At 37.0% G+C, this 144,179-nt stretch overlaps 1 protein-coding gene across 1 annotated transcript; it reads left to right on the forward strand.

Annotated features, from left to right (window-relative positions):
- The first annotated feature begins 685 nt into the window (after window positions 1–685).
- NEK10 (NIMA related kinase 10) lies at window positions 686–94,626 on the forward strand. The gene is made up of 35 exons (XM_065831514.2): window positions 686–791; window positions 1,117–1,177; window positions 2,191–2,321; window positions 2,832–2,930; window positions 5,711–5,795; window positions 6,526–6,567; window positions 8,715–8,793; window positions 9,144–9,211; window positions 10,259–10,338; window positions 11,470–11,556; window positions 12,664–12,888; window positions 13,386–13,525; window positions 15,111–15,172; window positions 17,407–17,484; window positions 20,717–20,781; window positions 22,169–22,271; window positions 22,383–22,511; window positions 23,042–23,179; window positions 23,863–23,908; window positions 24,334–24,455; window positions 24,647–24,749; window positions 31,545–31,620; window positions 46,965–47,094; window positions 47,661–47,731; window positions 51,850–52,063; window positions 60,848–61,031; window positions 61,121–61,207; window positions 68,760–68,808; window positions 71,808–71,845; window positions 76,981–77,081; window positions 80,079–80,189; window positions 82,572–82,680; window positions 84,022–84,074; window positions 84,159–84,214; window positions 92,909–94,626. The coding sequence occupies exons 1-35, from the start codon at window positions 718–720 to the stop codon at window positions 92,961–92,963; spliced, it is 3,351 nt and encodes a 1,116-aa protein (XP_065687586.1). The 5' UTR covers window positions 686–717; the 3' UTR covers window positions 92,964–94,626.
- The last annotated feature ends 49,553 nt before the right edge of the window (window positions 94,627–144,179 follow it).

The raw sequence follows: 144,179 nt of genomic DNA on the forward strand, positions 1-144,179 counted from the left end.
GTGGCAAGTCAGACCTACAGACTGAACGTTCATCTGTAGTGGACCTAAGATGCAGTAGCAGGCCTGATGAGGCCAGGCCAGACAACTGTGCTCATCTATGGGAAGAAGCTGTGTGTCCCACTGCAAGAAAATCTGGGCTCAAATTCAGAAGACTCAGATTTCAAACTAGTGAAAATGTCTCTGGTTCCTCAGCAGACTGCATAATGTATCCATCTCATTTATTTGTCAGATACCTCCTTTCGTTACCCTTCACCTGCCTTGTTTATTTAGATGATAAAAGCATTACATTCTCTGTTGTCTGGACAACAGCATGTATGATGCAACCTTGATGTCAGCCCGTAAGCACTGCTGTAACATAAATAGATAATTCACGGTGAGAAATAATGGTATTAACATGGAAGAAGAGGAGAAATCCCAATAAAAATGAAGCGCAATAGCAAGACAGCCAATATTATCTACCTGTGTGTTGGGAAAATGACATTTCTATATGTTAGGTTAATTACTTTCTTGTTATTACCTGGAATTCTAAAGGATATCCTCATATAATGTCTGAGGGTTCATGTTGAGAAAATGGTAGAGCTGTGTTTTTTTTCTTTCTGAAAGTTTATTGGTTTGTTCTGTAAGCATTTATTGCTTTTGCTGCAATGATACAATTCTCTCTATCTATCTGTTTTTAAGGAAATGAGTTTTTTAACCGTCTGATAATAGTGGTACACGATGCCTGATCAGGACAAGAAACTGAAGAGCACAGAAAAAGCATCAGACAAAAAACCTCATGGGATGTCTGTGAGGTATAGTATCTGACATATTACTTTGAACTTCAGCAGGACCCATGCGGAATTTGCACTAGCTGCCAAAGCAGAATGCTATAATTTGAATGCAGTATAAACATGACAACGGTTACTCTGGTCACAAAGTTTATTTACACCTTTGTTGATTTAAGGCATTCTGGAGAAGCTATAAATTCTTTTCTGTGCGAAATGAGGACACTAGGCAACACTAGGAAACTTTATTTTCTATCAGTAGCATTGTTGCTTGTTGACCTTCTTTACTCTTCCAAAAGTACTTTTATGCAACTATTAACACATATCTTTATGGTGCTGTGTTTTATCCTAGGAGTTATTCTGATCTTAAAAGACTTCAGTCTCTCTTAAATGTTCAGTCAAGCAACCAGCAGGTATTTTTCAATAACTGTTATTTTCCAGTAACTATTAAACATGCTGTAGATTTGTATAATTAGAGGTAATGGTGGTTGTGGATGATACTTAGGATATTGTGTTCCATTATGACTAAACATGTCAGCAAAATCTTGTGTACTGAATGAGCTGTTATTTTTTAGTTAATTAATTTACATACTTTTATTGTTGCATATTGTCAAGCAGCCTAACAGAGTTGTTTTCTTCCACGGCATTCCACAATGTCATGAGAAGATGACCTTAGAGATGTATTACTTACAACATGATCAAGAGTGGTGAAGAATATAAAATAAAAAAAATCAGCATTTTAGCCATAAACAATTTGTGTCGGGAGAATAACACCTCAGCTAAAAATCTGCAGGGCATAAATACTGATGCATGGAACCTATAGGATACAGTAAAATCTCCTTGACCTCAAGTCCCTTAGCGAAGCTTGTGTTTGCCATTTGAAGCAAAGAAAACCGACACATGATGATGGGTGTGAGTCCTTGGAATGCCAGAACAATTTCTTCCTTTCTGTTCTGTAAAAAGATATGACAAAATGGTTTAGGGAGTTGCCCGTGTGAGATGGGAGTTATACACTCCCTTCCTGGATAGAGGCATGGAATTGTTTCTGAGCAGAAAGCTGAAACGTCTGAGTTCTACAACCTAAAAGGAATACGAAGGCTGTGCAATTGTAGAACTGGGAGAGATGAGCAGCGTAGATAATGAGTGTATGTTGTAGATTCTGTTGAGCTTTACTATTACAAATTTTTAAAGACACTGTTCTTCATGTTTTGAATATCTCCATGTACTGGTTTTCCAGCCTTGCTTTACATCAGTTTTCTGCCACATCAGTTTTGTTTTGTGTGGGGTGCGTGTATATTTTATAATGACATATTATAGGTCCAAAGTTCAAGTCAGAACTTGAGAAGAGGTACTTTTGCTTGATATCATTGTTATGATACTTAAAATGCAGCATTTGACTCACAAATACTATCCCTTTACTTCTTAGCTTCCAGCTGTATATTTTGAAAGTGGTCAAACCAGTGTGACAAGAGCTTGGCAAAATGTCAAGAGCAATGAACAAAAAGCCTGTGGTCAACAGCAAGAATCAACAGAAGTTGCTGAGCTTGAAAACTTCAGGTAAAAGCAAAAAAAGCTGATATGGTGATACTGTGTTGTATCTCTGAACATCTTTATGTATTGGAACCTTCTTGAGGTATTAAAGGCATTAATGTTTGTACTTAATGTCTGTTACTTCTGCTTTCATGTTAACACCTATCTGAGATATGGATTATATATTTTTAACTTTCTAAACCTAACTGTGAGTGTTCCTGCCTTTGTAAGTTTTAGACATGTGGTCCCACTCAGTGGAGTGTACTGTGGAGAGTTAATATAGTCCATTTAAATAAAGTCAATGTTTCTTTATTTGGAAGGCTCATATTATACCATGATAATAGTCCCAAATTATGCGTGAGACAGGTTGTTCTTCCATGCTGTTAATGTCCAGAAATGTAAAGTTGTGTTATTCCATTGCAACTGCTGATATGACATGTCTTAATTTGTCTTGCTAATGTTTAGTTTTGACCATCTGAAATTATGCTGAAGGAAGATAATCAGCAATTCAGCTTTTTTTTTTTTTTTTCTCATTAGTGTAACCTACAAGAATGAGAGAAATTTCAGCAGACACCCCAGACATACACTGTTTCAAGAGATCTTTACAGCTTTAGTTAAGAACAGACTTATCTGCAGGTCAGTATATTGAACACATTCATATCCAAGGAAGGCCACTCTTTCTTGCCTAAAGTGAAGAACCAAGATGCATGAGTGATGTTTCATATTATTTCAACAATATATACGGCATGTATATTTCAACAATAGACCTCTGTGTGGAAACTGCCAGCTTTACATGTCTGCATAATCTCAATTTTAAACAATCACTTCTGTATTGGCTTTGAAGACCAAATGCTTGGGTTAGTGGGATGGAAAAAAGACTGCCTTGGGCATATGTTAAAACTTGGATGACTGAAATTCTAACATCTGCTATGTTTCCTTGATCATTTGTTCATATCTGGTATCTGTAATCTGTGGCTTACTTTTCTAATTTAATTATGATTTTACTGATTTTACTTATATTTTATGGACTGCTGGCCATACATGGAAAGGTCAGTGTCTTTCATAAAATTCAGATGAGTTTATGCTACTGTTCATATTTATTTGCATTCGTGTGTACAACAGGATTAGAAAGGGAAAACCCTTTCTTAATGCTGCTCTGATTTGAGCGAGGAAGAAGTGCAAGACCTTAAAAAACAGGGAGGGTAGAAGAAGATATTTTCTGAAAAGTGTGTTTTTCAGAATTTCTATTACTATGCACCACTGCACTGTGTTGTATTTTTCCTTTTTAAAACCCAAGTGCATTTTCTGAGGAATCTTGAGTGCTACAGAAGCTTAAAGAAAGAATTCTAGAGAATTTAAAGGTATTAATGTGTAACTGCTAGAATTTACAGAAAAAAACCACAGTTTCCTTAAACCGTTTTTCAGAACTGACTAGGGAACTTTGATTATCTAAATGGCAGCAAGTTTAAGACAGATCACTTAAATGATTTTTAAATCCGATACCACTTTCTTTGCAAGTGAACTTTATCATCTCAGTACCCACCAATGGGATGTCAGTGGCGCAGCTTCATTTGCCAAAAGTCTAAGAATAACATGCATTGTGCCTTCCCAAGTCCTGTTTATACATTGTGCCATACCTAGCTCATATTTTGGGGTTTTTTGGTACTTCTTTTGGATTATGATAGAGCAAAACCACTCTTGTATTATAAATGAAAGCACCCAGATAAGGTTAATGAAACATGTATATATTAGTATGTATATAAAACCCATAAGGTAAGTGTAGTTACAAAGGTGATTTAGTTGCCCTTTATAAATATGTTACTATGGCTGTGATGGTGTCCTCTCTTTGGAACTACTGCCATTGAATTTTGTCAGAACCTTAGAAACTGTCACCCTCATCTACATTAGATACTTTTGCTGGCATAGCCATGTTGCTTGACGTGCAAGAAAAAAATCACACCCACTTACTGGCATCACTGTGTCAGCTGAAGTCCTGGTTGGAGATAGTTCTGTTGACAAGAAAGCTGTGATCTGCTTAGCTTAAGTAGTTTGGATGAGAAGTATAACCAAGCAGGCAGAAAAAATCCTGATGGCATATGCTGGATATACAGTAGATTATCTAGTAATATGTTTTGTAAGTGTAACTATAGTAGAAGAGGCAGTCGAGTGTTGACCCGGCTCAGAGAATTACTGTCCCTGCTTGGAAATGTGACAGATGCGTTGCTTTGCTGATGAAACTAATTTCTGTCAAGAGTCAAAGCTTTTTGAAAGAATAACTTGGTAGAACTATCATGGTAATAATCTTCAGACCACTTCAAAATCTGCACTACAAATTTTGCCTACCAGTGTATGATGGCTGTTTTCTTTCCATGTAAGTTTTGTGCCATTCTGAAGCAGCCAATTATAGAAGCATAATGAAAAATAGCATTACTTTGGGCAGAATAGTGGCATAGGAGGGCTGAGATTTCTTTTTTTTTTTTTTTGAATATCTATTTGTAATGCATTTATTTTTATCAAAATATTTTTAGCCATTGGTGTTGTTTCCAACTGCAAATGATAAAAAGGGAAGAGAACTGCCACATTGCATAGACTTCTTCTGTTCCTTGGAAACTTGCCCAGATAGTACGGATTCTGTTCTCCTGTTTAAAACAACAACAAACCTACTGCAAAGCTGCCCAAGTTTAGGTTTATTTTAAATAAGAAAATTGGGTTATATACCTCCAACAGACAACGGAAACAGTGATGCCATTATTGGTGTTTTTTGCAGGATTACTGCCCCTGGATGCTTTGTGCAAATCTGAGTTATATTTTTCTGCCAAGTTGTTTGCTGGGGAATTGTATGGAGAAATATAAAAGACGAAGTTCTATTTGGAAGTATAATCCTATATCAAGAACACTTACACTAAATAGCAAATTATTCCAAGGATTAATGATATTATAGTTTTTAAAACCCAGGATAGACTATGATAATTTAAAAAATCACTTAAAATCTAGCTATATTTACTTCTGTACCACCAATGTGTTTTTCCTATATTTTTATATAAGTGTATTTTGTGCACTGAAATTTGATATGTTGTTTTTCAATGTTTTTGCCCTTTTGGTCCTTAACCTAAACACTCAAAATAAGTTTATATCAAAGTATGATTGGTTTGTGCCTAGAGATAAGTATGAAATTTCCTTTGTCAGTTCAGTGATAGTAAGTGATGGCTGGCAATGTTCATATAATGAAATCAATTTATTTAAGGCTGTTATTATTTTTGAATATAAATGGCATTAACATTTATATAGTAGAGTATTTTATACAGCTGTTGTATGTTGCTGATTTGTTAGCTGATTGATTTCTGAATCAAAGTGTTTAAGTGTTTTAACACTTTTTAAATTGTATTTGATTTATGTTTTGAATATTTCTTTTACAGGGAGTGGGTTAATCAGGCTCCATCCATCCATTTTCTGAGAGTATTAATCTGCCTGAGGTTACTCATAAGAGATCCATGCTATCAGGTCAGTATGTCAGGATACTGTTTCTTCCCTGGATAAGAGAATGCATATGAGTTGTGTTCGTGCATGTGTATTAAAACCTGCGTTCTTATGGATGCAAATTATATGTATGTACCAGTATTTTTATATGTAAAAATGTGATTTGCAAACAAATAGATTGCAAGAGTGAATTTGTACTGTTACTGCATAACTTGCTTGATCTCTGATATTTTTTATGTAGCATCTGCTGGTGCCAACCCTAACAAAGAACCTGTAAATCTCCATAACAGATGACTTGCTCTGAGCTCTAGACTCTGTAGTTTACTTTACCATGTAGATATGTAAAATTCCCATAATGTAGTAAGGGAAGAAAAGTGAAAGCTGCCTATTCCTCCTAGCAGCCCAATGTTCTGAACCACAAACAAGTAGCTTTTAATTTTATTCTGGCTATTACAGTTGTTATTCATAGGACTAAGCCTTAGACATCTGTTAAGATATTTGTTTTCGTGTATTTCTTTACTGTGTGTTCCAAAGCTTATACTGTTTTTCCAGTTTTAAAACCTTTGAAATGTCACTGCTGTGTTTTTATTTATCAACTTATTATAAGTAATTCAGAACTCTGAATCCATTTATTTTGACCACTGGAGCTAAGGCTTCTCAACATTCATAACAAACAGACCATTTATATTCTAGTGTTCTCTGATTCTAGCACTTTCTGTATCTTATTTTATTTTTTTCTTCAATTTTCTTTTAGGAAATGCTCCACAGCTTGGGTGGGATTGAAAATCTAGCTCAGGTAGAATTCCTCATAGTACTTTTGCTTGTTATGGTGCATGTCAGTCTCTTATGCTTAAAATTAAATACTCTGTAAAAAAACATGTATTCTTGGTTTACGGAAAGAAGCGAGTCTATTCCTCTGTTTGCTCATAAGCACTTGATGTGTTTTTTTTTCAATAGTGCACAAAGTAGCTCTTCTTACATTCCAACAGCATTTAACTCAGGACTTTTAATTACGAGGCTTAACAAATGCCCCCTGAAGTGGGAGAAGGATTAGGAAAGTCAGCACAATTGGTTCAGTCAAAAGAAACCGTAGACTTTTGAAAGAAGATGAGTAAATCACCTTGAACTGTAGTAAATTCCTTTTCAGAGGTAGAAACACGGTTATTGAATGTTGAACAGGTTTAAATGTGGGGACTACAATGCTTTTGCATTACAAAACATTATTGATGACTGATTGTTGTATTGTTATTGCTCTGTTAATGCTGCTTTACTCCTGGGTTTTTAGTGCTGGATCATCAGTGCCAATTTAGCAGTGAGATATGAGGTATCTTGAATAGCTTTGAAATTGCTGGGAGTCTTCTTTCTAGAAAGACATCAGAACTTTTTGTAGCAAATATATCTTTCTAGGATGCAGTCATCATTCATTAATATTTACGGACCCACCTGTATTTCAAAGAACCAACAGTGTGCTATGAGCCCTTTGGTCAGACAACCACCTGTTTGAAACGACCCTGAAGTTGCAGGAGTTAAAGACTGGTAGTTTTTAATGGATATGGCTCCCACAGGAGCTGCTTGGTTTTCCAGTGCCATTAGTGTGTGTCATTAATGCTTAGCCCTGTTTTTTGAGGAGCTTGCACAGTGCAAAGTGCCGTGTCCTGTTGAGATGTTGACAACATCTGCAAGTGGTTCTCAGCGCAGAAATCCAAATTGTGTCATTAATAAAAGTTTTTACTATGCATGTGTTACTGGCATAGAGAATTTTTAAAATAATGACATGTAATTTTTATGATTTTTTTTTTTTTTAACTTTTGGGGAACTTAATCCTTCATGTCCTTTGCATCAAGATAAAATTAAGTGTTAAACGTGTTTCCAGCACTCTCAAATGCAGTTTGAAAAAAAGAAAGTTATAGCTCAGACTTTCAAAAATCCGCCAGAAATTTGGAGGGTGACAGTGATTTCAAGCTGAATTGCACATCCAAATATTGCCAGGTCACAGGTCTAAAGTCCTCTCTTAGGCAATTTTATACAGCAGTAAAACCTTTTTTTTTTTTTTTTTTTTTTTTTGAGCAGTTTCAGATAAAAAACTGTTCTCGTGTAAAGTGCTTTGGGGTGTTTTAGTAGAAAACACTGATAAAATTATTACCAACATTACTTTGCATAGTAGTGTCCTCCTCATGTGAGTTTTCTTCTTAAATTATGTGCTACTACTGTAGTTCTAGCCTCTTTGTACATCTGCTTGAAACCCCTGTAGTTTCCCTGTACAGTGTTCTGGAAATTTCAAAATGCCACTGTATGTAAAACTTAACATATAAATGATACAGAGAATCACATAATGATTTTGTGTCCTGACAATCATTACATCCCTCTGATAGTTTTGATTTCCTGGAAAAATATGTATGGGTACTTAAGAGGGTTGTTAAAAAAGATTGACCATCATTTCCCACCATTTTGACCCATATGTCGAAATATAAAAAATCCCCCCCCTGCAGTTATGTAGGTTTTGTAGAGTCTGAGCCCGTCAGCTCTGTGGACTGATGATCCATCTGGCTGTTCCAAACAGTGGCCAATAGTAGATGCTGAGAGAAAGGTTTGAGAGCAGAAGCATGAAGCGATAATTCCCCAGAAAAGCCTTATCAAGCTCTAGCAGCTTGCAAAGAACGGCATTTTGGCACTAAAAGTAGGGTCGTCGTATTTGATAGTCTTCAGTGAATCTTCCTCTTCTAGAATTTTAGACTTGCTTTTTTGTTTCTTAAACTTCCAAAATCTCTTCTGTTCTCCGACAAGTTTTACAGCAAAAGTGTGTGGGAAGTTGCAAACTCAACTTTTTCGTGAAACAGATGCACCACCTATGGGCTATTTCTGTGCATAACAGTCCTAGGTGTATGAATTCTTAAAACCTTGTTTTTAATGTAATCCTTTATTTTTTTTCCCCCCCTATTGTAGTATATGGAAATGGTAGCAAATGGCTATCTTGATTACGGAGAAAAGCACCATAATGTGGACAAGTTGGTCAACATGACATGTAAGCGTTACAGCTGATAACATAAATTATAAGGGCACTTAAAACTTTTTGTGTGAGGCTTAAGCTGTTTTAAATACTTGATGATCATTAAGAAAGATATTACTAAATTAATTGTAGGCATCATCACACAAGTAAAAACAGAAATTGCTGTGGAGATGAACATCTTGGTTTTGTACATAAGTAATATTTCCTTAAGAAATTAATACTTCTTTACGTACTGAAGTAACAGAGTGAAATGAGATAGTCATGGTTCAAAGAACATATCTGGTATTTTGCTTTATTACTGATTAGTAAAATGAAAAATATTAAGTGGTAAGGCTTCAATTTACGTGATTTCCTTTGTTCCATAGACATTTTCCAAAAGCTTGCTGCTGTTAAAGATCAAAGACAATGGGTTATAGCAAGTGGAGCACATAAAGTAAGTGCTTTATAAACTTGCCAATTATGACTAATTAACTAGTTAATGAATGACTTACGCTTTTTCAGATTTGATCTAAGTGGGAGTAAATTCCTTACCTTGCCAAGCTTTTAAAGTAAGATAATCTCAGTTCTGTGTGTTACGGATGTATTAGTAACATCATAAAAATTATTTCTTGTGTGTAAGCTAATTGGACTGATGCATGGTTATTGGTTGTTTGAGAGAAATACGTCTTAAATGTTTGGACTAAACTTATTATAAAAATTGGTACTGATGTTTGCACTGTGCTTAGCTACATTAATATGACATAGATTGTTTTATATATATTTTAAATATAAAAATATTTTTATTTATATTTTTTGAGTATGATTTTTACTTATAAAAGTATTCTGTATCTAAATGGAACAATGTCAACTTAGAGAGTGAAAACCCAGACATCCCTTGCTATATGTTACTGCCAGCCTAAGGATCTATACTTAACCATTGCTGATTTATGGCCAAACTGAGAAAGAGTTGAGATCAAGATCAGTATAACTAGTGCTTCACGATTCTATTATGCTGCAGGACAACATTAGCAATTGTGATCAGAGAGTATCCAACACCACATTTGTATAGGACATAAACAAATATGAAATTTATTTTTATATAAAACATTAACAGAATATATGCAGGGCCCTAAATGACATACTACATTATTTAAATATACGCTGAAAATTAATGTTTTGCTTCACGAAGCCTTGATTTAGAGTTCTGAAGTGTTTTACTTAGGAACAGATTTTTACAATGGTGTATTAAGTTAAATGGATGTTTTAGCAGTCAAGAGAGGTGCTGAGTGCTGTTTGAGAAGAAACATCCTTGCTTGTCCTAAGACTGGGTGTATTATTAGTCTGTAAGTGTATATTTAAGTGTACTTTAAATGTACCGAGGACTTTTAGTGTATTGTGTTAGCATTTGCTACCGATTTTGACTTTTTGATAAATACCTCTATATATGTTTGAGTCATAAAAGAAAATTCTTATTTGTCATCTTTCATGTTTCATTTTCCAGACCTTAGTAAATTTGTTATCTGCCAGAGACAGCAATGTGCTCTTGGGTGCCCTCCTTGCCCTGATTAGCCTCGCAGAAAGGTAGGTTCACGATAAGCATTTCAATGTTATCTCTTGACACAATATTAAAACTACCATTTATGAGAAAGACTTGTTTTTAAATGAGGCCTTGTTCTGTGTAGGTCTATGAAATGTGCTTAATTTTATACTGAAGCAGTAGAAAATAAGTAGGAAGTTTGGTACTTGCAGCAGACTTCTTGCTCATGTGGAGAACTTTGCAAGACTGGAGCCATAGAATCCTTCTTTGCAATCCCTGTGCAGGATTCTGAAATTCTTCCTGACTTTCTGCATATAAATATATTTTGTGTAGAGCTTGATATAACATTGCCTCACAACAGCCAGCAAGAATATTGTTCAGTGTAGTAAATAATGAATGCATATGCTCAAATCGGTGTTTGTATATACTTTCTTTACTAATGGCTTTTTAAAATAAAGATAAGCCTTTTTCCTGGTATGGAGGGAAAAAAAGGAAAAGGAAGATAACAGCATCTTTCATCCTTAATAATTTTATAGAGGAAAAGCTGTTACTTTTAAAGTATTGTGCTGACTTCTAGACTTGTATAACAAACTTATCTTTTAAATGAAAAATCATAAGGAAAATTACAAAACTGAAGGGAATATGCGCAAGTCCTTGAGATCAGTAGAAATTTACTTACTAAGGTTTCTCTGGATTTTATCTTTTCCCAAATCTCTTTCATTCTATTTCAGTTTATATATATATTTTTATATCAGCATTAATTTAAATGATGTTATACCTACATTTACAACTTCTATTTAACTTTCTTCACAGAATTAAATGTGTTATATTTTGACGGATAATGGACTGAATATTACAAATATTAATGAAAATTGTGTTTGATTCTTCTCATTTGCTTAATTTCTAGTATGAAACAAATGAAATACACTCATGTCTTTACTTCTATACATTCATACTTTCTTTTTTTAACTGGGAAAATTGGAAGTTATTGCATTGTCACTCTTCACCCAGCATATTTTTGTGGCTTTACATATTAGTGTGCACAGTATGATATTATTATATAAAACTTTAGAAAAAAAATATTGGTTGAATGTATAAGGAAAGAGGCTAAAGAACAATGTATCTTTTTCATATAATTTAATTTGATACAAATACCAGGAATAATCAATTTGCAGTCCGGAATGTAGGGAGAAGATAAGTGAGCTCACCATTGTTGAGAACTTGCTGGTGATATTACATGAATACGATTTGCTTTCTAAAAGGTGAGACTTTGCTTGTAGATTAATTGTGTTAAAATATATTTTGACCTTTTCATTTAGGGAGATGTTTATTTAGAGGAATTAGATAATGTGCCACTTTACTATATTCAACATAAGTTTCTGAAACCTATGTATTTTGGGCCAGATATTGATAGAGCAAAATATTTTCTAGTAGTTTCGTTATAAGCTGTCTCCTCTCATTCCACTTATGGCCTATGGTGCAGTGCAAATAAATTGCAATGTTACCATAAAGTGACATCAGCTGCTTTTCTTGGTGTGTCGCATCTTTGTTCCTGGCAGACCTGAGACTCTCAAATCTGATGTGTCACTTATACTATCACATTTAAAATTCAGAAGAGATTTTTAAAAATTTCACGCTTAATTGTTTCATGCATGTAAATTATTTTACATATGACTGAAGATAAAGAAATTGAATATACCGGTATATTTTATTTGGCTTCTGGGTTTGAAATTATTTAGATTATACGTAAAGCAGAAGTTTGTTATGAAAACAAGAATGTAAATGTAGACAGGAAGCAAAATGAATCTAAACACACATGCAGCTTTTTCGCTTAAAGTGGAAATGAAAATCCTGGACTGTATTTTCTATGGAAAGTCCACCTTAATTGGCGTGAAGTTAATGGAAATCTTGTATAAACCTTTTGAATTATATGTTGAACCCCTTTTGTAAAAATAATATTAAAACCATACTGGAAAACAATTATGATTGTTTGTGGAGTTTTTCTAATTCCACAGATGCACTTCACATGTGCCTGCAGTCTGTGCTACTTGTAGGACTCTTGCCATTATCCAGAAGCTGGTACCATGGATGACTGCAGCCCCCCTGGCCGCTCCATCCTTGCTGTGTGTGCTTGGCTGCCTATCCTGGCTGTCAAACTCCATGTAAATATAATTTCATCCCTTGTGAAAATGTGGACAACCAGTTTACAGTGACTTTAAGCAGTTTTCCTTAACTTTTTTTTTTTTTTTTTAATAGGAAACAGATCTCCTTTCATAAACGTTTGATGTGTTTTCTCCCCTTTGCTAACTGGCAAGACAAGGTAATGATCGTTATCGTATCATTAACATTTCTTGCTGGTTTCATTTTAGACTCACAGCAGAGTTGCTACGTCTCCTCTGTGCAGGGTCACAAGTCAAAAAGCAAATAAAAATATATGAAGGAATTCCAGTCTTGCTCAGTTTACTCCATTCTGATCATATCAAACTTCTATGGAGTATAGTTTGGATTCTGGTACAGATTTGTGAAGACCCTGAGATGAGTGCAGAAATCCGGATTTGGGGTGGAATCAAGCAGCTCCTTCACATACTGCAAGGGTAGGTGTTCAGTTCTCAACCTTGTGGCCGTTATATGAGACTGTATTGCTTTTTGAATTTGACCAAGCACTGTTTTATCAAATAGCATCTCTTTTTTTGTTTAGTTGTATGTGGTGTCTGTAGAAATAAAAAGGCTATTTAGCACATAATGAATAAGCAATACTTTTTCAGCTCTGCATACTTCGTTGTTATCTCAAAGTGTTTTCAATATTTTCAGTGTATAAACTAAATAATGAGTAGATTATAAATATATCATTACTGCCTGGTTAGTTTCCCTGTTAATTAGACTCCTATTTAGTGAGCTAGAATTGTGAATATAATTGATGAACATTGTAAAGGAATTTTCTGTTTAACAGCTTGTTTGCTTTTTCAAAGTGTATTAGCTAATTTAGTGAAAAAACATACAATTTTTTAGAACTTAAAAAATGGCTAACAAATACGTGTTAAGCCTTTTTTTTTTTACACTGCAATTTGTTTGTTTGTTTGTTTGTTTTCAGGGAAAGGAATCTCGTTTCTGATCGCTCTTCGGTTGGAAGTCTATCTAGTGCAAACGCAGCAGGGAGAATCCAACATCTTCATTTGTCAGATGATTTGAGTCCTGATGAGATGCAAGAAAATACTTTCTCACTTCAAGCAGGTAAGTTTGTACGGCCTAATCCTCTTTTGTGTGTTTGCTTGCACAAAGGGATTAAGAATATTTCACAATTGAAATTGTAAACATTTATACCTGATTTAGGGGCTAGGAGCAGCAAGTCAGCTGTGTTTATTTCTGAATGTGCAAAACCAGCACATATTTTTAAAAAAACATACCTTTTTTTAGAAAGAAGCAAAGCATTAAGTATGTACATGGGAATTGGATATGTTTCTTCTACCTGTAAAACTATCTCAAATATATATGTATAAATATATATTTAAAATTTTGTTTTTTCACGTGAGATTAACCCCTCTATTCAAATTTACTATGGTAGATCAATCATGAATTGATTATGATGGGACTCTTTCAAAGTGGTATTTTAAAGACTACCAGTCAGGTGAGCATTCCTCATTAATTATTGAGAGAATTTCTTTTAGAGGATATTTGTCAACAGCAGGTCAACTATCCATTCTAAAAGGTCTTCCAGAGGATCATGTGTTTTTCCAGTGACTGTAGAGGGATATTGCAAAATATCCTTAGTAGGATTACATGCAACTTTGCAGTATCTTCCTGAAAGCTGTAACATAAGCCATGTTTTTGAATAAAATGAATGTTACCCCTGTAATGTGAAATAAATTGCAGTACCAAAAGTATTGCCGCTGTGGAGCATACTTCTGGGTTACTTCTGTTTTCCTTAAGGAGTCCTAAGAGAGAAGTGGTGTTGAACTTACAGAGGTCTTTTTTTATTTCTGATTGAGTATGTGTTGATATCTTTGGCCTTCAGTATTGGGTGTAGGTAGCAAGGTTTTTTTAGCAGTGGTGGCCTCTCTGGGAAGAGGCGAGGGATTGTCCTGTGCTGGACACAGCTTTGTCCAGGTGGCTCCACAGCAGATCCACTGCTAGCCAAAGCTCAGCCCATCAGTGAAGCCAGTGGTGCATCTGTGAAAACGTAGTTGAGAAATGGCAAAAGCACTGGACAAGCAGAGAAGGAGAGGAAAACAAAAAGGTGAGAAATACAGTGCAAATGCCAAGGTCAGAGAAGAAGGAGAGGGAGGGGGAGACACCAGAGCAGAGATTCCCCTGTAGCCCATGGGAGAGGCCTTGGAGGAGCAGGTATTCACACTGCAGCTTGTGGAGAGGACCCATGCTAGACAGGGGAGAAGTGTGAAGAGAAAGGAGCAGCAGAGTGGAACTGTTACGTACTGATCGTAACCCTCATCCACCAGATCCAGGTAAACAGAGATGGGAGTGAAGATGAATCTGAAGGAAAAACATACAGTGTGGGGAATTAAGTGGTGTTTTCATTTTTTTTTTCCGTATCAAAATCTGTTTTAATTGGCATTAAATTAAATCAGTTTTCCCCAAGTCAAGTCTGTTTTGCCTGTAATGGTAACTGGTAAGCCACATCTCTGTCTTTATCTTGACCCAGGAACATTTCCATCCTATTTTCTCCCTCTGTCCTTTTAAGTAAGAGGAGTGAATGAGCAGCTGGATGGGCATTTGGCCCTTAGCTAGGGTTATCTCACCACACTATCTGAATATCTTTATGAATCTGGCCCTAAATGTTACATCTGAATTTTTATTCTAGCTTGTTGTGCTGCAATTACTGAACTGGTGCTCAATGAGACTAACGCGTACCAGGTAGTACAGGTAGGAAGACTTCATTCAGTTAAGTAGGAAATTATAGTTTATAATTCGCCTTAATTGTTCTTATTTGTCAACATCATTTATTTAACAAAAAAAAAAATTGGAAAGAGATTGGAAAATATGCCTTTTTATAACTTTACTATCTCTGTTTCCTTATACATTTACACACAGAGACATATACACAAAGGTATCAACATATGTATTTAGTTGTCTGGGTGAATAAACAGCTGTATTTGGACACAGGGTTCATTTCGATTGGCATCTCTTGCCGTGCTTTTGCCATAGTGAAAATAAGATGGTAAATAAAAGTAATAATTGAATTAACCGAGAAATACAAATTCTGAATTTCATGACTTCTATTAAAACAAAGTCCGTGCAGCTTCATCTTGGTGCTTTGTTTCACAATTTCTCTTTTCCTCAGAGTTTGGTATTTCCCAGATAACTTCCTGGCATCCCATGCCCAAGGTTGTGTTTCTAAATTGCATTTTAAAATTTAGTGTTTAAATCAGCTAGAATCTATGATTCTGAAAACTATTCTTAAAATCCCTGGTATATATTCCACATGTAGTCAAAGAGACAAATATTTAGGGCATTGATACCAACTAAAATCTGGAACCAGCTCTTATACTCCAGATGTTTAATCAGTGATCAAAGCCTTTGTGTTAGCTTAAAACCCAACTAGAGATACTCTTAGAGGAATTGAGAGAACAAAGAGCTATAACTATGACTGGGAGTGAAGTCTGTGTGTATTTCAAATGTATTGGTTAAGAGGAAAGGAATGAAAGTAAGTATAGAAAAAAAAAATCTATGTACTTTAAGCACTAAAATGATCAATAAACCCTACTGATTTAGACAATGTTTTATTTAAACAAGGTAACTGTGTACATTTTAGGCTGAGTCTGGTTTCATCAAAATAAAATATCACTTACCTAAATTGGATATATTTTGGAAAGAGTGTAACTACTGGGGGATTTGGGAAATAAAAGACTGATTTTAACATAGAATTTTTCTGCATTGCTGTAGCAGTGCATGATAACTGTGGTGTCAGTAAATTGCTTACAAATTGATGGGACGACGTGCAGGCTGCAAAAAGATGTTTCAAGCTTAACTTCTTTCCCCACTCATCCTGTTAAAAGACAATGACCTCTCCCTTTGTCAAAACATCAGGGAGTCTCCCTCTTTCAGGTCAGGACATCGCTTCAAGTATGGTCATTTCAACTGGAGTTCCACTCTACAACAACCTCTTCTGTTTTGAATCCTGCTTCTTTCTCTGTGCTAATATAATTTGAGAGTTGCATGGTGGACAAAATGAAGGAACTCAGGTTAAAAACAGATAGAGGAAGAAGACTTGCAGCTCTTTCAGTTACATGCTGAGAAAATCGAGCTAGGTGACTTCTAAAGGTCTATCTCATTAAGTGGCAAAGTATTCTTGGTTCATGCAGTTGAGATCCATTTACTTCCGCAGTGGCTGCTCTCTACCTGTCCATCCTGTGTCCTTGCCTCAACTTACAGCCTCGATAGCAGTCTGGAGCAGTCCTGGTAGCAGGCAATATGTATTTATGACTCAAGGGCTCTACTGCACAGCCTAAAATCTTAGCTCAACTCTACCTTCAAGAACAGTTTAAGATAATATGTCAGGAACTACAGCAGAGCCTCTGCAGGGCTGACACATGTTCCCCCCAACTCTGCTAGAGAGGGGAGGGTATTTTCCAACAAAGAGCTTGTCAAATAATTGTGAGCAGTACTGAAACTAAATCTACCAGTGCCCACAAGTCAAACCAAAACAATGGATACATTAATAAAGACACAAGTATGGTTACATGAAAATGGAAGTTGAAATACAGTATGGATTTAGCAAAATCCTGCTGAAAGCATAGACATTTTCTTCAGGCTATCCCTTATGGTGTTTCTTCAGTTTATATTTGTTGTGGCTTGTGGTTCCTCACAGTTCAAAATCTCCACATGGTGATGGGAGATCTGTTGCTGCAATTGACTTCACCTCTAAAGATAAAAGCATTGTTTCATATTCTGTTCACAAACCCTTTGCAGTATCAGTTTAAATGTAACTACAATTTCAGTCTTATGTGTGTTTGAGTCATTTGAGCCTAGGTGTGCAGTAAGATGTTCAGAACTTGTCAATTGGTATTGCCTTCTGATTTATCTGAAATAACATTGCTTTTTATTTGCGGTTTCTATGCAGAGGAGTGCTATTAATATTGACCTTTCTCTGTTTCCAGGCAAATGGAATATATACAATAGCAAAGCTGATTTTACCAAACAAAGAAAGGAATCCTGAGAAAGCTAATTTATTACAGGTAACTCTTTTTTTTTTTTTTTTCTTTGCACATTGAAAGCCCCAAACAGTCCCTGAGAATTTTTTACGATTTTAAAATTTATTTTAATGTACAGTAAAAAAATCTTACTGAACAGGGGGAAAAAAAAAAAACCTCCTCTAAAACAAACCCAGGAGTAACAAGTGGCCAGAGACTGAAAGTTAAATAGTGACTCAATTTCTGGTGTTCTTTTCTGATGTTTTTTGACACCTCATACACTGTAAAGAAAAATGAATATTTTTCTTGTGATAATCTCTCCTCCACTTGTTCAGGCTGCCAAGCATCAGATCATCTTTTTACTGCTTTGATCTTCACTGGAACTACTGTAGATTTGATACAGTACTAATATGTTTCTTTCTGGATCATCTTACTGTGGTTGAATGTGGTTAAATGAACTACAGGAAAAGAGCACATGAAGTAGACCAAATTTAAATGTAGGATAAATATAGTGCTAATAAGCATAGAATGGTTCTTGGTTTTGCATGTTGATACACCCCTAAATCTACTGGTTTGAGTCAACTTGGGCTAAAAGACCTTATCACCATGTTCAAAAGCTACAAAGAAGATGGAGACACCTTTTTTAAAAAGAGTGACATGGAAAAGACCAGCGGTAATGGGTACAAGTTACTCTTGGGGAGATTTCTCATGATGAGAACAATCAGCCATTGGAATAGTCTCCCCAGGGAAGGGGTGGATTCTTGAACATTGGACACTTTCATGATTCAGCTAGACAGGGTGCTGGGCCATCTTGTCTAGACTCTGCTTTTGCCAAGAAAAGTTGAACCAGAAGATCCTTGAGGTCCCTTTCAACCTTGTATTCTGTGACTCTGCAAAATTTATGTGTAGTAATTAATTATCTGGTAGCTCTTCTCCAGCCTCTGTGAAGTGGTGTTGGTGTCTCTCTAAGCTACAGGAAAGTAGTGGGTCTGGGGTGCAGGAATTCACACAACTGCTGCTGCTCTGGTTGCCTTTCCATGGGCAAGTGTGAGGAGGTCCTTGGCACAGGTGGATCCTGCCTCTCACCTGGTCTTTGTTCTGGCATTAATGATCATGTATGAAAACTAAATCAGTTTCAGGCAAACAATAAGAAGTATTTTTTTTAATGAAACCTTGTTCAGATTCTCACACTGCTCTCTGTATTGCCTTTGTCATCATTACTGTTATGCAAAACAGTTGCAGCTATTGGAAAACCCTTTTTGAATTTCATAGGCATTTCTCTTAGCATTCTCACAATGCTGCTCTGGTTTCTTTACTGCTCCATTGTCTGTGTTCTCAACAGTTAAATTTTCAGCTTCTTTTTTACCATGCTACCTTAGTGATCTTACTCCATTACCTCAAGTGTAGCAGTGATATCTGTCATTTATTCTGCATACATACCATATATAAAATGATCATGCCTTAACTGAAGCATATCACAAACGTTAAATATTAATCTCACTATGCTAGTGTGAGAAAGACAAATATTATTGCCATTTAAAATCTCTATTTGTCTCATTAATCTGTTATCATGTCCCTTCACTAATGGGCTTTCTACAGTAAGATCTATGTGTAGTCTCTAAAAGGAAAAAGTTTGAATGTAGAGACTCTGGCCCAGCTGGTCTGGGTTATTCTGTACAGCGAAGTTGTGACTCAGTGGAATGCTGGACATCGGAACACACCATCCTGCTCCTGTGATGGGGAGTTTACTTTGAACTAAAAAGAAATGTTGTCTGTAAAAGAAACAGCATCTTAGCAGCATTAACATGCATTTCTTTCCTGTAAAATTTCAAGTATCCTGCTTCCTTCAAAAGTAGCATTTGGCCTTTGTTTTCTTCATTTAACACCTTTCCTCTGTATTGAAAGGTTTGTTTTTAATGTGGGGATTAATTCTGCTATTATCACTAATTCACAGTTACCGTTGTCTAAATAGGGATTATCATGCTGGACTGTGGTAGTGTTTTAGTCACTGATGCAACAAAGTAATCCTGGAATATTGTGTCCAGTTCTGGGCCCCTCAGTTCAAGGACAGGAAACTGGTGGAGAGAGTTCAGCGCAGGGCAACAAAGATGATGGAGTGGAGCATTTCCCTTATGAGGAAAGGCTGAGGGAGCTGGGTCTTTAGCTTGGAGGAGACTCAGGGGTGACCTTATTAATGTCTACAGATATATAAAGAGTGAGTGTCATGAGGATGGAGCCAGGCTCTTCTCGGTGACAAACTATGTTAGGACAAGGGGTAATGGGTTCAAACTGGAACACAAAAGGTTCCACTTAAATTTGAGAAGAAACTTCTTCTCAGTGAGGGTGCCAGAGCACTGGAACAGGCTGCCCAGGGTGGGTGTGGAGTCTCCTACTCTGCAGACATTCAAAACCCGCCTGAACACATTCCTGTGTAACCTCATCTAGGTGTTCCTGCTCTGGCAGGGGGATTGGACTGGATGATCTTTCGAGGTCCCTTCCAATCCCTAACATTCTGTGATTCTGTAAACTATGTTAAAGGCATATACTATTTGCATTGTTTTAGATACCAGTATCTTATTTCCCTTTGGCTTACTTTACATCATCATCTTTGTTTGGTCAGCCATGTATGTGCCGTTATTGACTCTTGATAAACAGAATTAAAGATGAGTTGCGTAAAAGCATACATGTTAACTACCTGCCAGTGGCTGTTTTAAAAATCAAATTTCTTCAGTAGACATCATATTGAAACTAAGGTACATAAAGACAGAAACTGAGGTACATAAATATCTCTGTAAATATGAACTTCATGTATTCTTTTTTCTTTTTTGTCCTCGGTTAGAACTTATGGTGTTCTACACTACATTTTTCAGAAAAAAATGCAAAATGCTATTTCTAGTGCATCATTAAAAACCCACTGATTACATTTACCTTTTTCAGCACTGGAGAAGAGAGCAGGTCTCAAGTGTTGAGCTATCTGCAAATGAAGAGATGATTGAGACTTAAATGTTCCTCAGCATGTAATATAATTGTCATTGCACACTTTATTTTTACTTTTTTTTTTTTTTTAAATCCTAAATGGCCCTGGCTGCTTTTAAAATACAGGAAGAACTTTATGTATTTTTACCCTCTTCATTATCAGGCTAATAAGGTTATCTACTAGTCATTTAAGTAGAAAACATACCAATGTATAAAGTCAAGAGGAATCCTTGATGTTTATCAGTGGCTTTTCCATTTGTGTATAAATTTGTCATTAATTTAAGTATTTTTCCTGCTGTAGTGTTATGCTTTCAGAGCTCTGAGATTTCTCTTCAGTATGGAAAGAAATCGACATATCTTTAAAAGGTATGTTAACAAAATGTTTTGTGAAACCCCTTTAGGACTGCTTTCAAAAGTTGTAAGTCCAATCAGAAAGACCTGGGTTTTGAAATGTTATTTATTTTCAGCAAATAAAAATAGTAACGGGCAACCTCTGTCCTGTCTGCCACTAGAGACAGCCATTCCTGTATTGCATCAGTGCAAGATTCAGATGTTTAGTGTGCAGACTTCCATTGTATTCATGCAGGACACCCTAACTTTGTAGGGGTTCATCCTCCTCCACGAATCAACATTTAAAATGTGTTGAGGATAGATCTGATACTGTTGGAGATAAACCATACTTTTATCCTGAAGATTAGCAGATGCAAGTTACAGCTGTGGATAGCAGCAAGTGACTGGGAGCAGTAAATTTTTTCTCTCAGCCTTCCACTCTTTCACATGGGAATGACTTTGCATCAAGCCGGTTTACTTAGGAGTGTTGCTGAAATGTTTGGATCAATAAGGAGAAAATGTGTTTAATCAGTCACCCATTTTTATTAGTAAATATGACAGTTTCATCAGGTTGGCTACAAAGGCCATGTAAAACCTAGCGCTTTGGTTTGTGGGATTAGGATGGTAATCAGACTGCCTAGTGGGGTCTACCTATCAGTGGTGTTTCTCTATGATTTTATTCTGCATCATAAATTACTAGAATTCTAAATGTAACACTTGTGTTACTTTTAAAAAGAGGATTTTGTACTGAATTGGCCCCAGTTTGTAATGAATGTTCATGGTTGGTTTCAAATTTAGAAAGTGATACATCTGGCCTGATTTACTGTCTTTCATATTTCTCCAAATGCCATAATTTTCTGTATTTCTGCTTCTGCCTGAACTTTAAAAAGAAGCAAACCTTCAGCTAAGCAAGTCACTAATCAAATATTGTGTAATATATGTTAGCTTTTGCTTTTTTCAGCCCTTTTCTTCTTTAAGAATAGACTACTTGGACAAAAATTCTAAGATGTGTGTCTTGATTCTTTAGATGCGGACAGATGTTAATCCTGTCATTTAATGCATTACAAGAAGGAACTCAGATAAGTTGACAAGCATAATATAAAGTACTATAAAAAAAAAGGGAAAATGACTGGAAACTTAGGAGGTACATTGATTTTAAAGAGGCTTATACTTGTTTAGACAACTGGTATTTATATTAATATCCAGCCCATAGAGGCTGAAGTCTGACTTTTGAAAGGTCCTTTAACTCCTATGTAGGTAGTGTTGGAGGGTTAATATCTAAACAGATTAGTGAAAAATAAGTGTATTATTTACCAGGTTCAAAAGTAAGTTGTAATAATAAACATTGAGAAGTTTCTGCTGTAGACTAATAGCTAATGTGTGCCACTCTTTCTAAACTGTACCAACATTTAAACCTTTGTAGACTTTTCCCTACTGACTTGTTTGAAACCTTCATTGATATTGGACACTATGTGCGTGATATCAGTGCATATGAAGAGTTGGTGACAAAGCTAAATTTATTAAAGGTAAGCAAAAACCTTCATAGCATTAAGAAGCTGTATTCTTTGCACATTCTTCACATAAGAAAGGCACAAAATATTTTATATTTATTTATTTGTCATTTAATTTATAACCAGGAGGATGAATTGAAGCAAATTGCTGAAAGTATCAAGAGCATGAATCAGAATAAGACACCTACAAAACATATAGGCAATTATGCAATTTTAGAGCACCTTGGCAGTGGAGCTTTTGGAAGCGTATATAAGGTAAACTTCCCTTTTGGTATTAATTTACAGATTTGAGGGGAGGCTTCATGAAGAGGGCCTAGTACCTATTTTAGCCACTGCCATCCTTTGAATTTCAGAAGGAGAATGCAGGTGTGAAAAGGCCTTTATGGATCTGGGCATGTTGTTAGTATTTGCTGTGTTTTTGTTTATCCCTGCTTGTATTTATAAGACTGACCAGTGTATCTCTTAGGTTTTCTACTTTTACTTTAATCCCTTTCCACAAACAGCATTTCTGTCCGTTGTGAAGGCTAACAAATCTGTGTAAAACCACTGAAATTCAAGCATATTTTATCTGAAAAGCAACACTGGGCACAGATAACGCTACTTCAAACACTGTGGCAAGTTTGGCAGTCTACTGCTAACCTGCATTGTGGGGCTCCAGTTCTTTTGACTAATCACATCATACAGAGGAGCAGCTATGATTCTGATAACTACTTTGATAGCCATAATAATATCCTTTCTCTCCACACCCTATATTAATTTTACAAGAGTTTTATCTTTTTTTGTAGGTTAGAAAACATAATGGACAAAATCTCCTGGCAATGAAAGAAGTCAATTTACGCAATCCAGCATTTGGAAAGGACAAAAAAGACAGAGAAAGTAGCGTGAAGAACATTGTCTCCGAATTAGCCATCATTAAAGAGCAGGTATGTCTCAGGGACTCTAGTTTCATGTATGGGCTCTCTGCTTTTAGCACAGTTAACTCTGACTTCTCATATAGCAGGGTGTCCAGCTGCTGATACTATTATTTTTTTTCTGATCGGTACAATTACTGGCCCATGTTACCTGACTGCTCTCAATGTTGAAAACCTTCTTACTGTACTGTTAGCAGCACTGCAAAGTCTTGTTACTAAAGATTCTTACTTTCTGTGTTAGCAGTATTTGAACTTTTTTCAGAGGTTCAGTAAATTAAGATTGTGATAGAAAACTGATGAGATTTTGTTCCATTTAATGAGTTCTTGGATTTAAAATACAGTGAGAAGATAGTCTTTTTGTAATTGAAAATAAAAAACCCCCAGACTGATCATTAGTGTTTTTAGGCTGAGAAAGCAAATACTTTGATGCAGGTGTAATTGCCTGTTTTCAAACTTCATTTGCTTTATTTCAGTAATTAAGGGGAGAGTAGATCGGAATCACGTTGCATTTTCCTCCTGGTTGCTCCAGTGAAGCGCAACACTTCTCTGTGTTTGGAGTAGCAGCAAAGGTCCACTGCACTGCACTCCATAAGCCAGTTTGTGGAATCTTTCCTTCCAATGTGTAGCTAAACATTATAAGTACTGTGCCACCAGTTTAACTATTCTAAATGCCTGAATTTCCTTCCTCATTGTAGCTTTATCATCCGAATGTTGTACGGTATTATAGAACCTTCTTGGAAAGTAAGTATAAATGCGGAAAATTAAAACATTTTACGTAATGAAGAAGTAGAAATACATAATAAAAGCACATCTTGGAGGGAGTGTGTCAAATTTGAGCAATAAATGGTAATATTTTCTTTGAGAACTGCTACAGTTCAGACAGTCTTATATTCCTTTAAAATTGAAAAAAAAATGGTGAGTAATAATATTTATAATTGTTTATCTGTCAGTAAACCTAGATGCAATGTAAGCATGTAGAAAGCATAATTGTCAAAACCAGAATAACAAGGAATAGAAGTATGATTAAAATGTATTTGTCTGTACAAATAAGTTTTTAAAAAGTAAAAAACAACAGCTTTAAAAAGATATTTTAGCCTCAAATACTCTGTTTTTTAACACATTCTGGATAAATGTAATGTTTTATTAATTAATCTTCTTTTATGTAGATGACAGATTGTACATAGTCATGGAGCTTCTAGAGGGAGTGCCATTGGGAGAACACTTCAACTCTTTGAAGGAAAAGCAACAACAGTTTACAGAAGAAAGAATATGGCATATATTTATCCAAGTAAGGACCTCCTTTTTTTTGTTGTTGTTGCCAGGACTTTCCTGCTTGTAATTAGTAGCACCATTTATGTTTGTTAGGCTAATAAATAACAAGGAATGTTTATTATATCACGCACTAATATCAGATATGAATTTAATTTTATGTGGTTGTAATTAAGAATCTTTGTAAGGCTTCTTCTGTTTGTTTTTAAGCTTTGTCTAGCTCTTCGTTATTTGCATAAAGAGAAAAGGATTGTTCATCGAGATCTCACTCCGAACAATGTCATGCTGGGGGATAAAGACAAAGTTACAATTAGTAAGTAGAGCTACTTGAACAGACCTTGCAATGATGTATGTGAGTAGAATTTCTTTACTGAAACTCTCAGGTTTCAGATTCCTGGGTATTGGTCACCATATTTGAAAGCTAGTAAATTATTGCATTAATACACTGTTGTGTAAAAGAATTGCTAATGGAAATTTTGTGATTATTGCCACCAGATGTCATCAGCCATGACTATGTTTTTTGCAGCTAGATATGTCAAATATTACGAAGGAGACTATTTTGCCCTATAAAAAATTGGACTATAGTTATCCATCAAGACTTGCTTTTATTTAAATCAGCAAGAATATCAAGATAACCAGATTAGATAACAAGTGCTAATGAACATGCGAAGTACAACAGCAATCTGTTCTATTCCAGTTCTACTGTATAATTGTTTAGTACCCATCAGTTGTTCCCAGTGATCAGAGGCATTGAGGTGCTACTCGTCTAAGCCTGCAGTAGCGAATATTCATTATCTCCAGGAGAAAGGAGCCTGGATAGGCTTTGAAAGCAGTGTATGTCTGAACAGTACTCCAAAATATGACAAAGTTCTAGTTTTTGAACGAATTAATACAACCTGGGAAACACAGAAATCCTTACAAGTAATGAAGATACTGTAGTTTTTAAAGTTTTCAAAGAAATACTATGTGCTATTATATCCCTGGGGTTGTTTAGTCTGGAGAAGAGGAGGCTTAGAGGTGACCTCACCACTCTCTGTAACTACTTGAAGAGAAGTTATAGCCAGGTGGGGATTGGTCTCTTCTCCCAGGCAGTTAGCAATAGGACAAGGGGGCATGGGCTTAAACTCTGCCAGGGGAAATTTAGGCTGGGTATTAGAAAGAAATTCTTTATGGAGAGAGTGATCAGGCATTGGAATGGCCTGCCCAGGGAGGTGGTGGACTCACCATCCCTGGAGGTTTTTGAACTGAGACTGGACATGGCACTTAGTGCCATGATCTAGTAAATGGACTGAAGTTGAACCAAGGGGTGGACTTGAGCATCTCTGAGGTCTTTTCCAACCCAGTAGATTCTGTGATTCTGTGATCTTACTGCTCATGATACAGAGCTAAATAAATAGTGTGAATACTGCAGAAATGTTGTAAGAAGTCTTGATGGAAAAAAATCAATCTCTCTTCTTTAAAAATAACAGGGAAGTGCAGGCATACGCACGCACCCAACCACAAAACAGTTGATTTTGTAGTAAATATTTATACCTGATGGTGTGCATATAATTTAATAATGCATGAATTTAAGTATTTGCTAAAAAACTCTAATTTTTAGTAATGATATAGTTTTGAAAGATGGTGATTTATCAGAACATTTGTCCCTGAGTAATGAAAAGAAATATTCAGAATATTATTGTAAAGGAAAGTATAATGTAGTTATATTTTATATCAACATACTGCCACTGAGGGGCACTCTTGCCTTAATTTCACACTTTTATTTAACACCTTTGCCTTACTTCTGGTCCAATCTAGATAAATAGAAGTGTAAATGTACTTTCAAAGGTAAACTCAATATTGCCTGTGAAAAGCATTGATATTTCTGTCAAAGTTTTACAGGAGTTGAGGAAAACTGGAAGAACTGAAACTTATTTTGATCATTTCTATAGTGATTGGTTCAAAACTATTGTAATACTTAAAGACTTGCTTTATTTAGTCCTTTAATTAGTACCAGTGTATATTGAATTTTTGGAGGGAGCTGAAGACCTTTTATCTATTTTACTGAACCTTGTTGTTTTACAACCTTAATGGAATTAAGAATAATTTACTTTCTTTCTGGTTATAGTAAATATGTACTGTATTGGTGCATGCTGTGTTATTATACCTAATTCATAAATTCCTTGTATGGCAAAAACTGGAGCATTTGTGATCTTGATAATTATATCTCTCAGTATTTGTGGATAAGTGTAATATCCATTTGAGAATTTAAAGTGGTTTTAGATGAAAGTTAATACAAAATGTCAGATGAATGTGGAAGCATATGCTCAAATACTGAGAGATCTTAAATGTACCTCTGCAGTGAATTTGATCTGTCAGCTTTTATAAAATGTGAGGGTCTTCTCTAAGATCTGCTCCTGAAGAGAGAGAGTTCAATTTTCTGGAGTCTTTCAAATCTCAAAACTGGCCTTTGATGGTCCAAGTTATTTTGTTTCATAAAAGAAGCTTGTGTTCTGGGACTCACAGGTAGGAGTTTCTCACCCTGTATGTGAGAACTGAGCCACTTGTTCTAAATCCAATGAAGGTGTCTCATACAGTTTCTGAGTTTACGTTGTTTGAAAAGGAACGGAGTGCACAGTTCGGGAGAAGTTCTCACCTTGCTGTCAGCACAGACAAAAAAAAAATCCAGACCTGCTAAAGAATGATGCTTACATGTCCTGAAGTCAGAGAAATTCCTACATACAGGTGGCCTTTGTAGCACAATTCCAGCAGAACCTGGTAGGCAGTGCCCAATAATGAGATGTGACTGAAAACTGGAATTCATACAGGCAGAGAACTCCACAACCAGCCTGGCACAATATAAGATTAGGCTATAAGGTCTCCCCTAGAGATGGTCTCTAAGTGTCATCTCTATAGGTTCTACTGAAAAAAGAATGCTTGAGGTAATAGTAGGAATAATTTTTTAATCTGTATGGTCGCACTGTATTGTCTTTTTCTTTAATAGTGAATGTGCTTAAACACTGTCTTTATCCAGGTCCTTGTTTATTGTTTTATTTTTTAAATTATGCAAGGTACAAATAAAAGTTCAAACCCAAGAGGTGCTTCTAATGTGAAGATTATGTAAATTCCTTTGTGTTTCCCATGACATCTTAGGCACATGTCAATTAAATCTGAACAATCCCTTTTTTTTTTTTTTTCAGGCTCTTTTAATTCATATGTTGTTGAAAACAGACATTTACAATCTGATCCTAGCCAGGCTAGTGGTAATAGAAGATCTATGTTTCTGACTGTAGAGAACTCTAAGCATGCTGTTGTTATGTAGTCACTGGAACTGCCCACCTTACTCATTTGTTCTGTTTCATCTCTGATGTAAATTTGATGGGAAGGGGGCCATAACTAACACCTCTTACATGTTGGTACAGCATTTAATCATAAATGATTGAGCTGCAAAAGCTATGAAAATATAAATATTAAAGCACGCTAACCTGCAATTTCATAAAACATCTCACTCTGAATTGGTAGAAAAGTGTTACTGAAATTGTACATGTCTGGTGCAGGTTGAATGTCTGATTTATAAATTCTGGCCAAAAAAAAAAAAAAAGTACAATTTTAGGCACAGCTCAAATGAAAGTTGTTTTGTATAGCGTTTTAGAGATCCATTGAACCAATATTATCTGTGGCTCTCAGTTTAATCTGCCCAGCATTTTCATATAAGACACTGAGAAGTTACAGTTTTCTGAATTTGAAATGTGTATCTGCTTTTATTGCAGCTATATTTTTCTGCAGCTGTATTTTGTTTCTAGCACAGCACATTTCTATCTAGAGCTCCATAGCTTCATCTGTTTGTAGGACAAAACAGGAGATTCTGTAGATCATCACCATTCCTCTCAGTGTCTACTTGCACCAAGGTTTAGATCTTGACAGTCAAAGAGGCCCATATAGAATCATTTTGATACCTTTTGGATCTGATGTCAAGGAGAATTGTGAAGGGTCCTGTGGCTTTTTGGGTTGCACGCTCTGTTTAATGTTTAGTACACACGATGCATTAGCAGCAGAAAGGATCTATATGGAAGTAAAACCTAGTATTATATAGCAGCAGAATACTAGTTTTGAGACAACTCACCTATCTGGTATAATTCTAATCAGAGCAGGTAGCCATGAAGTGTCAGAATGCTGAAGCAAATGAGACTTGAAAAGTTCCAATAGTTGCTGGATGTTGGAAGAAAGCTACTTGTTAGTTGTGTAATTCAGAATACTTGCTTGTTGTCTGCACTTTTAAAAAGTCCTGTCGGTCTTGATACTGTGCTGTGCCCAAAGAAGCAGTGGCCATGAGTGTTAGTCACTACTTTTCAGAGAGACTTGGATTAGTGACAGTGTTTTTGCGGTTTATGTAGCTGATTTAACCAGTCCTCAGTATCAGAACTGCTGCTGTTCGTACTAAGATTCAAAGAAATGTTTGTAGTGCTTCATTTTCAAAGTTAATAGGCTGAGTGGAATTTTCCATTTGTTTGTGTTCACTCGAGCTTTCTGGGCACAATTGGTAGATTAATAACACAATCGCATCTCTTTTTACAAATTACAGTTCTAGATGTGGGTCAGTGCTAATATTCTTAGTGCAGAAGTTACCAGTTTCACAAAGCTGACAGATGGTAGACTGAGTTTGTGAAACGTTGATATTAGCACATAGAAAGGAGAATGGTAGAATAGCTAGAAAGGTGTATTTGCAAATGATGAGAAATTAATTCTGTTCCCATTTCCGTGTTGATGGAAAAGAGTAAAATAAGTATGTAGTACTGTTGATTGAATTGCAGATTGTCTTGATTTTAGGATATGCTTTCATGGAAAATACAATTAAAGTTCTATTTTTATCTTCCAGATCACTGTAACTCAGTAAGTTGCTGACAAACTTCCTTGATTACAGTTGCTCTCATAATTCCCTTCCATCTTCTAAAAGACATACTGCTGTGGTGTGAAGCCTTTTCAGGAAATTGCCAGATATGAATTGTCACAATGAGTCCTCATTTATCAAGCCTCAGTTCACAGCTGAAACAGTGAATTACCAGTTAATAGGGGTCATCTTTATATTTGGTGATATCTTCATTTAATGGCATGGAAGGCAGGCCTCTCACAGTTCTCAGAAATTATTTCATTTGTTTGTTAGTTATAGTAGCAACTTTTGGCATCAAATATCAAACAAAGAAACCTGGAGTATTAAAAGCTGTAGACTAATTTATAAGCTGCAGACAGATGCCTAAATAAATTAAAAGAAGCCATTTCACTAGTTCAAGGCAGTTCAACGTTCGACAGTTCCTTTTCATTCAATTCTGTATTATGGTCTTGAAAAAGCATTTATGTTTAATGTAAAGCTGATTGTCCTGTGCTTTACATTCCTGAGGTCTGGCAGCACCAGTCATATTTAGGAGCTTCTTGCTGGTGTCAAGATAGTTTAGCAGAATTTGGAGGCAGTTATTGCCTGTGAAATAGATTGTTTTTTTTTTTTTTCCCCCTGTTTCTGAAGACCTGAGCCTAAAAGGAAGAGAATACATTTACTCTATGTGGCTGATTTTTCCCTTGTCTTTTTTTTCCCCCCAGGTAATCACTAATGTTATATTAAAATAGACTACTTCTTCCAGAACAGATACGTACAGCTCTTCTCTTTCCTAATGCTTTCAAGCACCAGGAACTGAATTTATTGATCTATGTAATGTCTTAATACTCGCTCTTTATAGAATATTATGTGAAGGATTCCAAAGGAGGGAGTTCAGAATGATTCATCCCAATTAATTCAGGGAAGAATCAACATTGCCAAAACCTCTGGTCATTTTGGGATTAACATTCCCTGGAGTGAACTGCTTGAGGACTGCCTTAACTCAAGGACAAAAGCGAGGCCTCTCAGTGATCCTGTTAATTTCGCATTCTTCCCACTTATATTTCCTAAGCACTGCAGAGCTAGTCCTTCTTTGAACATTTTGTTCAAAGAAAAATGATCTGTGGTCTGGGTACCTAGATTTGGCTTTCTTATCAAAGGCCTTTTCTGAATAAGAGATCTACTCCTTTTCAGACTCTTGAGGCTCATACTGAGGAAGATTCAACAAAAACTGATTTCTCTTACCTGTGTTTTCTGGGTGGTTGTTGTTTGTGGCTTTTTGGTTGTTTGTTTAGTTTTGTGTGTGTGTGGTTTTTTTTTAATGAGTAGAGACATTTTCAATTAAACTTTATGAACTGTCTCGCTCTAAAAACTGTTGGAGTGGGCATGCTATGAGCTCTGTCCAAGTAGAAAAGGAGTTTTAAAATATTTTAAACAATATTATATACTGCACAAAACTTCCTACTTCTGAAGTAGTAATACAATACAGAATTTATTTAAAGACTTTAACAAGTACAATTATTTTCTCGTGCTCTCTGTGCTTGGATGTAATAAAGTGCAATGCATTGTTATGTTGAGGCAGCAGTGGAGTATTAAATTGAAAAAAAAAACCAACTTGAACTGTTTGCATGGAACTTAGATTTAAAAAATGATCTCTAAAGATTGTGTATGACAATTTTGTGGAAGACTACCTGATAATTTCACAAAAAGCATTTACATTAACATAATTGCATGATCTTCTAAATCTACAGCTTTTGTCACAATGTAAAGCTAAGATTCACCATGGTTTCTTACCAAATGCAGTCTTTGAACATGAACTATTAAGATATTAGACTCCCTTGTATCCTTTGAAATTAAATTTCTGAGAAAGTCCACCCTTCCCAGCTATCATAATGGAAAACTAAATAATTACTAACTTCATTACATTACTTTTTCCATCAATTTGGGCAATGGATCACTACTTATTAGGTACTTACCATTGCCATGCAGCTGATTTGAGTATATTAATAGAAACCTGACACTGGTCACGTAGTCTGGATTGAAAGCATTTTTCAAGCTGGTAGGCCTGATTCAAACAGAAGTTGTTGATTCATGTGGAGATGGGAGGAAAGTACGGTCTCGTACTGCAAAATGTAAAAGTTTAAAAACAAGCCAAACCCTCCCTTGCACCTTCCCCAACTTTTTCAGCTGTTGTGAACCAGCACTGATTGTCATCCAAATAGGGTGGCTATTGACACATGAATTCTTTTTTCTTTATTGTAGCTGATTTTGGGCTTGCAAAGCAAAAGCAAGAAAACAGCAAACTTGCATCAGTAGTGGGAACCATTCTGTACTCATGGTAAGTGTTGCCTGTTCTTGCATATGACAGTTCCTGTGGGTTGATGCAAAACTGAAACAACTGCAGTTGTGTAGCAATTTTTTCATCTAACTGTGTCCTTAAAGATAAAGAAATGGGTTTTTCAGCTATAAAAAGATAAATGTAAACAATATACATTAATTTTAATGGCTTTTAATGTAATCGTGGCTTCAGCATTCAGTTAAATTGTATGTGTGGACAACTTACCTCCTGAAAAATATTTGAAGTTGGTGCTAGTGGATTTATTTTGGATCTGTAAGCATTTGGTTTTAGTAACTGAACTGAAAGAATATCTTCTAAAGTTCGAAATTTTCAAATGTGCAAAAACATGACACAGATTCTTTGTGATTTAAGCTTAGTAAACCCATCCATGACTGCTGTAAAATTTTGCCGCAGACAACACACTATTCAGTCTGCTGAATGAGCAGACTGCTGAATGAACATCCCATTTGTGAGAAAGACAAAGCGAGGAACCATATTGCATTAAATCGTGGTACCAATAAAACTATGTCGTTCCTTGGTTACTACTGATTTGTGTTTTGTTTTCTCAAGAGCATGGAATAAAAAGCATTTCCTATCCAAAAGGTTCCCCTCAATATGTAAACAGTGTATGTAAGTGAGGGCATTATATGCATGTCAGATTCTCTTAAACAACAGTAATTGTGGGTTGGACAGAGTATTGATTTTTGTGTTGCACAATGTATAAATAACAAACACACCTGTTAATTCAGGTCACTGTATTACGAACAAAAGTGAGCAAATGCAATCTGAGTAAAAATCTAAATTGTGGAAAGCACAAGATCAATATTAATCTAATAGCAGTTGATACGTTTTGGGCTTGCCATTTAAGCTGATAATTTCTGTTAATGGAAATGCTAACATCAGAAAACAATTAAGGAATTTCTAATCTGTGTCACAGTTCTGGATCTCTCTCTTCATTTGCAAAATCATTGGTTAAACTTTGCCTACTCTAACTACTGCTTTGTTAAGGAAATAAGTTTACAATATGTTCAGCTGAAGCCTTGCAAATCCAAATATTCCTCAGTCAGGCGTGGGGTTGTTCTTTGCAACACCTTTTTACATACAGCTGCTGTTCTCTTTCTTGAGGGTCACGCTGTTGCTCCTACTCAGTGTTCAGCATTCTGAGGTCAGAAGTTTGTTTTTCTCCTTTTAAGGACTTTCTGGTGCTTTTGTTCCCATTGCTATAAATTGCCAATTCCGGCTCCTGTAAATACAGCAAAGTTTATTTGGTATATTGAATAGAAAAAGAAAATCACAAGGAATGGCACATTAAACCTAAGAATGTTGCACAGCATGCGTTCTGTAATATTGTTTTCTGTTTTCATCAGAATTTTTAATTTACAAAATACATGCCCATAAGGAGAAAAACCTAACAGAAGATTGTATCCTAAGAACAACTGGAGGTGGTTTTGTCCTAGATTTCATTTAAGATCACTGCACAGGCTGGGGCACTGACAGGATCTTTTGCGGAAGTCTACAGGTCTTTTTGATGTCAGTCTTCTTCAATCTTCTTTTCTGCTTTGGTCACCACGTGTGATGACCATAACCTGCCAGAACACTTGGCCTGCATGCTTGTAATAAGTAATTAAAGGTTTCAAGCTATCAGGGAAGCTACTGATGGCTCTTCTGAATTAAGAGGGGCAGTCAATAACTCAGGCATTTGGCAATTGAATATAATTTGTGTTGCTGCTTTTGAAATTGTTACTTGTGATTTCCTAGTGCCAGAGTGATAATGATTGACACTTAATCCCTAGAAATCACTAAATCCTAAAAGGGCTTCAAAAGTGAGTCCCTGTAATGTGTTAAATATTCAAGCCCCATACCTTAAAGACTAATGCGTATGCTGCTACTTAGTGAGCGAAAGTAAGGTGATTGCAAGTTTGCCTTAATTGGTTTTCCAAATACCCCTGAAGCAGAGCACCATCTGTGAGTGATACTTGGGGTAGTTAAGTGTAGTAAGAGTATGGTGTAACTGGTTATGTGCCATGTTTTTCAGGTCCTCTGAAGTAATTGATTTGTTTTGTTCAGTTATAACTTGGCAGAGAAGTTGTTGATGGGAACTTGTTGTGCTCTTTTAAACAGCAGTTACCAGTGGAGTGTCTCTGCAAGTCTTTAGAAGTGTCAGGTTCCAAACTGTGTCCCAGTGGCACTCAGGATCACTAAGTTGTATTGTCACTTATTTTTTTCCCCTCTTTGGTTCTGTCACTGTGTTTGGGTCTTTGCTTATTTTATAGGAAATTTTTATTTGACAGTAGTGTTCTGTAGGTTTATATACACTTTTTTTTAAAAAAAATGTTTTCTTATACTGTATTTATTATTATTCTCATACCCTGTCTTCATACATTGAAGTTCACGTCAGAACTAGGATTCTGGCCGTTCTTTTTCTACCTCTTTGTCTCACTATTTAGATGTAGGCACAAGGATAAAATGTCACTTACATGTTGAAGTGTTGCAGTAAGTGGTCTTTTGGGACATTACCTGTCAGTTCTACTCCACAGGCAAAATCATGGGAGCAACAATCCTTGCCTGTCTGCAGTCAGAAGAGAGAACAAGGACTCAGTACTGATGTCTTTGTATTTAAAACGTATGCTTCAGTAATATTTAAAATGACAGGCTAAAACATTAAAGTCTTTCCAATGTCATAATAATTTAATAATGTTAAAAAAGGCTTTGCAAACAGCTGAATGCACTGGATGCCACCTTTGATGTACTTGGCTAGTACTGTGCGTGATGGGGCTTTTTGATATAGGAACCTGTACATAAGGAATGAGGTGAACTGATTGTTTTAACACAAGTCATGAAGGAGAAGCCAGAGCCTACAGACTTAATCAGTGCCTGCACTAGATTTTTTGTGGGTTTGCTTGCATGTTTTAAGTAGAAGGGCTATAAAATAATCAAAATACTGGGAATGTGTATCTACAAAGAGCAGCAATACTAGCTCCTGCACAAGGAGAAAAGGAAAGGAGGAAGAGAAAGAGCTGTGAGGCAGGATTGTCATTTTAGAATGGCAGAAATTGCTTTCTTCTGAATTGATGGGTAATATTTCTGAGTAGTTTGAGATGTAACCCACCATTCTTGGGGCAGACACTATAGTACAGATACAAAATAATAAATGGCAAAAGTAGTGTCTGATGCTTATTGTTTGAATTTGACTATGCAGCATTATGCAGAGTGGTTCAAACAAAAATATATCACTAAATGTACCAAACACGTTTGGTTTTCGGCTTGGTTGAATCAGTTTACTAATACAATTTTTTAAAAGCTGCCTCATCATAAAATAATGGCAGACACTCTTTTATGTTTAGAGAGGGAGTTATATAATTATGCTTTGTAATTGTGGTGGTTTAAATTCTGCTTCATACTAGGTTTTATTCTACTTTCATACTCAATACATTCCTTTTAATTGGTTGTCCTTGAATTAAGAAATTCAGCAATGTGTATGTTTAGAATACCAAATGTATTAAATGGATGTGTTTACACTTAATACATTAAAAACTGAGAAAAAGACTGCTTTAGGGAATTGATAATGAATTCTGAAGACTTCTTCCAGCTCATAAGTCACCAGAAACAATCTGCTTCAAGTTAGTAGTGACAATCTTAATTATCCTGCTGTCTTGAAGGCCTTCCTAGAAGACACAGAGCAAATTGTACATGGTTATAGAGAATGATGTTTGCTTTCATGTGTACCTGCCATTTCTTAGTTTCACAAAAAGAATTGTAACTTATGAAGGGGGCATACTGACAACAGATCAAGAGTTGTAAGTAAAACTTAACAGAGTCATGGTTGCGATAATTGCTTTTGTAATTGTAGATGTATATAGAAATTTTAGAAAAACTCTGGGAAATGAAGTATATTTTGAGACTGTGATGAATCCCGTCATAATTCCTTGAGAACTTAACTGATCTTAAAAAGCTGTTGGGAAACTGGAGAAGACAATTCAGGTATCATTAAGAAGCAGCTGAGAATGCTCCACATTAGTTGACTAACTTGAATCTTTCTGAAACTTAATTGTTCAGAACAATGTTATGTAAGATTTGACTTTTTGTGCTGAAGTTGAAGTGTTTTCTTTTTGTGGTGTTTTAAGGAAAATAAAAATAGAAATATAGATGTGATAATTTTATAGACTCCAGGATGGATTGAAACTGCTGTTCTACCAACATAACGGATAATAAACCAACAATGTACTTCTTGGAAATAATTATTTCTGTAGAACTTGTATAACAATTTTTAATGCATATTAATTATGTTTTTTCCCCTCAATGGCTTAAGATTTCTAATTTATAATCCCTTTAGATCAGATAATAATAGTGATTGAATGCTTTTTATTAGAATAAGATTAGTAATTTCATCAAACTAATTTAGGAGTTTGTAAATGTCTTATAGTCCAGTGTTACTGGTATTTGTTTGATAGAATTACTCTTTTTTTTAGTTTTTCTTTTAAGTAATGTCAAATGAGAGACATTTACATGAACTGTGTTACTTTGACATCTGAACTACAGGAACTTGGAATACTTTTGATGGTGGTGTTTTTTTTTTTTTTTTTTTGTTGTGTGTGTGGTTGTTGTTCTCTATCTTATGTATCAGCTGTATTGGTATCTTGGCAGATGCCTACTATTTCTAGATTTTAACTGTTTCTTGTTTAGCTTTATTTTGCTGCTTATTATATGGTGTGCTGTTTCCAATCTTCTTAGCCTTTCCTTGGTTTCTTTCATCTCTTTTATACTATTTCTTGGTGGTGGTTGTTTTTTTTGGTGTGTGTTTTTTTTTTTTTTCCCCCACAACTGAGTTTCTGTGTAGAACAATGACTTTATTGTTACAATGACCTTAATGGTAGAATACGTGAAAGCACATGCCACTGTCACAGAATAGAGTTCTTGGACTCTATGGAGACATTATTAGAGTAAGCATCAGAATGTTAAGTGTCCGTGTCTCATTAGAGAAATGTTAATACTGGAATTTTAAGGGCCTACTCTCCTCTTTTTACCCTTTCCTATTCTGTGCAGTAGCATATTCACTGTATACTTCAAGGAATGAAAGGACAGCTGTGGCTGAAGAATTGATGGAGGCAGCATGAGACACGATAGGCATGCGACCAACAGAACAGCCACATCAAGAATTGACTAATAAGTGAGAGGCTGAATGTTTGTACTACTCTTCTAGCATGATTGAAATAAGAAAAATAATTAAAATCAGAAATAGGGCAGATATCTGGTTAAGAAGTGTTATGAAAGGACATTGATGCTTTCTGAATTAACAAGAGGTTCATGTTTGAGTCAGCTACAAGCAGGACAGCCAGTAGTCTTTGTTTCCATTTCCTTTGTTACTATAACTGACCATATTTTCTGCTTGAGATGCATTCCTGGTCTTATCAGGGTCTTAATTTAAATGGGCATTATGGAAGAGTCTGTTTTGAATGAAAGAGGGAGAGGTAAAAATAAATCATTTGCTGATACTTGGATAGTTTTTGTGATTTTAATCATTTGGAGTTAAACTGCCTTTAGTTATGGTACTCGCATTGGGAACCGACATTTTCCACACCAAGAGTCCTCAAACTTTTAGGTTATGGCTGGTCATTGCTTACAGGAATGTCATAAGGAGGTTGACTTCAAATACCCCATGATTTCAGACAGATGTATATCTATATCACAGAATCACAGAATGTCAGGGATTGGAAGGGACATCAAAAGATCATGTAGTCCAATCCCCCTGCCGGAGCAGGAACACCTGGATGAGGTTACACAGGAAGGTGTCCAGGTGGGTTTTGAATGTCTCTAGAGTAGGAGACTCCACAACCTCCCTGGGCAGCCTGTTCCAGCGTTCTGTCACCCTCACTGAGAAGTTTCTTCTCAAATTTAAGTGGAACCTCCTGTGTTCCAGTTTGTACCCATTACCCCTTGTCCTACCATTGGCTGTCACTGAGAAGAGCCTGGCTCCATCCTCGTGACACTCACCCTTTATATATCTGTAAACATTAATGAGGTCACCCCTCAGTCTCTTCTTCTCCATGCTAGAGAGACCCAGCTCTCTCAGCCTTTCCTCATAAGGGAGCTGCTCCACTCCCTTCATCATCTTTGTTGCCCTGCAGTGGACTCTCTCCAGCAGTTCCCTGTCCTTCTGGAACTGAGGGGCCCAGAACTGGACACAATATTCCAGATGTGGCCTCACCAGGGCAGAGTAGAGGGGAAGGAGAACCTCTCTCGACCTACTAACCACCCCCCTTCTAATACACCCCAGGATGCCATTGACCTTCCTGGCCACAAGGGCACAGTGCTGGCTCATGGTCATCCTGCTGTCCACCAGGACCTCCAGGTCCCTTTCCCCTACACTGCTCTCTAATAGGTCATTCCCCAGCTTATACTGGAACCTGGGGTTGTTCCTACCCAGATGCAAGACTCTACACTTTGCCTTGTTATGTTTCATTAAATTTTTCCCTGCCCTATGCATTTGCTATCTATTCTGCTGAAGAAAGCTCTTTTCCTGCATTATTATTATTCAGTGTTTAGGCTCTTCATAGTTTGAGCTGCGCGAGCAAGGGTCAAAGATTTTATGACTAAAGAGGTAGTACAGTGTTATCCAGGGATGTAGCAGTGAACTAGCTATATGATCCCAACTGCAGACAAGTAGTCGGTGTATTTTTATAGAGATCAAGGTACCCATTTATTAAATTAGGAGATGCAGGAGTGCATTGTAAATGTAATTTCTTGGTAGGTTTTGTTAATGACTATATACAAATGAATGGGTACAGTGTTTTCTTTCTGCTTCCTATGTCAAGAAGAGTTAATAAGGGCTTGAGGTCATTCCTGGAAGAAATTTTAGAGATAATTTAGAGAAGAAAACAGTGTAATTAGATGTTTTTCTCATCAGAGGATCATGCGACAGTTCAGTTTAGGTCACTTGTTCCACTTTGCTTTGGGCCTATTTCTCAAGGATGCCCATTACTGTGGTTAGGAAGTGACCTGAATAGAATGAGGTGATATCTCAAACCTCCTCCTTCCTTACTTTTACAGCTGATTTTTGTGAGCCATCAAGCAATAAATTATTTGTAAATACTAAAATATATAACAATTTATGCCTAGATTATTATGCTGTGTTCTGATGCTATTATTTCATCTACTGGCTTTTGTGAGGGTTTTTGCAAGCATGTGGATCAACTAACTTTATTTAGATTTGGGAATTTTAAATCCTATGTAAAACAAGACAATGAAGTTACCATCTTATTCATGTCAAATCTTCAGCTGTCTGCCTTATTGACAAAAAGGTAGCTGCTAGTTAATTGTCTTTTATATTATGTTTCAGCAAATACAGACACTTGCAAAATCATCTAATTCATACCTTAATGTCAGAAACAAGTTACTATCAGCAATTAGTCTCTATGTGGCTGGGATTCATCTTGCATCTATGTAGTAATTCAACAACTAGGCATCTTAGTCAAGTCAAGCAGCTAGATGACTACTGAAAGTAATGGAAAAAAATAGACACTTGAATAATGAATTTCATCCCATCTGTCTTAAACAGCTATTTTAGGATGAGATGAATCAACCACTTGATGTGCCTGTCTTCATTTGCTACAGAGGGAGCTGGAGCACTAGCTTAGTATAAATCTAGTTTATAGGAGTTTAAATTTAGGTGAAATTAACACTTTATATGAAAACAGTTATTCCAGATTTAGGTTTGTTTCACAATTGCTGTAGAAATGTATTTGCTACTGCTTGTGGTCATCTTCTTGCAGATACATATTTTTCCATGTCTCTCTTTCAATTTTAAATAATCATGTGATGGTTTGATGAGCTTGGTTATTTGGACAAAGGCACTGAATGAAGTTCATTCTGAAAGGCTCAATAAGCAACATCCTCTACTTTTGCTTAAGTGTTCAGATTTCTGTTCCATACATAAAAAGAAAAACAAACGTGTGATAATGAGGTTAGAGAACTGATCTGGCTGAAAAATAATTCAGGTTATTTTCAATGCAGCTGTAGAGCCACATGTGCTGGGACAGCAGAGCAGACAGTGGTGTGACTGAGAGCAGCAGGACCAAAGCAATGTCTTGGTTTGCAATATTTTTCAGATGTGCAGGCTAAACAACTTACCACATATGAGGCTGGTTTAGCCTTCACAGTTTCATAGGTGCTCTAACTTTTGCTGGGGAAGAAAGTAGGTATGAGTGACCATACTTAGAGGTTAGGAAGAAGACCTTGTGCTCTGAACATTCTTCTGCCTTGGATATTTACTGATTCGGGTATGAAGATTTTTTGTTTGTTTGTTTAGCAAAGCAATAGGAATAAAGAACAATACAGTAAACATTTTTAAAAATGCCTTTTGATTTGTATTAATATGTGAAATTGGTGAATTAGAAGTGAGTTGATGGCAGTTTTTCATGTGTTCTAGAACACTGTCTCATTATGCTGCTGAAGATCATAAATTATTTTTCAAAGTTAACACATTTTGGCACCTCTAAGCAATAATGTATAATGTTAGCCTACATAAAAGGTTAAAGGTTTGTAAACTCAAAGAAATACAAATCAGTTGTTGAAGGACTTGGGGATACTGGTGGATGAAAGATTACACATGAGCCAGCAATGCACATTTGCAGCCCAGAAGGCAAATCATATCTTGGGCTGCATCAAAAGCAGTGTGGCCAGCACATCGAGGGAGGTGATTTTGTCCCTCTGCTCCGCTCTGGTGAGACCCCACCTGGAGTCCTGCATCCAGCTCTGGAGCCCTCAGTACAGGAAAGACATGGACCTGTTGGAGAGGGGCCAGAGAAGGCTACAAAATGATCAGAGGGCTGGAACAGCTCTGCTGTGTGGACAGGCTGAGAGAGCTGGGGTTGTTCAACCCAGAGAAGAGAAGACTCGGGGGAGACCTTATTGTGTCTTTTCAGTATTTAAAAGGAGCCTGTAAGACTTTTTAGCAGGGCCTGTTGAAATGGCACAAGGAGTAATGGTTTTAAACTAAAGGCTGGACAGGGCTCTGAGCAACCTGATGTAGTTGAAGATGTCCCTGCTCATTGCAGGGGCGTTGGACTAGATGAGCTTTGAAGATCCTTTCCAACCCAAACTGTTTTATGATTCTGTGATCTTAATTTTCATAACTGTAAAATAAAACTCTCAAAATGGAGTATAAAAGATCAGCTTCTTTTTTAGAAAAAGAGAAACTGAATATGTGATGAAAGAAAGCAATAAGTTAGTGATTTCTCTAATTTGCTGATCAACACCAGTGTAGCTGAAAGCTACAGTGGTTTATTACTGGAATCTTGTTTTTACAGATTTCTCAGGGCTCATTAACATTTCAGATTGAGACAGACTACACAACCTTACTACTATTTGCAGAGAAAGGTGTCCTTCCACATCAAACCAGAAAGAATTTAGTAAAAATGTAAGGGAGGTATTTTCATATAGTCTGCTGTATCCTGCAGTTATTAGTGGCTTGTCACTGACCCCAGGCTGGTTTTGCCTCTCTATAGACTCTGTAGGATGTGTAGGAACTTTCTGGGCAGAGACAGGCAATACTTGGACTAGAAGATGAAACTGTTGAGATAACACTGATGAGAGAGCAATTATACATGTGAAAGTTACCTCTCTTAGCTGACTTCACCCATTTTAAAATTACATTCCCCACTTGGTGACAAGAGGATTCATTACACCATAAAACTGTGAGCTGAGGTAGTACATTTCTTCCCTACTCCCATATGTTTTAAAAAATTGTGGAAATGAAGAAATTTTCTGTAGATGTCAGCAGAGGTTTAGGATGCTTGAAAAGATGTCTTCTGTGAAGAAGAAATTTCATATATATATAATGTTTTACAAAAATATTTAACATAATTTGTAATGAGAAAAATGTACACAAGTTAGAAGGCAATGTATTAAATTATAATAGAGTTACTTGGCAATACACTTCAAAATAGAAAACTGAGAAGGTGAAATTTTTAACTAGTGATGGAAAATCCTATTCGAGCTTCATTGCTCAAGGGATAGACAGAATATCCCCAAAAGGCTTGTGTTGAATCCTCCTTGTAGGTGAAAAACGCAAATAGCCTTCAGCAATGTTCACAGAAGGTGTTTAATCAAACTGTCAGTTTTGTGGCTCCTGTTTCTTCTTCTATTGCTTTTAGTGGTAATTATGAGGCTATAATACTGAATGTGTATCTGTAGCTTACAGCAAACTATCCAGAGTGAAACTGTGACAAGCAGCAACTGCTTTTCTTTTTATCTTTTTTTTTTTTCTCCTTATATTTTTTTTCCTTTCTTTCTGTGATTCAGAGAACTGATTATAGGGTAGATCCATGTTTTTTTTCACACTGGCCTCCAAACACATACAAATTATCCTGCAGTAGTTTAGTAACATGAAAATAGGGACACCTGGTTCAGGGAAACGTAGAAATGGTGCTGAAACATAAGGATACCCTTGATTTTCTCGTTCTTTGGAGTGAAATCAGTGGTTTTGCCCCTTTTCTGAGAAAACAGACATTCATCGAAACAGGAGAGATTCTGACTTGATATAAGGTAAATTTTTTTCACCATGATGACACTCAAGTATTGAACAAGTTGCCCAGAAAGGTGGTGTATTTCTTTACCTCTAGAGGTTTTCAAGACACTCCTGGATAAATCGCTGGTTGGCCTGGGCTGGGTTATGCTAGTCTCATTTTTACAGTGAATTGGGGCAGTTAGAGGTGCAGAGATTTTGTAAAACCCTTCCTGTACTTTACTTTGAGTTTTGCCAGCAGCTAAGAAGGCCATCCATTGCAAACAAGTATTATTTTATAGACATCTTAACAAAGATATCTGGATAACTGAAGCTAATAGAAGCTGCAGACTCCTTAGTATTTGAGACAAACAAACAAGTTTAACAATGTGTGGCAAACTTGATCACCATCTCTCCTACTGTCCTGTCTCCAAGAGTGGCAATAAGTCAATATACATCGGGAAGGAAGAATGGGATAAGCATGTTTGATACTTTACTAGCCTTTAACTATTTTCAGCTTGGATTGCTTCATGAACCTGATATGGTTTCTGGGCATGAATGTTTGTATGACCACTACAAACTGCAGGAATCTCCATCAAACTGTAAATAATTAATTGGAAGAATGATAAAGACTAAAAGCAATAACTCTGTCATTGTTAAAATCTTCTGCAGTGGTGTATACTTCTTATTTGTTTACTCTTTCATTGTAGCCATCACCTCTTCTGGGAGTTAGTCGTGAAGAATAACTCTCATTTTAATTAATCCATAACTGTCTAGTTGAAATCATGTTTCATGTGAAAATACTCCTTATACTGCAGGATGACATATACCAGGCTGTTCTTAGACCTGTCAGAAGTACTTGGATTAATCAGGGAGCACGGTGCCAAGACAAGTCACAAGTGGCTTGTTGAAGTTCTGTGCAGCTTGGGAAAGCTTCACTGATTATGTCCCATGTAAAGTCAACCTGAGAATATTGACAACATTTCTTAGAATCTTCAGAAACTCTAGAAAATTAATGCTGTTTTGCAAACATCATTCCCTGAGCTCCCTCTCTCCTCCACCTCCAAATTCAGGATGATTTCCTTCATTTTGGGACTTGTATCCACTAATAACTAATGTGAACATGAGCTAATCCAGTGAGGATAGCAATCTTTCTTATAGATATGTCATTCAGGTTGGGATAGTCTGTTTGTAAATATTTGTTAAAAGTATTCTTAAATAAAAATAATAACAAAATAACATCAGTGAGCAAAATTGTAACTGAAAGCTTGGTTGCAAACATGTCTCCAAGGCCATGTAGAGATTATTCGGTGAAATGGTCCTGTTTTACAAGTAGCACAAATATTGACAAGATTTTATTTTCTTTATTTTTTAAAAAATCCTAGTAGGATGGAAAGCTATTTTCTGTATTTAAAATAGCTGTTTAATTTTGCAAGAGTTGTTCAGAAGAAAAAACAGATAACTCTTTGGATTAAGCAATGGCTTAATCAAATTGAAGACTTATTTTAAGGATGTTGGCATAGAAGACTTAGTAATTATAAAAGCAATGCTGATATGTTAAGCAAAATCGAACTTTCTGAGAAACAGTTGTAAACACATCTGCTCAAGGATGCTGAGAATTTGGAGAATTATTCTGTGGATATATTTCTGTATCTTTTATTTATAAAGATTTAGCCTTGCTTCTGCCGTGTAATATCATTCAGTGAAGGATGGTCCTATAGTTAACATAATGCTGCTGAAGTAAGCTTTTTCAGCTTGAATACGTAATTTGGAAATGAGCAGTGACTTGCAAACCTAGAGGAAAGCTGTAGTGATTACCTTTAATATGTTACCTGCAAGAACTAAATGACTGATTATATAAGTATCTGCTGCCTCTTTTAATATCCAAGACTGTGGATATCATAGAGTATAGCACCAGTACTGCTGCTTCTCAGCACTATGATCAGCCCTTGGAGCAATAGAAACGAAATTCTTTATCAGCTCTTAGAGTTTCTCCCTTTGTGCATTTTGTTTTGACCCCGAATGTATTTTATGATGTGGACATCTGTTTGCTAAAAATCTCATTAGTCTCACTATCCTATTTCAGCCACTTGAGATTGCCTGATGGAATAATTAAAGGAAGAACCCTGCCTTTACAAATAAACCAATAAGTGGTCATATCAGTGCTACACCCTCAAACAAATTTTTGCTGTTTGTAGCTAAGACTGATTTTGTAGGGTTTTCATGGAAGAAAATTCAGAGTCTGATTTTACTCATTCTTTCTGGTCTTGACCAGACAGTGACAGTTTATACACAGTTGTCAACTGAATTAGACAAACCATATGTACTCCCCCCACCTTCCTGGCTGTGGGTGGCAGCGTATAGGAACAGAACTGGCTACTCTCTCTGCTCAGCATCCCTCAACAGAGCAGATCCAAAAGATCCAACTCAACTGCAGAGCTGTTTTGCTAATCAACAAGTACTGCACCCCACCTACATTCCTAACTAGCAGATGGTGAGGCAAGCCTGTAGAACATGGTGAGGGATTTCACTATATCTCTTAAAAGTAAATAGATAATATTTGAAAATTCTATTTAAAAATCTAAATTACAGAATTAATTAGCCTTGAAAGCATGGCATCAAATAAATATAGGATTTTATATTCTCTGTAAAACATTCATGGTCACCTTAGATAAATATTATTTCAGTAAAGTGCTTCTTAAGCATGAGACAGTATTTATTTAAGGTATTGGTCATCCTAATGGTCTAAATGTCAGAGACTTCTGACTAAAGACATTTGTTCTGGAATAAAAGATCATCTAATACTCTACTGCAAGTTCTTTTGACTTAAAAAAAAAAAAAAAAAAAAAAAGGATTGGATATGCATTTAGAACAGGAAGTCTTTAGGCATGAATAAGCAGACTAAACGACTTCATCAACATCCCGCTATCATGCATTTGTGTGAAACCACGCTAAAACTACTACCCTGTTGGCACTGTATTCCTTCTGTGATTTCTAAATCATAGTAGTAACAAATAAATTTTTCTTGATCACCAGCCCCATGGACTCCTGTTTGCTCTGAACATCAGGCTAGGTTCTTCCCTGCTGTTCATGAATACAAGATTCTGCAGGCCAGGTCATGGTTGCTTCTGTTTCTCTCTTGAATGTATTCAGCTTATTCTTTCTGTGGTTGCTATGTGACTTGCGTAGGTACCTAGGTATGGCTCAAATAATCTCTAGTTTGGGATTTTAATATTAATAATTTACAAATAATAATTTATAACTAAATCTCTGTATGCATGAAAATTATCACTAGAATGATGAAGGGTTGTGAAATTCAAGTCAGATTAATTTTTCTGAATAGAAGCACGCTTAGAACTTTATTAAAACAAGTGCTTTGCCTTAATGAGGTCACCATCTATATGATAAGTTGCAATATTCATGTTTGCTCTAGCAGGCACATTTAATACATAAAAATGAATTTTCGACAAGGTCATCTAGTGAATTAGTGTCACAGTGAGGAATGAAGACAGTCTGATTACAGAAATGGTATTATATCATGTTTAACATCCTATATTCTCCTCTATGTAATAGCAGCAGCAAAATTCAAGGAAAATTACTGATTTGGTTTCATCCAGGAATTTATATATTGCTTGATCAATTTTATCAGAAATGTGTGATCTGTTAGTCTCTCTCGCTTCTCACATTCTGACTTCTGTTGTGACTTTCTGTTCTGTTAAGATAACTTATTTTCTCTTCAGAGTAACAGTTTATCTAATGGACCTCACCCATTTATTTAAAAAAATCTGTTTTCTGCATTTGTACCTATCAGCAGCACACCTTCAACCAATATACTTTATCCAGACTGCATCATTAATTGAATTTACACAGTACTTCTCAGCTCTGAAATAAGGCATTTTACCAAAGATATCAGTAGTATAATAATGAAGTTGATATAGTGGTTCCAAATTCAAAGCTGAAAGGAAAAGGAAAACAAGTAGGTTTTCAAGTTGATTTTACAGATGAAAGGAGTCAAGAATTTTTTTATATCTCTGAATAATTACAGAGAGAACATGCTAAGTGGAAGAAAACTCCACATTATGTGATATGATCTTTACTTACTACTAAGTCTTGAACTCCAGCATCAGAATGTCCCTACTAATGTAAACTATTATCATTCAGGTTTATGAAAAGTGCTGACGAAATTAAGAGAAGTGGAGTCTGCTTTGTATGGAGTGAAAACCTGAAATTACTGCCCTCTTCCTTTTGCTTTAAGTGGATCTACAATGTTTTTTTATTATTGTCATTTGTCTGGCTGTTGAGTGTCCATGTGACATCCTCAAAGAGAGTGCTTTACAGTAGTTTTAAGAGGATGAAAATTATATTACGAGTGGAGTATTTACCCACATTAATAGTGAAATCATATCCATTAGCATTCTAAATACATGACTCTTATTCAAATCTTTCTGATATCTGAATTACAAGAGGATGTAATGTATTTGTTTGTTGTCTAGTCCATTATATTGAAATATCATCATTGTAAACAAGTTATGAATGCTGTAGTTCATTTGTATCCTTTAAGTCCAAAGCCATTGTAACATGAAATGAGTGGAAAGGACAAGCAAACAAAATATGAACCACTGGTGTTGTGAGAAGAACTGCAGTAGAAGTGGAAAAGCTATTAATTGCACTTTCACTTAGAGAATTTGGCTGGTAAAGGAAATAAATGCAACCTTTTGAGTGTAATTGTATGTGCTCTGAAAAGATGGTGTAGTAATTAACTAACTATTGGGTGTTTAAAAAAATAAGCCTGCTTCTAGGTGAATGAATTAAACACTTGTGAATTGCTTTGCTTTTTACTTAGCCCTGAAGTTGTAAAGAGTGAGCCATACGGAGAGAAGGCTGATGTCTGGGCTGCAGGATGCATCCTTTATCAGATGGCAACTCTGAACCCACCGTTTTACAGCACAAATATGCTCTCCTTGGCAACTAAGGTATTTGGATTTGCCAGATCAACCTGCCAATTATTTCTGCATATGTTCACTAGATCCACGAGAATTTATGTTTGAGGTTATTGAAGCATAAATTCCTCTCTGGTCTGATGTGTGAATGAGTGCAAGGGTTTAACATTGTACAAATTACTATTTTGCCATACTAATTGCAAAAATTGCTTGGAAATGTTAGTACATTATTACCTTTCTGACTAGCATATTTCTGTCATTGCATGTGGTGACAGGGACTTTAGATATTTAAAATTTCTTGATGTACTATAATACTGGATTTTCTATAGCATTGTGTATTACACCTTTAGGATGAGATCACAACTAAAAAAACGTTTCTCTTATTCAGATATTGTAGCCCTTTAATCTAGAGTGTTTATGTACATTAATGTGGATACCTGATTAGAAGTGACAATCTGCATTACAAGATGTGTTCTAAGTTGTTTTGCAGGTTAGAGCTGATGATGTAATCAAGGAACAATACTTATCATATGGGATCTTCAAATAAATATTGGAATATTTTTCTTCATTTAACTGTAATTTTTTTTTTTTTTTTGCAGATAGTAGGGGCTCTGTATGAACCTGTGCCAGAAGGACTGTACTCTGAAAAAGTTTCATTTACCATTAAGAGGTGATTACTCATCTGGTTTTGTTTGGGCATCCTGCAGAAAAGTTGTTATGTTTGTATGTTTCCAGGAGTGGTAATGTGACAGTTTGCTGACTGTAGCAACTGCCAGTATTTGTCTCTGAATGTGAAATATCTTCTGATTTAAAGAAAAATGGAGATATCTCCTTGCCCTGCTAATACCACACGCAGTATAGTTGCATAAATGCAACTGGAAAATACGTTGCCAGTATAGTCAGCATAATTATCCAGCCAGTATAGACTACGCTCAGTACTGAAGTTTAATATCAGTTTGCAGTTGATTCCCTATGCATTGCTTTTTTTCTCCCATGAAAATACAGCATTTTGAGTGATTTTCAGGTGGCGCTTATGGGCAAGGAAGTAACTCTGTTGCAATGTCTTATTTATAGGTCACTGTAAGGCCACAGTCATAGTTTTCTGTGTTTATTTGACTGAAAGAAAAGTTTCCCACTACCTTCTAGTCTTGTTAGCAGGATAGCAGAGAGAACAAAGCAAAGATTACACCATAATGGAGGAAAAGATGAGCCTGTATTTGTTCCATTCACTCACTACATATTTCTCTTAGCTATGGATACATCTTCCTGGTGATAATGTAATGTGTAAAGCAAAGTATAGAGAGTTAATTAGTGCACTTCTATGAGGTCTAGTTCCCTTGATGTTTCCATTTTAGAAAAACATCACTTAGCACAAAAATGCTTTTGCTTTCCATCTCTAAAAAGCACTTTACTGTACAGAGACTGTAACATTTTATACATTTTATACTATATTTTATTGTACAAAAAGGTTTCTGTTATTTAAGGACCTTGATAAGGTCCTGGTCATGACAACAATGGAGAGGATAGGAGCTAATAGAAATAACATTTATACTTAAGAGGTCTTGAAATGAATTTTAATATTTCAAATATTTACAGATATTCATAGTTAGAATAACTGCCTTTATTAATTCATCGCTTGCTATTTAAGAATAATACAGTAATCTCAAGTGCACCCAGAAAATGTCTTCCAGTCACATCATATTACTACTGGTATCTATTGCATTCTCCTATAAATTTTAAACACATCTTTATCAGTGACTTAGATAAAATTATGTGAGTATCTGGCCCTCTGTATTTTCCTTCTTTTAATTCCTGATAATGATGAGAAACTCTGTAATAGGAAGTTTTTCTGGGGTTTTCAAGGCCAGCTATTGAGTTATTTATGATTGTAGATATTGTGGCTGTATTAAACAGGTACGCAGAATGTCTCATATCATCATGAGGCTGGCTACTATGGAAGCTAACTGGTTTAAATACATGATTAAATAGGTGTTTGAAAATATTAAAATTAAATTTTCCCATCACATAAGAGTTTTTCTGCTTATTTTAATAGCAAAGGGAAGCATATTCTTTTAATGTTGATTCCCTTATTATGGGTTAATCTTTAAATGAAATATTATGTTTAGGCTTTGGCTTAGGCTTTGTGAGATATTTAGAAAGAATAAAGAACATTAAAGATAAGCAGTAATAATGAGATTTTACTTATAATACAGATGAGGAAACATTAAGAGAAATGAAGTTGTTCTTTCCTTATGACTGCAGCATAGCACATATTCAAAGCTGAATGTCATAAATAGAAAAAATAATTTATTGATAATGATTAGAAAAAACATTGAAAGATCCACATTGCAACTGTAAATTTGCATTTAGTGTTATCATTATCATTCAGTATTGTTATTATTAAAATACAGTTTTATTGGATTAGGCTACTAAAGAAAGTTTTGGACTCATAATAATCAAAGTCCTTCAGAGTTCAACATTGGTCTACTCAATGTTTAGTCATAAATAAATAGATGCATGGGAAGTGGATTTAGGACTTATCAGAAATCTTTTCCAGCTCACATTGTTATTGTAAATTTTAACCAATTTCATTGGTCCAATGGATTAGGTTATTGGATTAAAATAAAAAATCAAATAGAACATTTCTCAAGGGTGAAAAGCTTGCATCTGTTTAAAGTAAATATAAAATTTTAAGTCAGACAGATTAACAAAGTTGTGAAAATTAATGAGATGAATCAGTGGATTTGAGCAAATTTAAACAGAAAAATATTAAGGTCAAGAAGTTTAAGTACTATAAAACCTGTCCAAAACTGCTACTTTACATGGCAGTTACGTTTATTTAGAAAGTACTGTTGTAGGAAGTAGTAAAATGATTCAACATTTTCTTTAGGGAAGGGTGTTGGGTTAAGTGTATCTGTGTGCTAGCTGGCCAGTAGTATTCTTCAGGGAAGTCATAGTAAATTATTAGGTTCACTGGAATTAACAGATTTAAGACCATTGATAGTACATGCAGAACTGTCCCTATCGGCCTTCATGTCCTATACTACCTACAAAATATTTGAGGGATTTTAAAAAAGACCTAATAGAATATTACTACTGTTACTAAACAGCTACCTAGAGTGCCTGAAACAAGAACCATAGAACTGTAGAGTAATTTAGGTTGGAAGGGGCCCCAGAGGTCATCTAGTCCATTTGCTCAAAGCAGATACAATCAGATCTGGTTGCTCACCGCTCAGGGTCTTGTCTGGGACCTCTTCAGTGCTTGTCTGTCTTTGTGATTAAAAGTAGTAGTGGTAATAAAAATCCTTATATCTAATCAGACTTTCCTGTGTTCTAACTTGAATCTGTTGTTTCTTGCCCTATCACTGTGCCCCTCTGAGAAGGATCTGGCTCCATCTTTTCTATACCATTATGTAGGTAGCAATCAGATCTCTGTGTAGGTCCTTCCAAGAACAGCCCTTCCCCATGTATCAACTAATCCCTGCAATCTGGTGTTCACAAACCTTTTGAGAATGCACTCCATCCCATCATCTAGGTCATTAATAAAGACATTAAACAGTACTGTACAATATCAATCCCTGGATGCTGCTACTTCTAGCCACCAGCTGGACTTTGTACTGCTGATGACATCTCTTTGAGCCAGGAAGTTCAGCCAATTATCCACCTGTGTTATAGTCCTGTGGATACTGTGGGATATTGTGTCAAAGGCCTTGCTAAAATGAAGCTACCTACAACATATACTGCTCTCCCCTAGTCCACAGAGCCAATAATCTCATCATAGAGAGCAATCAGGCTAGTCGAGTATGACTGCTGTTTGGTAAATCTGGTGGCTGTTCCCATTAACATTCCTGTCCTTTGTGTGCTTGGAAATTACTTCCAGGGGACTTTGTTCTGTTATTTTCCCAGGGACTTAGGTGAAGCTGACTGGCTAGTAGCTTCCTGGACCCTCCCTCTTGCTCTTCTTGGGCACACATGTGATATTCAACTTTTTCCAGGCTATGGCAACCTCCCTCTGATCTTTTCAGGCATGATAGATAGTGGCATTGATCAGTTTCATCAACACCCTCAGGCTCATCTCATCTGGTCCTATGGACTTGTGTGTGTTCAATTGGCTTAAATGCTTTCTCACTATATTTTCTGCTGTGTGGTAATGCTTCATGCATGTGGATTCTACAGATGGGCTCAAAGATCTGGAACATTTAAGGCCAAAGTTTCCCAGTGAAAATGGAAGCAAAAAAGGGATTGAATGCTCCAGCCTTTTCCATGTCCTTTGTCACTGGGTTACATAGTGGGTCCACATTTTCCTTAGCCTTTCTCTTGTTGTCAATGTACTTATAGATGGCCTTTATTCTCCCTTCCACATCCATTGATAGTCTGAACTCCAGATAAGCTTTGGGTTTTCCTAATCCTGTGTAGCCCATTGCTGGTTCCTACATGCAGGAGTGGGCTGTTCCTGCACCTGGAGGTGTCCCTGAAGATTAGCAAGCTCTCCCAAGCTTTCCATTTACCTTCCAGGGCAGTCTTCTACCAGATTCTACCAGGAAGACCCTTCAGGAGAGCAGAAGTCAACCTGTTTAAGTCCTGTGTTTTAACCATACAGTCTTTATCACTCCTCTCAGGATTTTGAACTCCACAGTTTGATGGTTGCTGTAGCTGAGGCTGCCCTCAGTCCTCATATCCCTCTCTGGCCAGCACGGCTTGATAAATACCAGTGGAGGAATGCCATGGTAGTAAACAGGTTTTTAGAAATAAGTAGTTGGCTTTCATTAGAGAATGTTCTTTCTGTAGATGTTTGACTCCTGATGCAGAGGCACGTCCAGACATAGTGGAGGTCGGTTCACTGCTGTCTAATGTGATGATGAAATACCTGGATGTTTTATCCACCTCTCATCTCATGTTGGAGAAGAAACTGGATCGGGAGAGGAGACGAACCCAGAGGTACTTCATGGAGGCTAATCAAAGTGCAGTAACCCAGCATCATCAGCTTTCCATTTTATCACAGGTAAGTAGATGCATTAGGCTTTATTTTTTCTTATCATTGTTTGCCAGATCTGAGAAAATAAGGTACAACAAAGCAGAAAATAAATCAACACAACCCATCCTTTTAGAACAATTTTCCGTGCAGGCTCTCTAATTGTTTTTTAACGAGGTGTTCATTCATTTTTTGTGGACGTGCTTATGTAGGAAAAATAACTATCTTAAAAACTTATATCATTTCATGTTGGAAAATGGCATTGTTATGGAGGTACTTGCAGTTTTGATAGAATCTGATAACGTTTAATTATTACTGCACACTTGTGAATGTTTTGTGAATAGGAGAATAAAGGCTTGCTAGGGTGGAACAAATGGGTAATCCTGTGTGTGATTCACAAACAATGAAACCTAGAAAATTGAACTTACACAAATATAATTTTTAATTACAGATTGCTAAATAAGGAACAGTGATGTTGATAAGGTATTTGCTCATGCTTTCTTACTGTCTGATACAGTTCTGCAGAACTGCTTCTTAAAATTATGCCATTTGCTTCAGGCTGTGTTTTAAGAACCCTTCGTGAAGGACATCAGTATGTTACATAATGAACCAAACTTGTATATGATCTCAAAAAATTTACATTAAAAAATACAGGAACAATGCTTTTATGTAGTAAAAGCTCACTGTGAAAATTATTGTTATGGTCATTGTGAAGCAAAGTTGTAATTTATACAGCTACTCTTCTCTGTTCACCTATTATCTCTCTTAGTTTCTTTTTATTAGGGCTCAGTAGTTTTCCCTGAAGAACCTCTGTGTAAGAAAAAGATTTTCAGGAGCATGTGGTCCTGAACTCATGGATTTATTTTTTTAGTATGTTCTTTGTCTTCACCTTACTGGCCAAACCTAAGACTTGTAGAAATTGTTAACCATTTATTTTGAGTAGTTTTTTGACCTATCAGTCCAAGATCATTATTTGTATTACACAATTTCTTTTTTTCAAGAAAAAGAATGTCAAAAACTTCCAGGAAAAAAAAAAAGTAACAAATCCCTGTCATTTGAAACATAAGAGGTACTGAGGTGAAAGAAAAATACTGAGTAGGATTTATAACTTTAAACAGTATGAGCAATTATTTTCCATGTTTTCTGAGTTTTCTTACCCTATACATTTGGAAGCTTGTATGTCATTATTTTTTTCATGTCTTGATGTAGTTGTTTTCTTGGAAAACTGTGGTGAAATTTGCAAAGAAAAAAAAGTACTATGGATGAAAAACTGCTTGATTTGGGATTTCAATGCAATTATCCTGTCTTTGAGAGAAGAGTGCCCTATCCAAACATTTGTAAGATATAATAGAAGTAATAGCTTTACATTGAAGTTAGACTACTTTTGTTTTGTATAAATCCTTGAAAAATATGCCTATCTACAAGATTTTTGGGGGATAATGGCTAATCTTCTCAAGGAAGGAATACAGTAATTCTAGTTCCACTCCAATGGATATTTTATTATGTATATTTAAAGACATGGGTACAGAACTCTACAGAAGCTGACGGGTATGTGGCTCAGTAATGAGAAGTGGTAGACTTAATTGTGTGTCCTCGCTGTGAAAGATAACTCAGGCTAGGATCTTTCAAATTTCACAGAAGTGCTACAAGGAAACAGAAAGAGCCATGTTATTTCCATGTTCTCAGTATTGTAGGAAACTTTTATGAAGTTGGAGGATTTCTAATAAACAGAATAATTATTCCTGAAAAGTTTGACTTCATTCTTTAGTTTGACAATATTCTGACTAAAAGTACTAGGAAGAATTTCAAGCAGCTGTTCCCAAAATAAAAATTCTGTGAGGTATGGACAACCTAATCAATCTTAGTCAAGGCCTCAGCAATCCTACAGCCAGGTAATTTGTCATTTTCCCATGGTGTTACAGAATTCAGTGTTTCTGCCATGTAGTTCAATGTTTTGTCGAAGCCAGCTACCTTATACTTTTTTGTCTCTCTACTAAAATATACTTGTGGCCTCCTTTTTCATCCCAGTTGTGTCATATTGTGAATGTTTCTCAAATAAAGAGTGTACTCTCTGTCCTGGTTGATGGAACTATACAGCATAGATCTTTTCAAGCGAGAATGGAATCTGTTTTTTAAGTAGTTTAAGACCAGTATGGAAGCTGATAGGTAGGCAATTGAAAGGCAGGTCAGTAGATGATGTTGAAGCAGGGTAGTTACCTTGCCTGGCAAGTATAACATAAAATCCAGGCTTGAAAATAATCCTAATGAAAAGAATCATTATTAGCACCCAAAATAAATTACTACCTTTTCTTGTTTTCCATAGAAATTGTTGTTTATGTAAGAACAGAAGCAGATTTAGGGATGAAAAGTGTCAAATAGAGTGTGTTCAGTTTTGAAAGGTTAAGGTTACTGACTTAACACAGGGTACAGAGGACCCAAACAAGTAATAATTATAGTAATAATTATCTCTCACATAGTACCTTTCATGCTCTGGGTAGGAAACGGTGGAGAGGAAAAAGATAGTTTGTATAAGGTCATTAAACAGGCCAGTGGCAAAGTTGAGTTTTCTGTGTTCCAAGTCAAATCTGAGTCTCAAAACAGTGGGTGATTTAACTAATAACGGAAGTATCTTTTTAATATTTTCCTTTAAAGAGATGAGAGGATAGCCAAGGTGAGTTGTCTTCTGTCTAGATACGATTTTTGGCTGCAGGTCAACCCTGGCCCTTCCAGAGCTACATCTGCAGTTATCAAGGTATTGCACTTCTGGTGGACAAGGATGCTACTGATCAGAGACATACTCTGATTATTCTGCTTGCAGCCAGCGTGGTTACAGCCTAGGCTAAGAAACCTACTTGTCTCTCTCTCTCTCGCAGAAGCAGTTCAACCATTTATTGGCTGGAAATAGTGAAAAAAGATGTATAGCATTTTTTCTCAGGCAGGACTACATCTAAACTAAAGAACCTGGTGAGACCTGAAGTGGCTGATGCAGTTTCCTGTCTTCTCTCTGTGGCATAAACCTTTATAATCCACCTGTAGATATTAATAATTAAGAGTAGATTGTATTATGTCTTTTCCAGATTGGTTTAGAAACATGAATGGTATACCTCAAGTCTTGAGAAACGTTGGAATTTCTTTGTATGTCCCTTGTACCACAAAGACCCTAATGTAAATAATTGTGTAGCATTTTGTAGGAATGCTTGTAAATACAGAGCATGCTACTGCTCCCATTCTTCTTTATCCATAAGAATGGATTTTATTTATGCCAATCTTCTTCTTCATCCACAGGCATGTGTGGCCAAAGGGGAAGGGTTAAACATCATGGCTTAAGAATCCATTCTTTTGTAAGCACCCTGCATGCTATTGGCAACTCTTGTAATTAAAAGCAGCCATCAGTTTCCTCAGGTTTTTAGAAGAAAAAAGGACAGGATCACAGCTGCTATCTGAAAGGCAAAAAAACCCACAAAATGTTTAAACTGTGTTTTCACCAAGTCATTTTCCCCCATACTCAAGTTAAGTTCTGCACTGTTGGCAATTGTTATACTAATAATCATGTTAGTTTCTAAGCATTGCCACATGCATTACAAAGTAGTGCTTACTTAGTAATTTGATTTTAATTTATCTATTTTTTTTGTTAACTCAGAAAAAGACGAAGATTGGATTAATGTTAATTTTATTTACCTTTTTCTTTGTGTATAGATATATGTTTTGGCCAATTTAGCCGATCAATGCGTGGAAGATTTTTTTTTTTTCTTAAAACAACTGTGTGTGAATGCAGCAACTATTTTTCTATTATTTGAAGCAAAGAGTATATTTGATTTAAAAACACTTAGAATACAACAGCTTATTATGTTAGATTAGAATATTCAATTCCTGTTTGTATTCAAAATTGGTTATCAAATTTATGAAAAAAACCCGAGGATGATAGTGCCTGTCTGTGCGCTGCTACATACAATTCCCACTGCTTTGGAAATGAGTGGGGGATCAGGAATGTCGTGAAACCTTAGCCTTCCACAAATTGTTTTCTTTTTCCACCTTTCACTCCAATGATTTTGTTTTGACACCATTCTGTTTTGGCATTTATATAGCAGGTACTGGAATTCAAGTTTAAATGTTAGAAATTACAGCTGGTGTGATAAGAAGAAAATAACCTTTTTAGATTTATACTATTTATGTTCAGAGAATAAAATAACTATGCAAAACCAGGTATTTGACCAGCCAGTCATAAAAATGTCAAGTGATAAAAAATTTCTCCCAAGGCAAACTAAGCTACATTAGAGAACAGTTTGAAATCAGCAGAAGTGCAAAAACTGTCTTTACAGTCAGCAATCACATGCCTGAATAAGTATTTTTTTTTTCCATCTGAAGATAGTGCCTGGGAAACAACGAGGATGCCTGAAGCACTGTCAGAAGATAAGTGGAAATCCTGGGCATACCCACAGAACATATACGCTGTGCTGTACACTGTATCTGTAGTTAACATGATGCTTTCAGAAAATGCTGGTCTCGCGTTGTATTCTTGAAAGAGTAGATGTGTTATGTATGTCTTGTTTCCAGTAGACGTTAGATGGAGATATGCATGTGCGCATATGGGATGTATATGACACTTGAATTTTTCAGACTCACTCTTAAATGTCATATAATTGCCCTGAGAGCACAAAGTCCAAAATGTACCCAGAACACTGCATTTACTGAGCACATTCAAACCTGTTACATAGTGTATGAACACTTAGTTCTCTCTACTGGATCCCAGCTAGATGCAATAGTTGAGTTGAACACTTAATTACTGTTAGATAGAATTAAAGTCTAGATGAAATTTTACTTGCTGCAGCCTAAGCTGTTTACTTTTTGTCCTTGCCACAGTGGGAATATGTAAGAGTCATTTCCTTTGGGATATATCTCCCCTCTGTAATTCTTTTCTTTGGGCTAAATAATCAAATTTTGTCAGTCTTACTTTCTAAGTCATGTTTTTTAGACCTCTGATTATTCACATTTCTCTACTTTACTGTTTCTCCACGTCTTTAAAGTACAGCATTCAAAACTGGACTCAATTATTCCAACCGAGAACTTTATTGGTACCAAGTAGAAAGATTACACTGTTCTTGGAGATGATTCACTTTAAACATCCCAGTATGATGTTTACCTTTTCATAACAGTGTGGTATTGTTGAGTTATACTCTGTTCCTCATCAACCCAAATCCCCATGTCTTCTCCTGCAGAGGTGCTGTCTGACCAGTCCTCCCCCAGTCCGTGAATTTGTACAGTTTTTTCTCCCTGCTCATAGAACTTTGCATTCTCTCTGTTATAACTTCATCAGTTTTTTTAGTTTATCCAGTTTGTCAAAACTTTCTTCAAAAACTATCACCATTCGTATTGATGCAACTCTGTGTATGATATATACGCAGTAATATGATATATGGTGTGAATGTATCACGGTCTATGCACATTTAGTAGGCAGGCTATCTACCCCATTATATAGATTATCATAGTGATAACTTTGAATGGTTTTGGAAAAAAGTCAGAAGGGAGCCTGAAAAATCATACTTACTACCAATTTTCAGTTTAACAAACACTCAAAGTAGTTACCAAGTTCATTACAATTTTTACAGTCAATTGTACAGCCAACTGATCATGATTTTGTCTAGGTCGCATTTCCCTAGCTTTCTTGTAAAATGTCATGAGAAACATTGTCAAAAACCTTACCAGAACCATTATGAATAACATCTACTTCTTGTTCCCAGTGCACAAGAGCTGTTACCTGACTATAGAAACAAATACTTTGATTTTGTATGTTTTTTTTTTTTTCTGACAATTTAATGTTAGCCATTGCTCATTTTATTGCTACCTTCTACTTTTAGTCTTTTACAAATATTTTAATAATGGAAGTAGTTATTTTTTTTTTTTTTCTTGAAACAGAAATTCAGTTGACTGGTATAATGAGGTAATTACTTGTCTCTAAGAAAGAAGATTAAGTAAACACTGTTTGCGAATGCCACTAGAGAACTCTATATTTCTTGAAGACAGAAAAGTTAATTCTTCTGGACAATATGGCAAAACAGAGCTAAACAAAAGATCAATGTCTTTATGTTAGTTGAACATTTTATTTAAACCTCTGTGTGTGTGGTTCTTTTGTTGTTGTTTTGTTTGGATTTTGACAGTGTCAATTTCAATTTTTAAAAGATTACATTTCTTTTGGAAGTTGAAAAAAACTATTGAGATTTCTCTTCTCCAAAAGTAAAGTATATCTGATTTTACGGTGGTAATGGTGACCAGTGAAGAGGGAGACAATACGAGTGTACAGGATATGGGTGAAGAGTGTCAGCTTGGTGACAGAGTTTTTTTTTCATGGCTGAGACACAAATTTCCAGTGTTTCCAGGGGTGCTTTTGCTCAGTCATAAAGATTAATTCTGGAGAAAAAAAAAGGCTTATAATTTAAACATTTTTTGCACAGGGACTCTTTTCCTTATATATTTCCTTTAGAATTGTGTTTGTTTATACTAGAAAGTAGAGTTCATTTCAACAAAGATGGCAAACAATTGGAGCAATGCAGAAACTGAGGTAATTGTTTATTATGAAAATGTGAAAATAAACTGAATCAACTGATTAAGCCTCCAGAAAGATTTGTAAAATACTGGACTCTAGAAGAAAGTGTAGGTATGGGCACAGTTCAAATGAACATGTGTCAATCTAACTCATGTTTCAATGTCTGTGGTATTTTGAAAATCCCACTATTGAATAGATTTCTTCAAAGGATCAATGTCTGTTTTTCTGCCTATCTGGAAGAAGTCTCTCTGAGGCTATAAAAGTGGTTGTTTCAAGGTGTTGAAGAATACTTTCTCCATGCTCTTATCTCAAAATCATATTCTTTATGTCCTTATATTCTTATGTAGGTCTTTATGGTCCCACTCCAAGGCTGAGCAGGAGTGATGTTGAATTCACATCCCAGCCTCCTCCAGTTAGTGTACTTCTGTCCTAAATCACTCAGGCATCCTACTCCAAAGAGAAACAACAGTATATAATCTCACTTTGGAAAATTATTAGCTATTGTCTAGGTAGGGCAAAGTATTTCATAGTAAATCTATATATTACTCTCAGATTAGTAATAAAATATTGTATATTTCTATGTTCAGATATTATGTAAATGGATCAGATTTTATATATAGAAGGCTTATAGCTTTATGGTTTATAGAAGTGCTATAAGGCTTTAGGATACATTTCACTCATCTCTGAACAGTTTCTGCAGCAGGTATGATGATTTTTTTATCATGAGGTCTACAGAAATCAGTTCAGGCATTTCAAACAGGTTTCCTTTCTTGATGTGACAGTTACATCTGACACCAGTTGGCAGCAGCAGTCTTTTTGACTTTTTTTTTTCCCCCTTAACTCCACTTGATTTAAAAGCTATGGTTAACAATTAGTGAGGTTCAGTATTGGCAATATTGAAAGGAGTTTTAAGTTTAGAATGTCCATGCAGTTTGGCCCTTCTCTCCCTTTACTTTGTTTTCTTTGATGCAAAATAGATGAATTGGTTCTCTTCAGTAATTGTATACTGAGTGTTCAGGGCACAATAAACATGCTCGTGTGCCATGACTAGACTCTTCAAGTAAGCTTGAGAGTCATCCGTAATGGTTGCCATTCTGTGCTACACTTCAGGCACTGCTATTGTGGCAACTTGGATGTAAGCTCAGTCCAATACTTAAGTATGAAATGATCTTTTCCCACCCAAATGTAAAGAGAAAAGCTTGACAAGCCATCTCTTTCAAGTTATGTTATAGTTTTGGCAATAGAATAAAAGATGGGGAAATAATTGAATCAGACAATTATGTGTGCAGAGATACAGTCAGTGCTCAAGGGTGCAGTTAGTTTTCTGAAGGAGGAAGGGTTTTCAGAATGCACCTATTTTGGTATATTGCGATAAGGTCAAGATACTTAATGAGAAAGACTTTGGAAGGATATTGCCTTAGATACAGGCCAAATTGCCTTTGACAGACTTGGTAAGAATATAAGTACTTAGGAATATATTATCTCCTTAAATTACTTTAATATTAAAGATACTAATTTGTTTAATTTGATCTGTTTATATAATTTATCTCCTGTTCTCTTTCATCACAGAGAAATTATATAAGACTTGGAAGAATATATAAAGAGATCATAAAAACAGTGTGTTTTCAAAATACGTTGCATTAAAATAGAAGCAATAACAAGGATCAGGGATGTCTGTTCTTTCCAGAAGAGCTATAAACAATAACAGCAGAATGAGTATTTTATACTCATTGAAGAACCCCTTGCTACATTTGGTTAGTTCAGTCTTGAGGAGTCTGGCATCACATCGTAACAAGTTCACTTCATATTTTACTACCATCTTGACTGTTGTGCAGGTTTTGTATTGTCCACAAGTGATCTACTGTTTATTATCTAAGCTGCAAGACAGTAATCTCCCATTGCTTATATCCGGGAACCTGCTATCTTTGTCCAGTCTTTTATTTTTTTTGTGTTTTTCAGTATTTCTTTCTGGTCTGGGATGTTTCATTTTTTCACTTTTCAGTGCTTGTTATGAAAAGACCTTCATCAAGATCAAAGATGTGTTTTATGTAAAGGCTAGAAATAATTTGTTCAGATTAAGAGTTTGAGAGTTTTGCTCTAAATTTAGAATCACTCACTGAACCAGGTAGCATGCAGTCCTGGACTAACAGCAAAGTGGGAACAAAAAGTGCATTTTTATCTGTGTGTATATATAGAAGTGACATATGCAGGTTTTCTAATAAGTGCTGGATAAGGACAATATGTAACATTTCCTTTTTGTTCTTCTTTGTCAGAAAAATTATGAGAAGTTGAGTCTTCATAGAAGCAGCAGTGGAGCAACCAGTTGCAAAAGGGAATTTTCAGAAAATAGTGACCTCTCAGCTGATAATTGTCAATCTGCATGTGGAAAAGATGAGGAAAGAATGTATGAAGAACTCCTGGTAGAGGATCGTAGCACTTTAGAGAACTCTGAGAAAGGTAGTCATTAGCAAAAGAAGTATTAGGTGCACTATTATGCTGATCAGAAGTGAGTTAAAGGCTTTTTTGCATTCATTTTTTATGTGCAGATATGTTCTCTGAATTAGATGATGAGCTGGACATATTGGACAACTCTAGCAGCTCCACTTCAAGTCATTTGAAAGAGTCTGCTATTGGTAAGATTCTTTAAGAGTGAAGTGTTCAGTACTTTAATATTACATTATTAATAACAGCAAAGTAGTTGTTTACTCCAAAATATTAGGAAGTTCCACGATTTGTTGCAAGTTCACTGACTGTTCTGGGTCCTAAGAAAAATAAAAGTAAAATAAGTGCCTCTGTGTCAGCAATTACCAGCATAATGCATTTTGCATCACGTTGTCTATGTGTAGCTTGTCCCTGTATTTTGAAGTAATGCCTATGAAAACTAGAATATTATCAGGCAACTTGACAAAGAAGGTGTTTTTAATTTGAAGCATAAGGTGTTTTTAATTTGAAGCATAAGGTAACTAATGTTGATAAGAAACAGAAGACAGTGTGAAACTTCTATCTCAGTAACAGTAATGCTATGCAAATGAATCAATGTAGCGCCCTCTTAGAGGGTGTAAAAAAGAAAGTTGAAAGAGGTAAGCCTTAGCTGTCCAGATGAATTGTCTACATGGAATTGAAGGAATGCTTAATGGTTGGATTCAAATTAGGAAGGGATTATGTGACAAAACACAGCATTAGTTCTGCCTGTAGTTATTTATGGTAATCGGATAGGAAAGCACCAGGTATGTTGGGTGTTATCTTAAAATAACAGTTTTTTAAATTATATTCTAAATATGAAAATTAAAAAAAAAAAGTGAAACGTCTATAACCACAGTGAGACACCTGCTAAATTCTGAGCTACCATGATTGGCCTATTAAATGGGATGGGATTCTGACTGGAGGAAAATTCAAATAACATTTTATACTAGAAGAAAAAGATTTATATTAGAGCTGAGCAAAATTTGAGATTTCCATTTATCCCATGAAGTTCTGTCAGAAGATCTGTGGATGATTTAAACTGTCCTTTTAAAAGGTGAAGGGAATGTAGTTGTCTGAAGATTAACAATTTCTATTTTTTCAGAGTCTCAGGCTTCAAAAACATAAAATAGCATTACTTTATATGTTTGTGGTGCTATTTGCTATCTGGGTTTTCTATAGATTGGCCCAGGTACTGAAGAAATATGACTGCTTTTAATTGAAATGTCTAGCCATTAGTGCTTTGATTTGATGATTTGAAAATTATACTTAAAATCCATTAACACAATTTGCTAATTTTAACTGGATAGCTTGCCATTCTAAAGGCTGGGGGACCTCTGGCTAATCAGCCCTGAGTTTATTATTGAGGTTTGTTACTTTCTTGTGCTGAGAGAGGCACGAGAGTATCTTACAGGGTACAGGGAAGCCTAGTCTGACTGTGGGATGGGGCTGCATAGAGGGAACAGCTTGAGGAAAAACAGCCTGCAGAGGCAATGTTCTATTTTGGTGTTTATACTGAAGTATAACACATTGTCTATGTCTTAGAAATGGAATTCTTATACAATGCTTAGTTCAGCATTGTATACAGACATTTGAAATCTTTGTGTAGTAACTTGCCACACCCAAAGTGTTATTGGTAATGATTTCTTTGTTGTTAATTTTTCTTTGTTAAGATCATGACATTAGCAAAACATCAACCTTTTCTAATATTTAAATATTTCAGGATTACCTTTTAAAAAAAAAAATTCTGAAGTCATACCTTCTTAGATCACCTGTAGTTTTTATCTTATGTTGACATTAGCATTGTAGATCAGTTGTAATACTGGCAAATTATTTTTCTTTTCAGAAAAAAAAATCGCTTTAAAAAAAGTATTATAAATTCAGAATACTTCGGTATTGCTTGGGTTATGCTCCATTCATTGCTAACAAATGACTAACAGTGTTTGAATTATCAGCCATGGTTTTGTCAAGCATGTCAGTCTCACAAGGGAAAATGTGACCAGCCTTCATCTTGGAAACTGCTAACATGAAAATGTGTGCTTCAACTATGAGTGTATTGATCAGGGTCTTGAAAGGGTTTGTCTAATCGTTCTGCCATCACATCACTTTCAGAGAAAACATTATCTACAAACGTAGAAAAACATTGCTCTCTTTTAAAAACGAGGTGATATTTTGTAAAGATGTGTGACATACTGAGTTGTTCAGTGGCACTGAAGCTGGTATGCATGTAAGTGACAGTGTAATAGTAGTTACTTTTTTATAGTCCACTAATTGTCATAATATTTTTACATACCTTGTGCTTTTCAAGTGTGCTCTAAGAAAAGAATTATTGTTCTTAGTCTAGACAATGTATTTCTGCAAGACCAGCTGCTTTAACAACTCCTAAGATTGCCAAATGCAGGATATGTAGATTCTGGAATAGTTGTTCATGCTACTTGAAATGGTTAATCCTACAGAAGCAAGATTCAGCACATTTCAGAAGTGTAGAGGCAGTAGTGGGAGATGTGACTTTTTTCCCTAAAGTTTTTATAGTTTGCAGTGATAAAGATTGACAGAGGATAGGGACATATTGAGTCAAAAAGCAATGAAGAGTGATGGGATGATTATAGCTTATTAGTTGCATTATTTTTCTTATTCTAAAAATAAGAAGGTTCTCTATTTTATCTTAGCTTAGTCATATTTAAGGGGTTTTTACCTGGTTTTGGTTTACAGTGTAACTGTACCTGAATTTCTGCTGGTAAACCAAATAACAGGAAAATGTGTAGTGTTTCTTAGTGCTCTGTAGTCCAGTAGAGCTACTATGTCAGTGACTGAAAGAGAGTTTCAAAGTTTATTCTATGTCTGGGAACACTTTTTGGAAAATATTGTTGTCTTGAATCATGTTCGTTTGCACCACAATCAGGACAATATGCTAAATACGTTGAAAGACTAGTTCTGTCTGACATATGCTGTTGGAAAACCCTAGTCTCTAGAATTTTAGGTACTTGCTCTCTGACCTTCCTCACAAGAAAAGGGTCAGCATGCAGTAGGTCCCTTTTGTAATTGTTCAGCTACTAGCTTTTCATGAGGCTAAGAAGTCTCAGTGCACAGTCCTGTTGTTGTGCTGTATCTTGCTTAGGAGTTTTTCTATTACCTCATAATTTAATATATGTTTCCAGCCTTTGGAGGAATTTTTGAACTTATATATCTTTTGACCAATAAGCAAAGACATTGAGATTAAGGACTGATTTTCTTGCCAAAATTTCTGCAATGCAATAGTATTCAGAGTTACCATGTAGTGAAGAGACCACAGATCTGCCAGAAGAATATTCTGGTGATGTAGCTCTAGAAGGGTTTCCTATATCTTTGAGCTTTTAGAAAAACAACTTGTTTACACACTGCCAGGGCTTGAGTCTTGTGCAGTTAATGCTCAAAGCGGTCCAAAGTATCCGAGTAACTGGGGATTTGTAGAACTAGGATACTCTCAAAGTAGGAACTCTGCATGTTTTATGTAGCGAATGATTGGGCTCTGAGTTTAGGTCATCACTTAGCTCCAGATTTAACTATTTCTGAGGATAACAACAAACACAGTAGGACATAAATATCCATCCAGTAATGTTGTATGCAGCTAGTAGGTACATTCAAAATTTGGGCTTAATTGCAGGCAGCTACCTTATATCTTGCAAGTTCTGTGATAACAGAACTTTTTAAAAATTGTTATTCAGATCACTTATATTCTTTATGGATTTGATGATTTGAGAAGATATTTCTTCTTTACATAGGACATTTAGACAGTTTGGTGAGTCTTAAGGGTATGATCTTCACACATCTGCTATATATGGTTCTTTAACTTGTAAGGGGAAAGCTTAGGAATTATTATTATTATTAATACATCAAGAAACCCATAATTTGCACAATGAGCTGTCTGTGAAGAATTTTTGAGGTCTTAGAGTGGTTTTAGGCTTGTTTTTCCTAGTTTAATTTTGTTTAAGACTCAGATTTCTCTTGAGACCTCAGTGTAATGGGACTTAGTTAAGACATCAACTAGAACAAAACTGCCAAGACCTGGTTGTCCTGTATGATGCTTGGATTAAGCTTAAAGTGTCTTTATGTCAGCTTTTGTTGCTGTACATGTTGTCACTGCTCATGAACAAAACACGTAATTCTGTTGCTCTGCAAAACAGCTTAATTAATGTGTTTTACACTCTCCATTCCAGTATACAGTGATTTAAAAGGCAGCTTACAGAGAATATTTTGTGTAAATAAAGGTAATTTGACCTTTCTCCTGAAAAGATCATTAAGCCGTCATTCAAAAAAATCACTTCAATTGAGCTGCTTGAATTAAATGGAAGCAACAGAAGTTTTCTGCTGATATCAAATCTTGATTCAATTTTCCCGTCACTCTGATCAAACTGGAAAGTGTTTTCAGAGTGTTTTTTATATACCAGTGAAGTAAAAGTTACTGTCTTCCCATTTTTTTCTGAACTTGTATCAAGTTATAAACTCTCTTCTTGAAACAACATGCAAAAGCCTGCAAGAGAAAAACACTAAACTGCATATTAGATTGTATTTGTATGATTTGCACCGATGTCAGTGCATATTATGAAGCTAATGCCCTGGAATTTGCTTTAATTACATCAGCTTTAAAGACTGAAGCAGCATTTAGAAAAATGCTTGATGCCTCATTTGATATATAGAAGGTGTTTTAAAAAGATGGACCCAGTTTCAAAGATACAGTGATTTCAAATTGGGTCCATCTTTTTGAAACACGTTCTGTCTTTGTAGAGCTGTTCAGAATAGGAAGACTGATGACAATCAAATATTTTGGCTTTTGCTTGTCTTTCACATTCCGACAAAGGTGGGCACAAAACCAGAGAGAGATTATTTATATTTAATTTTCCAGGAGATTAACTGAGAAATCCCCTCTTGCAAGGTATTCGAATAGAACATATATTGCCTTGCTCTTTCCATCCATGTCAATGGAGTAAAAGGAAACACGATCCAGGTAACACCCTGGGCTGAACTATGCGCTATGTGCTCCATGACTTCTGCTAGTTAACTATCCTACACCTCTATGTTGCTTATTACTCCCTGTCTGACTTTGTAGGATTAACAGAACTCTTACACAAGAGACTAAGGACTATAACTAAAGGCATTAGTGTTCATGGGTGTGTATATACACACATGAATATGTTTACTACAATTTTTAGATGTCTGAGTCTCCTTGTGCTTAGTTATTGAAGAAATTATTTCAATGTAGTTTTATAGACTCTTCTCTTAGTTGTAGCGGCTCAGTAGGTCTTTAACATAATTAGAAGCAATATAAATGGCGCTGAAGGGTGTTGGCTATTGTTGACATGGCATGTAAAAGATGGCATCATGATGTCTGTGGTTTTGTTGTGTTTTTTCTTTTTTTTTTTTTTTAGCATTAATAAGTATTTTCCTACTTTAGCATATGAATCAGAAAATATTGCATCTCTGCAATGTACAGTGAGTGGTGAGACAGACTCTTTGGTATGAAATATCATACACTTGCAAATACACTCATAAGTTGGCAGATTAGCAAGTCAAATGTGGTTAGTCATCAGACTGATCAAGAAAATGTGCATATGAGCCCTTTACTGATAGAGAGACTATTTATTTGAAACAGCCAAAGGGTATTGTATTTCAAATCCAATTTTGTGTATGAATACTTGGAAAGTGGACCTGTTTTTAAAATTCTAGGAAACATCTGTGTTCAAACTTAGCTTTCTAGCCAAGCAGCTTCTATGACAGATTTTCTTGCTTATATTTCCATAATGTATTTGTAGTCTTTTTATATAACAGTGTGTCTGAGGTTGTAACTCAAAATCCTTACCTCAAGCAACATGACTCAGGTTCAGTCAGAGCTCCTACTTTCATATTTGTATTATTGTGTTTGCAACCTAAGCAGATAAATTATCTGCTCCTTGAATAGACACAATCACAATTTTTCATTTCCAAAGGCCTTCTTTACTTTCTAGACAGTGAATGCTGTATTTTCCTATCTATTTTCCTGTCTCATTGTTAAAGTTCATTGAAGTATCTTTGCTTTTGTAAGAGCCTAGTTTATCTGCTATTACATAAATCAACTACTCTTATCAAACCTTCTTTTGTGCCAGTTACTAGAGTTTTAATATCTGTTTTGCTAAGCAAAGCATTAGCAAGGAAGAAAATCCCTTCCCTTCCCTTCCCTTCCCTTCCCTTCCCTTCCCTTCCCTTCCCTTCCCTTCCCTTCCCTTCCCTTCCCTTCCCTTCCCTTCCCTTCCCTTCCCTTCCCTTCCCTTCCCTTCCCTTCCCTTCCCTTCCCTTCCCTTCCCTTCCCTTCCCTTCCCTTCCCTTCCCTTCCCTTCCCTTCCCTTCCCTTCCCTTCCCTTCCCTTCCCTTCCCTTCCCTTCCCTTCCCTTCCCTTCCCTTTTTAGGGAGACAGGTTTGACCTAAAGATGTATCATTTCTTTTTGGTTTTAAAGTGAATTCTGTGTGACAGATGCCAGCCTCCTTCAGGCTTCTTTTTTTTATTTTTTTTTATTTTTTTTTAAGTTCAGAGGATCTCAGTAAAGTATGAAAAATAAAGCACAACAGAAAGTATATGTTTGAACACAAAGAAATAATTTAAGACTCTCAGAGATGTGTTTGCTCTCTAAAGGTCCTCTACTGTTGCTCTAGAATGAATACAACTGTAACAAAAGCAATGGGAAAACTGGTGTAAGTTAGGCATAAAATATTTTTTCTTAGCTACTGTTTGAGTGATTAGATGCCTCTGTTCTTGTTTTATGGTAGTAATTGAGATGTTACTCTTGTGGAAAAGCATCTCATGTAGACAAAGATGCATTAATTAATGCATTAATGTACAGGAAAATTGTTGTAGGATTTCCTAATCTTACTACTCAGACCCTCAGTTAGCTGAAATACCTTTTGATTTAAACACATACTTATTCCTCATTCAAAGTGAGTTAACAATTATAGGACGCAGTGGTCTTGTATGTCAAAATTACCATCAAAGAAATGGTTTTATAGGAATGTTTTAAGATGAATGCTTAAGACAAATACTTGCATTAAGACAATGTATTCCAAGTGTATAAATAATAAATATCATCAAAGATTACCCCTCCTTCACATTTTTGGCACAATGCAATAAATGTCGTAGATGTTTGGGTTCAGTTTTATTGCTGATTAGATATTTGAACAATAACAGGTCATATGAGTTTTCAAAGTCTTGAAATCAGTGGGATTACTTAAGAAATAAGGTATTGCATATGTAGTAGTTTGAATAGTTAACTAATAGAGTGGTGCCAATAGAACTCTGGTAGAACAAGGTTTAACCAACCTATCAAAAGTCCTCGGAGAAAGTGAGTAAATGTTCTAGCTTTTTATCCAGACTAGAGACAATGTTGTGGCTACAGTGGTAGCAGTATCTCATGTAGTTAATGCAAATCCAGATACATCTTCTGTGGATGGCTGGCCAGCATCTTTTTTTAGTTTCTCTGAAATTCTGAAAATATTTATTAAAATATTTTGTGGGACTGAGATTTTAGTTATGGCGTGAAGAAATCTTTGATGCATCAAACAGCAGCTCCATAGGCAAATGGGGATTTGGTGTTCATTTAACACTGTTTTTTAAAAGTTATTTTAACAGTGTGTCTGGGAAATAGAAAATATTAACACGTATGTGTGTGTATATAGATATATATATTTAATGCATAGATATTATTTTTGCATTTGTTTCAGGTACGATTAAACGAAGTTTTAGTGCTTGTGAAAGACAACCTCAGATAAGGTAACTATGATTTATGATTTTAATATAGATTATATGATTGATCATTGTTCTGACCAGTTCCAGTTGGTTGTTTCACAGTGGAACAGTTGCACGATTGACTTCATGGAACATTTCCTTACTTATTGTTACAACGCAATTCTATCTCAGTCTATGACACACTGTCTGCTTGAGGATATTGTTTGAGGGTGTTTGCACACAGAAGCTTTAAATGAGTAGTTTGAGAACTGACATTAAACTGATAAATAGTTTTAAAAGTGGACATCAGATTAAACTACATCATTACATTTAACTACATACATTAAACTATATCAGCTTAAACTGAATCTACTTGTGTAGCTGAATTCTGGGTTTGCTTTCTTTAAGTGGCTGTTTTTCTGTAGAAAAATGTGTTTCTGCATTTGATAGTTTAGGATATTATCTTCTCCCTTTGAACTCCCCTAGACCTTCTGTATAAAAGTGGATATCTATTTTCGGAATTCTGGATTCCTTCATATTTCTTTCAAAAAGGAAACAAACCAAAACAGAATATGACATGACCATCTCCATTCTCCTTCTAAAGGTCTTTCCTTTTTCTTCTGTTATTTACTCAAAATGCATCAAACACATTCTTAACCAAACTTTTTTTTTTTTTTTCTGATCTCCTTGGCACCATTCTTTTTCATAGATTCTGTCCTTTGTTTCTTTTTTTCTGCTTTTCTTTCAGATCTGAACAACAACAAAAAAATCACTGTTGGCTCCATCTTCATCCTGAACAATTTTTTTGTCTTACCTTTAACCTATTATATAAAAGTATTTAAAATAATGTCATTGATTCCCCTCCCCTGTTTCTCCACAAGACTCTATTTGATCTAGTTTTTACTTGAGGGATATGACTGTAGCAAGTCTTGCTCAGCTGTTAACGACCTCTTCCGAGTCATAGTTCCTTTATTTTGTTGATCTGCTATTTACCATTGCTGCTTTTTCATCTTGAAATCATATTTTTTCTGACTCTTCTGACTCAATCCTTTTCTAATTCTCCCTCTATCTGTCGAAACTATTGAGGACCATTCAGAAGGATACTAGTTTATCTCTTTATCTTATTTCCTCTGGATGTTACATGTGACTTCATCACTGATTCTCTCGTCTTTTCTTCTGCATCTTGTCTTTGCGTGTATCAATGTGTTATTCATCCAGCTGCAAAATCATGCTGCAAATCTTGCATTCAGCCATATACACTAGAAGTATTTCCTTCTGTCAATACTAAATCTTTGCTCATCTCTGTAAGGTCTCTTTGTAGCCATGCGGCCATACAATTGAGTACTGCAGAACTAAAGGGTATGTCATAAATGCCTGTACCTGAAGTCCTGCTCATTAGCTCAGGTTTTAATCTTTCTCAAAAGTAACATCCATCCTCAACAATACTTTGACATTTGCGCATCTGCTTTAGCTTGTGCATCTTTCAAAGTTCTTGCATTCAGAGTATGTCTCACTGTTTTGCCTGGCACCTCTAAGATATAAACTTTCATATCAATATACACTGCTAAGATTCTTCCTTGGGTTTATAATGCTGTCATGCAAGCAAGCACCTTTCTTGCTTTAGACATGTTCATTCTGGTCACTCAAACGCACGATCGGAACACTGCTGCAAGGAACGTTTCTTCACCTGCACCTTCAGTTCTAGAACCCTACCTTCACCCTTGCCATCTTCTGTGTGTGTCCTTTTGCTGGTTGTGCTTTTCTTGTCACTTCAAATGCAATTCTCTATTTTTGCTTTGAGAGTTGTTCTTAGCATATCACCATCGCATTTCACAGAATCACAGAATGGTTGGGGTTGGAAGGGACGTCTGGAGATCATCTAGTCCAACCCGCCAGCTACCTAGAGTAGATTTCACAGGAGTGTGTCGAGGCGGGTTTTGAATGTCTCCAGAGAAGGAGACTCCACAACCTCTCTGGGCAGCCTATTCCAGTGCTCTGACATGCTCAAAGTAAAGATGTTTCTCCTCATATTCAGCTGGAACCTCCTTTGCTTCAGTCTGTGCTCGTTGCCCCTCATCCTATTGTTGGGCACAACTGAAAGGAGGTCCCATCTTCTTGACATCCACCCTTGAGATATTTATGAACATTGATGACATCCTGTTTATCACTTATCACTCGCTAGCTTTCCAGTTTTGGTCTTGCTGCAGTCAGTATTGGCAGCCTCCTAATGTCTGAGCCTTGAAGCAAGCACATTTGTTTTTTCTCTGTCTCTGGCCCTCACATGAACAATAGCAAAACTATCTCCTTATCTTTCTTCATAACTACTCCTTCCAACTGTATTTTTCCCTCCTGCCTAAAACATGTATACAAATCCTTGCCATTCTGGGGCTCTTGAGGCCATCAGTCAGGACATCATATTGGTTCTTTCAGTTCCCCATTTGTCTGTATCTATCTGTTGCTTATCTCAGCAACTGAAATCTACAGGCTGGGGTAGTGTCTTTACTGACTATGGAGCAGAAACTAGCATTGATCATCTGGACCTAGACTTCTGACATTGAGGTATTGTTGTCCTGGTGATGTAATATATTTTTTCCCCCACTTTACAAGTACTGTATGTTATAGTACTATCCACTAGACAATAATTACTTTCTTGTTTATGGTTTCTATCAAAAAAATGGGTCAATTGAAATGTCCTTAAACAGGTACAAATGCAAAAGAAGTGTAATCTAGTGGCATATTTAGTTTTAAGTATTTAAATTCTGTCCACTGTTTTTTTACTTGCCGGGCTAAAAACTGAACAGGGAAAGGAATGGAGTCTAACTTTTTATTTAGTAGAAGTCATGCTACTTTGGACATGAAGAATAAGCCAGCCTTTATGTGACTTATAAATGCACAGTAAAAAAACTAGTGAATTTGGAGAGATTTCCTTTAGAGGAAAAATGAGGAGTCAGGAGGGAATACTGATATTTCCTCTACAGTCATGGATGCAAATCACAATTTTTAAAATACTTTTTTTTTTTTTTTTTTTTTTAATATTATCATAGAGATTATATGGAAAGTCCGGGATCAAGACTGCGACCAGGTAATATTGTGCTTCCAACAAAATAAAACTTTAACTTAAATGAAACCTAATGATTTTCAAGTTTTAAAACCTTATTCTCCTGTTGCAGATAGAGTGTCTCCTCTTTATTTCTTCACCTTTAATATTGATCTGCTCTTGAGAGTGCCTCCACTCATGTGCAGGGCCCACACTAGGAGTGTTCATTCATAACAAGGTGGCAAATCTTCCACTTGTAGTTCTTTGCAATATAAAAAAATCATGATATTATCTAATAGTTGTATTTTTAAATGTTAGAAAAGAAGATAATTGCATTTAGAATACAAATATGTTATCCGAAAGATCCTTAAGGAAATTTTGAAAACTACGATTTCCAATAGTAAATCAGAAAGACCTAATTTTAATGGTCATTATCCTGACTAAACTTCTGCTGAATGCCATGGGAATCTCTTCTGTGAAAGGCATATTTCACGAAGCCCTTGTAAATTATCATGTGTTTATACATCATCATTGCTGAAGCAAGTTTTCCATTTGAGATTCTTTTCTTTTTTACTGAGAAGCTTCACATACTGTAAGCTGCTAAGCTGTGATTTCAGAGTGCATATTGTCCAAATTAAATAATAATTAAATATTTGAAAGAAAATTATTTTGAACAATTGAAATATTGATCTTTATTTTAAAAAGTTCTTTTTGTCTATACTAACTTGTATTTCACAGCTTTTTCACATACAAATTGTATTATAAATTTTAATTATGTAGTACTGATTAAAATCTGCTATTTTCTGCAGTTTTCAAAGCTGTTTACTGAAGAGTGCCATTATGATATCAACACACAGTTTAAACCCACTATCCAGTGATAATGTGTCAGAGCTATAATGATCTGCAGACAAAGGCTTTAGCCTTTGTTAATCTTTTCAGCCCTGTGGGTAATCTGAGCAAATCTGACATCTTTTGTCAGTAATGTTTTCCTTTCAGGTAAAACTCTTAAAAGTTTTGATCAAGTCCTCAAAAGCCTGTTCACACACCTATGCCCTCATCCCCCAGATAATGCTATACTTCTATATTTAAAAAAATATATAATTGTGGAGTAGTCTGGAGTGTATATACTTTATGGGAACTCCTGAAGTTACTAGCTGAGTGTTGGGTCTCTGTCTTTGAAGCACAGACAGTACAAGTAGACATTACATATGGTCCTCCTAGACTGGTAAGTCATATTGTTTCTGTCATACTATTAACAGAAAAGAGAGTGAGCTCCATACACTGAATAACAGGGAAATCCATATTATGTCCTGCTAAGTCCTTTCTATTTGCTGATATCATTCTGAGCATTTTTTATTCAGAAAAAAAAAAATCTGAGAAGACACACAAAAGAAAGGGCACTCATATTTGCGTTGATTTTGTGAATACAAGCTATTGACAGCAAAAGAGAAGTCAAATATCACAGAACAGGGAGCAGTGAAAAAGATGACGTGTCAAGAAAGTAAAGTTTTTATCAGTGTCCTAACAAGAACTGAAGATTCCTAGGTTGTAACAGGATAGAATATAGCAGTATTGAAACAGTTGGTAGTGAGGTGAAAATGAGTCAGAACAAACTAAATGAAACTATTTTTTCTCATGGCATGTAATATTTTAGATTATTATAGCATGGCTTGAACTGTCACCTTGAGCACAAAGACCAAGCTAAATTCCTCCTTAAGTGGCTCAGGGAAAATGCAAGACTTGTTTCCCTCTTATTGATTTTATTAAGAGGAGACTTAGGGAAAAATGTCAAACCAAATTTCAATTGGCCCTCTCAACCCATCAGCCAAAAGGCATTGCCACAAGAAAATCCAACAGTAGCAATGATGTCATTATCTTCCTGATCCCACTAGAAATGTGTCTCTCTGGGTTAGAGCATGACCGATTCTATATCTCTTGTTTTCTGTGAGAGCACAGCTCAGATCTGGTTGACCCCTAGACACTTTGGTTTGTGAATGTCTCTCTTCCACTTCTTGTTAAAATAACCAGCCCAGAAATTCAACAGGAAAAAAAAAAAATCGTAATAGTTCAGTTATGGGCTAATTAATTTTGGTCTTTGGATTTCATCTTGATCTCAGTAAAGTTTTCATTCTTGACACCAGATCAACACCAGATCACTTTGCAAAAAGAAACTTAGGTGGATGTAAATCTGTACATAACACTTTATGATCCTCAAGGTGTTTTTGCATGAGGAAATTTTAGTATATGGATCTAAATTAGCCTCTGCAGTGTAGTTTAGAGATAACTATTTCAGAGAGATACAGGGCTGCTGGCTGAAGTGCAGTATTTGGAGCTAAGCTTCCAGGTCTAATACTCAACCTGGGAAGGTGATTTTTGTTAACTGATGTTCTGTAGTGATACACTAAGTTTTTTATAGTGGCAGTCTGCTGATAAGCTTTTATTTCATCTCTGGGTCTGACAGTGCATATGGCTTAAAAAACACAAGATTAAAACCATAAATAACAACTGATTTACCGCATAAAAATTGAAGAATTTGATTTAGTTTTGGTTCTACGTTCTTTCTCAGCAGGCAAAGCATGATAGAGGAGCACTAGGTAAATACAAATCAAGCTTTTATGTTTGTTTTAATTGTTCTGTTTTAAATCTGAATGATATTTTGTAACTCTGCACTTTGTAGAATACATAATATTTACTTTCGTGTCCTAATTCTGTTAAATCACCTAATGCTTAATAGCAGTATTTCCCTATTGGTTCTTATGGCTGGAATTAAAATTATTCCGTGAAATACAAATAAATTATAATGTGTTTTTTTTCGGTTCAATAGGTAAGTTCATAATGCTCTTTAGTTAAGAAAATATAGTCAGTCTTTTAAGTATAATATCCACAAATCAGTGCTGAGTTTACTGTGCTTGGTAAATTTTAAGTAATGCTCACTCATTTAGGTAGTCAAACAAATTTGGTTTTGCTTTTTATCAAGCTGCCTTTGGCTAGTATTTTTTGAATATCTGATTGAATATTGCAAGAAAAAAATGCATTGCTGGTAAATTAGGTTTCTCTTGATCCCAAGAACTAACTATTTTTACATAGCTATTTTTTTTTCTTTTTAATCTGTTGTTAACACATAGAGGTAAATGAACAGGTTAAAATCGTGTTAAATTTATTCTGCTGAAGGAAAATGCAGTGCTTTTGTCTATGGGAAGTATACATTATGTACATGGATTTACTTGACAGAGGACGGTAATTAGCTTCAGAGGAAGAGAAACAGGTTTACACCTACTCACTGTTTTCATAAGATAACAAAAATTCAGCTTTCTTACTCCTTATCATAATAATTAATTTACACTTATCTAGATAAAATCAACAATAATCTAATAAAAATGATAAGAGGAAGCCAAATTTTTGATGTACTGCAGTATTCTTAAACCATGTTTTTCCTTTTAATTCCAAACTGACTCTCATCCTTACTTCAGGCTTGGTAGTACAAAATGTACTGTCATTGTCCTTGAGTATGATGGATACTTTTTAGCAAAGATCATATTTGAATACACAATTAAATAGTCACGGAAGTACAAAACAAGACGAACACACAGGTGATTTCAATATCTGCTTTAGAAGAAAATATTAGAAAGAACTTGTAGTGAAGTTATTTTCTCAAAGTGCCAATACTTTCTTACTGTCGATCTCCATCTTTGTGATCTCTTCTTAGTAATTAGTGAAAGAAAATTTGATCTTCTGATCTGTCTAGTGTACAGGTCTACTTGAAATGTTGATGCTTAGAGAAATGATAGGGAGATGTATTAAGAAATAGAAGTTTTCAAAACTGATAAAATATTTAATTTCAAAACTTGTTTAGTCATTTTCTTCAAACAGGCCAACTTTGTATGCCATATAATATGGCAGGGGTGGGGAGATAAAATTATATATAGTGTATATGTAATGTGCATAGCTCATAATTACATGCATATATAAATGGAAATTGAATCTGTGTTAATATTTTCTGGTTTGCATAATCCCATTTTGTGGTTTGCTTAACCTCATGCATTTTTCTATCAATATCTAACTATATTTGTGTTTAAAGGGTGTTAAAACCCACTTTCACTTACATTCACAGGTCAACACTATTTTTATGTAATTTACAAGCCAAAGTAAAATACAATTTGTAATACAGAGCAATTGTCTCTATTCTTTCCTTTGTAGGGAGAGGAATTTTTACAGAATTAGTGTTTCCTCAACATTGATGTTCTTTTATTCTAAACATGAAAAATGCTATTTCCACACTTCATGGTGGTATCATTTTGATCATGGAGAATGCTGGTAATGGGTCCTTTCCATAGTCTCCATCAATATGTCCTTTAAATCTTTAGTGGGGAGAAATTTATGACAAAGAACAGAAACCACTATTTTCTCATGCAAAGTAAAGAAGACCCAAGGGATTCATAGCTTCTTGCATATTTTCTTGAGGTTTCTCTCAAAATATGCTCTTGCTAGATGTTGGAAACAAAAAATAGCTGTGATAAAGCAACACACCTCACTATAAGGCACCGTGAAAATATATTTTAATAAATTTTTTTGCCAAATGGTCCACATCAGACATTTTGTTGTAATACTTAGGGTAAAATGAAAATAAATTTCACAACATCACAATATATAAAAAATATAGTGTATATTAGTTTATGTTAAAAAAAAAAGTTAAAATAAGAAAATTCCGCTTATCATATGTTTACATTTCCTTTTGAATAAATGGTGGAAAACTTTTATGATTAGTGAGTTACATTAATACTTCTTTTCTCTTAGAGTAACTTAGAAGTGAGTCAGAGAAATGGATTTTTCTTTTGAAACCCATTATCAATTACATTGTCTAACCCAGGGGTGTCAAACTCATGTTTACCGGTTCATAAATGTAACTGCTTCTACATTTATAGAGCCCTAAAATTACATTCGGCCCTTTGCAGGCAATCGCGAGGCTGATGTGGCCGCTGGTGAAAATGAGTTTGACATCCCTGGTCTAGTCTTTTCAGCTTTTATATTATCCTTTCTTTTTTGTTCCCAGCATTACTGGAAAACCAAGCCATGCATTTAAACTTAATATTTACACCTACAGGTTTTGAACAGTGTATGCTGTTTATATATTAAGGCAACAAAATGAGCTGTCCTCCTGATTTTACTGTTGTCATCTACAGCATCGGCAGGAATTGCTGTATCACAGCGGAAGGTGCGTCAGATCAGTGACCCTGTTCAGCAGATTCTTATTCAGCTGCACAAAATTATCTTCATCACTCAAGTATGCATTACTGTTGCTTCTGACATTCTATACTTTTCAGTTATTTGCTGTTGTCAAAATGATGGTACTGCAAAGTACTGCTAATTTAGTCACTGTTCTTTAAAAACAACAGAACTTGACATTTTTGCAGATGGCAGGATGCTTTAAAAATATATCATTTAAATAAAGACTAACCTTGAATATTAGTATGTGGAGGATGGCAATAATTGAGTCATATAAAAAAAATTCATTGGCTCACCTCAGAAAAGTGGATTGTACAGTAAATTATTTTTACAACATTCTGTCATGCCAGCAGTATGAATATTTTAAGTGACTTAGTATCATATACTGACATGGAGAGTACATAAAATGCTCTTCTCTGTAGCAATAATTTCTAAATAACTTCTAAGTAATAATTTTTATTATAAATAAACAGTAATAATTTCTTGAGATTTCTAGTGCAATATTTCAAATCTTAAATATGTTAAATATTTTGAAATATCAGATTTTTTTCAAACTTGATTTATTTTAAGTTCAACTCTTTCATAGTGAAAGAGAGTTAAAGTTATTTCATGCTCTTTCCAGAGCAAAAATGGAGTTGATATAAATCTGCATTGAACTCTCAACTAAAAATGTGACAGGAACCTCTTTATTCTCCAGAAAGATGGTTGCCATTCAGTTACTTGTAAAGTTTGCTATTATTAAGTAAACGTCTTCTTATTTTTCAAAATGAAGTGTTTGTATTTGGAAAGTGATTTTTATCACCTCAGGGGATTTCAGATTGCTGAGGCATATTTGTAGGTGTGTGTTTAGAGCAGAATAGCATAACTGAACTTGGGTTTATTTTGCCCTTTTTTTTTTTTAAACTGTGAGACTTATCAAAGCAGGTAATACAGGAAATAAGTTACCAGGGACAAAGAAAACAATTGTTATTTAAAATAATTGGAATTTATTGAATTTATTGCAAGAATTATTTCCTTCACCTGCTAAAAGAAATGAAGCAGTTCAGTCTTCACATGCTACATCAGGTGTCCAAGATGCTCATTAGTAAACCTACCCTCTCTATTGAAGGTTTTTTTAAGTGCCCTACTAATTAGTGCAAGTTACCATAACATAGATGCCTGATAACTGAGAACTAACAGCAACTCAAAGACTCACTCAGAATTGGCCACTGAAGCATTAATAAGAACTTCAGTGCTTTTGGTGTCAGGTGGTTTTGGAATTGGAAGGCAGAAAAAGCAGGATCCATTCCTGCATTTATTCACTGTGTGCTATCTGCTTCTCCTGGACCTGTTTATGTTCTTAAAACTCTAAGGTACAATACTTTTTATAATAAAGAGCTGTTTTCTAAAACTCTGCGTTATTTCAGCTGACAATTCTAAACTGAAGTTTACAAGTGAGAGTTCTTGCCTGTTAGTTCTTGGTTGCCAGCAGCCTTCCCAATCCAGTTTCCATGGGAACAAGAACCAGAGTGATCTCTGGAAAACAATGCAAGAAAAAGCTTTAAAAGAAAAAAAAAAATAATATGTAAATCCTGGGCCTTTTTATTTTTTTACTGATCTGACATCTGTTTTCATTAAAACAAAAGCTAAAATTGAAGACTATTGCTTGAGGTAACTCCGGGTTTCTCATGCAGTGGACTTGTCCTTTATCACTTTTGCTTCAGAATATCCCAGTACACCCATGGTACCTTTACTGCACGCAGCTCATTGCAGTGGCAGGTAGTTTATAAAGTATCTGGCAGGCATTATTTTTTTACTCACAGTCTAAGCAACATTCAACATCTGTCTTGAATCATGTGTGTAAGGCCTTATCTGCATTAAAAGGGAGTAGTACCTGTTAACAAAAAACTTCATGCAACCAGCAGTCTGATGAAATTCTTTTATGCTTAGGATCTAACCTTGATCCCTGGTTTGCCAGAGCAAATCAGGACTCCTGTGAGGCCAATATAGCTGTTGCAGATTTGTAGCCATCTTGGAGCAGTAATTTGTTCCAATGGGGAAAAAAAATCTTTATAATGTGTACTGTGACTGTGGTTGAATGTGAATCATTAGCGGTCAAACCTGCCTAGCGTAGTCAGAAAGCTTCCTGAATTCAATGGAGTGGCACTTTGTGAATTTACATAAGTGATGTGATTATAAACTCTGTACTAAAAGGTAGAAAATAATGGTTTTATAAACATGCTCTGCATGTATAAACAGCTATACAGAAACAGCATAGGACATCCTTCCAAAAGTAGTACATACCATAGAACTGTTATCAGACTGGGTTGGTGTTGTTGCAGTGACCAACAGCTAAAGCTTTACATTTACTGTTGGAGCATAAAAATGGTTTTAATATCTTAAAGAGCAAAGGAAAAGACCTCATTTGAACTGTTGATTGAAGACTTTAAAACACAATAAAGTATGATGCGTGGTTTTCTTTTGCAAATGTAGTTGAAAGATGTGTACTTTCTCAACCACAAAACACAGGAGAAAAAGTATACAGTTTTGCTTTGTAGCCTAGTGAAAAATTGCCTCTAGCAAAAGTCACATTCTGAATTGTGTTGAGATGTAAATAAGGACCTTAAAAGAGCATGTCGAAGCCATGAGAAACATTCCCAATTTCTACACACATTGAATGAAGGTCTATAAAATTCCATTAATTTCTGCTGGAGTGACTCATTATAGCCCAGATTAAATCTACTCTGATGTTCCATGGGCTTTGTCTGCAGAAAAATGTCCCAAATACTGGCACTTTGATCATGGTGCCAAATCTAGTATTACCTGTATTAGGCTCATTATGATATTTACATTCAAGGCTAAGGAGAGTGAGACTAATAGGATGATCAAACTTAGGAGCATTATTATAATGTGCCATTATATCAAGTCTTATACTACTATTTATTGCCATGCTATTAACATTAATTTTTCTTTTTGCACTATAGCTACTTCTTTCAATAATGGTGCTGCTGATTAGGTCATTTTTATGGGACGTGTATCTGAGCAGTGAAAACATCTGTTTCTTTGTTTTGTATAGCTTCCTCCAGCTTTGCAATGCAACTTGAAAAGGAGGGTCATTGAGAGATTCAAGAAGTGCCTCTTCAGTCAGCAGAGCAATCCCTGTAATCTGAAATCAGAAATGAAGAAGGTGTAGTACACCAATTACTACCTATGATCAACTTTTCTTCTACTTGAATTAAGCTATTGATATTAATATCACAAAAATATGAGTGTAAGATTCCATTTTTAAAATGAAATATTTAGAATTTTCTCTATCTATCCTTTATTTGGAAAATACGGAGGCTTCTTAAGTAAGCAGCTTCTACAGATTGGTTTCAAGTTTGTGTTTGATCATTAGAACGCTTTTGGTAAATGGAAAGGACCTACTAGCTGCTCATATGCAAAATCAGACTTCATCTCATCAGAGCTCCAAAAGAGAAGAGAAAGGAAAATGTAACTTTCTGTGGCAAAGGCTGATAAAGATTATAAAAGCTCTTAACTTAAGTGAGCTCTTCTTAATTTACTATTAGTTTTCCAGTGTTACTCATGTTTTGCAATGTATTCCTACCAAAACTGTCCCGGAATGTCTTGAATGTAGCATACATTGTCCCATTGTTGCGTAGTGTGTCAGGAACAGTTTATTGTCATCATTTAAAAATACCACAGATTTGCAAGAATGGCATGACTAAAGAACCATGCCTGCTTGTTTTCCAATGACATGCTGGGTCCTTTCCGACAGAGAAAGAGGTCACAACTAATATCAGAGTTTCTAAATGTTCCTGCAAAATCTCCTGAGAAGACTGTAGTCAGCAGAGGATCTGAAAATGACATCCTCGGCATCTGTGTACTGTGGGAGACTGTGAAGCTAAGATATTTTATTTTTTAATTGATAACAAAGCAGTTATTAGGTATGTGACAGTATCTAAAGTTTCATGACAAATAATTTCTTATCACGTAAATCTCCTGTGTAATCTAACTTGATTGTCACCTACTTGAACTGAGTCTTCTAAGTCATTGTTTGCTATGGGATGGACTGACCCCAAATGCTAAATCCTTCCTGTACTTTTGTAATAATTAGTCTGAAATGCTTAAGCTCCACAGAAGGGGGCTAGTTAGTATTCAGATCGGTAGTACATTTGGAAGATACTTAGAGATGCCTCTCTCCGACCCTCAGTTTCATTCCAGTTTGCTGTCCTGTAAATCAAACTGTGGTTTATATTAAAATATTTCCGTATTTTGGCCGTAATATTAAATCTAAGCAAGTTTTTGCTCAATGGGTATTGAGTCAAAGTTTTCAGGAAAGGATACCCAAATATATGGTAAGAAAAAGGAAGTGCTAACCTAATTTTCAAATACCTAGAAATAAAGGAACCTATTTATTTATAAGTGTTATCAATTGTAAAATTGTGTTAGTTTCAAAACTGCTGGATTTAAACCTGAAGTAAAGGGAAGAAATACGCTATTTCAGAAGTAAATGGTAGTAAACATAAGATGTTTGAAATGATGAATGCAATACTGGGCACTTCTACCCTGAAGGAAATAGTTAAAGAAACTATTAATACAAAGCAGCAACAAAACCCGCAGTTAGAAAGATGGAGAATTGATAAGCAACAGTGAATAAATTGTACATATTTTACCAAAGTCAACATTATAAGTAAGTTGGATAACATCATTTAGAGATAACAGGAAGAACCTAGGGAAAATAATTAGGTTGAACTCTTCCAGCAAGCGTTGTTAGAAGCTGTGCAATTTCTGCAAATACAATTTTAAAATGATGGGTTTTTAACTATGTTGAATTAGAAAACCTAATTAGAATAAGAGACAAAAAGATTTCTGCACTGAACAGTGGTGGGGTAAAGGTCTTCCAACAACAGGTATTCTTCTGTTTCTGTAACTGTAAAAGTGTTAACATGATGCAGAAATGCACAACTGAAATTTCTCTCCTGCCCACAAAGATATTTTCATGTCAGAGTTGTTAACCATTGGATATTTTCAAAACTAGATGTTTTTAAGTTTAATGGCAGTACCCTTGTTCACATAATCAAGTAGCTGAACTGACTTTAAGGTCTCAGAAGTGCTGGGATCTCTCTAATGGGAATTATATCATTTGAATACGGACTAACGATTTTGCTTCAAGCCCTCAGTTTTGAAAATCAGAGTAACTGGCTGTTTCTGCCCTAGGCTCATGGGGATGCACTTCTCTGTTTGTCTTCACAGAAATGTCTAGTGTATGACATTTTGTTCAGAGAGTCTAGAGAATTCAGTGCTTTATACCAAGTGCAGATTGGAAGCTTGCAACACTCAGTCAGTGTTTCTGGAGAGATGTAGGATGTTCATAGTTGTGTTCACCACCTTTTCATTAATCTAAAAAGCATTTAAGTCTCCTTTGACTCTTCTTTGACTTTTGATTGCACTGGGAAACATAGGAAGGGATGCCTGATGAGAGTCTGAAGTTTGTCCTTTGCTTATGTTTTGTTTTGTGTGGTTTTTTGTTTTTTGTTTTTTTTTTTTTTTTTTTTAACTTCCCAAGCTGCTGCAAGGTTCTCCTGAATTGATTGAGCCCAACTTCTTCACAGCAGATTGGCGTCTGGTACTTCTCTCTTCAGGTGGAAATACATTGCTTCCAGATGACAGAAAAGGTAAAGAAAGCAACAAAATCTCTGTAGCGGCATATATGTTTCTAATGAAGTGTATGGTAGCAAAGCAGAAGGAATTGCTGCTCTAAGGTCTGTCTTTAAAGACGGTAAAGTTATGTTGACTATACTGATTTTCATTATCAGTATTTTTTGGTTTGTTTGTTTTGTTTAATTCCTGGTAAGATATGCGGTTTACTATGGATGGGACATTCTGCTGATTTAAGAGAGTATACTTTGGAATGACAAAGAAATATCAAAGATGTAAATAGCACATGGTTCCTCCATGAAAATCAATAGAAATTATTTTAACTGAAAGTGTCCTACTTAGGATTTACTTGTCCTTGCACATGATTTTCAAAGAAACTCTATTTAAACCCTGTTCTGTTCTTCTGTCATGTTTGAAACAGTTATACTTTGATTATTTAATTACCTAGCTAGATCAAGCCCTACAAACTTGATGAGGGAAATGCTACATGCTATGCCACATCTATATAAAGTATATATATGCTTTAGAAAATTAATTGTATCAAGTACATTTTGGTCTAGTGATACTTAGTGTGACAAATCATGAACTCCAACTTTATTCAAACCTACCATCATTGGCATTGTCCAGGGTGGGGAACCACAGTTCCTAGTTCAGAGACTTGCTTCATCATATGCCTCTTTGTGGACATATGGACATAAGGGAAATGTGCAGTCTGTAATTTGGTATTTGTGCGATTTCCATTCTTCCAAATACAGGAAAAGCTATATCACAATCTACAGACTAGAGGACATAGTTGTATTAAAAACTGTGGTGCCAGAAACAAGAGTGACAAACTTTGCTTTTGCTGGCCTTTCTTTTGAAACTAGCATATGTTCCACGGCTTATTGCAAAACCCAAAAATAATACTACGTGTTAAGGGTGATATTTGAATAGGAAATGAGTCCCTAACAATTACCTTTTATATGAGCTTTATTTTGTTCCCAGAGACAGCAATGCAATTTGTTCAGATGCTCAATATCTGTGATTTTTTAATCTCTTGTGTGCCCTTTCTGCTGTAAATTGTCAGTGGGGAAGAATAAGAATGTTGCATTTCTGTGTTCTGTTACATTAAGTATTTAAAATATTTTCCATCAGTTAGAACTCTTTCATAATGTGATAACATTGTGTACCTAAAATGTTCACATCATGCCATAAGATGCTTCTCACTTTTGCAGGGAGTCATTGTGGTCGGTGAAATAAACTACTAATGATCAAGCATCTCTCTTGTCATTATATTTGTAGTGGAATTGCTAAGAATCTGATGAGGGAGCATAACCCCCAAATTCAGTAGTATAATGTTACTTGCCTTTTACTTTAAGGTATTGTTGGCACTTATGACGTAGCGGAAGGGATGACGTATGAACACTTGCAGGTAAGCTATAAATATACCTCTATGTATTGATTTATTATTTTTAATAAAGATAATTTCCTGAAATTAATTTCTTTTGTCTTGTAGACTCTAATTGAAGAGGTGCTAGAGGAAAGTGGTTACTACAATTTCTCTTCTAACAGGTGAGTGTTCAATTTGAAAAGAAAAAGTTAATTATGATGTGCTAATTCCGAATGTATCATGTCTGTTTATGTTATTGCAATTTCACTTTAAACATAGTGCAGTACATGGTGGATTATAATACATGGATGCATGGACTGCAAGAAATGTATGTGGGACATATTAGCTAATCTAAGCAGGTTTTTTTGGCCACATTCTTCAATCAGATCATAGAGTCATCCAAGTTTGGCAGCAATTTCCTCTCATTTTTCCCATATAAAACCACAGCTGAACAAAAGTTTCATTTAAATAGAATTGTAGTTTATTATAATACTCTACCATTACAAAGTTTAAAGGATGAAGCTGACAAATTTAGTGAAACATTTGAGTACAGCACAAGGAGAATAAGTGGTTGCTAGCAAAAAAGTGCAGGGGGTGAAAACAATTCAATGATCTTTGAAAATGGGCAAATGCCTTGTCCTGGAGATGGTATGTCTTGCTTACAGGAAACCTTTGAGGAACACAAGAAAGAAAATACATGAAAAAAATCATTATAGTCCACAACATAAGCTTAGCATTTCTCATTCTTTTTACCTGCTAGCCTGTTGTTTATTATCTCAGATATGCTTTAGTGCAAAATGTAAGTTCATTCTCTTTGCAGTAAACAACATTATAAAGCCTGGGAGACTGCAGTTATATTTTCTAAAACAAAGGAACAAACATGCACCCACCCCACCCCCCACTCCCTCTTATACATCTATTAAGAGGTTTTAAGAATTTATAGCTCCTGGTGTCTCAGTGGTATTTTTCAGTTATTTATTATCTCTGCAAACTTTTCCGCATAGATTGATTCTAGCTTGAGAAGTTTCAAATGTTAGTCTGAATGTTTTTATAGGTACTCATTAAACTGGAATTCCAGTTTACAAATGCCTTGCAGCTGCCAGCTGTAAGTATTGAAAAATCATGATTCAGCACTCCCAAAATACAATAATAATTCACTCCTTAAACCTTCAGGGTATACTTGAATCATGTTTACAAATCACTTTTGCAGCCATGAGGTCTAACAAATTTGTTTATAATTGTTTTCAAGTATTTTAAATTTTCTGTCCTAATCACAAGCTCTCAAGATTTGGTGCTGTAGAAAAAATATCACACAATTTATGAAAAAAAAAAAAGATGAAAAAGGCTTTCATTTTTAACATCAAGATCTAGTGTCTCTTATTATAAATTAATAAATGAGCTGTAGCTGCTGTAGCTGTGTAGGCATTTATCTCACAAACAGACTGGCAAGAAGCATCTTACTGCCATTAACCATAAACAGGTCTGTGCTGAATATGGACTTGAGTATTTTACACAAACTACTATAAAAATAAGATTTCTATTAGTGGAAATCGTAGAATCACAGACTATCTCAATTGAAGGGACCCATAAGGATCACTGAGTCCAACTCCCTGCTCCTCACAGGACTACCTAAAACTAAACCATATAACTAAGAGTGTCATCCAGATGCTCCTTGACGTCTGACAGGCTTGGTACCATGACCACTTCCCTAGGGAGCCTGTTCCAGGGACTGACCACCCTCTCAGTGAAGAACCTTTTCCTAATGTCCGATCTGAACCTCCCCTGATGCAGCTTCGTTCCATTCCCTTGTGTCCTATTGCTGTAAAAGTAATGGCTGAAATATGAAGGATGCTTAAAGATTGCAGGAAAATATGCTAGTGTTCTCAACATGTAACACAGGAATGCCACAGAAATGCATGAGACTAACAGCAGTAAAATAATTACCATTCTGTTGTTTCCTGATTCATTCAGGGCTGCTTATTTTGCTGCTGTGCTGAAATTCCCAGGAGAGTAGTTGTTCTTTAGAATCTGAAGTTATTTTTATACATTTTTGGAAATTTTGTTTTAAAGGAGACATAAGAGAATATGCTTCCTAGCCACACGGGACAGTGTTAGGTGTCCTTATTATTAGGTGTTCTCTATGCTATGTTCATCCTGCAGAAGGAAATGGGGAAAAGAGCAGGCAGTCCATTTTCACACATACATAAGGTCTGGAGGAGGACAGTGAATGCTCAGCATCCTTCTTCACATTGGTGGATGTGTTATGTATCTGGTTTTCTCAGGAGTATAGTGGAAGTCACATTGTGTTTCCCCTGAGTTATGCTGCTTCTTCAGCAATGCTGATACGTCATCCACAGTCAGTGTTGTTTTGAACTTTGTTCATGGGACTTGGAGCAAAGACAAAGATTTTGGAGCGGGTGAAAGGAATGGAGTGAAATCTCCTTATAGATATAGTCTCCTTAGAAATTTAGAAGTATGTTGTCTAGATTTGATTATTTTTTCTTCTTGCTTATAATTGTTAATGTGTGCATGTAACAAGCTATTGTAGATTTTGGCTGACTGCATTGCATGTGTGTCTGGCACTCAGGCATGTCTTGGCTTTAGCTGGCAGATACAAAATAGTCGTACAGCAACCCAGTTGTTGATCTGTCACCAGCAACAATACATGTCCTTGATTTTTCTCTATGCTTTTGAATCCTATTACCTACTGTGATGCATAATTTTGCTTTGTTCCCCTGTCACTATTACGTTATTTCTTTTCCAGACAATGTTCTATCCCCAAATGTCTTCGTATTTTGATTGCTCTTCCAGAAAATTGACAGACCATGCTTGGGCCTTGGCTGACAAAAGCATGTCTCTATTTCCAGAGGACTTACTGTGTTCTCTAAAGTATGCTCTTGCTCAATGCCATTCTGAGCTTTTCAGAACTGTATTTTTCTTTTTTCTTTTTTTCCTTCTCACTCTCTCTCCAAATAGCCATGCAGTCCAGTTTTGATAGCTGTCCAGTGTTGAATGATTCATTTGGCTAGCAGACATGCATCATCAGGTTTTGCTTCAAATTCTCCAAACAGCTTAAGCAAGCTAGAAGGACAAATCACTCTCTCAAGCTGCACTGCAAGTCACTTATCAGTGTCCACTGTTATCTGTTTCTTTTCCACCACACAGAATTTGGTTTGCAGCCCTCAGAGCAACATCCTATCAGCCTTTCTTGCATGAAACTGTTTTGAGCCTTGCTCTAATTTCTTTCTTTTATATGCAGTGGAACATTTCAGAAGCAACTGCAGACTTTCCAGCAGAAACTTGGTACATCCTGTAGCCTTCCTAAGATCCCCTTCCTAGAAAAGTGTTCACAGAAAAGCTTTGGAAAAAAGTACTAAGAGTAATGAATATTTGTATCTTGTTTTGGAACTTATGGGGTAATACACCTATTTTTCAACTTTCTTAGCTTATTTTAAAATATTTTGGTTCGTGTTTCTCAGTTTCTAAGATGAGAAGTTGTAATGATGCTGCATGTATGGGGCTTTCACAATGGAAACAGAATGATGGTGTTTCTTGCTGGAAACAAATTGCTTTCCCTTCTGCCCATAATAAGTTTCTAGCTCTTCTAACAGAAATGTGAAAAAAAAAAGAACTCCAACGACTCAAAAGTCCTCAGAAGGCCCTGCTGTGGAACAACATGGGACATGTGTGCTATTTCAAAAAGCACTATTAAATGCAGAATAAACAGCTAAATAGCATAAAGCATAATAACGCAATCTCCTACTGCATCATGGAACACATGTTATAGAGAAAGCATTCTGAAAATATTATTTCTTTATTTTCTGTTATTTGGGGGCATTTGTGTTTATTGTCTTTCCTATCACTGTTGTCCCTTGCTGTGCCTCCCAGAATTCCAGGAATATATGATAGGAAATCAAACCTTGAATGAGGCAATGGCATTAAAATTGTAGTAGGATGAATAAACTATATAAAGGGTTAAAATGATTCAAGCAACTGGATTGGGTGATGAAACATGAATTCTTTAGAAACCAAGACAGCTTCATAAGAAAAATGTCATGCTTTTTTTTTTTTTTTTTCCCCATTTTCATTATAATAGTAATTACTATCTCAATGCCAGTTATTTCATGGGGATTAATGACCAGCTGAGGATAATAACCCTCAGCTTTATCTTGAGTAATCAACTTGTGCCCATTTATCACTAATCTCTTGAAATGACTCAGTACTCCAATTGTATTACTTATTTATACAGAAATTTGGTAAACATGCATAAAATAATCCCCCTGTAATGTTTCAGAATTATTCTGTTCACATCTGTTGTGTCACCCTTTGTTTTTCTCCTTCTCTTTTAATATTGTACTGCACAAGAGGCAAGCTCCTTGTTTGTGAGCCTGTTTGTGAATAGGGCAATGAATACGGGTTTTAAACTTTCATCATGATTTTTTATATAGAAGTAGATGTGTAATATCCAAATAGATGCAGAAATCTATTTTTAATGAATTCCATTAAGGGATTTAATCCAAGCAGAAATTCAGTTATATGAAAAAAAAAAAAGCTATGAATAAACAAAAATAGCAATGGTCAGACAGACGAGTGGTGTTCAGCTGAGTGCTGTAGCTTTGTCATTGTTTAACCCAAATAATCAGCTCAGCACCACACAGCCACTCGTTCACTCCCCCTCAGTGGGAAAGGGAAGCAAACTGGAAGGGTAGAAGTGAGAAAGTTTGTTGCTTGAGATAGAGACAGTTTAATATGTAAAGTAAAAGCTCTGTGTGCAAGCAAAGCAAACTAAGAGAATAATTTGCTACTTCCCATCAGCAGGCAGATATTCAGCCCTTTCCAGGAAAGCAAGCCTTCATCACGCCTAACTGTTCCTTGGGAAGACAAACACCATAACTCTGAACATCCCCCCCAACCTTCTTCCTTCTTCCCTCAGCTTTTACAATGTCACATGATGTGGAATATCCCTTTGGTCAGCCGGGGTCAGCTGTCCCAGCTGTGTCCCCTCCCAACTTCTTGCGCACCCCCAGCCTACTTTCTGGTGGGGTGATGTGAGAAGCAGAAAAGGCCTTGATGTTGTGTAAGAATTGTCCAGCAATAACTGAAACACTGGTGTGTTAACAACACTGATTTCGTTACAAACCCAAAACACTGCACCATACAAGCTGCTATGAAGAAATTTAACTCCATCACAGCCAAGACCATTACAAGCTCATATGACCAGAGGTCTGTTTATGAGAGAAATTTTGTTTCAATATTAGTTTTGTAGGAAAAGAATGGTTGCAACGCAAATAAGAATAGAAGGAAATAATCTGCATATTCAAATGCATATATTGATGTGTTGTCACAATTTTCATAACTTTGTTCAATGCAATCTTTTCTGCTGTTATTGAGGTTTTAGAGAAGCAACCATTGGAGTAGTTAGAAAGAGGTATCTCATTAAGAGGAAAACTGTCAAGTCTGGCTCTAATGATAGCTATACATTTTTAACTACTCAAAGAATAGCATAAAGTATTATTCACAGAGGAAAAATAGATCAGGAATGACAGCAATTTCTGTATTTTGCCTCTGAGGCAGCCGTCATTTATATTTGGTCTATGGTGCATCATTTGAAAATGGAAGTGCGTTAATGGGGCTTTTTCTGTCTGCAAATTCTTACCACATTATCTATGTATCTTCAGTATTATTGCACCTCTTTGTGTGACATGATTAATGGATTCAAATTTGTATTTAACTTAGTTAATGTTTTTTAACGTTCTAGAGCATACGAAACTAGACAGCAGATGAAAGTACACAGCTCCAGTGCTCCTGGAATCTAAAGTGGATTTTTGACTTAGTGATATCTAGGTGATTTAAGACACTCTGCTACTTTGTAATTTGTTTTGGCACCACTTTTTGCTATTGTTGCCTGGCATTTGCTGTTAACTGTTTTCTTCCTCCAAATGGTTGTCCGTGTTTATTCTTACTTCTTACATGTCCCACGTACAAAAGAAGATTGTTTTGGCCAGCAATGTTTATTAGAGTCAGACCAGCATTCTGTTGATTTGTACTTGTCCCCAAAGAGGTAAAAACATCTGTGAAAGCTCAGTGGTACATGATTTTTGGTTTTTCTTCCTTCTAAACGTCTGTGGTTGCAAGTCTTTGATCTACCCACCTGTTGGTCTGACACCTATCAGCTAAGGGTCCATGTAGCACTGTAAGTATGCAGCCCTGTTCCCACAGACCAGCATTCACTACATCTTTTGAGTTAGCTGTCCTTCCCCTAAGAGACAGTATTGAGCCACCTTTCCCAATCACAGATTCTAGAGAAATTAGAGAAAGGAGAAGCAACATGAAAACACGGTGTAGCAATTGATCCTAGCTTCGATTTCATCCACCTCCTAGGGTAAGGCAGTGAGTAATCCTTGTCACATTGATGAATATAGAGTGTTCCAATGACAATGGAATGTGTGACCAAGAGATGGATTAAAAAACACTTGCTGGATAGAGTTTGCCATTGCACATATTGATAGTTACACGACACACTTTTATGCTTGCTAGAGACATAATTTTTGCTGAGTTGGTACAGCCACACCAGTATTGGCCGTACTCAGAAAATACATGTGCCAATACTTCCTGTTAATGATACAGTGGCGCTCTGGAGAAATAATGACTTATAAACTAGGGAAAACATATGCCTTAGATCCTAGGATATTATAATAGCAGCTGTGCATGTCAAAATCAGATGGCCAAGTGTGAAAAACTTACCGCTAACTGGATTTTTAGAGAATTGCAGGAATATTCTGGTCAGTTCAGGGGTGGACAGTAGTCTAATGGCACAGAAAAAGGATTTGCATTTTGCTAAGACTACAATACCATTAATTACAAACAAACCCCAATGAACAAAAACCCACAAAACCAACAACAAACCGAACAAAACTAAAACAAACCGAACAAAAAACTAAAAACAACCGACCGAAAACCAAACCAAACAAAACCAAGAACTTTTCCCACTTTGGTTAGTAAGTCAGTCTTTTTTAATATTTTAGGCTTTTTTTTTCCCTTGTGAATCAGAATAACATGCACTGTAGCAGGCACTGTTTATTGCTCTAGCAATCAGCAACTAGATTTGAGTAGTATCGGGGCTGCTGGGTTTAAAAGACTTAGATGTAGAACCTGGCTTTAATTCATGAGACTGCATTGTGCAGAACACAGAGGTGATCCAGGGATCAGTCTGGTGCAAGTACCAAATAGTGTGATCATGTGGTAGGACTGTCATTGATGCAGAACCTCTCACCTCACTCAGATGAAGATTCTCTTTAGCAATGAGATATGTGACAAGGCGTATTTCACTCCTGACTGGGAAAAGTGAAGCAGTATCTGGCCTGAATTTCAGCTGACTGGCAGGTACCAAGTCATTGGTAAAGTTCAGTGATAAATATGCAAAATTAAGTGGTCTCCTGACAGTGGAAATGCCTGAAGTCCTCACTGTCTGTAGAAAAAAAGTATGTTTATGAAGCTGTCTGTCAGCATTTGGACTGTGGGAACGACTGTTTTCAACACTAGGCAGATGGCTCTGGTCCCTTGCAGAGATCACATGCCCTGAGCTCTCAGACATTCTTATATAAGCTTCCCATCTTTTAGTAGAAGCATCTGTCGTCACAGACTTGTTTGGCTGAGATGAGTTTGCTCTTGCAGTTCTGAAGCACGTCTTTCTACGAGTTTGAGGAAGAGATTTACTCTGAGACTCACTTCTGTGTGTCTGAGATGCCAACTTGGCAGAGTTCTTGTATAAAGCATAGATAAAGTCTGTCAAATAACATCAAATAAGAAGACACCTTCTCACTCAAGGTGGTTCAGAAAGCTCACTGTAGTCTGGAATCATTCTTGTGCTAGCAGACTTGTGTCTTATACAGCCGCTCTGAACTAAACACTTTGACTTCCAGTAAAGAGGAATTTATATTTTTTTTTGAGGCTTTCTTCAATGGTTTGGTCCACCTAGGGTATTTTAGCTGAGAAGCATGCAATACCTTTCCATGTCATAGCAAGATGCTGTTGGTAGGAATTTTGGGAATTCTTAGGTTAAGTGAAAAACAATCTGAAAGTTTTCAAAGAAATGGAAGACAAGATTTGCTTCAGTGCTCAGAAGTCAGGGCCATACAAAGATAAATTCTTTTTAACTGTGTCAAGATATCCTTCATGACTGTGGCTAGGGGAGGAATTGCACCTTGTTACATAGGTAGCTGTTTTGATATAGCAGTGTAAGATACAATAAAAGCTATTTTAGGATGTCATTATAGTACTAACAGGCACTGTATTCCTCTAAATACTGTGGTTGTGTCCCTTATCCTGGAAGACTGCCTTTTTGCTATCAGCTTCCATTTACCCCTAAGGGAAAGTCAGATCTTCATGCTTCTGACACAGTGTTCCATAAATAAAAGATAACTCTTAGGCCTGATCGAAGTGTCACCTCCAACTTTGAAATTTAATTTGAAACCTGTTACTTAAGATGGATCATTTGAAAATTACATAGAAAGAAGGAATAGCTGTTTGTCTTACTGGGATTTTGTGTCACAGTAGGTACATGCTTAACAGTAGCCTTAACAGAGCACTAAAATATTGTCAGAATTTTGAGTCAGGGGATCATGAGATGAACTAATTCCCTGTGTGTAGCATAAATGATCAAATGTCATCCAGACATTTCTGCATCAAACCCTGTTGTAAACTCTGAACTAAGATATTTCTTTTGATAGATTTCTGAGGTTCCTTGGCTTTGATATCATGCTTGTACATCAGTTTTCTTCTGACAGTACAAAGGTTGATCCCATGCATGGTGACTGGGAATAGTGGGGAATTATTTCTTCTAACACATACTAACTACCAACTTTTTCCCCTCCCAGGTATTTCTACTATCCGAAGGGAACAAAGAACTGTCCAGCAAAAGAGAACCTGTAATTCTAAAATAAGGGTTCAGAATTGTTTCTAATGAAGTCAACCTACCTGTACTTCAGCTGAGACTGTCTGATTACCAAAGGAGCAAACTTCACTCATTAAATACCTTCCAGATGAAACTCCAGTGTGGGACAGCTTCAAGAGACCTCATGGGATATTTGAGAACTATACTGTTAACTTTAGCTTTGTTTACAGCATAAGCACTTTACAAGGAACATTGGGAAAGATGCTTTCAGGTTTATACATTAGGAGGAAAACACAATTTCCAACAGTACATATCTTCTATTTTTATATATTTTTTTAATGAGTTCCTGCATAGTCAGGTTTTCTGGAATGAAATTAAGAGAGCACGTAACCTTATTTATATCCATGTATGTCTTCTGTGGGAAGAAAAGGAGCTTTGTAATATGACCAGACAGAAAATATATGTAGGTTCTCTGGACCAGAATAGGAAACAGATTAAACACCACCAGTATGATTTTCATATTTAGAAGGAATTTCTCTACTTATGTTTGAATAGTAGCAAATTCTAATGCTGGTATGACATGTTAATAGGCATTATTTTCAACTGGTATAGCTTCTGAAAGGATTGTTATTTTAAAAACAGCTGGTTTTGCTGCTATTTCAAAATGTCTGTATATTAGACGTCTGTCTTTAGTCAGACATTGTATAAATCTGTGTATATAAAAAGTGTGTCATGTACATTTATATACATATTCATTTACAGCCTAACAGACTATGTAAATTAAATACATACTTTGCTGCTAATCAAAACTAGTACTTAAAAGCACTGTCAGCATTTCAATGTTTTTTCACTCTGTGCTAAATAGAAATAAAAATGTCTGACTGCCGTAGTAGAGAAGCTATTTTTTGTCTACAGTTTAATAAAGATTGCTTACTAAGTAGAAAGGCTTTTCTCTACAGTTGATATTGTGGCAATCATAACTGCATAACAGAATACACTTGGTATTTTACCTTGCTAACCCTGTTGAAAATTATTAACATTATAGTCAACACATGGTTACTCATAAGTATTTTGATAAATATGTATGTTGGGTGCTTTTTTCTTTTTCTTTTTTTCCTCCGTGGTTTGTTTGTAACTATAAATAACTAACTGGCATTAATTTCTTAACAGTTCAAGTGTATTATTTCACCTCCGATATATTACTTTGGCATCCTGAATTGTGAAGCAGTGAAAGGGACCTAATGGGCAGTGTAAAAAAAAAAAAAAAGATGAAAAAATCGATCCTCTTTTCAAATATATGTAATGTAGAAAGCCATCAGGTGCTATATTTACATCTCTACAGTGGTACAGTAGAGATAACAAAGGTCTGTTCAGGATTAAGACATATGATTCTTAAGGTACCATCAACAGGTAGTTACAGTTTCCACCATGAATCACCATAGATGATGCATTTCCTGCAGTGTTATCACAAAAAATCAATTCCTGTTCTAGTTCAGAGTGTTAGTTTTGCTTTGCTACAATGGAGAAAAGGAATTCAGTATGGTTAAATCTGATGGATTAGAAAGTAAATCCATGCTATATATGGCTGCCAATGGAACGGATTACACTGATATTTTATCAAAAAAGGCTTAATTTAAATTAAACCTTGATATGCTGGTCCTACTCAAATTGCATATGAATTCTCATAATAAATTTCCATTAAAATAGTAAAACAGTAAAATACTTAAAGTAACCTATTTTAATATATTTTTGAATAAATTTCTTATAATTTTAAATTGTCAGAGGGCATTGAATGCTTTAGAAATACTTTGGACCTTATTTCAAGCATGTTTTCAAGTATTGCTGTTTATATTTTATGTGGATTTGTGTGATAGTGTAGTGTTCATTTGTACTTGATGACATTATTTTTGTTATGAAATACACTACAATTAATTATTCTTATTGTGTTTCTCCTAATGTACTTTTAGTGTTGCTAACTTTGAAGAAAATTTTGTGCTTGTTTTTCTGACTGAAAAGTGGAATGCTAGCTGGTGGCCAGCAAAGCAGACTTCTCTACAGTTTCTAGAAGATAAGAGGTAGTTTGGTGGCATGTACAGCTGCAACCATAAAGGCAAATCAAACCAGGAAATCAGTGGTCTTTTCTTTTTCTTTCCCAGTGTTTGCTAGGATTTTTTTTTTTTCTCCTTGGCTGCAGGTGAAATTACATGCTGGTTGTTATAGAAAAGAGCTGGTACATTTTATGTGTAGGGCAGATAACTTCCACAGAAGATTAATGATCTAAGCTGTTAAGTAGTTTAAATAGTTTATGTCATTGCTACATAGATGCACTCCACTGAGATAACAGAGAGTCATGGTGAATGGAATCAAATCCATTTTGTGGCTGGTCACACATGTGTTTCCCAGGACTCAGTATTTGGGCCAGTTCTGTTCAATTATCTGGACAAGGGGATTAAGCGCACCTCAGAAAGTCTGCAGATGACACCAAGTCAGGTGGGAGTGTTGATCTGCTAGAGGGTAGGAAGGCCATATAGAGGGATCTGGACTGGCTGGATCATTGGGCTGAGGCCAATTGTGTGAGGTCAAACAAGACCAAGTGCTGGGTCCTGCACTTGGGTCACAACAACCCCAGGCAGTGCTACAGGCTTGGGGAAGAGTGGCAGGAAAGCTACCCAGTGGAAACAGACCTGGCAGCGTTGATTGACAGCCAGCTGCCTATGAGCCAGCAGTGTACCCAGGGGGCCAAAAAGACCAACAGCATCCTGGCTTGTATCAGGAATTGTGTGGCCAGCAGGACTAGGGAAGTGGTTGTGCCACTGTACTCAGCCCTGGTGAGGCCCCACCTTGAATCCTGTGTTCAGTTTTTAGCCCCTCATCATGAGAAAGACTTTGAGGTGCTGAAGCGAGTTCAGAGAAGGAAAATGAAGCTGTTGAGGGGCCTGGAGCACAAGTCTGATGAGGAGCAGCTGAGGGAACTGAGGCTGTTTAGCCTGGAGAAAAGGAGGCTGAGGGGAGAGCTTAACGCTGTCTACAACTACCTGAGAGGAGGTTGTAGCATGGAGGGTGTTGGTCTCTTCTGCCAAGTGACAAGTGATAAGACAAGAGGAAATGGCCTCAAGTTGCACCAGAGTAGGTTTAGATTGGATATTAGGAAAAAATTACTTCATGGAAAGGATTGTCAGGTATTGGAACAGGCTGCCCAGGGAAGTGGTTGAGTTGCCATCCCTGGAGGGTTTTAAAACACACGTAGATGTGGTGCTTAGGGACATGTTTTATAGGTGAACTTGGCAGTGCCAGGTGAACAGTTGGACTCGATGATCTTTAAGCTCTTCTTGAACCAAAATGGTTCTATGAGATCAGGGTCCATTGTGTTTCCAGTTGTATGAAAAGTAACAAGTGCCACTTCTGCCATGTGTAATTTCTGTATGGTTAAATTCTGTATAGACAATATAGATAAACGTACTTAGGGAAACACAGAAACCAAAAATAAGTTGCACAGTATCATTCCGCAAATCATCAGCAAATTTGAGAATGGGACCTACATGTCCCGAGTTCCAGTCCAGTGCATAAATGATATACTTCAAGGTATGTATCTTTTTTTTTTCTTGTATGCTTGTAATCTGTAAGGCAGCCTATGCAAAAATCAGAGAAGCAGGCAGACCCGTATCTATTATTTGGCTAAATGAAAATGATTCCACAAAGATTGGTACTGAAAATGTTGAAACACTGTACTAAACTTCAACTAGCTTTCGATTATTTGTGAATGTACTGGTTTGACTGAAAATGAGTTTATTTTTTTCATGCAGTTAAGAAACCTTCCTTTTTTCATAGCTAGCATGGTCATTATTTGGACTTAGTTTGAGAACAAGAAGATAACACCCCAGGACAGAGTGAATGTTTTTAATTGCTCTGGTCTGAGAGCCAAGGACGTTCTGAGTGCTCTGCCCACAGGTGTGAGGCATCGAGGAAGGGGGGAAGAGCTTGACTGACATCCAGACTGATCAATAAGAGTATTCCATCCCATTAGCATCATGCTTCATATTTAAGGAGAGTTGGGATCTTCTGGTCCCTCTCTCTCTCACTTTGCTCTTTTTGTGAAAGCCAGGGGAGCTCTGTTCAGGACTTTTATTAGTTTGGCCATTTGCCATCTCGCCATTTTGCAGAGGCCTCTGGGCCTTTCTGCTTTTTTCCTCTTTTCTCTCTCCGGGATTGACTTTGAGCCTAGGTGCTATTTTCTGGGACTGGCTGCTTGGTGTGGATGGAGTTCATGAGAAATTGCATTGAATATCTTTTATTTTATGTTCCCTTTCTATTTTATATATATACATATATATATGTGTGTGTGTATATATATATATTTACTAGTAGTATATCGGTGTTTTGTTATTTTATTAAACTGTGTTATTAACACAGCAGCAATATTCCCATGTGTTTGAAAAGAAGGCCTTCTTGCTAAAGTGTGGTCAGTAATATTCATTCAGCGTGATCAGCAATATTCCTTTAAGAGAGATGATGTTTCAGAGCTTGCAAAAATGGCGAATTGTAGTTGCTGAGTGTGTGACCACGTGGCTGAACAAGTGGTGAGATAGATGTCTTTCAGAGCAGCAAACAGTGCCACAGTAGGATAAAAAAAGGAAAATATAAAAACAGCAGACCCACCGTACAAGACAGAAAATGAGTCTCTTTGCCAAAGATGTGGTGATCTGAATACTTAGAACTGGCTGCCTGTGCATCTGGTGCAGTCTGTGCTGCAGTGAGGATGGGTGGGAAGAGAGCACTGGCTTTGTGAACTGAGCAGAACATACCTATAAACTGTGTTATTCCAGCAGCCTGTGGTCATCTTGTATCCTTGCTATCAGGGATCCATGAGGAACAGTTGGGCCATTACTGCTTCTGGCTACTGAAAAGATCATGTTGACTATGAGGACATATTATTGGAGGTTGGTAGGTCAGATAATTTGCTCATCTTTTTTACCTGGTCCTCAGGCAACATAGGGATGGAGTTATCCTATAGACTACCTTCCTGATTTTCTTCCACAGTGTATTATGTGTTTGGTCTACAAATACATAAATACAATAATTGACACAATAAATACAGTCATTGAAACACTGTCTGTTGACTTCGTTTGCAAGGGTTGTAAAATTTTGCTTTAATTAACAGTATCTGGAATCAAAGGTTTACATTTCTTTAGCTTGATCATGACAATTAGTTCTTTACCTTTTCTCAGACAGGTCATGATACAATGGAATGATAAGAGATGATGAATGTTAGCAGAACATGTCAATTTGATGTATTAGGTCTGATGCTCTGGCTCACAGCTGATGGCACAGTATATGCCTGAAGGGTTATGTATCTATGATCTGTTGTGATTCATTTGTAGTCCAAATGAAACTGATGAAAATAAAGTGGAGACAGCAGTCTGCCGAAAAGAAGCAGGACTGACCAATTTTTCACCTGTTAGCAGTGTTGGCGTGAATGATTCTTTTCTGAAGACTTGTGGGAGCCAGCAGCAGCACAGTAAACCCCAGAGGCTTTTTTAAAGCTCTACAATGCAATCTGTTAGTCTTAAATTATGTTGTGCTGAATGGATCATTTCTGCAATTAGGTTTACATTGCAGAGTAGCCATTAAATAAATGAGGGAAGTGTAGCACTCTGTAACTGCAGATAGCTATTTTTAAAGATATCTTCAGTGAGACTTAAATTAATGTTGACCTATTTGTCACCTTCCCTTCCCTGAGACAGACATTTCCCATGCTCCTTTACATACAGTTTGAATACTGTCTCTGAATAACGAAGCCTGGCAATTGATTAGAGCTTTGCCTTGAGTGACCTGCCCATTGCCTTTCAGAAAGCATTTTTCCTGAGAGTTCATTATTAAATAATGATGTGGTAATAATGATTTTTTTTAAAATACATATTAAAAAATAATTATAGAGTGGATGGAAATAGCTGTTCCTGACATGAGGACTAGTGGACAATGAAAACTACTGTGTTCCTGAACAGGTTAATCATGAAGGAACACGGAACTTATTTCTCATAGCCCTGTGCTCACCAAGAAGTGACTGCTGAGAGACATGCTGGTGGAAATTGGCGGGCACAAACCTTTTTTCCAATAGGAATCTCACTTTGTTATCAGATTCTACTAGGTGGAACTGAGTCTATGTGACAGAGCAGAATTGTTGGACAACTGTTGAAAAGGTCCACTAGATGTGAAGCACAACAGTAATGATTCAGCACTGTTCTGCTGAAGTCACTGTTCATTGTGGAGCACTTTGAATATCTGATCAGACTACCTCTCTACAATTTCATTTACTGAGACATGAGAATTCCCATAGTCACTAAGTATTGATTATAAGGAGGGCAACCTTATTCTTTCCAAGAATAAGACTCCATCAGTCTCTGTACATTTTTCTGAACACTGTGACCTTTGCATTGCTGTGTCTAGCACTGAGGTCACACTGAGAAGATCAGGATTTATTGCTCCAGAATCTGGGCATCAGGGAATTCACACAGGGGAAGAATTCTTGCAGTTTTTTCTTACCAATGTAACATATGGTATTTATAGCTTCCAATCACAAGAAACTTTCTTAGAGTTATTAACAGTGGAAAAAATTATCTCCATATAAAACCAAAAGATGTCAAATCATTTTGGTATCCCAGCTTTAATTCTAATTTTAAATGAATTCTTAACCTTCTTCTTTTCTCACCTTCTGTTTCAATTGCTTCATGTATTTTTGCCTTGTTTTTGTCAGCTTATGAAGAGAAGGTAGCATGATTATATGTAGGGAGAGATTAATTTCTTCAGGCTATTTTCCAATATTTATTCTTTGATTTTGTGTATTCTTGTGTAGCTGCACTGTTCTTTTGTACACCTCAAAAAGATCTAGAGGATATTCTTAGTTCTTCCACCAAACATCCTTGGCAACAAGCTGCATCTTTTGTTTAATGAAGAGGGATTACCCATCTTTTTCGAATGTGTGGTTGCTTCCCCTATCTGGTCTCATTCCTATTTACCAAGACTGCACATTGCACGTGTTCACTGTTTACTGCTTCAAAGAAACAGACCCAATGTATTGCATTCAAATAAACTTCAAAAAAATACTGAAATGTATTGTAAAACATGTTTCAACATAACCTGCAAATGAAAACACTGGGAATTTTGGGCTAAATTTCTGTAATTATCACTGCAGCACATAGTGCTTTTTTCTTTTTTTCCCTAAAGGAAATTATATATTAATATTTCCTCTTCACTAAAATGTGTTAATCACTTGACAGTAATTATTCTACATGTTTGTTTCATAATCAAGTAAAATATTGAGTCTTAAAATCCTTAATGGTATGGACTAACATCCTGTGGCTTCGAATCCTTCGTATGTTTATAAAAATCCTTTATATTTGTTGGGTGTTTTAATATTATTCTTTCATATTTGAGGAAGTATTTTGCAATTTTTTTTATATTTGGTTTAAGGGGAGGTGCAGATTATTAGTATGTTACTGGGATGAAGTAGGTGGAAGAGGAGGAAAGAAGACTAGGAATCATGTTTAGTGTTTTCAAATTTCATTATCACATTTGCAAGTCTGTTTAGATGGGACAAGACAACTGTATTTTTGTAACATGTGGGAGAATTTGGTAGTAATCTACATTCCTCTACAGCTTTCAATATAAGGCTTTGAAGTGCATTATAAACATTAATGCACTAAATCATTGTCTAAACAAGGTAAAGATTAAGATCTTAATTTTGCAGATGCCAAAGTTATAGGATGAGACAGAGAAGCTAGCAGTAGCTTAGCTCTTTAAGCCATGGACCAGAACTAAGGTGGAAGTTGTTGAGTGAAACATATAATGAGTGGGAACAGCAAGTTCTTGAGAATTTGTTGTAGACATATTTCACTCTAAGTTGTAGGATTGAAGTCTCTTGATTCTTTGGCTTGCTATTTTAGCAATTACATCCTATTCTTCTCTCAAAAAGGAAAATGTACATCTAAGAAGATGATGCAAGGACAGGAGCATCTCACATGTGAGGAAACACTGAGAGAGCTAGGACTGTTCAACCTAGAGTAGAGGAGACTGAGGGGGAGATGTGTTCACTAGTACCAGAAGGGTGGGTGGGAGGGAGCAAAGAAGACAGAGCCAGGCTCTTTTCAGTGGTGCCCACTGACAGGACAAGAGCTAATATGCACAAACTGAAACACAGGAAGTTCCCTTTGAACATCAGGAATCACTTCTTTTCACTGTGAGGGTGACCAAGCACTGGCACAGATTGCCCAGGGAGGTTGTGGAGTCTCCATTCTTGGAGCTATTCAAAAGCTGTTTGGACAGGGGCCTGCACGAAGCTCTAGGTGGTCCTGCTTGAGCAGGGCAGTTTGACCAGATGACCTTCAGAGGCCCTTCCAACATCAACCATTCTGTGGTCCTGTGGATTTCTTTTACGAGCCTATAGCTGATCTGAAAAACCCAGAATTTTAGAACTGGTCTGCAAAACTCAGCTTTTAATCACTGCTGTGGATGTCAACATTTCCAGTTAGAGCCACAAAGTGTTCTCTATCTACAACAGTCATGAAAGACCATGAGCCAACCCTGCAGGCTGACATTACAATATTTTTGACTGTGAAATTTCCAACTGCGTAACTGCTCCTGTGTAATAGTCCTTCTAGATGGTACTGACTAGACACAGAATAACTTTTTTGGTTTTTGTTATTCAGTGGTGAAGGGGAAATGGTACAAAGCTCCATTGAAACAAATAGATAAAATTTATAAGAATCAAAAAATATGCTGTTTAAATAGGACTTCCTTGCAATACTCATTAACTCTCTTTTTTCCTTAGATTCTTATATCCTAAAAAACTTTCTGTGAAGGATATTAGGATTATGAGAAGAAAAAAATCTACAAAGGGTAAAATCAAGGATTGTGGCATGATTTGGTCTTTTATTGCTGATAACTTATTTCTGTGAAACTGAAAATAATCCACAAATAAAGGGGCATGGAATTGGTAGCATTTCAGAGGACTAAGAGAGAATGATTGGTCACAACCTGCTAAAGCAATGACCACAATGTGAATGCTTTTTTCCTAGTGAACTTTATTTATTAGATAGGGGAAGTATGGTGAAGCAAGCTGCATCTCTGTATCAAAGACAATATTTTCAATATATCAATAACAGCTTTTGTATTTATACTGCTTCCTTTTGTATTGCTTTTATGACTTCATTATTTTTTTCTCTTTTTTTTTTTTGGTGTATTTCTTAGAATCTCGGAGGTGGCATTTAGGGGCATTTGGAAACATTCAGCTCTAATGGTCCTGTAGAAATGTTCTCTCTGCAGTGAGGTTTGGAACATACAGAACGCAGAAGTCCTGTCTGCCATCCGTGCTGCTTGGAAAGTGTCACCCATTGCCACATAGCACTTCCTGACTCTTTTTCATTATGATCTGTACATTATTTGATCAGGGTCTATGTATACTTGGGGTCAGGAGTTAGAAAATTCATGTCAGGTGTTCTTTAATTCTTCTTATTCAGTGTAACCATACATTTTACATGATGAGTGAAACAGGCGAGTAAAATCTGATTTCTAGGCTTCTATGATTCTGTGTAGTTTCAATCCCTTATCTTGGGAATTCAGAACTACTGCAGTGGACTGCCATGCTCACACACACACCTTTCACTCCTTGTTTGGCTGTACTTTGTCCACTCAGGCTCTTTATACTGTCATTAATTCCAGATCTGTGTAGTAAAAATCTTTCTTTGTAATTCTCCTTTCTAAATGTTTGGGATATTATTTATTTGTTCGCCTCTTTCTTATACATGTTTCACTGGTTCAAAAGATGCTTATTTTTTTCTCTGTTAGTTGAAAAGCTGCATATGTTCCCAAGTGCCATCAGATGGACTCAAAGCCCTGCTGACAGTCATACTCACTAAAATATTATTCACAGAATTTAAGGACATAACTAAGTTTTCATAGCACTCAGTGAGGCACGAAATTTTATTTATGCCTTCTAGAAATGTAAATTAGGTATACAAATGCTAACCTTCCAATTGTTTTGGATTGTATTTTACTTGCTAATACAGACAGCAATGTCTTTTTAAGTGTTTGCTTTCTACAAGTTCCTATAAGCTTGTTAGCCTGTCCCTCAGGTACAGATGTAATAATGTCTTTTAAACACATTCAGATTTTTGTTTTTCTTTTTTGATTCCAGGCAGTGTCATTTGCTTCCTGACTGTTAGACTTTTTATTTAATATGCATTAGCCTGAAACATTCCATGAAAAATGAGTTGAACCTGAAGTTTAATATATTTCAGAGACTTAATAGGTATTAATAGAGCAATAATACCTACAGTAGCAGGCACAAACTAGATTTGTAGCTTTGCAGCTTGTAAATTACATCCAATGTACTAAGGGCAAACACCATTAAAAGAACATAATTTGAACATTAAAGAAATTGTGTTTGCAATCAGGACACTTGCCAAAACCACATCCGAAGATGCAGAGGTGGTCTACCACACTGCTTTTGCAGCATGTGTTTGTATAACCCCTGAGGTCTTCATCTACCTAATTGAATTAAGTATTTTAAAGTACATTCAGAAGGATTATTACTACAGAAATACCAGACACAAATACAGCTTTAACGGAAGTAATGTTTGTAAAATGTAGTTTGCCAACAGCCTTGAATATACGGGGTGTTTCAAGAAGATGAACCCAATTTGAAATCACTAATGCTTTGAAAATGGGTCCATCTTTTTTAAACACCCTGTAGAACTCTCTGTCTATGTGAGTGGATGGAGGGATTCCTGTCCTAAATGGAGCTAATCAAAAGAATTAGCTAGCTGCTCTGCTACTCTTTTTTCAATCTCTGACATAAAACTCCATTGGCTTAAGTCAGTCATCTATATAAGAACATCTTTGAACTCAGTATTTCTTCAAGAAGAAAGTGATTTTCCTAGCTGGACCTTGAGTGTGGTTGAAAATCGGAAGGGAGAATCATTTGCAGTTTATAATTTCCCAGGGTTTCTGATATTTTGTTTTGAGATTTTTCTTAGGCAAAGGAATCTAATCTTCCCAACTCTCCTACTCCTGTATGAAATGCTGTCGTATTCCCAACCCTGCTAACATCATCATACACTTCAGAAAAATCCCAAACCCAGGAACTAATACCATGTTGATAAAGAATTTTGAAAAATTATTCTAATAAGAAGAGGTGAGACTTAAAATGCAAGGTTATCTGTTTGCATTGGACAATATGCCTAAAAAGTGTGCAAGAACAGACAGATGCAGCGAACATTCAATCTTTTGCACAAGTAGAATTTCATATACATTCAGTCCTTGGTTTGTCTGATGCAACTACCAAGAAGGGGCTGCTTTTCATCAGGTCTGATAGTAGACTTTGATATATGGTATCTATCAGTGGGGAACAATTCCTTTGAACTCAAAAGAAATTGCTTCAGGGAAGCTGGACATATCACATCATTAACAGATCATAGACGGTAGATGACAGCCCCTACTTATAAAATCTATTCTCGAAGCAGTGACTGAGAATAGAAAGGACGATTAAAAAGCTATGGACTAGTCATCTAGCTAGATGATCATCACAGGCTCAACAGCTCTTTCATGTCTTGCTCTGCAAGTCATGAGGGATTTTAGGCTTTGGTTTTCTTGCCATACAGGTAAGATTCTTGAGTTCACTCTCTAGGTGATTTAGACACTAATAATTTACTGTTTATATGTTTGAATCTTGCCTGTGATCATCTAACATCTTTTCTTCCTTTCTACAGTGGTTCTCAGGTACGTCCTATGCTGTTTCCCCCATCTATTTTATATTTTGTTTATATTGCTCTCTAACTCTATCTGTTGTAGAGAGCTTGTAATAATTGGCTGCTCAGATCTCTTACAAGGGCTCCACAACAGAGTGGCATGTGCTTTGTAGAGTCTTCTCACAAACTGGCTCTTTCCCACCTTGAGGAATAAAGGGCAAGGTTGTTTCCAACTTGTGTGATATTGATGGACTTCAGTATTTCCAAGGAACTTTCCCCGTGTTCGAGAATGACACTTTGAAAACCACTTTTATATATTTACGTTACACTAAGGAAAGCACCCAGGCGGCCCATTTTACCTTACTGAAAAAAGGTACTTACTGGTTGCCGATTATATTACCACTTGCTTGACAGTAGTCCTGAACACTGGTAGAAGAGGACAGGAGAGGAAATGTCATAGTGTTATTTTAGTAGCAGGATGTTTTCTCTAGCTGTTCTGCTGTGTTTTACCTTTGGGCTTAGTTTCAGGCTCCCACCTTCACTTCATGCTATTCACCCTGTTCATCAACTCTGTTTTTAAAGTTTATATAGAAATCATGGCAACTTATCAGAGTGTGATCATGTTTCTCCAGCTACACTCCAGCTCTGTCTGATTTACAGAGAGAGCATCATTATGCTGTGAACACACTGTGACCAGGGCAGGAATGCCACTGGTGCCTTGAAGCTGAATGTTTGATTTGGGAACCACAAAAGAAGAATTTTCTGTATGCGCAAAGAACAGAAGAAACCTCAAGAAAACTACCATTGATAATGACATTTTTTTAACTTACTATACCAACTTTTTGTTCTCACTGCCATCTAGCAGGTTCCACAACACATTTTTTTCCTGTCTCTCAGTGCAGATGTGCTCTGGATCCTTCTCTTTTCCTTCCTGTTTATTTCTGTAGGAAGTGTTAGACATCCTCTTCATTAAAAAACAGTGCTGGACTGAGATGGAGCTCTCTCTCTAAAATGCCTCTATATTGTTTTTCTTTTGCTATTGGATATCTGAATAGTAGCTTGATGTCTTCACATTTGAATAGTGAATGCTTGTCACTTAAAAAAACAGTGTAAGATGGAGAGGAGAGAAAAGCTTCAACAAGAACGGAAAAATAGAAGCATCTGTAGTCTGTTTTCTGTTCTTTAACCCATGACGCCATTTCTCAAGCCATTTCATGTAATGTTTAATCAACATTGAAGTTATTTTCAGTTATTCATGCTGGTCTTTTAAAGTAAGGGCTCCTCTGTGCATATATAGTTATTTTTGAAGAACATTGCTGTATTACTTGCATATGTGGACACTCCTTAATGCAGAATAGGAGTCCCTGATTGTTTTTAGTTTAAACTGCCTGGAAAGGAATAGCTTTAGCAATATCCATATATAAAAGCGATGAAATTATATCCTGTAGCGCATTTGCCAGTGCAACTGGTGTGAGATGTATTTTCCCTTCTTTCTTTCTCTAGGCCAATAGGATCATTAGAATAATAGAAAATAAGCCTGGAAAGGATTTCAGAGTTCACTCTTTTGCCCCAAAGCAGAATCAGTTAGACTTGTTTAACTTCTCATAGATGATTGTGTATAACCAATTTTCTTTTTTCAATTTTTTTACCCATGTTTCAAAAGTGAGCCTTTTATCAGCTTCTGAAGGAAAAAAAGCTCAGTTGTTCTCAGATGGCAAAATAATAACCAGATAGACCTGCTACCTATAATAATTTGCATACACTCTCTTGCTCTAGTTGGACTGATGTTGGTTATTCACTGACTAGTGCAGAAGCCTGACAGCCAGCAGTTCTGCTCTGTTCTTACTCAGAAGTGAGGAAGACTCAGGTTGCTGCCATCTGGAGTTATTGTGCTGCTGCTGACTGTTGCTGTATAATATTTGCAGTTATTCTGGGCTCTGTCAAAACCACCGGAGGAGGTCACGCAGCTGAGAAACACTCATATTTTAAGACTTGAAAATCTTTCCAGGTGCCCTAGCCCACTATTTCACAATTTTTAACATTATGAAGTTCTTCTGTTTTCTAAGCAGAGCTCTCTCACTTTAAAGTCCAGTTTAAATTCCTTATTTTTTATATTTTTCTTGATTGATATTGTTATTTTTCTCTTTGCAAAATCTTTTTATGTTCTTGAAATCTATTTCTGTGTTTTTCTTGGTCATCTTTGGGCTGAGAAGTTTGACTCAATTTTTAATTAGAACCCACTGTCTGAGAATATTAATGCATTTAAAGTCTTACTTTCAATGAGAATTTTCCCATTGGTTTCTCTAGAAAAAAGCACCAAAACTCACTGCCAAATTGTTGTATTTTGGATATTAATGATCCCTTTAAATTGATTTTGAAATTAAACAGTTGTTTTAAAAAAACACCCTCTCTTCTTACATATCCATAGAGAGCTTTTCATGTATGAGGTAGAGACCTATCTGATATCTAATTAAAAATCAAGAGAAAATTATTGTCCATAATCTTCAGCTTCTGAAATAATCTTAGCCTGTCTGTCTCCCTTACCTTACAGGCTAAATCTTGCTTTCAGATTTGTTACCTGCTGCAATGACATGGTGAGTCAACCATACCATAGTAAGTTGGTGCACTTGTCTCCTGTCCTTTGCAGGTTGTCTCTAGGTAGTCTGACACATAATTGATGTTTAGTTTCACAAACGTAATTTCAACACATTTGCAAATACATATGGGTCCATGAGTTCAGCTAATGCTGCTGTTTTCTAATTACAGTGGCTACAGCAATATGTTAGTTGGTCTTGCACTTCTTGTTCTGGCATGATTGGATTGCTTGCAAACTATAAGAATGATTCTAGAAACTTATAAAAAAGGTTCAAACTTTCATTAAGGTAAAAATTGTTTAAAAATTTTGTACAATGAATTCTAACATAGGGTAGTATTTAACATAAAAAAATGTGTTAACCTATGTTTTCTTCTTTTGATTTGTAGTAAATCGGCACGTAGTTCTGAGGCAGCTCATGCAGCTGTAGGAGCCATTTAACTGATGGACTGTTGGGTACAAATCATCTTTCAATTGATTACAACATGGTCATTTCAGAGAAAAAGAGCTTTAACATATGGTCAGTGCTCTCTGTAACCCAGGAATCTGAATGAAGATCAAAGCTCAGGAAACTAAAGACATGTGAAAAGCAAGATTAAATGCAATATGCCATGTTAAATATTTGAGAGCTCTTATGTCAAATGATTATTGGTGAAATAATAAGATCAGAGCTAGAATTCATCAGACAAAATCAGTTTTGAGTAGTAATGGGAAAATATCTTGCTGTCACAAGATTAAACTAGAGCTATAGTTAATACCGGGAGTGCTCTACGGGATGAGGCAAGAAGCTGAACAAAGATATACCAAAATATGTGAAGACCTTTGTATTTAGTTGAAAAAACATCCTGAAAACTACCTGAGCAGCAAAAATGGGAAAATCCTCAGATATTACAGGGAACAACATAGGCCAGAGAACGGGTTGTCAGCACAGTAGCTTGAGATAAATGATAGGAAAGAAATGGAAAAATCTATCGGAGGAAGGAGAACAACAAGCTAAGGCAGAGTAAATGGGAATGTAGCAAAAAAATTGATGACATGAAACATGGCATGAAATTGTGAGCTGTGGAGGCTTATCAGATATGATCAATGTATCCTCCTTGGCACTACATAATCAATTTAAATACATACATTATCAGTTGTTTTTACTATTTACTGTATTTCATCAATCAAGTCTTTAAGAAGGTTGGTGGTTTTGGTGTTATTTTTCTTGTTTGGTTTTGGAGACCTAGGCCACACTGATTAATCAATTAAATTTTGAAATTTTCTTTTGGATGAGAAAATTGTTCACTTATGTTCGAATATGCTATGTATACTCTAGAATATGAAGTAGCGTGGGTCTTGTCCCTGCAGATCCTCAAGGGTGTCACAACCCAAGCCTCAGAGGATTAGATTACATGTAGTTTGAAGGGAGTTCTGTCTCTATTATAGTTTTTGCTGATTCCCTGGAAGGAAGTTAGATTTATTGATCTTACTCCTGGAAATCTTTCAAGAAATTGTCATCAGAATTCCTGTCCTCCAAATCTTCAGATAATAAGTCTGATTTAAGTGAGGGTTTACATCTCCCAGTTACTAGCTCAACAACTTTGTATTTGAATTCCTTTAGAACTCTTCAGGTCACTTTTTTTAAGAATTTTGCTACTACTTTTACTGATTTGTTCTGAAACCTTTACTACTGGTTCTTCAGTTTGAGATAACTCCTCCTAATTGTCCCTGCAAAGCACTGCGTGGATGGAGAAACCTAAATAGGCACCCCCACAACAGACACCAGTGCAAAGAGTTCATTCATCTGTACCCCCACAAGTGTGTTCTGTTGCACCATTGTCTGTCAGCCCCACAGAGCCCGTGACCCAGAAGTGTCCTGCTTCTCATACATTTGAGAAAGACGTTGCTGCTGTTCTATCATGTTCTATACTTCTAACATGCCAAGACTAAATGCCAAAATGTTGGGTTTTGGCATCAATGTGACTTATTCTTTTTGTAATTGTCTTTTTTTTTTTTTTTTTTAAATTTTAACCTATGTAATTTACTGTTTAATGGTGTCCATTATTAGTCTTGTGCACTTGTAATCTTTTTCTCAGTCACTCTTCTGGATGTTTAAGAATGTAATAATACTATTCTTTTTCAGTTTTGTCATGGAAAATTCAGTCTCTATGGATTTAGTCTTCTTATTGATGTTCTTAATATTTGTGTCCTATTTGATTTTCAGCTTTCTTTAATATGTAAATACTTCACAGATGTCACTTCTATGTCATTCCTCTAAAATGAGTTCACCTTCAGTATTATCATACACCACAGGTAATACTTTTCACAGAATTTTTGAGATATCGTTAGTATCACGTACAGCCAAGCATTTTGGTTTACCTTCTTATTTTTATATTCTTGCAAAATATTTAAAAGGGTGATCTTGAGCTGATCACCTGTATTTATAGACCTACCATAAGTTTTATTTGCTGACACTGTAATTCGTTAATTTCAGTTAGTTTTATCACATTTTGTTAAACTTTATTTTAAAACATAATCTCTAGTTTAATGACTTAATACCTCAAATACATGTTACACCATGTTGTTTTCCTTCATAGCTGTTCCATTTTTTTTAAGTCTTAACTTTAAAACCTCTTCTGTATTGTTTCCAATTTCAAATGTGAACAGATGACTTGTTTTGTACTGAGACATTTCGTTCCTTATAAGCTCATCTATTCCAAGCTTTCCCAAGTCATAATAACTTAAACCCACTCTGTCCATTACTGTTTTCTGAGCTACGCCTTCAGCTAACTCAACAGGATGGTTCCTTTTTGTTTGGTCCTAGTCACAGTACAAGAAGTACTTCAGAAAAATGCTGTCAGAGAGATCTAAGCCTTGAGCTGCCTATTAGTAGCTCTGTTTCTGTCTTGAGCAGCTCCTTCCTATCTCCTACCTTTTCACTGTGCTGTGGTTCCTTCCCATGGCCCAAGGAGTTAGAATTGTATTGTTTTCTTCCCTGCCTGGAGTTCCTATTGCATCCAAATTTTCTGTTCTGGCTTGCTTGCTTTTAGCCTGTTCCTGTATACTCTGAGCATAATAAACAAGAGCTTATAGTGGGGTGTTTTCCACTGATGAGTTTCAGGTAGCAGGGGTATTTTGCTGACTGCCCAACTTGGGATGGGAGCCAACAACAGAGACATCCCTTGGCTTGATTGTATTCATTGCTCTCATGATTGATAATTACTTGATTACCTGCTTGTTTTCTTCCAGGTCAGTTGCCAACGAGTTGACTGTATTTCACCAGGAAGACGGAAACATAGAAAGTGAGTAGATAGAATAGACAGGGCTGCTTTTATCAAACTTTATTTGCAGTGCTGCCTCAGAAGGCCTCTGTATGGTAAAAATTTCATAATCAGTTCAGCATTTCTTCCCTGAAAACATAACCTGTGTACCTGCAAATTTTATTTGCCAGGAGGCAATTGATGCATGGACAGTTGAAATCTCTCTGATACATGGTTTGTTTTTTCCAGTGTGCTTCAGACAAACATTTTCATGCATTGTGAGACCTGTGCAGTAGAGATAAGCCCAGCACCACACTCCTGAAGGAGCCTGAAAAGGCATTTTTCATCAGTAAAAAAGGGATGATTCCAAATTATAATCCAGATCTGGATCTCAAACTGGAAGCATGAATTTATCTCTGTTTGTATGCACTGACCCCCACAATAGCTGAAAAGATTTATGTTTCCTTGGGACAAATAGAGGTTGATCGTTCATTTATCTGTCTTTTCTTTTGAGAGCCCCTGACCATACCAGGCTTCTGCAGTTTGCTCACAACAAAGCTTCACTTGCATGTGTGACCTTGTCAACTGCTGTCAGAACATTGCTGCCATTTGTCAAAGCCTCTGACACTTTGCTTCTGAATGTTTTGTTGTTAACTGGTGATTGCACTTCTCCAACTGCTGCCAAGGGATTTGTGCTTGTGAATCTGGTGACTCAGACAGATGTCTGTCACCTGTGCACTGGGGAAACCTTGTGCCTAGCAGGCCAGGAGTGATCAGATTGCCTAAATGAGCTGTGACAACCGTGTAGTGTAATGGCTGTGGCTCTCTGCTCTGGCTCGCAGGCCTGAGGAGCTCTGCAGTATGGAAGGATTTTTCCTCCTGCACAAGCAAAACCCTGAAAGTGAGAAGAACTCTTTGTACTGCCTTGGGACTCAAGATGCTTGAGTTTAATTTCTTTCTCTGATGTTTCATTATTAATATTAACATAAAGTAATATCATTAACATGGTCAACATTTAATGCGTGCACATGGTATTAACTTGCCAAGATCCACAAGTAAGCTTTTATGGCTACTGCTAATTGTTTTTCATTTTAGAAATTGGAAGAACTACTAGTGAAATTAATCACAGCATAGCCTTTTAAATTTTATATAATTCAATATTAATTAGATTTAATACGCAAAAGGATGGATTGAGTCATCACTAACAGCATACAGAATCTTTAAGGTCCTATCTGAAAGTCAGTATTGCTTACAGATTAGTGAGGTGGTTTCTGTGAATTGAATCTGGCAATATCATTGCAGTGTCTCTGGCAAAATCTAAAGTGGCCACATCTTGCAGTTCACTCCACACAGCTTTCATTATTCATATTCAGGGACTGGCTGAAAACCCTACATTGAAATTGGGATGTAAGTTAGGATGGTGTGCCCAGCTATATAGTGGAACAACTGGAGTGCTGAACCTCAGAGCCTGGAAGCGCTTGCAGGATCCGTAGGTTAGCCTGCAATTCTAGACAAGCCACACCAAATTCGCTACCCAGAGAGTGGGCTCTAGAGGACTAGAATGGCTGCAAAGACATCATCTTCGCTGCTGATCATGCTCTAGATTCTAGAGTCCTGGGGAGATGGGAACTTCTCAGAAATTTTTGCATTTCTTCCATGGGTGAAAAGCGGTTCCCTTAGGTATCGGCTTCTGTAGACGTTCCATCAGTTTGAGAAATAACCAAGAATAGTGTGTAAAAAGATAGCAAAGAAGTGAAAAATAACATTCTTGTCAGGGAATATATTCTTTGTACTATTTTGAATTCTACAGGTATTGTTACTTCAGCTGTCACCGCAGTTTCTAAATAACTTCCAGCAATATGTTAACATGTGTGAAAAGTCTCAGTCAGGAAGGGTTTTTTCCTTCTTTCATCTTCTTTTTATCCTGAGAACTAAGTATATGTTTCTGTAAGGAAAAAATAGAAATGTAGTTTGTGTAAAAAATGTACCTTTTTTTTTTGTTTGCTTTTATATCATATCTGTACATAAATGTGTAGATATAAAATGCTATATATCTATATTCTATATCTATAATCTGTTAATATATTATATATATATTTATATTTTGCCTTTTTGGAACCAAAGATGAAGAGATTCCTCAGGCTTTGAGAAAGAGATGCCACTTGATGTAGTGATCAAATGCAATGGAAAATTTAATACATAGAACAAGTGTCTATCTACCTGCATGGCCAGTATCCCAACTGAGGCTGTGGGCTGGATATTTGTTGAAGGAAAGCATAAAAATTATGCTTTGCTTCTGAGATGTGAATGATTCAAGTCTTTTAAAGGGTATGGAAGGATTAGAGCTTTGCATTAGTCTTGTACTTAAGTCAATTAGGAGGTTCTCTAAGTATGGCGGTGTAGCTTTTTAATCCTCTAGCACAGCTTCTAAGAGAGGAAAACACTAGCTAGTACCCATGTTTTGACATTTCTTAAAACTAATTGTTCTTATCAAACACATTTTTTTGTTAAGGATAATTCAGTATTTTCTCCCCAAAGAAGTGGAAATATGTTATGTACAGGGGTATATAACTTCCTTCGTGAATGTCTGTTTAGGATATGAATAGAAAAACAAAGAATGACTCATTCTGTGCATTTTCGGTATGTGTGTCTGTGCACAACGGAGGCAAAACTAGGGGAAAAAATAATCTGCAAGGATAGGAAAATGGCCAGGCTGGACAGGGGAATGTGTCAGCTGCTTGTCTTGTGGTAGGGAGAATCTCCGAAATCCTGCAGTTCCCTGGAAGACCTACCAGTCTTCTGTACTTGTGTGTGGTCTTCTACGTGCTGTATTTAGTACAGCAAAACAGAGACTGCCCAGTGTTATAGGAATACAAACCCAGCTATGTCCAGTTCTCCTGCTACAAATTCCAGTTGTAGAAGACTACCAGACATGAATCAAAAGGGCACAAACCAAATTCTGCTTTTATTTCTTCTTTCCTAAAAATCTTCTTTCAAAGAAACGAGAATTTTATTTAAGATGTGAAACAACATTTATTTTCTTTCCTGATGCCCTCCTCTGCCAGCAAAAAACATACTGTCAGTATGGGTGTGTGGGTGAACTTGCACAGCTAGCACCTTTGAAAATATATTGGATAGTTTTCCAGTGTTTGTTCTCTTCTACACTTAAACTCCAAAGCTAAGAAATGAATATTTCTCTCACCTCTCTTTTGGGCTCTTTAGAAAGTATGAGAGGACAGATATTTTTTGTATGACCTGTTCACCAGCAGTCTGACAGGCTCAGCTACCAAGGTCAGAGTTTAGTCACTGTCTCAAATATGTCATCCGCTAATGTAGAATGTATAGATTTGCTCAGTTTCACAGTTTTCTATAGATCTTACCTTGCTTGTTTTCTTTGTCTATCTAGATCTTGTTGTGAAAGAAAGTCTGAAAACGTGAAGCAAACATGCCAGGAAACAGAAGGATAAATTAGAAAATCTAATATTAATTTTAATTTAAAACCAATTTTAAACAAAAAAAGCCCAGCATTACTGAAGAGCCTGATTAATTTGCTTTCCATAATTCAAGAGTGTCAAACTGAACATAGGTTCAGATGCAGAACCTGAAAATCATATTTGAAAAAACAAAAATCAACTGTGATATGGAGATGACCAAGTTGATTGTTTAGCTGCACTGCCTCTGGTGCCAGCTTTATATCATGCAAACAGAAAGGGACTGAGCTGGCATGGAGTTCTTGGAATCAAGTTTGGTTTCTGGCTGTGGAAGCAGGGATGGCAACAGAGGCTGTAAAGACAGTATTTCCAAGCTAGCTGAGAAACCCACCCTTTGGGTCTGAGACATATGAAAGGTTTGACTCATATTTGAATGAGGAGAAAGACTCATCATCTCTTTGAGAGAATATAGGAAATGATCGTGTCAGAAAATTTGTTTTCCCCATGTTGCTCTAACTTCTCATTTTGGTAATGTATATTCTCATTGCTTTGATTTTCATTTCACTCATGCTTCTGATCCTGTGTATCTCCACTCCTCAGGCTAATCTGCTGCCTCTGTCAATAGCCTGCAAGCTTTTCATTTTATTTGGGAAGGGGCCAAAGGTAATGATGATTCTGATGTGATAAGAGCCAGTTTCCAGGGAACTGAGAAATTTCTGTCTCCAATGAATTGGTAGCCCAGTCTTTGAGTAGTTCAGCTGTCTGCTTCACTTGTTCACCTCCTGGAGAAGAGCAGACAGGCAAAAATGGGCCAGATCCTTACTCCCTTTTCAAGAAGGAAAGGTAAGAAGGTGCAGAAAAATCCCAGCAGTTCTACTCCCTTATGCCTCTCCTGCCTCAATAGGATGGCTGTTTTGTCCCTTTTTACAGTGCTGAGTCTTGAAATGGAGGAGACAGACCACAGCTCCACCAGGGACAGAGTAAGGAACACAAGGCAGGAATGGAAGATATGAGACCAGAGATTAAAATTGGCATGCAGGGTCTTTTTGCCTGGATCTTGAGTGGAAAGGGTATAAAGGTTCTCTAAAAAGGCCTAGAAGTAAGCAAATATCACTCCTATCTCCAAGAGAGAAAATCTGGAAAACGAGAGGCTGGTCAGCATTACCTTGATCCCTGGGAATAAGATGGAATGAATAATCCTGGAAACCATTTCCAGACACTTGAAGAAAAAGAAGGTGATTAGGGGACATAAGTGTGGATTTATGAAGAGGAAATTGTGCCTGACCAACCTGATAGTTATCTATGATGAGATGAGTGGCTTGGTGGATGAGCGGAAAACAGCGATATTTTTTATCTTGGCTTCAGCAAGGCTTTAGGCACTGTATCCCATAATATCCTTAAGACAAAACAATGCAGTATGGTCTAGATAAGTGGACAGTGAGGTGAATTGAAAACGGGCTGAACAAATAGGCTCAGAGGGGTGTGATCTGTGGCTCAAAGTCCAGCTGGAGGCTGGAGTAACCTACGGGTCAATACTGGGTCCAATAATGTTTAAAACTTCATTAATGACCTGAAGGTTGTGACCAAGTACACTCTCACCAATTTTGCAGATGATACACCAGATGGATGTGTGTGAATTCAGAAGAATTTCAACAGACTGGAGAAATGGAGCAAGAGGAATTTCATGAAGTTCAACAAAGGAAAAAGCTAAATTCTGCATCTGGAGATGGATAACCTCATGCATCAGTGATGTGGAGGCAGACTGGCTTGGAAAGCAGCTCTGCAGAAAAGGACCTGGGAGTCCAGGTGGACACCAAGTTGAACGTGAGCCAGCAATTTGCCCCTACAGCAAATGAGGCCAACAGTAGCCCGACCTGCATTAAGAGGGCTTTTGCCAGCAGGTCCGGGGAAGTGATTCTTCCCCTATACTCAGCACTGGTGAGACACATCTACAGTGATGGGTCCAGGTCTGGGCTCCCCAGTGCAAGAGAGATGTGGAAATACTGGGACAAGCACAGCAAAGGACTGCAAAGATGATTAAGGAACTGAAGCATCTCACATATGAGGAAAGGCTGAGAGAGTTGGAACTGTTCAGCCTGAAGAAGAGATGACCTGGGGGATTTTTTCCATATGCAGAAAAAATGGGAGTTGGGGTGTGAGTATAGGGGTCCAGAGGGAGGAGAGCAGAGGAGTCAGGAAGATGGAGCCAGACTTTTCTCAGTTGCGACAGGAAAAAGACATGAGAGACAATGGACATACAATAAAATACAGGAAATTCCACTTAAGTGAAAAAAAATATCTTTACAGTTCATTGAAGGTTGCCTAGAGAGGCTATGTAGTCTCCATCCTTAGAGATATTCAAAACGTAGCCAGACAATACCCTGTGCAACCTGTTCTAGTTGACTGTGCTTTGAGTGTAAGGTTGGAGTAGATGATGTCTGTAAGTGATCCCTTCCAATCTCAACCAGTCTTTGATCACACTAATTAATATGTGGAGTCAGTTGTGCCAATTGTCAAAAAAAGTTTGAAAATCCCATACATCTTCCTGTTTCAATGTCAGTGATATTTTTTTGTGTGAGGGTAACTCATGTTTTTTAATCTTTGGGGTTGTCACTAGAAACTAAGTATAGATGTGCTTTCTTGATGAAGCCTGGCAACTTAGAAATAGTTTCTCCATTTCTTCAAGGATAAATAAAGATGAAGCCTTTCCAACTGTTTAGCTGGCTATTGAGACTTCTTAGCTGCTGAGGATCACAAAATCATAGATTTGTTTAGGTTGGAAAATATTTTTAAGGTCATTGAGTCCAACTGTTAACCTAACATTGCCAAGTCCACTACTAAACCATGTCCCTAAGCACCTGTACACACTTTTCAACTGGGAGACTTGCTAAATGCCTGAACTCCTAGGATCTTTAGACCCTGCTGAATGTACCTAAAGAAAAAAATAACTTTCACTGTACTCATGCAAGGTGAGGCTATAAATGGGCTATTACCCTGTTGGAAGTGGGTCTTGGTACCAGTTATTGGCAGTGCTCAGAAAATCTCAATTCCATGTCCCTGGATTCCTATGAAGTGTATAGAGAATGGCATAGAAACTGCCCCTAGATGGCCATATCAGCTGTACTAAATACATATCTGATCAATCTATTTCAGAAAGGGTGTAGCATGTAGAATTGGGAGTCTGGATGACTTGGAAGGAAAAAAAGGGACACTAACACCTCCCTGTATTTCTTTCCAGCTCCTGTATTTCAAGTTGTGGGTCACTGTCAAGAAGCCAATAAAAAGCCTCCTAAGCATAGTCGTGCAGACCACAACAACACCTTCCCCTTTCTTTTCCTCCAGTAGACAAGCAGAATCATATATCAGTGATTGTAATTGGTCCCACATGTTTCAGCCACAACTGGACACAAAAGGTAAAAAAAATCAGTTGAGAGCAATTGTCTGACTGCTGAATATCTTTCCCACAAAGTAGGATTGAATGGGCTAGGACTCACTAGCCTGGAAAACTGATTGTAGAAAGGGGAATGTAAAGTTTCATACAACAATTTCCGATGTGGAGATGGTGGATTGGAAGCAATTACTTATGGTTGCTCATAAAGGGAAGCGCAGGGGACAAGAGCTGAATTCCCTCCTCCCCCTTTGCCCCCGTGCCCCCAAAGAAAGGAAAAAAGGGAAGAGATTTTTATTCCTTTAGTAAAGTTGTGGTTGTTACTGCCACAGGAATGTAACAGTGGTGAGAAGTAGTCTCTAAAAGAGTTGAGACACGAGTTAGGAGGGACAGCTGGCTTTCAATCTTGATTGTTGGGATGATACCTGTGGCAGAGAAAACTCTCCAGCAGAGATGTTAAGAGGTGCCTCTGGGGAAGTTCAGCTCTAATCATGAAGTCCAGTCTATTTTTCGAGAGAAGATTCTGGGCTGGACAGTCCTCTGGCTTACCCTTGTTAAGCTGTCCCTGTGTCCTCAGGCAGGACAGTATAGCAAACCTCCTATGAGCTGTATTTCCCAGAAGACAGATAAATCTTGTTCTTAATTATGCATTTTGGCAGTATGAGCACGATTTCCATTGAATTCAACACGAATCAGCACTTGTCCATGAAGGGATATTATAAAACCTTGTAATACAATTAGAATTGTATTAACATTGTAAAATCCATTGCCAGGACATGGGAGCTAAAGAAAGTGCCAGCAGAAGGAACAGGTTATGATAGTGGTGACATGTCGTCTTTTCTTCCTGCTGTCATGTCTTGTGTCCCTAAATACAGGCATCTCAATTATTTAGTGTCACATGCCAAATATAATAATTATAATATAACTCATTACTAAGAAATTGTGAAGGTGAAGTTTGGAATCTTCATTATAACAAAAACTATTAGGCATGCTTTCTGTATTTTTGCCTGCAGCATTTTTTGTCTTGAATAATAGTGTCTCTCATATTTTCTTGTGATGATGATTGATGATGTCATCATATTGTTAGGCATTGAAACCCACTGACTATGGAAAATAATGTGGAAAAGCTCCTAGATAAATGCCAGTTTCCATTTAACTATTTATAACGAGTAGCCAGGAAGTGAAAAAAAAATTGTTTTGTTATTTGTATTTGTGTGTGGTTTGTTGTTTGTTTGTTTGTTGTTGTGGCTTGGTGTGTTTTGTGTGTGTGTGTGTGTGCTTTCTTCTTCCTGATTCTTTTAGAATACATTTGATTGGTTTCTGATTAATGTTTCTAAGTTGGGAGCCATTAATAAATCAAGAAGAAAGATTGTAACTGGAGAGATGCCAGTCTGTCTGAGGATAATTTGTCTAGTCTCTGAATGAAGGTGTTTATGGGTCATAACCAGTAGTGGCATTCTTAGTCATCTTTTCCACTAGAACATATAACTTAATGAATTTGGATTCAGTATATTGTATACGAATAAGTGGTGGGTATCTGATCAGAAATATATGCTTTTAGTATTTTCTGAGGCACTGCCTTATGTCAGAGTATGATATAGCCATGATCTGAGACAGTGTCCCAGTTAGAGAAGCATGAACCTGCTCATGGTTATTCTGTTCTTTAGGGATCCTACCTAAACTTTAGGATATATAGATCAACAGGGTTAAGAGTCTGTATCTGCTTTGATTTACCAGAGAAATTATTTTGCCTCTCTACAAACCTCCAAAGGTCTCCTGATCCTTTAAAACCTCACCCTTTAATTTAGATCTCCTCACCCTTTAAAACCTCCACTATTCTTCAAGTTCTTTCCCTCCTAACATGTAGTTTTTCACATATGAACTCTGACTTAATTTACATACTCCATCCAACGTCCTTTGTGCTCTCCTTTCTAACCCATCAGTCTTTAATCAGCTGTCATTAAGTTAAAATTATGTACACTCCATAATTCATAGCTCCTTAACTTGCAGCACGTGTATTCAGCAGCAGATGGAAGCAGGAAGAAAAATTACCTGTGCTACTAGGTTTCATTTCCCAAGGCAGACAGAGGCTATAGATCAGAAGGGAAGAAAAAGGAGATGATAGGAAGATGCACACAAACTTTGTTGTGCTGTAGAGGATGTTTGAACTGTTGTAAATAAGCAAAGAGCAGGTGAGTTACTGCATGATCAGACAGGACAGAAACCTTGCAGTGAGACTGGGAAAGACCCCTCAGGTTATGGCAGACTGAGGTGAGAAGGAATTTCTGAGTAAGGTGAATTTTTGAAGATCACACAGGCTCATGTTTATCTCCAAATAGCTCAGCCTTAGTCTTTGGTATTCTTCAGCAAACTGTTGCAGGTGTTGGAAATTAAGCAAAGTTGTTCTATTTCCTTTATGTGAGAATAGCTACATTTTCAAGTATTTATTTCCCCAAATATGCTGTACTTTTTGAGTACTAGTTTGTGATCAGTCTCAGGGACATCTTCCTTTGCTGCTTTGTGTCATCCAGTCTCACTAGTGTGTTTGTGCAGGACTAGGGATACCTGTTAACCAGAGGAGGGACAATACTGAAATGGACATGAAGACCATCTTCACCTTTCTGCAGTGGACAGCTTTGCCCTCACCTTGCTCTTCACAATTTAAAATAAACTTTTCTTAAAAACTGAGGGCAAAAGTATTCCGTATACCTCAAAACTTCTGGTTTCTGCTCCTACTCTTCAGACTCATCTTGCTCTACAGTTACTGCCCTCTGTCATTCCTTTGGTATGGCAGAAACTCAAAGCCTCACTGACCCAGTCTCCTCTGGATTTTTTATTGGTAAGCAGGTGACATAGGTGCTTTGTGGTGGAGTGGTCCCCCCTGACATGGCATAGTGCTGGCTAGCTGATGTGATGACAACTCAACTGCTACATAGGTCCCTGGCAGTTGGGCTGTGCATTGACATTTATCTACAGTATTGTGCTGCTCCCCCTGTTGTGTCAACACTTCTGATTGCATAGCTGGCTGAAAAACAGTTTTAGGCTGGATCCTATTCCTACCCTAGTTCTTTGACAGGCCTTTCCAGCAGTGGTGTGTCAGCAGCACAGAGATGTAAGAGGACAACCCAAGTGAGGAAGGGCTGTTCAGTCAACAGTGCTGCTGAAGATATAGGTTGGCCTGGCCCTTACTAAACAGTAGTAGTGGAAAGGAGAGCACTGTCAGTGCACAGAACACTATGAGAGATGAAAAGTTTTGGGCAGAAGGAAATTGACACTGGGAGTTTGAGCTGTGCATGCAGCGTATCCATACATGTGGTAAGAAACAGGGTATTTGAAAGTATGGAACATGGAAGACCTACGCTGTCAACTGATTTTGTGGTTCCTTGAAAATCCAGGTATAGGATTCAGTCAGCCCACATTTACTATTTCCCCAAAATGGTTGAGTACTTCAGTGCCTGGCTTGAGTAAGAGCTACATGCATGTGAATGTTTGTATCAACTGTGTTCATGAATTTCCAAACTGTGACAAGGTTCAATGAAGGAAGATGTGTCACACTAAAATGCATGCATACATTTTTATGAGATTATGGAACAGAGAGGAGTGTTAAATCTGATTCAGTCAAGAATTTACTAATAGGTCAGTCAAGCACAGCAAATAGTGTCTAGTCCCTTAACATAACATTTCTTTTCCTTCCTCAGTTTTCATCTTCTTCTTCTTGTCTGCTTTAGTAAGACAGACTAAAGCTGACTGGCACACAAAAGGAGGGTGGCATATTGATTCTGCTGGAGAACTTCAAAAAGGAAATAGGCTGAAAAAACTGTTAAGGTTGACATGCTTCAGCAGGAAGAGGACTGGAAATGAGTCCAGAGTGCACATGGTCAACCTTTCAGATGCGTTCTAAGTAGTAGATGTTTGTAAAGGCTTTTCTTTAATTTCTTCACCTTTGTCTTTTATAAGCATTTGAAACAAGGTTGATTATTTTGTAGACTGGAAATAAATACTTCTCCATGCATTTCACTTTAACCTACTTTGACCGGAAGGTGATTTTTAAGGTAGCTGATTAAGACAAGACATTTCTCACCCACAGATGCAGTGAATCCTAAAGGCAAAGTTCTGAGATGCCTGAAGAAACACTCAGCTCCAGGGTCAGGAACCTTGTTAGCAGCTGTGGTAGGTCAGCACAGAACCGTGTGAGACTGTTGAAGGTTTGGAATTGGAAACATCAGGGCTGGGAGAAGTGTTATCCAGGGCAGGCTTGTAGTTAAGGCTCCCCAGCATTCAGCAAGTCAGCAGAGAGCGCATCCAAGTCCCTGAGACTTGGGTCACTTCTCTGAGAAATGTGAAACTCTGTGTTGTACCACCACACCACAGGCACCCATCCCAATGCTCCAGCAGTGGTGTGCCAGTGCAGAGCAATGCCAGGACACCTCTCTAGTTAGTGTGCGTGAAAACGAAGGTAACGCTGTATAACTGAGCAGAGCTAGCAGCTGACATGAGTCAGAGAAGTCAATTTTAGGCTACTAGGACAGGCAGGAGTGCTTAGTTCTGCCTTCCCTCATGCCTTCCCTCATGCCTTCCCTAGCTGTCTTGATGTCTTCAGCATCTGACAAAGTATGAAGAGAATTAGATTATTTCTCACTCTTGTACACTGCGATATTTTAAGAGGAAGCTTTTCTTGCTGGCACGTAATTGCAGTTTGCAGTCCCCTGTGTCTTGAAGTTCGGGGCAGATGTATTTGTCATCTACCTGTAAGAACCCCAGTGAGCAAGAAAGAGGATTAAAGACTTGATGAGAGAACACTGGGAAAAAAACAAAAAACAAGAATACCTGGAAGTGCTAGAAGAGAGCTTTACAAAGTGGTAAAAACATCACCTCAGGAAACATTTTTTTTTGAGGAGTCAGCAGTCTTTGCCACTGTAGTGGATGGAAGAGTTATTCTGTAGCTGAAGTTCCAGAAAGTTGCCTCAGAATTTGATCTAATAATAGAAAATACTCCCAGATGATGGCCATGGCAGAAACCTGATTTCCAGCTGCCCTGCTATATCTATAAATTAGGTCATTAGCCTGCTACTTACAATTTCCTCCTGCCATTTGTAAGTGGCACAGAACAACAGGATCTAATGTAATATGATATGGAAAGTTTTGAAGTAGATTTAAATTTAAAATAGAAAATGAAATGATGGTCCTGTGTGCAAGGGCTGATGTAATAGAAAAAATGTATTCCTCTTGCCTAATGAATTTACTGGGAAATATATTGCCAATAACGCTTTGCTCTCTCTGCTAAAAGTCGTCAAATAACAGCCATGGTTATTTAAAGAGCTGCTAGTGAAGGGCAAATGGGAAGAGAGGAGTGGAAATGTAAAGGAATCTCTGAGGCCAGCAGATGCATTAAAAAGCGGAAATAAGGACAAATGGCCATGTTACTGACAGAGATAGACTGACTGCTAGAGAAATCATGTTTCAAATATCATCTTTACACAGGTTACTCTCCAGGTTTCTGGCAGGTGCTTGGTGCCCTAAGTTAGTGTTTCACTCACACAGAAAAGGCAGAAAGATATTTGAGAGTCTAGTGTTCCATTGTCAGGATCCTGCACCTGAAAACCTTGGAAAAATGGAGTCGTATTTTGCTTTGTTTCTTTTCAAACAGTGTTTCTGAGTCATGTGCATGTCTGTTAATACAGTCTCTACAAGACTTTTTTCCCTGAAATTCTTGAGTCCCTCAACAACACTGAATGAGGTTTTCGTGGAAAGTAATCTGCATATTATCTTGGAAAGGATATTTATTTCCAGTAAGTGGCATTCTACAACAGAATGAATTGAGCTCATATGAAGTATATGATTAGAGGAAAAAAAGGAGCGCACACTCTGTGTTGTCCCTCTGTTGCACTAGCTCTCCATTAAAACTGTATAATTAATCCCATGAGAGTTCTTGCACATTTGGTCCTGAACCCAAACCCCACATTCATTCTTCATGTGTCACTTTACTGGGCCTTTTGGTGTAAGCACTAAGTTTGAAGGGTTAGGCAGGTTTGATTATTCTTGGCCAAGGCATTAAGCACAATATAAAAGCCCAGCCGTGAAAACCAACCACAAGGACAAGTGTGGGCATGGTTGATCTAGTTTCACTTGCTGAGTGGAATTTCCAGGGAAAAAAAGAGGAACATTATGGTTAAAAGAACCCATTATGAAGCTGCAGGAGCCTGAAAACTAAGCAACCTTTAATGTAATGAGTAAGGCACTGTGGCATACGATAAAATAAAGAAGTCTCTTACCTTTTACTTAACAGATAAATCAGCATCCTTGGATTTTACTGCATGGATGCAGCTTTTGCATACAGGCAGCAAAGGGCTTTGACTCGAGTTTCTGAGGGTTTCAAGGTCCTTATTTTTATGAAGAAAACTGTGACCCTTTAATGACTGTGTTACTTCTCTAGAACTGGTGTGAACTTTTTATAAAATTCTTGTCCTGCATGATTTTTTTTTTTAAAGCTTATTCACCTCAATCCATTTCAGTCCTTGGGACCCAAATGTGTTTGAAGATTGTTTGCCATTGTAGGAGGTAGGCCTTTACATTAATGGGTTTGGAATACTTTTGTGTAATATTTGGGAAAGAAAAAGTTGTTTTTATTACAGTATGCTGATATGCAGAAAGATCAGTTTACCTGCTTCAGTTTTGTAGCAGGTCTCAGGTTGAATATTTCTTCTCAAAACTAGTTCCTCAGATTGTTTTTCAAAGATTCAATTTTCAAACATTTCATAACTGTATGAGACATTTATTTATTTCTCCTTTATTCATTCCAGGGCTGAGTGCCAGCCTCGTCTGGATAAAAAACACTCAGATTTGACCATGGCTGGAAGTCTGGTTTCTAACTCATGAATAGCTTGGCAGTGTTACCAGTTTAGCTATTATCTCCTGGTTCTGCGTCTATCTGTGAAGAACTGCTTTCCAGGGGGAGGGTCTGGCAAACCATACACAAACATATGTATAAGAGCATGCAAGACCCTGGAAATACCACATTCACACAGAAGAGCACTGTGCAGAAAATCCGTGTCAGGTATTGGAAACTTAATATAGTCATGTTGGTATATCACAGTACTCGGGCTAATAAATCACATCTCTGAGCAGGTTTCTGTGGTATAGGAGCAGCACAGCTTGGATCTCCAGTTTCCTTCTGTAATCCTGGAGGTGGATCTCTCTCAAGGACCTCCAGGTAGCATTTTGTTCAGAGGGGTGGCACTGCCCCACGTGTCACAACACTGGAGGTAAGGCTGCTTCTCCAGAGGTGTGGGCCAAGTGGGAGCCTACATGCAGATGTGTATGTCATGGTGTTCACTGCATTCATATCTTCTAGCTGCTTCTGCTTCTGAGGAGTCATGTTAACAAGGAAGGAAATGCTGACAACAAATTGTTCCCATAAACATCAGTGGGAATAGTCTTGAAAAGAAGCTGGTGTGGACTAGTGACTCTCAGATGCTAGCAGTCCCTATATGTCCCTTACTGCAGAGATTAATTATACTGGGATAGTACAGACCAGGATGCAGTAGAAGTAGCATGTGTATATATGTCAAATTGCTAATGACAACCCTGCCTACACTTCATGTTGAAACAGTTCCAAGATGTGTCAAAAAGAGGAGGTATACAGTAACTGACAGTGAAGAAAGCAAAGTGAAATTTAAGCAGCTGTTATTAGAGCTTGCATCTAAAAAGCCAAATGAGATTACTGTGAGACTAGTTAATGAGTTAAGATTTGTGAATTTGAACTAATATCTGGCTTGATTGGATCCTCACAGTGCCCTCTCAATGTGGATGTGAAAGAAGATAAATAGTTTACATTTCAGTATGTCAGTACAAACAGATGAGACACTGATGAGACTCGTCAGTTTAAAAAAGAAGGAAAGAAGCTGGACCCAAATGCAAATCATCTCCTCAGATTAATCCCAATAAGGTACAGTTGTTGTAAGATTTCCAGATGATTCATAGTTCCTCAAGTATTGTGTTTTCATGTTCTAGTTCCCTGGATCTTGGAGAGCTGTTTCTTTTTCACCTGAATTCAGATCAGATATTATTTTTGGTAATTACTTGTTCAGTTGTTCTAGCTAAGGAAACATTAATCCAGAAGTTTCTAGATCATCTGTTTCTATGAACTGATCTTTCCTTAAAGCTTTGCAACAGCAATTAAAATATTTTTCAGCTTTTTTTACTCTTTCCATTTCAGCACGGTTAATACACCACCTCCATCAGCCCGGTGATTCAGTGTCCCTGCTCTGCCTTGAAGGACTGAGAAATCCTCAAGTCACACAACCTAAGGAGAAATGCCAGGTGATAGAAAATGAGAAGTGATTGAAGTGTCCTATGTATGCATATTACAGTCTCTGTGGGGAAGCATTTGCCGTCCTTTGGAGGCAGTTTGATCACCTCCATATGGACTGTTGAAAATGTCACAGCCTGCAATTTAGCTCACTAAGAAATACAAGATGTTTTCTTCCTTCTCTCCTGTAGATCCTTCTATCACCTGCCATCTTCCTCAGACACTTCTAGAAACTGCAAAATTAGGAATGACAAAACACGCAAAAATGAATCATAGGTAGAAGTGACAGCTCAGAAATACCAAAATGTGCTGTAGGTGGGACTTGATTTAAAATGGAACTTGAAAAAGAGCAGGAATTATTTGAAAAAAAAAAAAGTGATATGCAGAAAGTGGAAAACTGGAGGCTCTGAAAATCCTGGTGAGAAAAGAAATGGCAAAAAATCAACACAGCCAAGCAAAACCAGCAGAAACCTGTGTGATTAAGCTGCCAGATGTGTTAGAATTTACTGATCCAATTTACAGAAGCACTGGCTTCTCTTTAAGTCAGACCTATCCAGGTCTCTGGTTATTTCTACCTCTTTAAATCCAGGATCAATTACTTTGATTCACATCTGCTTCCCTTTTATAGGTTTATGTGCCTTTGATGACTTAGCATTCACCATAAAAGACAGAATGATGTTTTGTTTGTATTGTTGCTATAGCTAAAGCTGATTCAGCTGCTTTAGATATAATTTTATAGGGTTAACTTCTCATTCTTTATGACTAAAACTTTTTTTTTTTCCTTAACCATGCCTGCAGTCACTCACAATGAAGTCTGTGAGCCAAAGCGATCTGATAAACCATGAAAACTGAATCTACTCTGGGTATTGAATGTGCTATAGTACGAAGACCTTACTGCATGTCTAACTGCCTCTTTAAATGTAAACATGGAATTATAGGAACTGCCTATGTATGTCCACAGTGCAGCTGGCATTCAAAATATCCTCCTGGGGCATGCAGTACAACAATAGCATTTATTTCTCCATTTTTAGGACACACTCTCGGACCTAATTTTCTGAAATGACAACTTCGAACTCTTTCCTATATGTCAAGGGTTTTGATTGTGGGGTGACAATAAAACCCTGGCAGATGTATTGTTAACCTCCTCTCCTTCTCCACTTCCCCCTTCAGCCCCTCCCTCGCCCCCCTTCCCACTCAGGACAGGCGATCGGGAGGAAAAGGAGGACAGAGAGAAGAGAGTTGGAAAAAATTAAAAATGTTTTACTAATGCTACTAATAGGAATAGAGAAAATAATACAAAATATACAAAACCAATCTTGAAAGTCTCAGCAACTGCAGAGCTGGCACCCAAAGTCCTGGATTGGATTCTGCAGCCAACCGGAGCTGGATTCAGTCTGTCACTAGGCCTCAGTTTGCAGGGACAACCAGCAAGGTCCTCTCCTAATGCTGGCCATAAGGAAAAAGGGAAAAAGGGACATGACCCTCGTGATCTCCCACTTTTATATGAAGTATTCACGTGAATGGAATGTTATACACAGTTGGTCAGTTTTTTGGTCACCTGCTTCTCATTGCCCCTCTCGCAAGATGTCCATCTGTGCTTATCAATAAGTTTGTATTCCATTGCTATGTTTACCAAAACATGTATTTGGTTCTCCATGAAAATGCAGCTAATATGAAGGCTTTAGCTGACAGGTAAATTCACTTAAAAGAGAAACTTGTTTTTTAACAAAACTAGGACACTATAATAAAGCATGGCTTCATTTGTATCTTATAGATATTCAGGCTTTAGCATTTGCATAGCTGTGACCTTTTGCTCTAGACCAAAAATCAACTTTTTTCTTTTTTTTCATAGCAGCCTTGAACATCTGTATCTCTGGAGAGAAACTACAATGGAAAACACAAAATTACTTGGAGACATACCCGTTCATGATCCCAGGACAGCAGTAAGCTGTGGCACCCTGTGCCTCTCACCTTTAATTCTGTTTTGACAGACAGTGCATCCAAAATATCTGGTACATTTAAGATCTCTGGGGGGTCTGGAACTTGAAAAATGTTCTGCTTTTCATCCTGGTGTCATTCAGCCAAAGTATTGCAGAAAAATGGGGGAGGGGGGTTTTAATTCTAGCAAAACTGACAGAAATCTTTTCCTTGATTTCAAAGAGCTTCATCTCAGGGCAACAGGGCTGAAGTAATTTCTTCAGTACTGCAGAGGTCAGCGCTAGGGAAGCAGAACTGGGTGAATATTATGCAGGATTATCCCATCTGTGTGACTTTATAAGTCAATTTTCTCCTCTTTTTTTTGATGTTAGAGAGTGGTCAGTTACTTAGAGAAGAGAAAGCCTTGTGCTGGTCTGAGGCGAGAGTTTACCAAATGCATCTGTACTCTCATGTGCACTTCTGGTTCTGATAAACATCAGGACAGGGTTTAAAAAACACTGTAAGGGATTGCCAAAGCTTCCAGGGAAAACACAGATCTTTTCCAGCTCTGTTGGAGCTACCTCAAGCCAAAATCCAATGTAATTTTACACTCCTGGACTGGTCTGAACATGTATTCCCTTTGACTGTAGAACAGTATATTAGTGCTGGTACCAGCATTCTCCTTCTATGAGAAAGAGGAGGGGAGTTGTTTGCCAAGGGGTTTTAAAGCATGATGGTTTCTTGCAAGCATACAACAAGAATTAGCTACTATAAAAATGACCATGTAGCATTTTCTTTTAAAATGTGTTTTTCATCTTGCAAGGCAAAAGGAATAGAATCAGGCAAAAGGTGAAAACACTACATGCTTTTTATTGCATCTCTTCATATGCATCATTATGGGTTTTATTCCAGGAGATGTTAAAAAGTAAGGTTGTGAAAACCATTTCAAAGAAATCAAAGAGCACCGAAAATCCTCAAAAACACAAACAGCTATGCGGTATATATACAACCTTATGTGTGGCCTAACTCATGACCTTGGAGTCTAATGCTCTCCTATGCTGGATACACAGAATCTGTGAAAGCAAATCACTCAGCACCAGCACAAGAAATGGACACTTTGCCCATGCCTTCTACCAAAAGGCTATGCCTCACACATTAGCACCCATATAGCTCAGGCAGGATGAGATCCCTTCAGGGGATTAAACACTGTCCCATCAATTGCCCCTTTGGCAGCCTCAGAGATAATAAGAGGCAAAAAAGGGGAGGAAAGGTTCCCATTGGAGGTGACAGATCTCAAATGAAGCCATGGAGATAAGCTAGGGGATGGATAGAAACACAGATATTTGGACAGGATGTTAGAATATCTGTATGAGTTGTCAAGAAATGCATATGGGGAGAAATGTTTTGTGAACCATTTCTTCAATGTGAACTGCTCCTGTTGTACAGGCAGAAGTGTTCCTCTCTCACGTGCCACCCTAGGCAACTGCCCAGAAACCTTGAAGCACTAAATCTACATGTGCAGTAAGACCACAGGAAGGAAAGGAAAAGAGAACTGAACATAGATAATGAAAAATACAGAGACTATCAATAATATAAGATGAAGAAGCTAAATGACCACCCAAAAGTTATTTCTAGACATAGTCTTCAGCTCAGTTTTGCCCTGTCTCTGTGCTGCTTCTCATTCCGTCATTTAGCTTGGGCTGGTGACCCAACTCCTCATCTTAGCCTGGTTGTAGTGGCTTAGCGCTGCCTGCCTTACACCAAAATGGCTCTGCTGACAAGGCTTCACCATCCCCTTCCTGTTGGCAACGTCAGTCTTTGCAGGTCCTGGGGAAACTCTCTGTAGGGTCTACATATCATCTGTGTAGTTCTCTCTTTAAACCCTGCACAGGTGCCAGTAACAGTCCATCTTGGAGAGATTTCAAATTTAATACATCTATAAAGTAAACCCATTGGACAAAAAGAAGATACCATGCTGTTGTCTTGCCTTTATCCTTCTTGCCCTCTGTCATTATTCACAAGACTATCAAACCAAAAACTTGAGAGAGAATACATCTTGTGTATGTGTTTGGCCTGAAACAGGCTTTGTTATTTTTCACTGTGTAATTCCTCTTTGATCACCTCACTTTCGCTTGTGACAATGTGTGAAATGGTGAGTTAAAGTACTGATATGGTGCTAGGGATGCCACAGGCTGTGTGTGTAGGAGGGTGTAGAAACATTAGTGTTACTGACTGACTATATAATGCACACACAGTTGTGTACATGTAAGTATGGATATTCTTCCAAAGAAAACCCTTGAGATCTTTCCTCCCTCTCTCTAAAATATCATAACTCACATTTTCTGCAAACTGTTTGCAAAGAGAAAGGTGTCAGCATTAATTCTTGTTTGAACATCAAGGCTTTTTTCTCCTGGGAACTTCCTTCTTCTTCAGATTTCCTCCAGTTCTTCACTGCCTTAAGGTAGGGAGGAACTTCCATGCTAAGATATGACAGGATCAGGCCCTCTGTTGCAGTTGCATGCTGGTGGTTGGCACCTCCCCTGCTCCCCTAAGGAGGAACTTGTGCACCCTTTCTTCAGAAGCTCTTACTGAGTGCGTGAAGAAAGGACAGAGCCCATCCTCTCTCATCCCAGCACAACCTGAGCACAAAGCTCCTGGTTAAAAAAAAAATGGAATTGTAACAGAAAAAACCAGTGATCCCTGGGCAGGCTTTAAAGAGTACCTGATGGATTAACTTTTGAGCTTTCTGGCTGTCTTTCCATCCATGCTGGCTGCTTTTTTTTGTCTGTATGTTGAGTAAGAAAAAAATTGTGATAGATTATCTAAAAGTTTTAGCCCTTTTTGCTTTTCGGAAGCCAGTGCAGCAGATTTCCTTTCCCAAGCTCTACCTTCTGCAGGCAGCTAAAGCACTTTCAGAGCTTTACCCTATCAAGTCAGCTGTGTTGCTGTAGTATTATTTTTGCAAGCAATACCCCCAATACCCACATCTCCAAAAGCAGGTACATAGAAGAAACACTCTGTGGATGGGTAACCAGTGTTGACTTTCTCAGTCTTGCCTGTCTTTCCTAAAATGGTCTTGGAAGTGATATTTTTGCAAAAAAAGTACATAGTTGTAATCAAGAGAGAAAAAAATGAGATGTTAATCAGAAACACACTGTTTGCTCTAACAGCTCAGATACACCTGGGGCAGAGACTGCCATGTGTCATACATCCATATTAAACAGCATATGGGCAGTCTTTTCTTTTAATGGTTGCCTTTAGCATTAAAAATTAGTATTGTTTCTGCACAGATGGCTTAAGCCCAAGTAGAGTCTGGATGCCTCAGCTACCCACTGCATCCTCAGTTATATTCAGTCCTAAAGAGGGAAGGCTGATTCTGCAAACAGGGTATGCTGGACGCTTTTTCTGCCCTTTCAATGGACCTGCTAATATAAAATGGAATTGCCAGTGACTAATATACTGAAGTGACCATTGCATAAAGGATAATAGTTTAGAGGTTAATAGGAAGAACTGCATCATTTTTACTCAGGATTCACAGAGGTAATGTAGTTTATGAAGTTGATATTAAGCTCCTGTATTCCTTTCCTGGATACTTGAATGTCCCAGATTCACGAAACAAGTCCAAGAATGTGTCTACACAGTAAAGTTGCTTCAAGGCATGGTTATGGTATGCAATCACAGTGCAACTCTATTGACTCCAGGGCCTTATCAGTTCACATGATAACCCATTTCAGTAGCAATCCGTGATTTGTCTCACATTCTGTTTAGGTCTCATTGTGCATTAACACCATCTGAGGACTTAGAAAAGCAAACGTAAAAGGCAAACTGCAGTAGCAGTAAGGATAAACTCAGAGATCAGTGAGAAGTATTGTTTTCTTGGGCATTTTATGCATTCAGACTCCTAACCTCACCTTCAAAAGCTACAGCCAACTCTTAACATAATGCAACATTTCCATATATAAGGATTCCTTTGGCAGACTTCAAGATTGTGTAATCTTGCAGCTAGAAAGTACTGTATTTAGAAGTCAGATTTCTTGCAGCACATAACAGAGGCAAACTTACCAGAAATGCTAAACAGATAATTATTTCAGTGTGAAGCAAGATAATAGTTGAAGAAAACATTAATGACTAGAAAACGAAGGGAGAGAGTAGATAAAATTCCTCCAGTTTTCTGTTAGCTGGGCTGAAAACTGTAGTGGTGCAGTTGTTTCTCATACAAGACTACTACTATAAAGTTAGCAACTTCCATGGAAGGGAAAAGGCAGAAAGCTGAAAATAAGAACAATTTTAGAAACTAAATTTTAATGTACTCCTGCATGTCTGTCAGACATCTTGGAAATGCATTGTATTTTCCAGGGATCCCAGTCCCATCACCACTGAATTTGCCATAATGTTATTGGAATATTTTCCTAAGAAAAACATTGCAGGTGTCCATGGGGTGAAAGGATCAAAGTGCAGCAGCTGAGAGATCTGTGCTCAGAAGCTTCAGCATACCTCTGCTGGTATGCTAGACACACTGACATACAAGGTGTAGAAGACTATGGAATGGGAGAAGGATTTCTTCAGTGAAATTTGAATTGTCATTCAAGTAATGGAAGTCCTGTATGTTTCATCAGATTAATTTTACTTGACCTATCATTCTAATGCAAATACCTATGTGCACACACACCCCACTGTCCTTAAGTTAACCTTAAAAAAAATAAAGATCTTCCTTATTTTGAATCTGAAGATTGTAAACACTTTGAAGAAATGAGACACAATAAACAAGGAATTTACCTGAAAACCCCATTTGGGAGAACAAGTGCCTGTAAGTACTTCTCAGTTTTCTTAGAGACTGATTTCAACACAGAGATTGTTTCTGGCCTGTGTTAATTTGTTGAGAGCCATATCTTAAACTCATGCTAATGGCATCTCAGTTTCAGTGATTCCTGAGAGATATCTTCCAAATAGCATCTGACAGAACAGAAGCTATTAAACATGAGTAAGAGTATTGGAGTCTGGGTCTGTATCACAGTAAGAATCTTGATTGAAAGCCCTTGAAAATGGATTAGGCTTTCACAGTCCTCTTTGTTTTCACTGATTGTTTTCTGCTAGATACTGTGCTGCATCTCTCTGTTCTCCATGTTTCTCCTACTGCCCTAGCCTGCAGATTTAGCATTCTTAGTTCTTCCTTCCATGTTCCCACTCCTTTTCCTTCCCAAGGTAATGATGAGATGTTGAAAAGACTCTTTATCTAGTGTCAAGACATTCAGGGAGATCTGAATCACTCCAGAATATCTCAAAAAAAAATTCCTCTCTACCTGAGCTATTTATTATAATTCTGTATTTGAAATTCCCAGATCTCTACTTTGGCTACGAGAAATGGATTTTATTAAGGCAGAAGCAAATAGGATGCCTATAGCCTGATACACTCAGAGAAATACAATCAATTTCCACAAGAAAGCCAGATCCTCCAGCATTGAAGGCTCATGTTCAAAAAAGTTTAAGATATTTTTCAATGGTACTTAGATAAAAGGATGGCTATTGATACGATGGATGGCTTTTTCCCTGGAGAGCCAAAATGAGCAGCAAGTGCCCATTTGGGGCAGTGCATTTCAAAGGAGACTCATTCACTGAAAGTTTAGAACCCATCTGCTTATTCCATGGGCCAGAATTGGATATAAATATATTAAGACCAGTTGAATGACTCTGCTGGGTCAGAACAACTATCCATTTAAACCAAGTACGCTGCTACTGAAAGTATCTATGAACAGACATCTAAGGCATGATAAGAAACGTCAAGCACATATGATTCGTCCTCCTAAATCTCTCTCAGGCCTCAGGTCTTTCCGGTTCAGGGACTTCCTGGCTTGGATGTGTTTTTTCAGTGTATGCAACAATTGTCATCGTATTTAGCTTCCATTCACTTATATTATATCACTTTGAACCCATGTCAATTTTTAGCACCCCGAAGTAATTTAGCAATAAGTTACACAGTCTACTGTGTGAATAATCAGAATATTTTTTGTGTATTCGACCTGGATCATGTTATCCTTATTTGATGCTCTCCAGTTCTTGCACTAAAAGACACTGAACAATCAACCCCTAACCATCCATGGCACACTTCTTTTGTAAATATATACTACATCACACCCAGTTGTCCTTTTTCCAGCCTGCAGTGGTTAGCCTGTTAATTTATCTCTAATACAACAAGCCTTTCATGCCCTTAATGGTCCTTCTTGGCTTTTTCTGAACCATTTCAAAGTCTGAATTATCTTCTGAGCTAAGGGGACCAGAAGTGTGCGTTGAATTCAAATGGTGGACAAAGCCTTGCTTTATACAGTCACAGAATAATGTTCCATTTTGTTTTATATTAATTTTCTAGTAAGACCAAACATTTGAGTTGCTCTGTTGGCTGATACAGGGTAATGAACTGTTGCTTCAATAGAGCTACCTACAAGAGATCCAGGATGTCCTGAGTGGTGAAGATCAGTTTAAAGTCCATCATTTTGTGTGTGAAGTTAAGATTTTTTTTTTTTTCCCATCACTTTGTATTTAGCTGTACCAAACATCATCTGTCATTTTTTACACATTTTATTCTCTTTCTCAGTTTTGGTCTAAGACTTCAGACAGTCAGCCTGCACTCCTGCTAGACTGATAAATGTGTTGTCACCAACAAGCTTTCTCCATCCGCTGTTCCAGCATTTCCAGGTTTTCTTATGAATATGTTGAACAGCAGAAGTCCCAGCACAGAACCTGAAAAATACCTGTTGATTCCTCCCTCCATTGAAAGAACAGATAATTTGTCCTGTTTCCTGTCTTATAATCATGCAAGACCTTAGAGAAGAACTGCTTTTGGTAACCTTGCCCCACAAATTTCTTGACACCTTCACAAGAAAAGCAGGATTCTGATCTTTTATTATCGGCATGGATTGTTTATAGTACAAAGCTTATGCAGTTGCCTGCTGACTCTTTATACTTTCTATTAGTTGCTCCAATATGGGCATCAGTCTGAAGTTCCTGTAATTCTCCACTGGGACCTCTCCATCACATATGTTATCCTCCACTCCTAAGTACTCAGACTGTTTTAAATGAAAGGTTACACAAGTGTCTCAGCAATTCAGTTATTTCATCCTTGAATTGCTTCAAAGCTCTTGAGTGATTACCATCTGGTCCTGGAAATGTGTTACTGTTCTTTATATCATTTGTTCCCAAACTCCTTTTGTAATCACTGCAGCATCATTTATGACCTGAAATAACCCAAGAGTCTCTCTTTACTCCTGAGTAGGTCAAGGCGTAAAGCCTTGAGTTGAGTGACTAATGCTTGTCTGAAAGCACAGATCTTGCTGGGACATCTGGTTTGAGCTGAGCTATGGTTTGGTCATATTGCCTCTGTTAGCCAGTAACTGAATGTGTAAAAGTTCTGTATAAAGGGAAGTAATGGTGTAGTGCAGAGAAGGTCTTTTGTCATCATTAACAGTCAGAAATGTCTGTGCTTTGAACAGTGGCTGAATTGTTTGGGAAAGAAATGCTGTGAAGTCAAGAGCACCAGCACCAAGGTAACCCACCCAGGTACCTCCACCAGCATCTGGTGTCTTGCCACAAAATCACATTTATTCTCTGGAAGTAGACATGTTAGTGAGCATTATAGGATCTGGGTTATGAAGCAGAAGAAACATGCTGTGTGATGGTGAGTCCCAATGAGCTCAGCTCAGGAAGAATTTTTCCGTGTCACAGCCTAACTACAGCCTACAGAGAGCTCCCAGCTAAAAGCGTAGTGCGCAAGAACAGGGCTGCCCGGAATGGCAGGTTGTTCTGTCAAACTCTTCACAAAAGCAATTATAAACAGTTTTTCTTACACTTAGAAGTACTTGGAAAACGACAGTTTTTTAAGGCAGGGATGACATTATCTTGCCTTATGGTGGTCTCAGTTTAGACTGAGTCCCTGTGTTGAAGCAGGGGGTGTTGTATTTGGCCTGTGCAGGAGGTTGAGTTTGTGTACTGGCATCAGTTCAGGTTCATGCCTGTGGCTGCCCCCCATGGGTCCTTTTGCTTCAGACCTGTGGGCGCAGGGAGGCTGTGGAATTGGGGGTGATAGGGTGCAGTGAGGACCAGCTGCTCTTTCCTGGAGGTTGGTGTTTGCCTGAGGGAAAGCCTGCAAAGCAGCTCCGCTTGACAGCTGGTTTCTTCCTGGGTCAGCAGAGCCAATCCTCATGACTTCCAGGCCTCACAAAGAATTTTCTTCCTCTTTGCTTTCTAATAAATGAGAAGACTTGGACCAGTTCATACTGTTCCTTCAAGATTCTTTTTTTCACTGTCTCTACAGTGAAAAGATTATAGATCTTTTCCTGTCATCTTTCAGCTGTGTCCTGCTTCTGGGTCTGTAAGTTGCATAGGTGGAAGGCATTAAAAGCATCAAACCAAATCCCTGAAATATACATGCAGATATTTCTTAGGCATTTACATGAGATTAATTCTATAATTTATCAAATTGAGCCTTGAGAGAGCATCTTCTCTCTTCAACCAAGGGCAGAGTAGTGTGAGCTAGGACTTTTTGCCAAGCGATAACAGTGACTACTGGTAGATGACTTCCTTAAGTGAGTTTGCATCATTGAGCTAAAACGTAATATTTAAGATAAGACTTAATAACATTTTTTTTTTTCTCCTTAATAGCATATTGCACTGGACTGATCTCATTTTATCACTCCATGAGTCCCATCAGCCCACGGCTAGTTTCATGTCGTAATAAGAGTTAACAGTATGCTGTGCTCTGGTCTGTACTAAAGTGTGTTTGCATTGTGGCAACTGCATAGAATTCAAAATAAAAACTTGTTTCAGATGTAGCATGGTCTTTTATTTTTCGTGATCTCTTGCCAAACTATAACACAGCACCAGTTTAGCACACACTCTGGCTTTTCTAAGGAAACTCTGTGTTGGGAGTGGACATAATTATATACACTAATTCCAAACTCTTCCTATTCGCAACTGCTACTCACAGAGGGACCAGCAGTTTTTAAGCCCTTCCTTGCACCCTCACTAGACTAAATTGGGTACTCAGCATGCTCTGAGTTCAGCCCTCTTTTTTTAAACAGTGAAACACCTGATGCCCAAGGGCCAGTTGGGATGTCTGTAGTGGGCCTGCAGTGAAAAGAAGTGGAAATACAGGTCTCTTGCCCTCTCATTTTCTTATCCTTTCCCTACCTCCTGCACCAAAAAGTTCTGAGGTCTCTTTCCATTGCCTCTCAGTTAAAACATCTCCTAAGCTTGTGCAGAAGAAAAAGGCTAGATGGGGCCAAATGAAAAGCTGTTTGAAGAAAATGGTGCAGGAAAACTGCAGAATAGGAAAAAAAAAAAGGTGCAGATGCAATAAAAAGGATGAGTTTGTTGTGGTTTTTGTTCATTTGTTCATTTGTTTGTTTTTTTCTTACAGCCATCTTTTCCCCTCCATTTACTCATATTTCTTTTTAGTCCTCACAACAACAGTTTTCGGACAGTATTTCCTTAACACAGTGATCTTCCCAGCAGTTATTTTGGTACCAAAGGCTCAGATTGTTAGCTGGTAGTATAGAAAACTTTGTGGTTGAATTCATACTGAAATATTATTATTTTTTTTCTCCTCAGAATTCAATGGTTTTGAGACTTTTTGGTGTGCTTATGTCCCACCATAGGTTGACACTTCTCTTCAAGGCTTACTCTGAATGCTGCATTGTAAATTCCTAATTCTGAGTTATAAACCCCTTAAAAACATTTGAGACTAAGGACTGAACAATAGTTTCTGCTATAATACATATGTTGGCCAGTCTCTCTTGAAGTGTAACTGACTTATCTGTGCTTGTAAAAGATGCTAAAATTCATGTTTCAAGCTGTGGTTTAGCTAAGTATATTATAAGCTGAGCTGTAAACATTGAAGCCAAATCTCTTTTTACCTTAAGTGTCTTGGTCATATTTCAACAATAGCTATTAAATTCAGCTTTAGTATTGGCTCGTGTTTTGGATTACTATCAAATGCACTTCAAACTGTTAAGAAATGCCACTCTCTACTACAGAACATTGATCTGAATTTCTGAAGTGACTCAGATGGAAAATGGTTTTGAAAAAAAGAGCTATTAAGTAGCTAAAAAGGCTCACTCAGCAGATCAGAGAATTATTTTAACTATTCAGGATAGAGAGATATACGCCTACAGTCACATAAAATTGCATATCTAGTATTACACATACTATTTTGTAAAAAATCTTATTTGTCTTCCAGATTTGCTTATCCCTTTTAATAAGTCAGTTGAATATATGGACGTTTGAATATTTTAGCAAATGAAGCCTGAATTTCAGTTTGAAAAAAAGAAAGGTAACTTTGAAGTTTCAATGTTGTGGTCTATTAGATTCCATGACGTTTGTCTTGATCATTTTTGTCACGCAAAGCAGTCTTTTACAGTTTCATCTCTACTTTCAATCTCTATATTGCAACACAAGTCTTTCTCAATGGGGTTAAAATTTGGTGATTTCTTCCAGGCTTAGAGTTCGAAGTGTGTAGGGAAGTAGCAACTAGCAAGCATGCAAACAGTCTTTTTTAAGCATGGTCTTTGCCCCTGAGACGTGCCTGGGCAATTTTTTAGAGATTTCTGGATACTTTCCATTCCCAAAAGGGTAATGGAAACTGAGAGCTCAATGTAACTGTGATGGCGATGGGGGGCTTCTCGTTCCCAGGCCATTGCCCTAGCAGTATGTGCAACATGGGACAATGTTAACGAGGAAGGTAATGGCTACCTTAGTCCCTCTCCCACATCACTGCTAAAGAAGGGTGTTTCTCCTCATGGGATCAAATATAAAAAGCAGTGTTTGGTTGTGTCCTTCGTCTGTATAAAGTGGTCTGTAAAAATGGACTAAACAGTACAGGCTACCCTGCATGAAATAAAAAGCAGAGGAACATAAGCTTCTCTGTGGTAATGAAGAAAATTTAAATGATTTTCTGGAAAGTAATGCTCTTTCTATTTGATAAATAAAATACTTTGGTTTTATTCACTTGCTGCCTTCCATTATGTGGTTATGAATTATAAAAAGATCTTTGTGGCTCTCTGAACATTCCTAGGAACACAACAGTCATTTTCCTCCTTTTGTCTCTTCGGAAGAAAACTCTAGGCACACTGTCATTAGATACTTTCATATAAGTATTAGTGATTGATGCTCCTTACTGTAACAGATAGAAACATCTAGATGTCTCCTAAAGCAATTCAAAATATTACTGAAGAGTGACTGTGGAGACACTCTCCAAATTTACATTCAGAAGGTAATGATCTGATAGTATAAGAAAACTAAATTGGACTGATGGAAACATATTGTCACTGTGTCTTAAATCCAAATCACCTACTGGGTTTCTATTTCACTTCTGTTGTTTGCAGGGTAATGAAGGATTGGCTTCTAACATTCATTATAGCATGACATTATAGTTATTGCTGAGAAAACACTCTTATGCTAAAACCTTTTATTCAGCTGCATAAAACTTTGCAGCAAAATTACCCTTTGGGCTGAAATTACTTATGCTTGTTCTCCTCCCAGAAGTAATTTATTCTTTGAAAGTATTACAATGCTCTTCGGTGGCGATGAGAGAAATACTTTAAAAAAAAAAAAAAAAGAAAAAAAGAAAAAAAAAAAGAAGAAAGAAACAAAATTACCTTGTTACAAAATGTGATTCTTTGATTGTTAAGAAACGGCTCACAATTACGACTTCAGACTTGACGGGTTTCATACCTAAGGAACACAGGTGATGGTTCGGTGTTTGTAAAAGTTCCATTGGTTAGAAATATCAGCACAATCTTGCCAATTACAACCTTATCAAGACAACCACCTGTCATTGTGCAAAAATGTGTTCAGGGTATCTTCAAGTGTTTGTGTTTCTGCAGGCAACAGGCTACTTCATGTTTGCAGAGGACTGTGTGGCTGATGTATTTGTGACATTTTGGAGTTCTATTGGAAAAACTGGCCCTTGGTATTTATTCTCTTGCTTCCCTTCCAATAGGTTATAATGAGAAGAAACTCAAATTCAGCACTGAGCAGCAACAATTTAAAGCTGATTGTGGAGGATGTTGCTTTCCCTATGCAGTATGAATTGTCTTGCCTGTTTGAATCTTAGAAAAAGAAAGCAACATGACAATGAATTTTCATGTACACAGTTGTCGAGGGTTAGGATTGCGGGGTGACAATCAAACCCTGGCAGATGTATTGTTAACCTCCTCTCCCCCCAACTTCCCCCTTTTGCCCCTCCCTCTCCCCCCTTCCCACTCAGGACAGGCGATCGGGAGGGAAAGAAGGACAGAGAGAAGAGAGTTGGAAAAGTTAAAGATGTTTTACTAATGCTACTAATAAGAATAGAGAAAATAATACAAAATATACAAAACCAATCTTGTAAGTCTCAGCAACTGCAGAGCCAGCACCCAAAGTCGTGGATTGGACTCTGCAGCCAACCGGAGCTGGATTCAGTCTGTCACTAGGCCTCAGTTCGCAGGGGTGACCAGCAAGGTCCTCTCCTAATGTCAGCCATGAGGAAAAAGGGAAAGAGGGCAAAAAAGGGACGAGATCCTCGTGATCTCCCACTTTTATATGAAGTATTCACGTGAATGGAATGTTATACACCGTTGGTCAGTCTCTCGATCACCAGTTTCTCGTTGCCCCTCTCGCGAGATGTCCATCCGTGCTTATCAATAAGTTTGCATTCCATTGCTAGGTTTAACCAAAACATGTGTTGGGTTCTCCAGGAAAATGCAGCTAACATGAAGGCTTTAGCTGACAGGCAAATTCACTAAAAGAGAAACTTGTTTTTAACAAAACCAGGACAACAGTTCAAGTTGTAAGCAAAGCAGTGGAATTGGGCAGGCAAACAATTTATGAAAGCAAGTGGGTTTTTTTAGTCATTATTTTCAGACTGCAGTGGAATGGAAAGAACACTCAAATGTGGCATATGAGGAGAAGTAGCTTACATTCAGCTATTCATCTTATTGGAAGCATGAAGAAGTTTATTGGTTGTTCCATTCCTTGGTTTTGCAAAGTTACAGATGTCACTGTAGGAGCTGTGCCCAGGAATAACAGTAGTGTCAGTGAAATGATTCCTAGCACCACAAGAAGAGACTACTAATCTAGAAAGGCGAATAGGTGAGAGAAGCACTTGGGAATGTCATTGGGTTGCCTTTCTGACTGAGACATTTTATTTCAAATCATACAGTACACCTCTTGTTTATGAGGAGAGATTCTGAGAAACTTTCAAATGAAATCTAGCAGTAAAGCCTGCCAGACTTTCAGGTCTGCACATCTCCCTCCATCCTACTGCAGCTGGCGATAGTGCACCACAATGACAACCCCTCAGAAATCTGATATTCTGCTCTGGTAACTTTATACCAAATCTTAGTGGTCAAATAATTGTGTGATTTTTCCCTCTATTTGATGCACACAGAGAGTCTGGTCTGCAGACTGGGCCATACCTGGAACAAAGGGAAACTGTGTCACCTGCAACCCTATTCTGTCACTTTGAGGTTAAACTAAACCCATAAACCATATGGAGAGCTGATCTCCTTATTTCTAGCTCATCACTTCCAAATCTGATGTAATATTTGGGAGTTTTAGATGAATTATCAGAGCTCTGTTTGGCTATGTAAGTGAGAAGAGAGGTCAGTTCTGGCTCCACAAAATTTCCCTTCAGGTCAAGGATGACACATTTTCAGCTATGATGGTCATACAATATTTGATCAGAAAGATTTTTTTTCTTGGACTCATATTGCAGACCAGCTATTTTAGTAACTAGTAACTGGGAAAAATGATTTTAAAGCAGTGTCTGTGATTTTTACAGGGGAAGAGAAATTAGAGGATTCCTTCACAACAAACCAGCCCTCAATAGTGAGAGCTGTCACCCAGGGGACAGGTAACAAAGCTATAGGAAAGAAAAGAGAATATAGCTAGAAGAGAGTAAAGGGAGTCAGAATTAGCAGCAGGATGCAAGGCACATACTGCAAAATCCACCTAAGATGCGGCTAAACACGAAGAAACAAATCTGTGAATTTCCCTTTGGCCAGTCTCCCCCAGCGGAGAGTGAGGATCATGTCTGACCTTTTCGGTCTTCATCTCATTATGCACCAGATGTTTTGGCATGACCTGCACCTCAACAGGACCCTGAAAGGCACAATGGCAAATAAGGAGGCAGTCACACAATTATATTAAAGTATTTCATTGCATTGCTGATGCTTAGTGCTCTAAGAGATCTGGTTTTATATCTCCTGAATACTTTCAGCTTTATAATTTTACAACAGAACTGTTAAATCAGAGCCAAATTTGGGCACCCAGTACCTAGGATTATAGGACTGTTTTTCCTCTAAAGGCTGATCCTTCCATTTTGTGCCCCAGTACTTTGAGGACATGGTTGTAATGCATGAAAGCTTGATTTATCTCAAAACTGGCAGGTTCTCCCAGTCAGCAGAAATAACCTCTGGTATCTCAAAAAGGAGACCAGAAACATTAGGGTAGGAAATAAAAATCTCCTATATGTCTTTTGTGATTGAAATTCTTCAGGAAAATAAGCCTTTTTCATTTTAATGACCTATATTTGAAATGTGGAATTTACAAAAAAAGTACACCTTAGCTTCTTCCATCCTCTGCTCCCAGTGCAAAGTAAGCCCTGGTTATCAGCAGTATAGACAGTTTGAAATGAAATTTAACAAAAGCTGAAAAATTCACTTTTAAAGCTATCACTCTGGCCAGAGTTTGCACATTTTTGCCTTGCTTTAATGAGAGCTTTGCTCAACAATAGGTGATCTTAAAGGAGACCTATGAAAATTTATATTTTAATATTGCCACTTACTATATTCTGGACTCCTTATGAAACCAGTGTCTCACTCCTTTCTTGTTCTAACATTGTAAAATATACTGTCAGCTTTTTCTTTTTCTAGCTCTGAAATACCTAGGCTCTCTGAGAACGGCTGGTTTTCACTGAAACCTGAAACACTGACAAGAGCTAACCTGTTTCAGCCAATGCACCAGTGAAGTCAGCAGGAGCAGCCCACCCTGCAAATGTGGTAATGGGCTAGCAAATTATCTGTGACAGACTTTGTAAGAATACATTCAGCTTATCTTCTCCCCACATGCCCAGATTTGCACATTTCTCTGTGTTATGGGGTAAAGTAAAATACCCTGAAGTGTATTGAGCATCTTCTCGAATGGTCTTTGAACTTAGAGTCATGAATAACAACATAAACAAGGTGGGTCTAGGTGATTTTTCTCTCCAGGCCTGACCTCTACTTTGGGGCACTTGGAGAGCCGAAACACAGTTTATGTTAATCAGAGTGGAAAAGGCTGCTGCTCACAATTTGGAGTCTGCTAAGAAGGACTAAATGGTTCAGCCAGCTCTGGGAATACTTGTCCGGTGCACGGACAAAGACAGGGCTGTTCTGCACAGTGATGCAAGTGTGACTGCCAGATTTGCCAGAGAGACTCGGAATAACAAAAAAGTCACTTTCAGGCAGGAGTTTTTTTATTTTGCTCAGACTTCTCTTGTTGAAGTTTACAGATCTTCTAATAGTATAATTATCCAGCTGATGCAGAGACACAGTGTCCTACAAAAATTGTGCTTATGGGCATACGTACTCGTCTCTCCCCACTGTAATTTTTGAACCAGGTATGTCATATTACCTAAACTTGAGAGACAGAAAAGGGTCTGCAAAAAAATATGGAGGAAGACCAGGAACCTTGTTGCAAACCCCCTGATGCTGGCGAGTGCAGTGTGAACCTCACAGAGCAGAGCCTCCTGGCCTTACACCTGTCCCAGCACCAGGCAAAATTTCAGCCAAAACTTGCACCGTTCTATAAAGCAATATCAACCAGCCTCAAGACACAAACCTGTAAAAACCAGGCTTCTTCAGTCTCGGGATTCAGTAAACGACTTCTTTTCTGCAGACATTCAAGTTTAAGGGTTTCCTCTTTCCCTCTTTGCAGTGGTGACCTTCAGCAAGATGTCTTGTGCCTGTTCTGTCATGGGGGTGGGAGAGAGGCTGTGCATGCTGCAGGCTCCCAGACCATTGTGGTGACTGCTTATGATATACCCTCTGCACCTCTGATTCTGGTGTGAGAGGTGTACATTGGTGTAGCTCTCCCTAAGGGCAGACCCCCACAGCTCTATGGGGGTGCTGCCCATAAGTAGTTCGTCACGTGATCAATCCACTGCCAATAAGCTAGAAACTCAGAACTACAGGGGGTTACTTTTTTCCTTCTTTTCTCCTGCAGGTGAAATTCTGCTTGGCAGAATCCAGGCTACACTGAAAGCAGTGCTCTGATATGTGCAATAGGCTATTTTTACCTTGGCAGTGTACTCCAGATGTAGCAACAGTATTTGAAAACAAAGGGCATGAAGCAGTAAAATATGCCACATTTAAGTATTTGACCAAGGTCCTAATAAAGCTGGCAGTGTTGACAGGGGTACATGCCAGTGAGCTCACATAGCAAATGTATGCAGATGTCTTTTTTGATACTGAAATTACCTCATTTTCTTTTCCTTGAAAAAGGGGGAGAAGCTGTTGGCCTTTTCAAACCACTAACATTTGGATTTATGAGCGTGCCACCCATATTTTTGTGTGGGGAGGACTGCCATCACTAGCCTTGCCACTACTAAAATTAACTGACATCTT

The sequence above is a fragment of the Patagioenas fasciata genome, chromosome 2 (genome assembly GCF_037038585.1).
Source record: "Patagioenas fasciata isolate bPatFas1 chromosome 2, bPatFas1.hap1, whole genome shotgun sequence".
NCBI classification, from domain to species: Eukaryota; Metazoa; Chordata; class Aves; order Columbiformes; family Columbidae; genus Patagioenas; species Patagioenas fasciata.

What these genes read in the sequence shown, in the direction of transcription:
- NEK10 (XM_065831514.2), top strand. Translation starts at nt 718, where the DNA reads ATGCCTGATCAGGACAAGAAACTGAAGAGCACAGAAAAAGCATCAGAC. An exon ending in TGAAATCAGAAATGAAGAAG is followed by an intron (nt 80,190 to 82,571) that starts GTGTAGTACACC and finishes TAACTTCCCAAG; the next exon opens with CTGCTGCAAGGTTCTCCTGA. An exon ending in TACAATTTCTCTTCTAACAG is followed by an intron (nt 84,215 to 92,908) that starts GTGAGTGTTCAA and finishes TTCCCCTCCCAG; the next exon opens with GTATTTCTACTATCCGAAGG.